We start from the raw sequence: 144,179 nt of genomic DNA, 5'->3' as shown, positions 1-144,179 counted from the left end.
CTCAGTTGGGAGTATACATAGCATGCAATTCAAATTTGTCAGCACTCTGCACATGTATGTGAGTAACCACAGAAGCAAAGTGGTGTTGTTCAGGCAGTTTGCCAAGTAACTTTCACAAGTAGATCAATCTAGAAGCACAGAACCTACAAACAACGAGGTCAGCTCTGTCTACTGCATAAATGAATTAGTGTCATTATAGGCAATCAATATTTATTAGTATATATGCTTGGCTACAGTTTTTGTGGTAGTTGCTCGGAGGGTGCAAAAATGTAATCCTTAAGGAATGCAGAGATAACTGGGGAGCCAAAGCATTGCTGCATAAAATGATAATGAGAAAAGACAGGAGAAAGCCAGTCATGGCTGAGTGGGATAGCACATGATATATGAAATGTGTGCATATTTTTATTGCTGTTATGGTTATCTTATGAATTGCTTTCTACATCAACTTTTCAGGGAAAATTGAATTAAGAGGTTAGATCGGCACTGTTCAATTATGATAGATCATAGCCTCATGTGACTATTCGAGCTAAAATTAATTAAAGATTAGAGCTTTCAGTCCCACTAGGCACATTTCAAGTGCTTAAAAGTGACATGTAGCTAATAGTTACTTATCTGACAGTGTGGACGTAGAACATTTTTATAGGATTAGAACATTCCATTGAAGAATGCTTATTTAACTTCTGAGATTTATGTTTTCAAGAAACCAATCAATGAAAAAATTCATAAATGCCAAAAAAATCTCATTGGAAACTACATAGACTGATTTATATTTCTCTTAATAACTTGGAAAGGAGACTTTTTAACACTTTTTAACGCTCCGCCCCCTCTCTGTCTCTCTGTCTCTGTCTCTCTCCACAGCCCAGCAATATTGTATTATAACAGCCCCAAACCATCACAACTTTCCAAAAGGTCCTCCAACAGCGCTGGTATGTCTATGATAAATAAACAGCAGTCCTCTGACACTGTGGGGGCTCAGTGAGGGTTCATCACACATCAAAAATAAACTTAGTCTGTTTTTCTAAAGGCCTTCCCACTAGATCTTGGCCAAAAGGCCATGAAGCAAATCTGATTGCGTTTGTTTGAGTTCATTCTCACGGAGCCACTAAAAGTTCAAATGTGCCATAAGGAGCCTTGGTGAATGAGCCAAGCGACAGAAATGTCCAATCAGATTGATCACAGTTTCAGTCAATGTAAACTTCACAATACAAACTCGTTCCTTTAGAGTTCGCCAAGTTCCTTAAAAACTTGTAAGTATTGATCCATGTACTCTGGGATCCTAAACACCCTGGGTGGCTTTACCAACCCAGATTCCCCTCGCTGCTACTTCTGCATGTGACAGTCATTTGTGAAGGCCAGAGCAGAAGACAAAAGGAGAAATTCTCTGCCAATCTCATGCTATCTAGGCCTTAAATGGGCAGCTTGGCACCAATCCGCTCAATTTTCAGATCTCCAAGTTAAAACAAAATGTTCCAAAATATGCCATTTTTTTCATCCTGCCCTTCCATTTCCAAACTCTCTTCTCATTCCTAGCCTGGCTTAGGAGACACTTCCCCTATCTAGGGAGATAGAGGGGATCAGAAACAAGGCTGGGAATAGACAGAGCATTCTACTGGGTTTCTATTGGGACTGTGCCTTACACTCAGAAAAAGAAAACACAGCTTTGTTCTCAAGCACAGTTTTGATAATTTCTCCAAATCGCCCGTCCAACTGAACTATGTTCACACAAAGAAATGAGCATGCCTGTTAATTTCTCGTTTATTATCCCAGCTCAGAAACCAACCTGTACAGAGAGTGGGCCTTCAAACATCCGCAGTAGTTCCCAGCCTGACCTGAACACTATATGAAATTGCTCCAAAATCCAAGTAATTTTCTACCCTATAAAGGCCACAGAGAAGAAGCCAGCTCTAACGCTGAGAGGCATATCAGCAGCTCAGTCAAACCTGGGTTCTGATAGTCCAGCTTTGACCTAGAAAATGAATACGTGATCTTGCCTGAAATTTACCTGATCAAAAAATAACTTCATTCTGAACTTCCGCATTCAAAGGTTACTTGGGGAAAAGCACCAAGAAATTGGTTATTCCTCCTGAAGACTGTAAAAGCTTCCTCCATCTCTCACCCACACCTTAAAAACTAATCTGACACATTGAAGAACTATTTTTTTTTCTCAAGATCTATTATCTAAGAACTTCTCATAGATTTTTTTTTAAAGACAGGCACTTACACTGTAGCCCAGGCTGGCCTAGAACTCACAGCAATTATTTTGCATCAGCCATCTGAGTCTGGAATTAAAGCTATGAGCTACCACATCTGGTAGATGTAATTCCTAGAAATAAGAAGGATTCTATGTGCAGTTAAATTGAGCACATTACATAGGAACACAAACATCCTGTACCAGTTATTACTGGGAGTACAACATACTGCTTTCACAGACCCGTGCTCATCAGAAGAAGGGACAATAAACGTTAACAGTCTCAACCTTAAACGTCCTTAATATACAATTTTGATTGGTATTTTAGAAAATTCCCCTTGAGCATAGCTAACTGAGCCCTGTTGCACAGCCTGTCCTCATCAAGAACGTGAAAAAATGATTTTCATTCAAAAAACCTAAGACAACACATTGAATAGGCAAGTTTGAAATCTGCCAGCAGGGGCATTTTCGTTTTAATGGCTGCTGGTAGGACTCCAGGGGTAAATTCCGTCTCTGGACATTATAGTCTTTAAGAAATAGCAGAGTGGGTTGGTGTTGGTATTTTCAGCAATAAAACATCCGAACTTCTCCTACTACTCATATGGGAATTATGATTAATTATGATGAATAAAATGGACAGGGTTCATATTGGGTAACAACACTGCCAAAGGAAGAAAAGATGCTATCTTTTGAAAATGTGTGTGTGTGTGTGTGTCTGTGTGTGTGTGTCTGTGCCCGTGCACATGTGCACAGGCATGTGTGTGCATTTGTGCATGTGTGTGCATATGCATGTATGTATATTTGCATATGTATGTGTGATATTTAACAGCTGGCCTAGACAGGCAGCTTCTGGCTTCCTCATCTCCTAGCCCTGGACTATTTAACATTGGGGTTACAGCGTTCTGGGGATGTTCATTCAGTCCCTAAGCCTGAAGTAGCCACTCTAGAAAGTTAAGTCACTCTGGTGCTCACCTTCTTCTTCCATAGGCTCTGGAGAGACGTTTCTCTCTGATGTCAGAACCCATTGAACCTAAAACTAATCCTTCAGGGTATATGTTAGTGGTTGCTATGGATGGTTTTATTTTAAATTATGTATAAAGCAGATGCACTGGAGGAGTTGATGTAAAAGCATACAACATGGATCTCTCAAATTATTTGGTACCTACTCTATGTACTTAAAAATAATTTGCCTAGCACACACACCCACAATATAGTTGTAAACAAAACATGAAATCAGATAAATAATAAGAAAAAAATAGGTCTAGCAAGATAGTTCAACAGGGAGAGACACTTAGTCCATGAACCCGATGATCTGAGTTCAATCCCCAGAACTTTCTTAAAGTTGGAAGGAGAGAACGAACTTCACAAAGTTATTCTTGACTTCCACATGCCCATCATGGTGCATGTCCGCCTCCTACCACACACATACATCATACACATGTGCACACGTGCACACACATGCAGAGAGTAAACACAGCCAGTTAAACGTCTCTTCCCCTGAGCTTTGTTTGTGTAGCAATGCCAGAAACATGAATAAGAAAGGAACGAATCTACTGGAGTTAAAAATCCAGGCAACCGTTAGCTCAGGCTATTGATCCCAAGTTTTATTTATTTTTTTTGTTTTTTTTTTTGTTTTTTTTTGTTTTTTTGTTTTTTTGTTTTTGTTTTTCGAGACAGGGTTTCTCTGTGTAGCTTTGCGCCGTTCCTGGATCTCGCTCTGTAGACCAGGCTGGCCTCGAACTCACAAAGATCCGCCTACCTCTGCCTCCCGAGTGCTGGGATTAAAGGCGTGCGCCACCACCGCCCGGCCCAAGTTTTATTTTTAATTTAATTTTAAAAGAAAAAACATACATTTCTACTTTAAAGAATGAATGAAATTCAGAAAAGTATATTTTGCAGGAATCAGATCTGTACTAAATAACATATACCCCGCAACTGGCACTCTTTCATTGTTTATAATCTAAACTCAAAGGGGTCCACAAAAAAAGACATAACTCAAGTTCTCTTACTTCATCTTTATAATCTTGACACTATATTATTTATTTTATTTTAATCTACTACTTAAGTGCAAGAATATCCCAAAGGATTGAAGATATAAATTTTATCAGCAGTGATTTTGAAATGTTGTTACGAGCTGGTCCCAGAAACAAGCATAAGTAACTAAATCATTGCTATGTTGAGAGCCAACTGGATAGATGAGAATTTTCCAAATTAGCTTCTGTATAAAATACAATGTTAACTAAAGGGCAAGTGATATAGTATATGATACATACATACATACACACACTCACACACACACACACACAAAACCTTGTGACTGGCACATATGTTATTGAAACTTGTGTGATGTTTAACCCAACAATAGATTTTCCTCAAGGACTATTCCGTCATTGACGTGGTTTAGCACACAGTGGTGACAAAAGGCAGGTTTACTGGTAGTTACTTTTATTACTGATGATTTCTGTATTGCTACACAGAGAGCTGACCCAACCTTGAGGTCCACCCTCCATCTACCACCAAGTTCTACTACTGGATTGTAGGTACTGTATATTTGCAGAAACTTAATGTGTATATAGGTTTAAAAACAGATTTCTACTTAGGCTTTTCCAACATTTGATTTTTAAAACACACACACACACACACACACACACACACACACACACACACACACACACATATACAAGTGTTTTGCATGCATGTATGTATGATCACCACATACATGCTTGATATCTTCAGGGGTCAGAAAAAGGCATCAGATCCCCTGGAACTGGAGTTACAGATGGTTGTGAGCCACCATGTAGGATCTGAGAACCAAATCCAGGTCCTCTGCAAGAGAGTCCAGTGCTCTAACTGCTTGGCCATCTCTCCAGCTCCGTCTGCTGGCTTTTGGACTGTCTCATTCAAACATACATGTCGAGAATCATGGTGGACACTTAATCTACTTTTTAAAAATGCTATTAGCTTGAAACTTAACTAATTTTCTGTAATAACTTTGAGTATTCCATTCACCCCAGAATTTCTCTGACAGATTTTGGAACTTGCTCATGTTCGTAATGGTCAATTGGGGTTTGGGCGGGGTGGGGAGGGGGGCTAAAAGTTTTTTAATATCTGCAGAAATGCCTGAACTTTTTGCTCATTTTGTTAATGGTTCTGGCTTCCAAATTCCAAGTTTGGGCTAGTTTTGCTCCCATTTGAGGAATGTGTTCGGAACAGGACAACGCTACCAAGTTAGTTGTCCCAACACCTTTCACTAATACACCCACACCCCATCAGTGATGCTAATCAGACATAAAACTGACCTGAGAAAGAGTAAAAACAAGCTTGAATCTCTAACTGAAACTTTCTTTGCAGCTAATAAGCCAATATGCTCAATGGTTCAGAAACTGTCACATGTGCTGGGATTCTAGGATCACGAGGTAGCCTGCATTTCACCTTTGAAACCTGGAATGACAGTATAACAGTCAGGCCAAACACACCTGTGCTTCCCATTCATGTGCACCTGCCGACTAATACCTCTGTGTTGCGCGTGATGATCGACAAAGTTCCTTACCGTAATAGTTTAACCTATTCAGTCCCCAGAGTGATGCAAATGTCCTCATCATAATCTGCCCTAACTGCACATAAACAGTGACATCCTGGAACCAGCTTGTATCAGCTGTCAAGAGCTGACAACTAGGCAGCCTCTCCTCCCAAACTGTGCTCGGCAATATCACACTTGTGACTTAAAATCATTCTGATAAAAATATTTGCAACACAGAAAAGTTCAAGCATTGTCAGTCAGGGGGACTCACCCCTTCTTCTTCCACAGAGCCTGATTTTTAAACACTTCCCAGCACGCGACTGGATATACACATCTGCTCCTGTTTCCCTTCCACACATTAGCTCTCCCAGCTTAAGCATCAGTGAAAACTCAAGAACACATATGTAGGAATGATTCAAAAGGTACAGGAGCCCACTTAGACATAAATGATGGAGATATGGTCCGCATTGAGTAGACAGAAGGAGAAATGGTGTCTAAGCACTAAAACGCATGGCAAATTAGTTTCTAATATAAAAAAGCAAATGTCCTCTGTGCCAAGAATCTGTATTGGCCAGAGGCCCAACAGACAGTGTTCACTGAGAACTGTGTAATGAAAGTTGTGGGTAGTTTCAAGGGAGACAAGGATGGTGGCATGTCCAGAGACCAACAACAGGGTGGACAGCAGTTATTCCCAACTGTGGGTCTGTAGGACCAAAATGGGGCATGCACAGAGGCAACTACCAAGAGCTCTAGACCAGTGTTTCTCAACCTGTGGGTCACAAGCCCCTTGGGGGTCAAGCTGTCCTTTCTCAGGGGTCGCATACCAGATATTCTGTATATCAGAGTTTTATATTATGATTCACAACAGTAGCAAAATTACAGTTATGAAATAGCAACAAAAATATTTTATGGTTGGGGGTCACCACAACATGAGGAACTGTGAAGAATCACAGCATTAGGAAGATTGAGAACTGCTGCTCTAGACAGAATGTCCAGAACTGTGATAAGGCATGCAGAAGCAAGAGAAGATAAAGACCCAGACAGCTTTCTCTGCCTACCTCCTATGGGGCAGCCAACCAGGGAGCTGAGGGTGAATGCATAGGTGATGCAGGCATCATGGTCAGCTCTCAGGAACAGAACCAAGACCACCAGGGGAGATAGATATGGCCAACAGAAACAGAGAGGAGCAACCCACCCGGGGCCTGCAGTCTGCTTTCCCTCCAGTCTGGACTTGCTCCTCCTCTTCCTCTATGTGGCCTCAAGAGCAGGTAGGAGTCAACTCACTCACCACACATTCACTTGCTTTGTTTGATAAAAAAGCAAAAGATCATTTTTCAAAAGGGGGGATGTGAGGTAGAAAGGTGGAACATGGTTGAAGCTAGCCTGCCATGACCCCAATTTCAAGCAGAACTCAGATGGAAACATTTTCATAATTCACATAGAAAACCCATACAGGTTTAAAAAATAGAACTGCAGAGTGGAAATGCACTCATGTTTAATAGGCACACCCTTCTTTTGAACAGAACAGCAATGTCATCCCAACGATTTTGCAGCTCTTGACAAATGGACAGCCAACCCAGGAGATTCCTGATGCCTCAGCTTGAATGTATTATGGATGGTCTCCTGAGCTCGTCACTCTATAGCTCTTGCTGAGAAAATACTCAGCTTTCACTTTCCATCTACAGTACAGAGATAAAGAAAATGTATTTTAAGATTGGAAAAGTTAGCCAAGCATAGCTGGGCACATCATTAATCCCAGCACTCAGAAGGCAGAGGCAGGTGGGTCTCTGAGTTCGAGGCCAGCCTGGTCTACATAGTGAGTTTTACGACAGCCAGAGAGAGCTACATAGTAAGACCTTGTCTCAAAAAAAAAAAAAAAGTTATAAAAGTTGTTGTCACAATGTCCTAGCTCTAATGTATTTAGTAAAATTATAACAGCAACCACCCCCACCAAGAGAAGTATTATGTCATAGGCAACACCTCCCTATTCACGGTTTGGCCAGTGTCACAATTGGCTGGGGCTGCCATAAGAACTGCCATTGACTGGGTGGCTTGAACAGCTCAGCTAGTTACTATGGGTTAGATATGGTTTCACCTTGTTTTCCAGAGCGGCAATATAAAGAAAGTAGGGATTAATGGAAGGTCACTAGGTCATTGGAAGAGTTACTCAGAAGGAATTAGCATATTTTTTCCTTGTGGGACTCTTGGTCTCTCTTCCCTACACATTCCCACCACAGTGAAAGCCAACTTCCATTAAAACTTCTCCAGAGCTGAACAGAAGCCAGTGTCATGACTTAAACTAAATAAAATAGAAGATTCTCTTTTTAAAGTACCCAGCCTCAAGCATTTTGTTACAGTAACTGAAAACAGACCAATGCACTGGCAGGTAGCTACTTCCTCCCAAGGTCTTTGTATAGTCTTTCCTCTATATCTATCTGTATCATAATCTCCAATTCTTACCTAGGTATGAATCATATTTGATTACCGTCCACCCTTATAAACTTATTTTCTTTGTCCTCTCTTAAAAGATTGTCTCCAAAAGCATTTACATTCTGGGATGCTGAGGACCCAACCCTAAGGTAAGAATTTTGTGGGAACACGATTCATCTCCCAAGAGCTGCTCTTCACATCACCTCTCTCCTGCCATGCAGCATTACCACAGTGACCTCAAGGGACAGAGCTTGACCACTGGTCTCCTTTGCTTCACCCCACTCTTAGTGTATCATTCCCTGGTTCCTTTCCTCCAGCCCAGCTTTCTATTTTCACATGCTATAGCCAAATTTCCTGATGAATTAGAGTTGAAAAGGAATTTGATTTTATTTCAGCTTGTGGGGCTATTCATCTTCCCAGTCACAGGAGCTTTGTGGAGATAATGCCAATAGTGATACAGGACTAGAATGCAAGAGTTCCAACCATCTTTCAAGCCAGAAATAGGGGTGTCTGAGAGAAGGGGGAGATTTGTACTTCATTTCGGAGAAAGAGGACTTGGTAGAAGGGTGTGTCACGGGGTCTGGCACAGGGCCCAGCCCCGGCACATGGAAGGGGAGGCTGAGTCCTTGTTAGTTCCCTCCCATATGGAGGCAGCTGCCAAGCCTGCTGCTGTCACCACCTAGCCCGCCATCACTGCTCCTGACTTTAATGGCTTTTGTCTTCATTCAGAGCCCCTGAAAGTCTTGCCCTACAGACTTCCAATGTGATTTCATAAAAGAGGTTTGAAACAAGAAACTCTTTCCCCCAGATCCTCTTAAAGAAATTCAACAAATTCTTAATATTCTTAATGGGGAAAAAAATCTTTACTTTTCATCATGGTTTTAGAACTGGGGTGTGCAGACTGGAGTCTGGGAACAGATTCTGCCCTGTTTGGGGATATGCTGTAGAATGAATTCTCAACTGTCTAATGGTTGAAAACCTTTTAAAGAGGAGTCTGTGACTCGTGAAATTGTACGAAAATCAAGCGGTAGTATTTTATCACGAAGTAAAGTTTAGGGATGGTCATTAGCCTCCATATTGTCTGTGTCTGTTCTCATACAGTAGTGAGAGCACTTCCCAGGAGGACACACGGCCCATAAAGCCTCAAACATTTACTCTCTGACCTGTTTAAGAAAAAGTCTGCAGAGCCAAGTCTAGGTCTACTGGCTCCGTCTACGTCCACCCTCATCTCAGGTGCTCCCCCACCTCTCACAGATGCCTCCGCCACAGGGTGTATCCTCAGATGGTCAGAGCAGCATCCCTTCCAGGGTACCAAAATCACTACTGGTTTTGCCCGAAATTTTCTGGTCCTTATCCCCACTGTCTGACTTCTTTCTCCTCAGGACTCAGTTCTAAAAAACAAATCTCCCAGGAGGCTTTCTTTGAGGAATTCCCCAAAGCCTGCCTGCCATTTGCTACTGAACTTTGGTCGTCTTCCTCCAGTGAAGAACGCGCAGACGGCATTTAGGTAAATTGCAACTTTTGAGCTGTTGAAAATAAAACAGTGTGCGTGTGTGTGTGTGTGTGTGTGTGTGTGTGTGTGTGTGTGTGTGTGTGTGGTATTAGGTTATGTGGCCATGCATGTGTTCAATGTGTGAAGGTCAGAGGTCGACATCAGTGTTTTCTTCACTTCCTCTGTACCTTGTTTTTTGAGACAAGATCACTTCCTGAACCTACTAGAGCTTATGAATTCTGTTGGGCTCCAAGAATCCTCCCGTCTCCATCTCCACAGCACTGGGATTACAGATGTGCACCACCCTCCACAGCACTGGGATTGCAGATGTGCACCACCCTCCCCAGCACTGGGATTGCAGACAGATGTGCACCACCCTCCCCAGCACTGGGATTGCAGACAGATGTGCACCACCCTCCCAGCACTAGGATGTACACCACCTTGAGCACTTTTGATTGGGAAGCTGAGGATCCAGTCTCAAGTCCTCATTCTGGCACAGAGGCTTCACCAACGGAATCATCTCCTCAGGCACAACTTTAACTCTTAAGCAAAGTAAGATCCATAACATTATCTTCTTAATTTCATCTCTAAAAGTGATTGTCCGTTGAGTAAATTTGGGAGATTATAGGAAAGCAGAAGGAAGAAATAAATGACTGTAGAAAATCTATCAATTTATGTGAGGGTTCAACAAGAAAGTGCCCTAGGATATCCCCATGTAGCCCAAGCTGGTCTCAAACACATGACCCACCAGCCTCAGCCTCCCACGTGGGAGAATTATCATCTTTTATACAGAGAAAAAGAGCTCAGCCGACTTCGAGAATTTACTAGAACCTTGGACTTTCTGGCCTCAAGAACCATGAACAATCATTTCTGTCATGTATAAATTGTCCCCACTAAGATATTTTGTTACAGCGGCCCAAACAGACTAAGACACAAGGCAACAGAATTAGTGAGAATTTCCTCTCTAGGTTCCTTTCTCTCTGTGGTGAGCTGTGTGTTCTGAAATGTGATGGCCCAGTGGTCAGAGCTGTGTGGAGAACACGTTCACTTTGCACATGGAATGTAGCCCCCAGTTGAACTGTGCTCTTTATTCCTTCTTGGGGAATGCTTTTTTTCCCCCCAGGAAAGAACTTTGCCTTAAACAGAAAAAGAAACCCAAAATTATGAGAATGTTCCAAAGTTTAGTTCAACTATAAATAATCATTACTACTTCAAGTTCCTTCTTAATAATGTGTTGCGTTCTTTGTCAAAAGATAGGAACTGTAAAACAAGGATAAGGCCCCAGGGCATTATATTTCAGCTTTTTTTTTTTCCAGAAAGACTTTCAAGGGTCATCAATCTGACTTGTGTTTAATACAGTGGAGGCCAAGAATGTTAGAGAATAACTGAAAATCACTTACCATCCCTGCCCATTGGCCAAGGGCAAGATAGAAAGCCATGGGTAGAACAAGAATTAATTTTCCTGCTCGCTGTTTGTATTTACTTGCTTGCATTTTTAATTTAAGCATCATGCTTATGGACTATTGGGACGTCCACAGCTCTGTGATGCTCTGTTCAGGGAAGGGTGAATGCAGGCATCGTCAAATGCCCACCCATTCCCCAGGAACTGCTGAGTCGGCAGTGAGTGCCACAGTCTCCTGAACTCTTGTCTGTCTGTACAAAAATGTAGGTGACAGAGCAAATGAGGTGAGGCTCTGTCTCCAGCTCCCTAGAGCTGTGGGTGACTTACGCGGGCACCACCACTTGGCCTATGTATGCAACATCTCCATAGGGAGATAGATGTTCAATGTTGAAGATGGTGGAGGAAGGCTCCCTTGGGGCTTTGCTGTAGTCCATGTTTCCATGTGCTTACACCCTCTGTGTCCTCAGTTGTCCTAACGGTCTGCATCTGTACAGTTTCCCATAGTCAGAAGAGCTTCAAAGGCAAGAATTGTACACGTTGGACCTCATACAGGGTGAACAGAAAACAAAAGCTGGTCTTTTAATAACTGGAATTTTATGACTGTATCAGAGTGAGGTATGTGCTACATTCTTGATTAGTAGTGTTTAGGTCTTTAAGGCTTACCTGTCTTTAGACTCAAAAGACAGTAGTCTACTAAACTCCAAGCCACACCTGTCCCCAACACACTCACATTTCCATCGATGCACATATACAACACAAGTATACAATATGCACTTCTGTGTAACTGGTTTTCCCCTGTGGAACACTTTTCATCTACCCAGCTAGTTTCCAGAGCGAGTCTGGGGGTCATCACGGTACCTTCCTCTGCCTCTCTATGGGCACTTATCAGTCAGCATCTACAAGCAGACAATCTCTTTAAAACCGTGACATTCACCCTCTTCTCTCCCCACCCACTACTGCTCCACTGGATGCCTCAGCCCCCTCCCTCCCTCTCCTTCATAAAGGGACAGGGCTATCCTTACACACGGTCTTGGGGTCCAAGCTCACACAGTGTTTGGTAGCTAGTGGGACTTCCACGTCGTGTATTTTAGTACAAACTCTTGTTTAACTTACAAGAACATATTGCTGCCCAGGTATAATGTGAGTCGCTAGCAATGCATGGAACGCAGCAGTGACTCATATATGCATCCCTCACCGCATGATAAAATGCCAGCAATCTCCACTGGAGGAATGGATTCAATTTCTGAGCTAAGGTATTGCATTTCCAGCCATATCGTCTCTAAAACAGGAATTATCACTCTGGTTCATATCTATTTCCTTTGCCAACTCCTGAGACTGTGCGAGAAGAGAACACAGCTGGAGTTTCATAGATGACTAGATCCAGTGAGGTGTGTAGCCTAAGACACTTCCCACGAGGAGGCTAAAAATGAAAGCCCATCAATAAATGGAACTCAGGCATTTAGGCTGTGCCTCTCACACCAGACATATTGCAAGAAATAAAAGGCAATAATTCACATTTGAGTAAGAAATAGGAGAAACTGTGCTTCCTGTCTGGGCTAGGGTCCCTTCACTTGGCATTTATTTGGAGCAGTAGTTCTTATTCTAGGTGTGAACCTAATAAACCCCTGTGTTAGATTTCCTGAAATTTTCTAAATGTGAATATGGATGCGTTCCCAAAATCTTCCACATTCCTATTGAAAGGGTAATTTTCCATGATGTCGGAAGAGGAACACAGGCTGCTGCGTGGTGTCTGACGGCGGCGGCCAGGCTTGACATGGGAGCCAGGGAAGACTTATCCTCACTGAGATAGAAGAGCTGCTGAAGTCACCCTGTGATTTATCACATGAGTCAGAGCCGGATAAAAGGAGAACTAATAAAACAATCCACTTGGCCAGAAACCATTCGACTTCTTATTTCAGAGATTGCTCAAAACCAAGTGAATCATCCGTTTCCGAAAACTGTCACCAATTATTAAGCGTTGCTACAAATCACTGGTCCTTCTCTGTGTGTGTCTCTCTCTGTCTCTCTCTTATCTTCCTTGCTTGCCTTCTACTTTCTTCCCCCTTCTCTTCCTTCCCTCTATTCCTTTTCCTTTCTTCCCACCTAAGTAAATCTGCTTGGACAACTGTCACGGAGTGACTCTGAAATGGTCTCCACAGGCTCCTCCTGCCTGAGAGGCTTGCTTCTGAGCTGGTGGCTATTTTGAAGGCTGTAGCCTGGCTACAGGAGACAGGTTAGTAGGGGTGGGCCTTTAAATAAAGGTTACACCCACCTCTCCTTCAGACCCATTCCTTTTGCTTCTTAGACCACATCTACATGAACTTCCCTCTCTGTGTTCATTGTGGACAGAACCGTTTCCAACGTGTTTTTCCCACTACGAAGGACTGAAATTTCTGAAGCCATGAGCCCAGACAAAGCCTTCTTCCTTGAAAGTACTTCTGCCATTTACCCATCATAGCCAAGAAAAAAGAGATACAGAAAACTGCTGCTGCCACTGTAATAAGCCTGACTGTGGGGTGTTGGTCCGTGGGTTGGATTTGGAAGGCTTTAGAGATTGGAGTGAGAGATGCCCTACAATGCTAAAAGCTCCGGTCTGTGAGCAGTTCTGATCAGAGTGCTGAATTCTGACCAGAACGCCAAGGGAGATGCCAACAGTAAAGACTGTGTTCTTGGAGTTTCAGGGGGAACAAGGCCTCTAGCGGGAGCTGAGCTAGCGTTCATTCAGGTTATATTCTGGTAAAGACTTTGGCTTGGTCTTACCCATGTCATGAAAAATGAAAGTGAGGATGCATTCGAAAGTAATGGGCTAATTCTTTTGGTGGAGGAAATCCCAACCCAGTGTGGTCTTCAGGAGGCACGGTTATTGCTCACTGTTTGACTTGTAGTGAGACTAGGGAGTAAGAGGCAAAGTGTAAGGATGTGAAAACCACGCAGTTTGGCAAAGAGATGAGTGTGAGCTCAGTTAAAGCTGTGTGGGAGGCAATCATGGCTATTAAAGAGATCAGTGCCACCGAAGAGAGTCTGGGTACCACGGCTGTTAAAGAGATCAGTGCCACCGAAGAGAGTCTGGGTACCACGGCTGTTAAAGAGATCAGTGCCACTGAAGACAGTCTGGGTACCACGGCTGTTAAAGAGATCAGTTCCACTGAAGAGAGTCTGGGTACTTTGCAGTAGGCCAACAGAAAAGTCCCTTGAGACCCTGCCATCCAAGGCTATAGGTTATAAAACTCCAAACTCTCTGGGCTTTTCCCGTCCCTCTCTCTTTGGCTTGCAATCCTTTAGCTGCCCCTCACTGTACACACAGCCGGCATCTTTCTGTGTGCGTTCATCTCCTCTTTATACAGCTACCACAGTCAGATTGGATTAAGATCATTCTAAGAGCTTCATTTTTAACTTCATTATCTCTTTGAAATCCATCACATGCCAAGACATGGCGGGGGGGGCCGATTCAGCATATTGGAAAGAGGTGACGACACAACTCTATCTATAAGACCCTTCCAACTTACTGTTCTTCATTTCTTTATTTCATTTCAGTTTTTATTTATTCAATAAATACTTGTTGAGGACTTACCAGGGGTTAGATACTACAAAGAAGAATGAGACAGTAAGCCTACAGAATCTTTTTTGCACACATATACTCACACACATCTACACACACACACATCTACACACACACACACACACACACACACACACACACATACACCTACAAAAGTCTATTTCATGACTCCTCGGGCATCTTCTAATATTGAGACTGCTATTGTTCTTGTCACATCACAGTTAGTGGACACATACCTCACTAAGGGGCTGGGCCAACGGCAGGACAGTCTGGGACAGTGGAGACAGCTGATGGCAGTTAGACTTTGCTTTTGGTGTTTTTCGTGACTCCGATAAGTGAGTCTGACTTGTAGAAAATGGGAGAAACAGCAACAGACACCTGCCCATGCCTTTCACCCCCCGCTGATTAAAATACCCGAGAGGTATTCCGGAGGTGAGTGGGGACTCTGTAATAATGGGTGAAAACAAACTTTCCCATGTGAGAAGCGGAAGGTAGAAACAAATCATGAGATCTGGTTCTTTAAAACACTTGCCCATATTGGGGGTGGGGTGGGGGGACAAGAGTGAAGGGAAGGGAGAGGAGGGGAGGGAAGGGAAGGAGCAGAGCAGAGCGGAGGGGAGAGGAGGGGAAAGGAGGGGAGGGAAGGGGAGGAGCAGAGCAGAGCGGAGGGGAGAGGAGGGGAAAGGAGGGGAGGGAAGGGGAGGAGCGGAGCAGAGCGGAGGGGAGGGGAGGGGAGGGGAGGGGAGGAATTTTGCGGAGATGCAGTGCCACCTGCTGGGGTGAAATAACACTGCATCTGGTAAGTGAAACATGAAAAATGGCCAGGCTGAGGTTTGGTTAAACACGTAACGGAGAGCACAAATCTTTCTTTTTATTTTCTTTTGTTAGTTATGGAGGGTCAACCTAGGGTCAGTTGCATTCTAGGAAAATTGTCTGTCACTGAATTATATCCCCAGCTACTTGTTCACTTTTCCCTTTAAAGCTGAGGCGGGGTCTCGCTAAGTTGCCCAGGCTGGCCTTAAAGTCAGAATCCTCCAGTCTCCGCCTCCACGTGCCATGGGATTACAGGTCTACACAGCAAGGCCTGTGAGAGAGTGTTATTAATGTTAAGCAGAAGCTGACTTTTCAGACTTTTACAAGACCATGAGACTGGCCTTTCCCCGCCAGTGGCCTTTCTACTTCTGTGTGTGCCACACTCTTCGTGCCCACTGTCTCATGTTCTCCATGAGCCAACCTCGACGGTCTGTACTAGAAGGGGCCACTTAGTCCCACTGGACCATGTAAGCACATAGCCAGGCTTACATCCCTTTAACTCGGATGCTGTTAACCAAACAACCTGCTCATGATCTGACCAAGTCTCTTTTCACAGCAAGACTTCCGCCTGTGAGGACAACTTCGGGAATTTCTGAGTTTTATTTAACCCGAGGCACTGTATAGATGGGAATCCGCATGGGGAGTGTGCCATGTCCTCCTGATCTTGAAACTCAGAGACTTGGAATGAAAAACATACCAGAATAAATAGTAATTTTAAAAAGTGTTAGTCAGCGGCCGGGCGGTGGTGGCGCACACCTTTAATCCCAGCACTCGGGAGGCAGAGCCAGGCGGATCGCTGTGAGTTCGAGGCCAGCCTGGGCTACCAAGTGAGTTCCAGGAAAGGCGCAAAGCTACACAGAGAAACCCTGTCTCGAAAAACCAAAAAAAAAAAAAAAAAAAAAAAAAAAAAGTGTTAGTCAGCAAACAAGACGTGATCAAAAGTGGTGTGGACAGGACTAGAGACGGTCGTACAGATGTGCGTGTGGCAACATAAGGAGGTTTGGATAGCATCTAGAGATGAGAGGTGAAATGCCCCAAACACAAAATACATACACAGGGGCAGAAAACAAAACTGGGTTAACGCTTTTGCTGAGGAATAAATGAAACTTGCTTGAGGGGCCACCAGGAAGAGCGGCTTAACCCGAGTCGGACTTTTTCAGAGAACAGTTTGAGATAAGAGAGGAAAGGGAAGTTGAGACATGAGCAGACTATTCAATAAATGCTAAGATAAGGAGTTGGAGTTTATGCGTGTAAGCAGTTGAGAAGCATTTAAGATTCTGGGAAGGAAAACAGAACGGTATGAACTGTGTTCTAGGCTGACGTACCTGCCAATCCTTAGTAGGATAAAGAGACTGTAAGATAGAAAAATGTACCCCAGATCTGTAGAAATGAAAAGAGGGGGTTGAGGCCACACACGTCTAATTAAGATCAGAAAAGGTATCTGGTTCTTTGATGCATGTCTGTATTGATGAACATACCAACAAAATATTTCTTAATATTAAGCCAAGGGAGTGCCTATAGATGAGGAAGGGAGAAGAAGAAGGGGGAGGGGAGAGCCGCCAGAAAAGGATTCAGACTCAAAGCCTGAGAAAAACAGGGGCAGTAGGTTAGAGACTGCAGCAGTTTCTAGAACAAGACTTGAGAAAAGACCTGGTTAAATACCGTGACATATCAGAAATAATTCATCACTAATAAACAAACTGATTAGTTGTTCAACTTTCTGGCATAGGAAAGGATGGGCAATAAGACACTTAGATCCGATTCCCTTCTCAGGAACATAAGAATTTGAGTGGCAACCTTATAAATAGCCTGCTTGTGTCGCATAGGCAAGTCGATAGGCCAGAGCTTTGCAGACACACAGAGGTACATCTCCGAGCTCACTGGCCGTCCTCAACACATTTTTCCTTCTGAGGTTAGATCACTGCGTTCACTCTAGATCAATGGATTTTTGCAAACGAGGGTGCAACCTCTACGCACACTGCTGGAAGGGCCCTAAGAATCAAAGCATCGAGTCTGATGGTAAACATCTCCCTCCCCCTGCTTGGTTCACAGGGCATGGCCTGGGGTAGTGCAGTGTGGTCCTGTGCTGGACTTGGTGGAGCAAGGATACTTTTTTTTTCAGATGCTAATTGACATGCCCAGTTAAAATCACACGCCTCATCCTAACTCAGATTTCTCCTTTTGCCCTTGTAAACCACCATTTGCCTATGTGCCATGTCTGTCTCCTCTCTATCCAAAGGCAGTCCTTTGTCCCCAACCCCTCCCCTGGACAAATACTCCTGCCCCCTCTCCCTTCTTACTTTTCCCTTCTCCCTCTTCCTCCATCTCCTGTCTTTGCTTCTTATTCTCTGCCCTCTGTCCTTCTGGGGTAAATAAATCTCCTTTGTGCTGAGAACTTGGTCTTGGGGGGGTCCGGATCTGATACGTTTCCTTTCAGGAAGGGGAAGGGTCATACAAAATAAAAATATTTGAAAATGCCATAGGAAACACGCTACTTCATAAGCTAATTTTAAAAATCAAATTTATGAAGGAAAAAGTAATTTGACAGAGGCACCCTGTGTGGGTGAATAAAGCTGGGCACAGAAGTTATTGGCTATTAAAGGAAAATTCCAGAACCAGGGGTAGTATATCTTTGTATTAACTTGTTAGTCAGGAAGGCCTAAGGGCTCCCAAAACAATAATGGTACTGCTCCTCTCTCCTCTCTCCTCTCTTAGTTGCTCAGTGGATCTAATGGTAAGACCCTGTAGCTGAAGACACCATAGACTTCGTGTGCAGGACATAGAAAGATCAAGCTGGAACGGAACTGGAAACTTCTTTCCTGTTTGCTAGCTTCCATAATGTCAGAGGTACTATGCAAGCTACTGGGGACAATTGTCATCCCCAAAGTCTTACTCAGCTGCGGATCTTGCATGCTACACTGCCAACTTGCCAGGCAAGACGGTCTCATCAGTGTATTAGCAGCATAACTGTGATGGAAGTAAACAACTACTTTCTAATTGCATTTCAGGGCCACATAACGGGAAGTAATTCAGGCTTGGTGCTATAAACCTGGTCAAAAGTCTGCGGCTGGGAAGATTAAACACCGTGTTGGAGAAACTACTGCTACTGTTTTGCTAAATTGATATTTTATATCCATCAACCTGCCTTCATTCTCATGCCCACAGATAAGTTCTGTTTTCAGCTTTGGTTAGAGCAGGGGACTTTGTTGTTGATATGAGGGGGGCTTTGTTTTTTGTTTTATTTTGTTTGCTTGTTTTGCTTTGCTTTTGCGTCAGGTGGTAGTTACTGCAGATCATGACTGGTCAAGTGTCTAGAAAAAGTGAGTGTTGAATGCTCAGCCCTAAATGAGATATCTAGTCCCGGTCTCCTAGACGGCTCAGGGGACATTGTGAAAGATGGAGCGAGCATTAAAAACGTAAGAACAGGAAGGGAGAGGGAAGCTTGCGTGGAACCTTATCTTCTGGACATGGCATGAATGCACTCATGAGCACACAGCGGTTGTGATTGCCAAACCAGAGCTGCACAACAAGATCGGGGTTGTCAGCATTCCAGCGGCATGGATGAAAGAGAGGCTCAGGCCCCATCCCCCATCCCCCACCCCTGCCGCCCCTTCCTGATAATTTGAAGGCAGTTCAGGATTGATAGAGCGGAGGCAGTCAGGAGACTCCAGAGCTCCCTGAAAACTACTGGCAGTTACAGGGGAAGGGAGAAATATTTACATTAGTGCTGTAGTCACTGGGAAGTTACCTATGTACCGTACATAACCCTTCACTGGTGAGCATGCATAAACCCGAATTAAATTCTTTGGGTCCACCCCCCCCCAAAAAAAAAAGACTGGGGGGGAAATGAAAGTAGAAAGAAAGAAGGTTGGTTGAGAAGAGGAAGGTCAGTGGGAGGGAGATAAGATAGGGAAGTAGGGAAAGGAATAGTATCACAATATGATGTACGTGTATTATTATGTATAATTAATATGTGCTGTAAAAATTTAAATAAAGGGGTAAATTATATAATGTGCAAAAATGTGCATTAGTAATGGTTGTGCCAGTTTTACATTGCTGTGACCAAATAACCTGAAAAATCCACTTAGAAAATGAGATTCATTTTGGCTCATGGCTTTGGAAATCACAGCTCACGGTCAGCTGCTTCCATTTTTCTGGGTCTGTGGTGAGTCAGAACATGATGGAATAAGGAAGGATGTGAAGGGGCACAGATGTTCACCATGTGGTAGCTTGGAAACAGAAAGGTATTTAAAGGGGGGTCAAGGACAAAGTATAACTTCTCAGGATATGGCTCCAGAGACCTACTTCTTCCAACTAGACTGACCCTGGTTCCTGATTTCCACCACCTCTCATTATGCTATCATATAATAAATCCAACAAAAGGGCAAGTGTTTGAACCACCAGGGTTCTGGTAGATTAACCCACGGATGAAGTCCAAAGCCTTCTGTTGCAATCACTTCCCTAAAGCCACACCTCTGAACACTGTTATTAGGTCAAACAAGTCTATACATATACATACGTTGGGTTTCATACCCAAACCTTAGCAATGGCTTTTAAATACATTTGCATTTTAGGAAGTTTTTCCAATACCGGGTAACACCAACCTGCATGAAGTTTCAAGTAGACCTGAGCTGTGGGATGTTCCGTATAGCAAATGTGTTGCTCTGATTGGTCAATAAATAAAACACTGATTGGCCAGTGGCTAGGCAGGAAGTATAGGTGGGACAAGGAGGAGAATAAAGCTGGGAAGTGGAAGGCTGAGTCAGAGACACTGCCAGCTGCCACGATGACAAACAGCATGTGAAGATGCCGGTAAGCCACGAGCCACTTGGCAAGGTATAGATTTATAAAAATAGATTGATTTAAGCTGTAAGAACAGTTAGCAAGAAGCCTGCCACGGCCATACAGTTTGTAAGCAATATAAGTCTCTGTGTTTACTTGGTTGGGTCTGACGGCTATGGGACTGGCAGGTGAGAGAGATTTGTCCTGACTGTGGGCCAGGCAGGAAAACTCTAGCTACAGACCTGAGACTCTAGTTTTTAAGGAGCCTATTACCCACCTGGGTAAATCTTTTAAGTAACCTTCCGTTCTCCCTAGATTGAAATTTTTAGTATCATTAAAGTCTTGAAACACTCGGTGTGTCTCATTTCCATAAGACCCATATAATAAATGTTCTATATTTGTGTCTGTCTCTTCCCCTGTCATAGACCATCATGATAGCACATCAACCAAATCTGTGGATCAGATTTGTTAGCTAATGCTTTGTGTCTCAAAGGAATGGGAGACCATTTTTGGAGGGTGTGAAACTAGGGATGGATTAGGGCCTCGTGCATGCCAAGCAAGTGCTCTGTGGCTGAGCCGCATCCCCAGTTCTGGCTCATTTTAGTTGATTTGCAAGGTCAAAGAAGAATATAAAAGAGGTATTTTACTCTGTCAAATAAGACTACTCCCAGCTTTCAAGTCTTTGAGGCTGGTCATGTGACTGGGTGGTAGAGTACTTGGGCATGTGCAAGGCTTGGGTTGAATGCAAGGCTTGAGTCGACTCCCCAGTGGCGTGAAAGCATCACACGCCCCATTTTAAACACTCCCTTCATCCCTTTTTCACGTTTGTGCTGCAAAGAGATGAAAAATGCTTCAGAAAAAAGAACTGAGGAAGAAGGAAAACACCAAGCACTGAGAAGAGTACATGTAGTGTGTCTATTAGCTTTATTGCGTTTTTCTTTTTTCACATTTTATCAGTGATATCGTTTCTCATGTTAAAATACTTGTTTCATTTGGCCAATGCTCTCTTGGGTAGAATCCACATCATTTTGTCCTGCTGTCCTGACTGGAGAGAGACTTGGACATCTCTTCCTCCCCTCACACACAACCTCCCCAAAATAATTACATGAGACACTTAAGGTTCCAAGAAACACAGAATGGAAATAGTTGACAATATCCAACTTAATTTCCAAGGAACATTTTCTTCATAAATGAACCACAATTTTCAGTCCCATGGATATATAGTTTATGTCCAACTTTCAGCCATGATTTGTTGAGACTGTGTTTAGTAGTATCCAGCTAAATACTATGCACATTAAAGATGTTTCATTTCAGAATGTTTGCGCATAGATTGAAAATTATGCACTAAGAATTTTGTGCCAATTAAGCCCCAGCAGAAGTCTATGAGTGATTCTTCCTTCCTTCCTTCCTTCCTTCCTTCCTTCCTTCCTTCCTTCCTTCCTTCCTTCCTTCCTTTCTTTCTTTTCAGTTTTTCAAGACAGGGTTTCTCTGTGTAGCTCTGGCTGTCCTGGAACTTGCTCTGTAGACCAGGCTGGCCTCGAACTGACAAAGATCCACCTGCCTCTGCCTCCTGGGTGCTGGGATTAAAGTCATGAATTCGGAGTCCCTAGAGACTGGCAATAGACAAAGGCAACACTAAAACCACCATACTTTGAAAAGTAAATATTTAAAGACTGGTAATTCTTGGGTTGCCAAGAATAAACAGATAAGGGCATATGTATACAATTTAAGATTATAGATTTAAATACCTCTTTGCACAACCATTGGCTGTGTCTGTCAACAATTCTAATGATAGACTGTTCAGTTATTTTACTTTTGATATGTCTCTTTTGTGTTTTTAGGATTTTATTTGATGTGTACAAGTGTTTTCCCATCTAAAGTCAAATGTGTCATAACAGAGAGGATGGGAGGTCAAGAGCAATGGAAAAAGTGGCTGTCGGAGGAGTCCTGTGTATAGATACAGATGCATGAATATAATCAAGGGCCAAAGGAAGAAATAACCTCTCAAGAGCTTCCGCGTGGTGATATTTTGCTTGTGCTCTCACAAGCAAAGCTTGCCTGGAGATCAGAGTTCGGAGCTAGCCAGGCAGGGGTGGCACACGCCTTTCATGCCAGCACTTGAGAGGAGGAAACAGGAAGTGATATGGCTGGGAGGAGAGAGGAAGTGATAAGGCGGGGTGGAGACAGGAGCTTGGCCTTTTCAGGCTGAGGATTCAGTAGAGGTAAGAAGTCTCTCCAGTGGCTCCTCTGCTTCTCTGCTCTTCAGGCAAGATTTATGTATTAAAGCACAAACAAAATATCACCATACTGCCAGGACATGCACAGCTGTGAGACAGCATTGAATCCAGGTGGGCTACAGACATGTTGGAAAGAAATATATATGCCCAGGACTCAAGATCCCCAAGCTGTTCCTGCTGAACAAGTGGAGGAACTGAGCTCCCTCCTGTAGGCAAGAGTAAACAAAGGCAACCACTGGAGAGAGATCAGCAAACTGTCCCAGAAGTCCTAGCGCTACAACATGCCTGCCAGTAGCTCCAGAGCCAATCAAACCATAAACCAACAACGGACTCCCTCTGAAGGGTTTAATCTAGGCAGGGGACAGAACCACAGGGTCTTGAGTAAAATCTATTTTAATCCTGTGAGTCTTGTGTTAATATATTATCCCTTAGGGTAGGAGCAGATCTTTGGCTTCTAAAGCTGAAACCTTGCCATTTTGCCGGGGATGAATCATTATTTTTATTTGACTGAATTTTATAGCAGATGAAGGTCATTGGAATCTAACAGGTACCCTTGTGGGATTTTGTGGGTATAAATCAATAGTTCCATTGTTGCCAAACCATTTAATGACACTGGGCTAGAAAGACCAGCTGCTTCAGGGGTCGTGGGTGTGTCTAAGCCCACCCCTCACCCCAGCTACAAAATCTTAATGATGTAACCAACAGCAGCATACAGCAGTCCAGGCCAATTTCCATTTTGTTGCAGGGCAGGAATGACTATTTCCTGTTTTAGTTTTATACTTACCCTTCCTAGCCATGTGGCCAGCCACCCTAACAATGTGGTAGTCTCCACCTATCAAGTACGGCCATCCAAAAGTGAACTGACCAAGTTTTCCATTCCTTTGGACAATAATACTTTCCATTTGTATAATACACTCAAATTTCACCACAAGCCTTCACACAGTAACTTGGCTCCTGTGAAGTAGGTAACAAAGTTAGCGTTACTCTCCTCCAAAGAGCAAAAGGGGGTTGGGGAAGTCTGGGGACTTGTCTCAAGTTATATAGAAGAGCTGGAGAAGGAAGCTTTCAAGGTCACTGTACTGGATCCCCAGCTGCCTCTCCTTCCAATGACAATTAACTCTCATTCTCTCTGTCTTGATACTGGTTGACTATGGCCTCCCTGAATTAAAAAAAAATTAAGTAAAATATAGTTAATATAAATTTAGCATTTTAAGTACACAGTTCAATGACATTAAGTACATTCACTTTGTTGTGTGACCATCAAAACTTTTTTTCCAGAATATTGTCCTCATGCCAACTAAAATTGCTTCTCATAACACTATCTCCCACACTTCCTAGACCCTCCTCTCACTACTCCTCCTCTTCTTCCTCTAGAGACCCCATTTTGTTTTTTGTCTCTATGAACTGACTGCTCTGGGAATCTGGGCCATGCTCTTGCATCTGGACTTTTCACTTAGCGCTGTTTCAAGGCTCCCCTGAGCTGTTGCGTGTGTCAGGATTTCAGTCCAGTCTAACAGACTGACTAATAGGGAACCCACTGTGTCTGTAGAATAATTTTGTTCATACGTTTATGCTGTACTCTTAGCTTTCTTCCGGGAACCAGCACTTACATTGTCTTTTAAGAAGTTATCTGTCCTCATCGAGTCAAGTCTGGCAGCTGCTCTTTCCTGGAATGAAAAACAATATGACACACAGAATAAAAATGAAACAGAATTTTTAAAATGCACGTGGCTTACCCAGGCCAAACTGAGTAACAGTTTTTGCTACATTGGGTTATTCTCTTTCCAATTCATTCCCAAACCTGGTTTCCTAGCTTTCTTCTGACCACCTGTACTGGATCCCCAGCTGCCTCTCCTTCCAATGACAATTAACTCTCATTCTCTCTGTCTTGATACTGGTTGACTATGGCCTCCCTGAATTAAAAAAAAATTAAGTAAAATATAGTTAATATAAATTTAGCATTTTAAGTACACAGTTCAATGACATTAAGTACATTCACTTTGTTGTGTGACCATCAAAACTTTTTTTCCAGAATATTGTCCTCATGCCAACTAAAATTGCTTCTCATAACACTATCTCCCACACTTCCTAGACCCTCCTCTCACTACTCCTCCTCTTCTTCCTCTAGAGACCCCATTTTGTTTTTTGTCTCTATGAACTGACTGGGTGGCAGCCAATATTAGAACCCACCACTGGAAATCTAACAATTCTAGCATTTATCAAAACTAAATGTGAGGTACCCTCTTCTACAGCCTCCTTTCCTTTTTTATGGCTATGTTGTGCTTTTCCTTTAAAGAATGTGTGCTGTGTCTGGCTATCATGACCATCATTATTGTTTACTTACACCCAATTGAAGGTGAGATGCAGAGTATAAAGGATAGGAAGGAGGTAATTAGGATGGGAGTGTGTGCCATGTCTTTGCCCTATCCATGAACTGGGATTCCTTTTAAGAATGTGGTATATTCACTTTATTTTATTTTATGTCAAACCAAAGATTTTCTTGTCAGTATTCCTAGGTATTATAACTGTCTGTTCTGGTTTCCCAAAATCTATTGAGATAGTTGAAATGTATTTCCAGAATAGCCTAATTTCATAAGCATTCTGTAGTTCTAATACTAAATAAATACCACGTCTCTCTCCTGCCTTCTTCTGTAGTAAAGTTCTGTAACCCTCACTTACCAAACAATGACTGAACACCTAACATACATAACACAACAGACTAAGATTCAGGGCCCCATCAATGAACAGGACAGACAAGCGGTCCATCCTCACAACGTCCATTTGCCAGTGTGGAAGACCAACAGGAACTAACACTCGGGCAAGTATACGTGAGTTCTAACCTGAGCACTGGATGCTTTGAAAAGGATGTCCTCAGTCAGGGATGCACAAAGAGCTTCCCTGGGCAAAGGTGAGTTAAAATGAGCTTTAAAAAAACTGTAGGCTAGCCGGGCGGTGGTGGCGCACGTCTTTAATCCCAGCGCTCGGGAGGCAGAGGCAGGTGGATCTCTGTGAGTTCGAGGCCAGCCTGGGCTACAGAGTGAGTTCCAGGAAAAGCGCAAAGCTACACAGAGAAACCCTGTCTCAAAAAACAAAAACAAAACAAAAAAAGCAAAACTGTAGGCTAAGTGAAAGTTGCTGAGTAGATCAATAGGAGGTGGAGTGGGATGGTCCAAAGCAGACAACATAAGAAAAAGTTCCATGACGGTAGATGGACCAACATCTCCATCTCCCAAAATTTCAGTATTTCTGTTCTAGTTTCACTTCATGGTCTTCGTGTGGATTTTCTTCTTGAAATTCTTTGGTATATCATTGGGCAGTAATACTTTCCATTTGTATAATATACTCAAAATTTCACCACAAGCCTTCACAAGATAATTTGGCTCCTGTGAAGTGGGGGTGGGGCTTAGGCACAACCATGTAATGTTGAATTTACAATAGTCCTTTAGACTAAGAGCTATGGAGCTTGAGAGAGGGCCCCCTTCTATAGTTTATGTCTGTGCTCAATAGTTTGTCAACTTGACACAAGCTAAAGTCATCTGAGAGGAGGGAACCTCAGTTAAGAAAATGATTCCATAAGATCCAGCTGAAGGCAAGCCTGCAGGGCATTTTCTAAATTAGTGATCAATAGTGGAGGGGCCCACTCTTTGTGGGTGGTGCTATCCCTGGGTTTGTGGTCCTGGTTCTATAAGAAAGCAGGCTGAACAGGCCACGAGGAGCAAGCCAGTAAGCAACACCCCTCCATGGCCTCTGTATCAGTTCCTGCTTCCAGGTTCCTACCCTGTTTGAGTTCCTTTCCTAACTTCCTTCAGTGATGGACTGTAGTGTAGACATGTAAGCCAAATACACCCTTTCCTCCCCAACTTGCTTTTAGTCATGGTATTTCAGCAATAGCAGCCGTAACTAAGACAATGTCACACCCCCACCTCCTTCCCTTCTTCTGGACACACGCCACACGCTTAGTGCTCCTATATAATTCCCCTGATAAAGAAAGGAGGGGCTGGAGGAGTCCCGGGCTCAATTCAATACAGTGGCTAACTTAATTCTGGCTTTGTGCTTTCATCTCTTATACTCAAGTAGCGAAGACCCTCTTCAGCCTCTTGGGGTGACCTTCCCACTGCCGTCTTCAGGGTTGCCCTACACACTGGTTTCTTCCTACTGGGATGCAGAGCCCCACCCCGGATTCCAGCAGGACCCAGCTGTCTCCATCAGACTTCCAGAGCCCACATTGCTTACCAGGGTCTGAGAATCTCTCCTGCACATTTCCCACTTTAATGTTTTACCCCCAGTAGGTCAGGAAGTACCCTTAAGCCTCTAGCTATTCGGGTTGCAGCCTCCCATGGATCTGGTGACCACAGTCTCCAGCTGGCATTTCCTGTTTCAGCTCTGCTGGGTATCTGACCCTTAGTCCTTTCCAAGTATCCACTGCAGAGTCCTGGCTGTTACTAGCCTGCCACGGGCAGGCAGACCCAGTCATTCAGGACTCTGAGCAATAGAGCCACCTGTTCCAACCCTCAGTCCAGGGCTCACAAACTCCATGAAGGTCTTACAACTAGTAAATAACCCAGCACTATGAAGTGGGATTTGTGGACTTCATTTAGATGAAAATATATAATTCATGATGAGAGGGGAATTTTATCTTCATCTCTTGGGACGCTTTGTCATCCAAGGTATGACATGTCCCTGCCTGGTCACGATGCTTCTGTAAGGAAGACATTTCATCTGGATGAAGCTCGCACTGTTTGCTGACTGCCAAAGCTATAAGCCAAGTGGCCAAGAGCCACAGTGATTAGATCAGTTTCTACAAGTAGATCCGACTAGATCTCACCTGCTTCCCCTCCCCTGGGATGGCCAAGGGACAGGCAGATGGCTACAGTCTTTCCATGTCCTACACTCCCAGCAACCCATGTCTTGCAGCCCAGGGTGCTCCAGGCAGTAGGGAAGTGAAAAGCACCCTACAGTTCCTTCTAGGGAACCCGGGGGAAGCGGAGACTAGAAACCAGGAAGCCCATGCCTTCCCAGCTCTCTTGACAATCTTTGTTCCAAGAAGGGCATTTCGGCATGAGTTATGTACAAGGTAAAGGTCAGGACAGCAGCCAGTCACACGGGACTTGTCTTTCTGTTTCTGATCTCTGGCCCAATTTACAGTGGCGGTCAGAGGGGGCATCTTCTATCACATCCCCATTCCCTGTTACCCAGCAGGTTACTAGAACAAAACCACTCAGCCATTTCCTTAAGCACCGCGGGTTGCAGAAAGGCCATGCTAGGAAGAGGTGCCAGGGAACATTAGCTGTCACACACTCTCTCACATGATGCCGCGGAATGGTAACCTGATACAAACCCCTAATCTTAACGCCCCATCTTATTTGGCATTACTCAGCGACACAAGTGCATGAACACAGATCCGGACGTCCAAGAGCTGAGCTGTGAGTACAGGCTGTTCCGACCGTATCTGAGAAAGACCTAAGGGCAGGGGATGGAGGCGGGCGGAGGACGTTTTGCAATGCAAATATTTTAAAACTCCACAGATCTGCACACTAATAAAGCTGCTGGTGTAAAACGCACTGGGAGATGGGATAGTAAAAGTCAGCTGCTGTGTAAAACGCACTGGGAGACACGGGATAGCAAAAGAGGAAATGAAGGAAGATTGCTTTCTAATGCTGTGATAAGCACCATGATGGAAAGAAACCTAGGAAGGAAAGGGCTTATTTGTTACATATATACAAGGCCCCAATCATGTCTGAAGGGTGTCAGGGTACGCACTCAAGCAGGAGCAGAGGCAGGAACCACGAGGAAAGCAACCCACTGGCTTGCTCAGTTACTTTTCATATACAGCCAGGGGCCCATCTTCTCAGGGATGACACCACCCATAATGGTCTGGTCCCTCCTTCACTAATTAGCAATCAATGGCCTACAGGGGCTGGAGAGGTGGCTCAGCCATTAAGAGCACTGGCTGCTCTTTCAGAGGACCCAGGTTTGATTCCCAGCACCTACCTGGCAGCTCACAACCATCTGTAACTCCAGGTCCAGGAGATCCAGTGCCCTCTTCCAGCTTCTGTGGGCACTGTATACTCTGACCTACAGAAAAAATAATTTTTTAAAAGATTTATTTATTATGTATATAGTGTTCTGTCTGCATGTGTGCCTACAGGCCAGAAGAGGGTGTCAGATCTCATTACAGATGGTTGTGAGCCACCATGTGGGTGCTGGGAATTGAACTCAGGTCCTCTGGAAGAACAACCAGTGCTCTTAACCACTGAGCCATCTCTCCAGCCCTCAGAAAAAAATTTTTTCTGATGGGCAGAAAAAATTATACCCATCACATAAAAAATATTTTTAAAAGAAGAAAATGTTCCACAGGCATGCCAATAGGCAATCTGATCTAGGCAATTCCTCAGTTGCAGGGCATTTACCCACCAACACCACAGCTCCCCAGAGTTTTCTTGAGTGCAAGCAGCAAGAAATATTAGATAGAAGGATTTAGATTGTGGAGATAAACAGATAGAAAATAATAATAAGCAACTCCTACCTCCTCAACCCTGCTAGGTAGATAAGACCAGCCAGTGCAACAAAAAAAAATGGTCTCAGAACAACACAAAAAAAGCTCTGAATGCAAATGAAGGTGAGAGCTGTGACACACACACACACACACACACACACACACACACACACACACACACCACCCCCATTCCCCCCACCCCTGCCTATTCCCTGAGCATTTTAAAATGGAGTTCATTAAGGTCATTCTCAAAGAGAAAATTGGAGTTGGGACTAGTGGATTCCGATGGTCTGTTTGTTTGTTTGTTTTTCTTCTGGCTTTGAGTGGAGGTCTCATGTAGCTCCTGCAGGCCTGGAACTCACTATGCAACTAAGGATGACCCTGAACTTCTGATGCCTCTGCCTCTAGCTCTCAAGTGTTCCGATGACATGTGTGCATTGTCACACCCGGTTTATGAGGCGCTAAGATTGAATCCAGGGACACACGCAAGCACTTTTACCACCTGACAGACATCCTCAGCCCAGGGTTCTGTTTTCTTCATTGGATTTTATTACTTACTTGTCTGTGGTTTGGACGCTATCCAACCCTTAGTAAAGAAATTCTAAGATGGCCAACACTGCCAGACAGCCTGTCAACATTAACATAACTCTGCGCACAGTTACAGGCAGAGAACGCACTTTAAGGACAAAGTGTATCTGAAGATTGAGCAGAATTCAGCTATGGCTGAATACCCAAGTCTGTTCACGTGTACATCGTTTCCATGCTCCGTAAATGGTGGCTGTTGCAGAACTGGCATTTTAAGATCTCATGCTGACATATTTAAGGTAAACCCTGACCCAGAAACAGAGCAATTTGTAAACCTAGCCTATGGAGGATTTCAAGGAAAATTAAAAGAAGATGTTCTTTTTTTTTTTTTTTTTTGAGACAGGGTTTTCTCTGTGCAACAATCCTAGCTGGCCTGGAACTTGCTTTGTAGACCAAACTGGCCTCGAACTCACAGAGATCTGCCTGCCTCTGCCTCCTAAGTGCTGGATTTAAAGGCGTGCACCACCACCGCCTGGCCAAAAAAGTTGTTCTTAACAACACATGTGACCTCAGATATGTGATTATCTAATCCAGGAAAACTATATTTAGTTAAAAATCAGATCAAAATTAAAGGTGGTAGGGAATTGGGACAAATAAATTCCAAGCTAAAAGAAATGACTATCAACAGGCCGTGCTAAGGTTAATAGGAGATCAAAATCCCTGAAGGGGAGGGTGAGAAGGTAGTACTCATTGTAAATCAAACCTTTCCACAGAAAATGTCGGTCAGCAAATTAACCAGAGACTCATAGGATGAACTCAGGGAGGAAAGGGCTCATGTGGCTCACACATCCCAATCATCGTCCATCACTGAGAGGACGTCATGGTAGGAGTCAAGCAGGAAAGGAAGGAGGAGCTATGGGACACCTGCGACTTCCTTGTTCTCTTTAAGGATGAGCCTGTAAAGTGCATAGGCCCTACCCTGAGTCAGAGGACAGCCTTGTTTTTTAAGGACAGATATAGTGGACACAATTACCTCAGACCAGGCAACGAGATAAAAGATACCGTGGTCTTGAAGAAATCTTTTGCAAATGCCACTTGATTCACCAATTCCTGGAGAAGAGGCTCATCATTCAGAAATGGCTAGAGAAATCACAGCAAGCTGTGTTAAGATGTAAAAACTTTCAGGAATGCGTTTTTTTTCCCAGAATTCCAGTGTGCTTTCTTCCAGAAGTCTATTAAACCTGGTGGGGTTTTCAGAGCTAATGTTTTTTCAGGAGGCAAATGTCAGTTTATGGTAATTAGCAGCCCGTTTAATATTTTATGCATTTCTTTATATGTTTGTATTAATTTTTCTTCTATTTTTTCAGTGATCTTTTCATTCTCTTTTACATAAAATGCTCTGTGAAATGAGATGTCGAATCTACATTCCTTCTGCTCTCCATTGACTAATCTTTAAGTATGCAATGGGCACCTAAGACAGTCTGGTCAGATCTTGACACCATAATGCGTTCAAAAATAAAATCCTGGATGAAATATCTGCTCTAAGTTATTACTGAAAATAAAAGAAAAAGTTATTATTCTTTATACATGCCTTCCATGTATAAAATAGTGAGAAGTCCCTTTCCACTCTACACTGCACAGAACTCTCCTCGAATGGTCTTGTTAACCCACTAGGTGGACACACCCCTAGTGGGTTAATTCTCCCTCTTTTCAAAGACTTTCCTCAAGGGATGGCGTTACTCAGTGGCCCTCTTTCTTCTTTTCAGTTCTAGGCTAAGCTTGGAATCAGGAAGTGCAGAACTGGGAGTACATTTCCGCTTTATCCACGTTCAAGTGATGTCCTCTACTGTGGAGGCCGAGAAGCCCTGATTACCCACGGCACCCATGTCACGGCTCCCTAACTAGGCCCGTTTTGTTCTCAGAATATATTACCTTAGCATTCCAAATATTTCTCCACATAGACTTTGGTGTCTATGTGGTTTCTTCTTTATGAAGTAAGAGATATACAAAATGAAACTCAGAATATGCCACTCCGAAATATATTACTTTGACATAAGAATTACTTTGAGGGCAAGCAAGCACGGGAAGATCCCACTGCCTTGCCCTGTTGACAGCAAAGAAAGATCTTAATTCTCTTTGTGAGCAGCAGCCTCACCTCCAGGAAGAGGGCGATGCTTATCAACAGACAGGAATGTCCAGTGAGTCTGCATAAACAAACCTCACTGAACAACCGGTCTACCTCTTATTCCCCATAATTACCTCCCACAGTTTACTACCAACCCTCTCTCCTTAGCTTGGCTGTTTCTCCACAATTTATCCCCTGTTGTTAAAATGGTTAGCCCCTAAAATACCCCTTCCTCCCTCTCTCCCTCCCTCCCTCCCTTCCTCCCTTCCTCCCTCCTTCCCTCCTTCCCTCCTTCCCTCTCTCTCTCTTTTTCTTCCTTCCCTCTCTTTCTCCCTTTTTGTAGAACCCTCATGCATATACAATTAAATTTCAAAATGTCTTTTCTTCTTAATCTGTCCTCTCACAGTTTCATTTGCCAGGCTCAGCTGAAGATCTTAAAAAGACAACGCAAGAAGTCTTTTCCTCCCCGCAAACAAACAGGATGAAAACCCACGTTTCTCTACCTGTAGATCACACTCAGCCCTTCACTGCTGGCCTTGCAGGACTATCTCAGGAATAAACGAAGTGGGGAAATGGCTTCATGGTCTTCAGGAACGCAGAGTAGAAGTTTGAATGATGTACCCCAGGGACTCAGAAACTTTTCTGGCCCAGGTTGTTATCACCTTTTCCCGTGACCCGATCATCTTACTAGGAGACTTCATTTTATGGGAGGAATTCGTTGTTTTAATGACTTTAATCCCCAAACACACAAGTCCTTTTCCTGATTTGAAATTCTTACAAAATGCTAGTCTGGTTTTAATATTGGCTCCATGTAGTCTTTCTCTTACTGCATTGGCCTATTGGTACCCACTCTCCATCTTATGTCTGAAACTACAAAGTATTTGCTTTTTCTCATCCAATTCCCGTGGCACATGGCAGAAATACCGTGACTCGTGCAGGAGTTATAAGACAGTAGTGATGTAAATCACAGCCTCTTAGGCACCACACCTTGGAGAGGAGACTCCAAAGGGAGTTTAATGCAGAAGGTCACATTAAACTGAGTACAGTGTACTTGCACAAAAGGTGGGGCCAACTCACATCTCTCTGAATAGTACTCTGAGGAACGTGGCTCCATCTCCCGGGATTCAGGCCATCTCCTTCTGCCAAACAGCTGGCATCTGGCATCCAGTTGGCATTGTCTGATGAGCCAGGACACCTGGCTGCAGTATTCTCACTTGCTGGGTGTCTCGGATGTCCTCAGAAATCAGTGAAAACGAGTTCATGACTAAAACTTGGTCTCAGCTTCTTTATCATCAAGAGGGTTGTGTCTCTAGGACCTACGATGGCTCATACAGTGACTCTGGGTTGTTGTTTGGTTTTTAATGCAATTCAGTATAGCAAAGATTTGTACAGTTTCTGCTTCTGCCTGAGACAATGAACTTGGATCTTGTAGCTATAAAAGCAATCTTGACAAAGATCTAATATGAAAAGCCCCCCTGCCTTCAGGGAATTTTCACTCTGTTGGGGAATGGATGAGTGAAACTCATTTTCAGGATACTGTTTAGGAAGTTCAGAAATGATGTTTAAATATGTTCCAAATTATTTAAGCCAAAAAAAAAAAAAAAGGAAAGACTTGGGACACCTCAAGAATTTTTAAAATATGGCAAAAGAAAAAAATGTTGCTTTCTATGTGGCGGGCTCTCAAGCAGCCAAAACAGGATATAAAAAGTCTTGCATTACTGCTAATACTCAAATAATTTTCCAAACTGTATGTGCAGGAACAAAAGCAGGCATTTTCTGCAGCAACGAGGAGGTGAATGAGATTGTGAGTGGACTGACCAATCCCATCGTCCGTCGCTGCACTAGTTAGGTGTCTGAAGCCGTCTGTCCAGGTCTTTGCTTCTTACAGCAATTTGTGGTGAACAGTATAGCCAAAGGCAGACATAGCCATGCTCACTCTATCATGCTGTGGAGATTCTATGGTGTGTCTAAAAACAACACGGTTCAAAGGTTCAGAGAGAGTGGGAAGCCTGTCCTGAAGCAGTGTTTCCTTCCGTTCCTTATCATTTTGACAGTTGGATGAACTCCAGAGAAGGGGTTTTCTTATCCACGTCTAACCTTAACGTTCAGGGAGTTGGCCTTTCTCGAGATTAGAATGCACTAAATATATCCTGAGGAAAGGGTGCAGTAACCTGTTGGCAAACCCAGTCCAGAAGATGTGAACTTTCTCCCTTTTTTGGGACAGCAGAGGAAGGCGCAGGAGAGGGCGAGACGGGGAATGAAGGTCAATAGTCTCAGCTCCGAGTCAAAGCTCCAGTAAGCATTTTAGTGTCACCTCCATGGGGACAGTAGAGACAGTATCGCTTCCACCTTGATGACAGCACTTGGCCTGAACACAAACCATTAACTCAGCCCAAGTCCCAGCCAGTGGCTCCAGAGACCCAGAGTTATAAATAGCACTTCAGCACTGGTGCTCGGTGCTTATCACTATTAAGCAGAAGAGTGCATTTCCCCAAATGCCTAAAAATCAATGCAAAAGGGACTTCCAAAGGATGTGATTTTACTGAGCTTTTAGGGTCAGACAAACAGTCCAAAAATCCCTGCAAAGAGGAAACTCCGCCGATCTTGACACTCTTACCTATCTCAGGGATTCTTACAGTCCTTGATTTCTCAAGAATGGTGCATGAAAATCAGATCTCTCCTGCTTGGAAATTCTCGAGAATCCCCGTTCTTCCTTCCCAATGACAGCTCTTGTGATCTCACGTGGGAACCCACAATTGTGATGACGAAGTAAGGGAACTGGGTGCCCCATGCAGGACCTGCTCCCACACATGCAGCAGGCACCTAGAGCTGCAGAGCCCCACAGCTCACTGGCTGTCACAACAATTCCAGAGAAGCAAGGCTGCTTCCCGCCTGGCAGCCGAACCACCCCTACATGGGTACCACCCAGCCTTAGCGTCCTCTGGGGAACGGGTCTTGGTTCTCTCCTGCCATTCACTCCTCTGAGCTGCAAGCATTAGAATGAAATATTTCTGGTTTTATACATAAATTCAATTCCAGAAGCTATTATTAAGGATAATTTTGCCTTCATAACTCACTCTCAGTGGAGACAAAGGCCAGCTTCTTACAATATGGGGGTGAGAATGCTAAAATACTTCTCAGAATTACCTTTTCATTGATCTCTAGGTCCTTGGTGATTGTGTATTTTGGGATGTCCTGTACATTCTATATCCAATTCTTCCTACAGAGCCCTTCTGCTGTTAATATTTTTAGCAAGCAGGGAAACGTCATCTATGCCTCAGTTGTCCATCTAGGGGAAGGGAGAGTGTCCTCAAGATCTCTGGCAATCTAATTGGTTATGATTCATTCACTTTATATAGAACGTCCTTAATATTCTGGTGAGTAATTTCCAAAACTTTGTGAGAGGTTGTTGATTCACACTGGCATTAAATGCAATTATGAGATTGGAGTATAACGACATCTCCACGGGTGAGGCTGGACTGAGGCATGTGGAGGAGGGAGGGGAGGGGGTGTGGGATGAGAAAGCCGTAATCAAATCTCGTGGAGATGGCACATCTTCAGACACCAGGCAAGATTAGGCAAACTATCGACACACAACGCACGGCCAGCTGCAATCGGAAACAGGGTTCTTACAAGAACTGCCTATCATTCACTTGGCTGAAGAAGCCTCAGAGTAGTGATGACGACGGATTGCATAGGCTTTGGGGTGAATCATCAACGCCTGGGTGCAATTCAGCTTGGCAGCCAAGTCTGATGATGTGACTGTTCCAGACCATTCGACAGAGAGATGATGAATGCCAGAATACATTCCAGAAGCCTCCCTTTATTTGTACCCACAAACAAAATGTCCTAAAACAGTACTCCTAAACCCTCACTAGATCTGAATTGAGGAACTTGCCCCCAGAACATTTGAGGAGTAAATGCACCCCCTGGAAACAGTCACAGTCAGCTGCAGGGACCTCTAACACAAAGGTAATGAAAACTCACAGGAGAGAATCAGATGCGGAGCCAGAAAGACTAAGGGGTTTGGAATTTGGTTTTAAAGATCTGGAATCCCAGAGCAGCCTCCTGCCACCTCCTGCCAGGCAGGAGTGACCAGGTCTGCCTCCCAAGTCTTCTGATGAGCGAAGGCAGCTCTGAGCCAATAGAGGATACTGTCCTCCTTTGGCCTGACCCCGGCAGGCTTCCCACGGTGTCAGTGGAGAAAAGGACTCTTTCAAATAGCCTGCCCTGGCCTTCCAAGACGTTAGGCAACCTTAGCCTCCTAAGAGCAGCTTAGTTAAGAGCTTGAGGCCTGGTGTATCCCACAACAACATAGAACACAGTTCCCAACCTCCACTTCCTGAAAAGCCATCACATAAGAGTGTGGAAATATATGTATCATTTTCCAGAGCAGGCAAGTAACAGCACGTTAAAAAGGCACAAGAGCAATTCAAAGAGGCCCCATCGTTCACAAATTGAAGTAAGAGGATCTACCCCTGAAGCCAAGCATTTCCTTTCCAATCCTCGGCTCTTTTTCCCAGGAGGAAAAAAAAATCTTTCTGAGATTATTTTCTCACCAGTCTGGAACTCATAGCAATCCTCCTGCCTTGGTTTCCTAAGTGCTAGGATTATAGATAGGCATGCGTCACCAAACTGAGAGTGATCATCCTTCAGTAGCCCTGTTTTTTAGGTCTTCAATACCATCGAACTAACCAATGTTTACACCAATGTATTTCTGGCTTTATCAACATCATATAACAAGTATAGCTTCCTACAATGAATGATCCGCAATCCCACCCACGTTCCCTACTCTTCCACACCTGCTTTTTGCCTTCCAATTTTGTAGGTTACATTACTATTTTAAGAGGTTTACTAATTGGATGCACAGCTCTAAGTAATATGCATCCAATTCCTGTTTCTTGACTCCTCGGAGTTTGCCGTTCTCAACCCACTTATAGTCCATAAAATGAGGAAAGGTACATAGTGATGAACCTCAATGGGTCTTTGTTCCCTCCCCATCCCTACTAGTCAGCTGATCAGTATCTACCATGAAGACAGAGATTCTTAATGACTGGAGCTACTGAAGTCTCCTCTGCTAACACTCAGAATAGGTCTTGGACTAGGCTGATGCAGGTTATGGGCCTCAGCTAGACAAGAAAATTGAGAAGGGAAGGAGGAAGTAGAAGCTAGGAACCAATAGGGTCCAATGTCATCACTTGCTCTTTAAAAGGTCCGTTGAAGTCTCTCAGCATTTGTACGTGAGAAAATATACCTGAAGTCCCAGGAAAACTCATGGAGCTTCATCTTACCACCACCATCACAAACGCGTGCCTCGTGCTATGCAACCAGAGCACCAGTACGAGCTCATTCTGGTCTACCATCTCAGTTCGAGCCCCTTCTGTGTACGGGGTATTGTGCAAAAAACTCAGAATTCAAAAGGGAGTAACTGAGCTGGGGCCGTCAGGAGTCCAGCCAGCTGTGGAATCCGACAGCAAATAGTTTCGAGGAGAGGGGAGAGCTGGAGGAGGTACCTGGGCTGCACAAGTGCCGTCGAGGTCCCGCACTCACGCGGAATGGAGCCAATGAGAGAAGAGAAGCAAGGAGGGAGACCTGGACCACAGGACAACCTGGAGTCCGCGACATGGTCTGCTGGAACCACAAGTGCTTCCCTCCTTCTGAAGCACAACCCACAGCAGGAGCGAGGCTATGAGAAGTCCTGAGCTTCAAAGTCTGAGGTTCAAATCCCACCTCTGCCTATGCCGTCTGTGTGACCCTGAGGCTGCTATTAAATTTCTGTAAACCTCAGTGTTTTCCTCAGAACATTCAGAGGATACAGGAAAAAGGGGCATTAGACAGACTTTTATTAGTTAAAAAAAGATCTATACTTCAAAGAGAATGAGGATAAGGAGAGTAACAGACAACTCAAGGCATGTGTCTTACTGATGAACAATTTATTGCTCCTTTGAAGAATTAGAGTTGGTTGGACTTGACAGTGAAAATGAATCAAACTATCTTTTGTGTTCCACGTTTCCTCTAAAAAGAAATCATTGCTTTGTTTTCCTTTATTCTTATCAGACGTATTTTTTAATGATTATTTATTTATTATATATACAGTATTCTGTCTGCATGCATGCCTGCAGGCCAGAAGAGGGCACCAGATCTCATTACAGATGGTTGTGAGCCACCATGTGGTTGCTGAGAATTGAACTCAGGACCTCTGGAAGAACAGGCAGTGCTCTTAACCTCTGAGCCATCCCCCCAGCCCTTATCAGATGTATGTAGTAAGACCTATCATGTGTGACACCATCACTTCCTGATATTAATGGGGTCAGCCAATCGTCAATCAGTTTGCTAGTGGCTAGGGGTTGAGGGAGACCATCTCCACGGCTTCTCCAAGATAGAAAATGATGGCGGGCTGATTCTCTTCAAGTTTGTTGTTGTTGATGGTGATGGTGGTGGTGTGTGTGTGTGCGTGTGTGCACACATGTGTGTGGTGTGTGGTGTGTGGTGTGTGCTACCATGTCAGGCTTTTACCCTGCTGGGGATCTGAACTCAGATACTCATGTTTATACAGCAAGCCCTTTACCCACTGAGCCAACTCCCTGGTCCTCTCTCTATCTCCATAGGCCTTTGTTTTTGTTTTGCCATATATCTGTAAATGAAACTATCTGATCTGGGCAGCTTTTCAAGAATTCAACCAAACGATGACATCTCTGAAGGCGTGACATGAGGGTCAGGGAGACTGTTGGCTGCTTGGCTTTGTTGTGTCTCCTCTTTAGACATCTTCTTCTCATTCCACATTAAAAACTGCATTTTCTTTTTCACAAGCTGGTAAAAATACCAACTAGTGAAGGTCAGCAAGAGCTAGTCTCCTGGCAAGTCCAGACTGGGATTTCTGTTCACAGCAGCGCACCCATGATTCTCTGCGGTCAGGCATCGGCCGCAGCAGCTTCTCCACAGAGGAAAGTCAGTGCTTAACGGTGATGGTTTTTATTTCGGTGAAGAAGTCGTATGAGTCCTTGGCTCCTTCTCTTCCTATTCCAGAGCTCTTCATGCCGCCGAAGGGCAGGTTCAGCTCCCTGATGAGCCAGCAGTTGGTCCAGACCAGACCCGACTGAAGCTTCTTAGCCACCCTGTGGGTGCGCCCCACATTGTTTGACCATACTGTGGCTGCCAGCCCGTACTTAACACTGTTAGCTCTTTTAATCACTTCCTCTTCGCTGTCAAAAGGGACCACACACGTCACGGGACCAAATATCTCTTCCTTCATGCAGCAGGACTCATCCTTAATATCCGTTATCACCGTGGGAAGCATGAAGTAGCCTGCCTGGTTCCTGAGGGGAAGACTCAGCTGATCCACACCCTCACCACACAGAATCTGGGCCCCCTCGGCACGAGCTTTCATTACATAACTTCTGACCTGAAGAGATTAAACCATAAACCATAAACCATAATTACAAACCTCTTACCATTTGACATTTTACACACATCAGCAGGAAAATCGGTATTTTTCGTAATTGAAAAGCAATATAAGGTCGGTGCTAAGGGATCTAGGGTTATCTAACTACCCAACCACAAAGCCTAAAGGCAGAGGAGCTCCCACCAGAGTATGTATATTTAGCCCTCATGCAAAAGACAGGGAGATTATTTCACACCTAAGTATAAGGCACTAATAGAAGTGATTTTATGTATTGTCACTTAATTCTTTCTATACTCTATCAACTATTTTTATCCCCAATTTGCTCACCATATCACTGTGCCTCAGAAAGTATATAGGGTTCATGCAGCTGATAAACAATAAAGCTTAATTCACATTTAGGCATATCCTATAATTAGGTACAAGATAGTGTGTGTGTGTGTGTGTGTGTGTGTGTGTGTGTGTGTGTGTGTGTGTGTGTGTTTTGCAGGGAATAGTAAGAAGTTGGAAATTGCCCTGTAATGGGATAACAATGCCCTTCCTAGACACCACAGGCTAACAAGTAAAATGTTTAGTGCCAGGAATGGATTACCTCTATTAGAGTTACTGGCCAGTGAGGTCTCACAAACCCCCAAATATTACAGACTATTGCCTTTGCTTTTGGTTGCCCTTTAGAATGTGGCCCTAGGGCCGGGCGGTGGTGGCGCACGCCTTTAATCCCAGCACTCGGGAGGCAGAGCCAGGTGGATCTCTGTGAGTTCGAGGCCAGCCTGGTCTCCAAAGCGAGTTCCAGGAAAGGCGCAAAGCTACACAGAGAAACCCTGTCTCGAAAAACCAAAAAAAAAAAAAAAAAAAAAAAAGAATGTGGCCCTATCACTGAAGACATCACATACTTGAGCCCTAGAACATGGAGAAATGAAGCTGGTTTTGATGTGGAAGCGTCATCCCTACTGGCTGGCTTTCACAGCCGTGAAAAGCGTTCTGCTCACTTCAAGAGGAGAAAAATAATCATTATTGTCCAGCTGTGACTCTGTAAGCTGCAATAACAACAACGCACTCAGACAGATGTGCCCATTGTGCAAGATTGGCAGAAATGTCATGGGAGTAGCCAACCATCTTCTGGTTGGTTTTAAGGTCTGCTCTACAAAAAGCAATCCTTCCTTACCTGGTACCAGTATCAGGGCCAAGAACATAGGCCCCATGGGAGAACCTACTATTATCATTCTGTTAAAGAAACCTAACACAGTATTCAACTGACTCTTAAGGATTTATTGTTATACCATAGATTAGTGCATCTCTCAACCCTCATCAGAAAAACACTTTTTTCCCCAGAAGATGCTAATTAATATACAGATCCACAACTGGTCATAGTGGCAGGAATATGAGACCAAAGAGTGCTCAGCCATACATGGGACATCTATACCACGGCCACCTCCTCAGGGATCTGTCCAGAGGAGGGGAAGGAAAGATAGCCAGAGCCAGCGGATGACTATGTGGAAACAGTGTTTTCCGGACACAACAAGGCGGCTGCACACATGAACTCCCAGCGACTGTGACAGCATACACAAGACCTGCACTAGCTCTAGCCAGTCAAAATTCCAGCATGAGGGGAGGAAGTGAGCACAAAGTCCCGCCCCTCACGGAGTAGCTATAGGTAATTGATAGGCGCTTGGAGAGGGAGAGGGAGCCTTCTTAAGGGTGCAGTCCCTGGTAGATTGACCACACAGGCAGGAGTACATATAGGCAGCACACTGACCTTGGTGAGATTTCGGTGGGTATGGGATGGGGATGGAACTTGGAGAAAATGGGGGGAAGGGTGAATATGATCAAAGTACAATGTATGAACTTCTCAAAGACATAATAAAAAGTATTTTAAAGAAACTGGAAAGTGAATGATATATAAGATTTAAAGGCCCAGATGCCTTCAGTATCTGAGCTTCCAGGAAAAAAAAAAGAAGGTCTCTAATTTCTAGTCTTATTAGTGATTATACTCTAAAAACAAATGTAGGTAATACAATATAGCTGATTATAATATAAAATAAATTATATCATAAGTTAGCCTAGTGACTCAGAGATAATGATGTGAGTGCTTTCTTGAAGAGAGGCCGGGTAATTGAGTTTATTTTCTATTTGGAGTTCATGCTGACTCATCCTAGCAAGAGAGATGTCCAGAACCCACCGGTTTAGACCCAATTCCAAGTACTTTAAGCCAAGTACCAAAAAGAAAAATTTCAAGGCAAATAGTTGGGTTTGTGGCATAAAGATCTGGAACCCAGAACACAGTGTTACAGTCACTGTCCCAGTGAACACTGTGCACTGCTGGGCTTCCTGAGATTTCCTAGTCTTGGGACACAATAGTGAATAAACTTGACCACTTTCTGCTCAAGGGAAGACAGTGAGTAAGAGAAGAAGTACAGAGTGTGTGTCGGCAGGGTTAAGAATCACGGAAAGAGGGCTGGAGAGATGGCTCAGTGGTTAAGGGCACTTGATGATCTTGACAAGGACCTGGGTTCAGTTCCCAGCACCCACATGATGGCTCACAAACATCATTAGTATCCAATACCCTCTTCTGAACTTCTCAGGTGACAGGCATGCACACGGTGCACAGACCCACATGCAGGCAAAACACTCATACACATAAAGCCAACCTACAAAAGAAATGTGGGAAAATAAGACACTGAAGCGTTAGGGGGCATTCTAGGGAGTGTAGTTTTATGAATGGACTGGAAAAGTCTCATTCAGAAGGCACCATTTGCTCTAAGGATGGAGAAGAGAAATTCAAGCAAGTGTCCTGGACCTCTGCTCTTGGTCCATGAGAAACCATTTTCCATTGCTGATAATTTCTCAGAAGTAATGTTTCAAAGCCTGATAAGTCCTCTGCGTGTGCTGAGCTTCTCTTTAAGACTTGATTTATTCTATTTACGTGTGTGTGTGTGTGTGTGTGTGTGTGTGTGTGTGTGTGTGTGTATACCCATGGATACCAGAAGGGGGTGCTGGATCCCTTAAAGCTGGAGTTACAGACATTTGGAGCTTCCCAATGTGGATGCTAGAATTCAAATTCAGACCTGAGCCACTTCTAGAATCCAAATCCCACAAAGGCACTTCTCCAGTGTCTCTCTCTCTCTGTCTCTCTTCTCTCTCTCTCTCTCTCTCTCTCTCTCTCTCTCTCTCTCTCTCTCTCTCTCTCTCTCTCTCTCTGTGTCTGTCTGTCTGTCTCCCCTCCCTCCTGCCCTGTGTCTTTCTTCTTCCTTCCCTTTCCTGCTCTTGGTTTTTTGAGACAGGGTTTCACTATGTAGCTCTGGCTGTCCTGGAACTCACTCTGTAGACCAGGCTGGACTGGAACTCACAGAGATCCACCTGCCTCTGACTCTTGAGTGCTGGGATTAAAGATGTGTGCCACCCCTGCCCAGCCTCTGAGTTTCTCTTTAAATAAGAACTTCCTGGAATGTACACGGCAGAGATTACTTACTTTCTCCAAATGTGCTTTACTTATCAAAGCACCCATGTTGGCTGATGGGTCAGAAGGTATTCCAACTTTCCACTTCCTGGAAGCTTCTACAAATTTCTTGAGAAATTCACTATAGATGCTCCTCTGGACAAAGATTCTGCTGGTACAGAGGCAGATCTCCCCCTGCCAAGAGGGAAGACAGTGATAAACTGGGACATTCTTCTTCACGGATAGATGCCCCATGTTTTTGATCACCTGCCATGCATCAGGCAGCGGTCCAGACAATAAGATCCAGCTGTCAGCAGGACTAGTCCCTACCACGTGGAACACATAATCTCACAGGAAGACAGACAAAAGCACAAATAAACATCCACTACGTGATACGACTTCAGAGACTCATCCAAACAATAGAAGAACATTAGGCAAATGATAAAATTAGGAATCTCAGTGTAAGGACTGGTGAGCGGCCCTTACAGAGCAGATATTTGAAGGGACTCTTGGTTGCTAGGAAGGGGTTGGATAGGAAGGGCTGGGAGGAGAGAGGTTCCAGCGGTAAGAGCCGGAGCCTACTATGGGACTGAGGCTGGCGTAGGTGGCAAGACAAGGAGGTGAGTGGGTGGGCTGAGGACGTGAGCCAAGGCGGCAAAAGGCAGTGATGGAAAGAAGGTGGGACTGAGAGGGCCGCAGGTGGACACTCTCAAGGGCTCAGAAGGACTTTGCTTCACTCTCAGCATCATGGAAAGGAAGCAACAGAGTGATACGATCAGATTTACACTGTGTTGATGGGTGTGTGGTGCGTGTGTATGTGTGTGATATGTGGATACATGTGTGTGCATGCATGTGCATGTGTTGTGAATATGTGTGCATGTGTGTATGTATATGCGTATGCGTGTGTTTGTGTGGTGTGTATGTGGCGTGAGTGTGTGCATGTGTGCATGCATGTGTGTGAAAGCATGTGTGGTGTGTGTGTACATGTGGAAGCCAGAGAACAACCTCAGAACAACCTCCAGAGCAGTTCACCTTGAGTTTTCTATTTGTTGTTGCTTGTTTTTTATTTGTTTGTTTGTTTTGTTTTTTGTAACAGGGTCTTCTCAGTGGCCTAGAGCTCTCTGAGTAGGCCAGGCTGACTGGCCCCTGAGCCAGAGGACGCATCCATCTTCATCTCTCCTCAGTCCTACGACTACGGTGTGTGGGTTCTAGGGCCTGAACTCAGGCTCCCAAACTTGCATGGTAAGCACTTTACCAGCTGAACTATCTCCCCCGACCCCGAGATTTACATTTCTAGGTGATCATTCACAAAGCTGTGTGGAAAACAAAAATGGAAAGAAATTAGAGTGAGGAATGAAGGAAAATATTCCAAGAGCTCAAATAAATGTAGGTAGCTTGTACTGGGAGGTACCAATGGAAGAGGAAATATTATTTCACTGAATTCAAGATTCTTAAAGGGTTGTAGGACCCAAAAAGTGTAGGAGACCTGCATGGATACACCAGAAAGGTGATGTTTTGGAATACGTGTTAAACACAGAACCAAGAAAATCCGTTTATAGATCAGACATAGGTACAAGGCTCAGAGCAAGAACAGGGCTGTCCAAGCTTTGGGCTCTGCTTTTCTGTGGAAGGGCAAACAGGAGGCAAAGGGAAGAGTCATTTTTCCAGTGGGTGGAGAGAGATCAAGAGTTCTTCTGTGGGCATGTTAAGTTCCGATGCCCACTAGACATCTAAATAGAGATGCTGAGTGTTCAGAGGAAAGGTCCTGGTAGGTTTTGGAAAGAAAAACAATCCTGTCATTTAAACATAACATGAAATGGTTTACAAACCACATCTGAACACTTCAAAGCAAAATGTATGAAAGTATATGAATGCATAAATATTAATAACAGTTTTCATCACGTTTACATTTGGTGTTCACAACAATCCCAGGGAACAGAATGCTTCTAATTATCTTGGTATTTGCACAAAGGTTTATTGTCCAAATGAAGCAGCTAATGTTCCGAAATAACGAATTCTTTTTCCAACAGGACCACTATCAGAACCATCTGCCTATGTAGCTTGGAAGATGGTCAAACACCTGTTGGATTCATTTGCATAAGTTCCCTATGCAAAAGGCGGGCATGGTGGGGAGACATGCGTTTTACCAAGTTTCCTATCATTTAGTGATGGGAAAATGTAGGTTACCCGAGATCCCAGAAAGGACCACTGCAAAGGGAGAGAGCAAGGAAAGAACTCATTCCCTGAATCTCTATGCCATGCCGGGCACTGATTTGGATACTTTCTCTATAAAAGCTCTGCAGTGTGTTAGTATTCTCAGTTCACAGTTAGGAAACAGAGTTTTGAATTAAAATATACCCAAGGTCACACTGAGAGTTTACCCCTCCCTCCCCTGAAGCCAATTATCTTCAATTAAGGGAGAAATATGCTCTGCCTGGAACTCGTCCATCAGCTAAAGCAAATAAAGCAAGCTATTATAGTTTGCTTAAAATCCATCTGCTGTTGCCTTGGGTTGACCATATCTTTTTTCTCACTGATGTCTTAAAACACCCGTCTCACCCAAAGAAAGGTTCAGTGGGCCAACCTGAATCCTAAAAGGATCCTGGTAGATGAGCAGCCTCAGTCTGTGTGTCCTTGCTTAGCATGTGGCTCCCTTATACTTCGTCTCAACTTGATATCCCTCATCTCACTTTGTCCCTTTCTCATTGTCTTGAAACCCTTGATCCACTACTTTAATTGTTTACTTGATCAAATCATTTGTGTTATAACATCCAACTGTCTACCAATACCCAAACATTGTATTTCTAGCCATCTTCTTTGGAAATTATGGTAAAGGAAATAACTATCATTACAATTATTATGAAAATATTAATTGAAAGTCATGTTTTTCACTGAGCATTCCTAGAATCTCTTTGGAGGGTAGCATGATTCAAACGATTGTAAAGGTAAAGAAATGGAGGCCTCGTTTCCACCTGGGGGAAGCTGTTGTCCAATTCATCTGGTCTAGTGTTCCTACTTCTCTGGGAGGCTGAAACTTTGAAGAACCTGACAAAAATAACAGAGCCCTTGGGAATATCTGTGATGTAATAATAAAAGTTGAAAAGATGTCCTGAAGTCCTCTGGCTCTCTGAGCTCAGAAACTTGCTTTGGAATGTCACAGGGAATGGGAACTCAGAGTGTAAAGGTATCAGGCATACTTTGGGGAGGGAAGAAAATCTACTGGTAACAAGACATGTGGCCGCAAAGAAGACACAGGCAGCTGGCTGTGTGAATAAAGAAAAATCGGTCATTCTACCTGTGGCAGCAAAATCGGTCATTCTACCTGTGGCTGGTACCTGATGAAAGTTACGTGACTCAAGATGAGGAACTTGACAAAAAGAAGCCGTGAGTGTCCTAGGCCACTCCTGGGTATTAGAATAACGCTCTAACTGATCCTACTTTCAGAAAAAACAAAATGACAGGATCATCGCCAAACCCTCTGGACTTTGCACTGTGATGAAATAAATCCAATCCGACAGGGCCTTAGTAAGCAGGACTCATACCTGGTTAGCAAAGCTGGACCTAACAGTTGCTGGGATACACTCCTCCAGATTGGCATCCTCAAAGATGATGGCAGGATTCTTGCCTCCCAGCTCCAGGGAGAGCTTCTTGCAGTGGGGGGCACTTAGCTGGGTAATCCGCTCAGCTGTGGGCTGGCTCCCAGTGAAGGAAATCAGGGGTACCTCTGGGTGGGATACCAGGGCCTCACCAACCCTGGGCCCGGTTCCAAACACAATGTTGATCACACCTGGTGGAACACCTGGATGGAAAATAAAACAGTAATTCTCCTAGGTTTATTGAGGATTCCTGAAGTGGCGTGGAGGCTCTCCTTTGGGAGTCCAAAAGCTGGCATGTGGGGAGAGGGTGGGGATGGTGGGTTTGACAGCACCTGGAGATTTTACGACTAGCTCCAGTTTAATAGCAAAGGCAATTCAACAGAGTCATCTCTGCTTATAGAATCCACCTGCTGGGGTTTCTCTGGGTGCTCCGGTCTGGAAAGATGCAGGGTAAAGGACATTCTGAGAAACTCATAGTATAATATGGGCCAAGCTTTTGGGGCTGGTGCACAAGTACTACCAAACAATCTCAACCTCGTGTGGAACAGGGGATGGTTCCAACTTGATACCCAGAAGTGGCGAAGCAGGGTGACAGTGTTAAGTAAACGGGTGTGTGGACCTGCAGAGATGTGAAGAGATCAACTATCTTGGCCCAGAGAGGCAGGAGGAGGCATCCCAGAGGGGCTCATTTTTGACTTCGAGGTCCTGTGCCCATGATTACCTACAGCTTCACCACGACCTAAAATCATGCAACAAATACCAAGAACATCCAAAAACAGGTGCCTCAATATTTTCTACTGCATGACCCTTTAGACTTAAATTTACATGTATCCATTTCCATCTTTTCAGGATTAAATTCTTGAGGGGGGGAGGTGCTGTGCATGTGCCTGAGTGTGCATTTATGTGGATGTGTGTGTAAAGGCCAGAAGTCAACCTCACTGTCGTTCCTCAGAAGCCATCCTTTTAGAGACAGAGTCTCTCACTAGCTTGGATCTTCCGGCAGAGGCTAGAGTGGTTGCCTAGTGACCATCCGGGACTGGCTTGCCTGCATCCCCAGTACCAGGATTCCAAGTGTGTACCGCCGCCGCCACACCTGGCTTTTTCACATGGGTTCTGCAGGCCGAATTCAGAGCCTCATACTGTGCAATAGGCACTAGAGTGACTAAGTCATCTCCTCACCCATGAATTTCCTCACTTCCTTATGCCTGCCCTCCACCAAGTTGCTGGCTAGGATAGGGCAGAACACTATCTGAATTTTGTTCTCCATTGTGTCCCCTGGACCACCAGTAAATGATGATATTTATCAGCTGCTTAGTAATGTCAGCTATTGTTATTAGTAATCTGGAGTCATCCTCTATTATCTATGGACTTATTTTCTACGGTTTCAGTTGTGGTCCAAAGTCACTTATGGTCTGAAATATTTGTCTTTACATTTAGAGAAAAAGCACTCTCACATCGATTTTATTACAGTGTGTTGTCATACTTTTTCTGCTTTATTGTTAATCTCTCCTTGTGCCTAATATATAAATTAAACTTTACCATAGGTCTATACGTATATAAAAACAAGATGCATAGAGAGATCAATGCCATCCACAGTTCCAGGTGTCCACTCAAGATCTGGAAACACATCTCTCACTTATCACAACCCTTTAAGGTGTTTACTATTATTAGCTTGCTTTACTGGTGAGAAGTTTGGTAAAGTTAAGCAATAATTGGTAATCAGTAAAGCTGGTCAGAGCAGGTTAACAAATGCTAGTGAATGGGAGTGAGCCGACCAGTGTTCAGTATTCAGTATCCAACCGGAAACAGATTGTGAATTGGAGAAGCTGTCCATGTTCGAGTTGTGTTGGTATCTGGGGGCTTCTTAAGCCTTGCGTGAGGTGGCTGGATTCAGTCCCTCTCTTTCCTCGGGTGACTATAGCAGGTGTGGAAATCCTGCATGAGACACTCAAGGGACAGCCTGGAAGCTTCTGTCTCCTCTGCTTGCCCCAGGTTAGATATTCTCTTCTCAGCTCAAATCTTCAAGATGCCTTCCCCAGGCATCTCTCTTAGTTCAAAGCCAATCTTCAGGAATGTGATCTTCATGCATAAATAATACTTTCACATTAATGATCTAAGATTATCCAGAACTCCCTTCCACAGAGCCACAGCATAGGCCTGGTCACTTTGAGGGGATGGTGAAGATCCCCACCCACCCACCCACCTCACACACAGAAGACCCCTTAAGGAGACAGGTAGGAAAGTCAATGCTGTGATGTATCTGTCAGAATCTTACTTCTAAGCACTCTGTGTTTAGGTCAACCTTGATTCAGAGGTCATAACTAGAGCAGCGCTGTGTACCATGTGGAAGAGCCAAGAAGAGTCTAGAAGAAGAGTCATTGATAGGACAAAATAAGGAGGAGTTTCCCATCTGTGGATGAGGCCCTGCAGCTCCAAATAGAGGACTACCTTAGGGTAGATGGGAAAGCAAGTTTATAAGGGAGGCTGCTAATAAACCCTCAAAGGCAAAAATGACCTGAGTCATGTCTAATGTTTACTATGATGTTTTAGCAGAGGCTGAGAGAAAACACAGGAACACCATGTATATCTCACCACGGGACAATGAGCTCATTCCACAGGCTGACTGATTTCCACACACATTAGCATTCTGATTGTTTGCCTGAGGTCTGCTGTTAATGTAGTAAGAGGCAGCAGCTTGTATGATTTCTCAGGGTCCTCTGCCCCTTGAGCCAGACAGTAACACGATTTTCGTACAGATATCTGCCCTCTAAACTCTTAAGTGATTCTGGTTGCCAGAGAAGAAAAACAATTTAGTTGACAAACAGCAATTGCAAAATAAAGACTGGGGTAAGTGGCTAGAAGAAAAGTCAGAAACACATGGACACAAGAATGAAGCCTTTCAAGGCTTGACGAAGAGGCACAGCCCCTCTCCTGACCCACTCTAAGAACCTGTAGTCACCAAGCTGGCAGGACACGGTTTGTGCCCATGTGCACACCAAAGGCTTCATTTTGCAAAGAATGGAATTAGAAGGGGGTCTGTTTATAAGGAAGTTTAGGCACATTCTGGGAAATGGGAGAGGTAGGCATGGTCTCCATCTACTAGGGGCCTAGAGCATCTGTATAGGTCAATCCAAAGACTGCTTAGAAGGCCTCATCCCTAGGGCTACAAGGACCAGTGCCATTTTCCAAAACAAGCCCAGATTTAACCTATCATCAAAATCCTAAAGAACTAGCTAAACTTCACTGGAAGCTAATGTGCATGCTTTTGCTTCTGAAGTACCCAGAAGGAGCAAATGGGGAAGAAGGGAGGGAGGGAGAAAGGGAAGGAGGGAGGGAGGGGGGGAGGGATGGAGGGAAAGAGAAATAGGCTTCTACTTGCTGCCCATTCTATGGAGTAAGGAGAGCCCAACTGTGGCTTCTCCATGCCAAAAGGCAATTAAGCACATCATGCGTTAACACAGACAGAAGGGTGATAACTGTCCCCACCACCCAGGCATCATTCCCATCCTAGCTGAAGGTTTCACAAGATGAGGATCGTAACAGAAAGAGGCTTTTCAAAGGGTGCTTGCTGGGATTTAAATACCAGGACAATGTCAGGCTTCCCCATGCATAATTATATCCCAAACGAAACCAGGAAGGCAGCCTAAGTGTAGACACTAAATCGTTAGCTGAAAGAGAATGAGCAGCAAATGGGTGGATGCTGATAAGAGGCCACGGCTTATCCATTTCTGCCCCAAATATGGGGAAACTAGAAGATGTATATTAAATCCCTTGAAAATGGCTGAATGGACTATGAATTGTTCAGCTACATAAACTCTAGCAATAGCCTACTTCCAAGATTGCCTAGTAGCTCAAGGTTAAATTTAAAGTGGCGGTTGATAACAATAATTTGAACTATGTTTTTAGGTCTCTCTAAGCCTGAAATATTTACTGCTCAGCCTTCACCCCATGGGGTGATGCTATTCTTCAATGGCATCCTGCTGGAATTAAAGAGGAAAGGAAGGAACAGGAGAAGAAAAACCCTGCTGTGGATGAAGGCGTGGCCAGAAAGTATCAGGCTTACAAAATGAAAAGACAGCACTGGAATCAACGCCGAGTGAAGGCTGCTTCTAGCCCTGTGCCTCCTCCCTGTCCCCACACCCCGTTACCTGCTTTATCCATGAGTTTACACAACATCCACGCAGTCACAGATGTCAGTTCGCTGGGCTTGGCTATCACAGTATTCCCAGCAGCGATGGCCGGGGCGATCTTCCAGGTCAGCAGGTAAAGGGGCAAATTCCAAGGGCTGATCAAACCAGCTAAGGGACAAGAACAGAAGCAGGGCCCTGGTGACACGGCCTCAGAGACAGACCAGCTGGGTGGCGTTTTCTAGCAGACTTCTCTGCTGCACAGACAACCCAAACATTACTTATTGGTAGCCGGCTTCAGAAAAGTTATTCTAGAATACTTAGAAGAAATTCCCTCCTTACAAGAGCAAAGTCAATACCCTGACCATCCTCTTGGCGAACCACAATTATAATTAGGAACCACAGCAATACAAGCTCCGGGCCTAAAGGCTGTTGACAGTTTGCCAATATGTTCTGAACAGAATGCATATTGGAATCTGTAGACTGATCTTTACTCTTTAAAGAAAGCCCTCTCCCGGTGCCACATTAAGAGGCTAGGATGGTGTTTCCTGACGGGCTTCCCCACCTCTGTCTCTAATCTGCTGTCACTGAGACCTTAAAGTTCAAACTATGTGTGCAACAGGCACAAAGTGATTCGGAATGCCCCTCTAGGGGACGGTGACGATGATGGACTCTGACACACACACTGTGAAACTCACCCTGGCAACACAGATGGTCTTAAAATCAAATTTCTGTCTATATTCCCAACTACATTCTGACTGTGTAGGTTTGCTGGAGGACACACACCTAACTTCTAGCAGGTATGTCCAGTCCTCTGACTTTGTGACACAATGTTGTCAAGTCCATCAAGTTCACGCTCAAGAACCATGCACTCAGTTAACTTTAAACATGGCCCAAAGACTCTCATGATAATTTAAATAATTTATAATCTTGTGCATTAGGTCCCATTCACAGCTATCTCGAGTCCCAGGTCAGGCATGACTGAATGTATCTCTATGCACTATTCTTAAACTGTTCAGTTTCCATCCATAGCCTGCACAGAAAGGTCTCCCTTATGAATTAAAAAATGCTGTGAGTTTGAAGCTAGCTTGGTCTATAGACTGAGTTTCAGGACAGCCAGAGATATACAGAGAAACCTTGTCTTGAAACCCCCCCCCAAAAAAAAACCACTTTATTTTATACTTTGTCCTGTAGAAGTAAGTATATGTAATAGCACTAAACCTCTCATAGAAAATTCTGTTCTTTAAGAGTAACAAGAATGTATTTGCAACAAAATATGTTCATATGCTTCTTAGTAGGAGATTAAAGCTTCCCACAATGCCTTGGGAAATGATTTCTAGAGGGTTCAGGGAATCAAGACAGTGAAATGTTTCCCTTTTTGTTGTTCTGGTATTTGTAGCTAGTTAAGCATGGAGTTTCTTCTCGGGGAAACAGTGACATCTGCTGATTATACTTGGTCACTTCAGACATTTACATCAAAGGGCAAAATAACTTATTTGCCAGACGACTGGCATTACTTAGAGCACATACTTGTTTATTTACTGTGTTGTTGTTGTTGTTGTTTTTAAGACAGGGTCTTGTCCAGGCTAACCCCAAACTCACTGTGTAGCCAAGGATAACCTTGTAATTCTGATCTCCCTGCCTGCCCTGTCCAAGTGCTAAGAACGAGCCAGCACATCCAGCTGAACTACATACTTATTAATTTACTCAAATTTCCCATATCATTGAATCCTATAAAAAGAAAAGAGAGCCGGGCGGTGGTGGCGCACGCCTTTAATCCCAGCACTCGGGAGGCAGAGGCAGGCGGATCTCTGTGAGTTCGAGGCCAGCCTGGTCTCCAAAGCGAGTTCCAGGAAAGGCGCAAAGCTACACAGAGAAACCCTGTCTCAAAAAAAAAAAAAAAGAAAAGAGAACTAGTGTCCCGGCTTTTCAGAATACTGAAGCGTGAAGAAGATGAAATCCTGAAGTCCAAGCAGACACTGTCCGGACTTCTTGTTTTCTTATTTTAATTATAAGCAACAAAGCGCTCCTCACATCATCCCCTACCCCTGTGATCTTTCAAGACAGAGTTTCTGGAAAAGGCAGAGAATTTGATACAATGGGAATGAACTAGAAATCATTTTTAAAGGCAATACATTTTCAACAAAAGGAGAAAAATCAACACCCTGTCCCTAGTCAGCACTTGTCCAGAATTTTCTGGACACTCGGATACAGGTTTTCCTGGGACACCACCTACCGATTCCCATGGGGGTGCGAACGGTGTAGTGCATGCAGCTCAGGTGGTCCATTTGTGTGCACTCCGTCACGTGGTGCAGGATGGAGGAAGCAAAGAACCGGAAGTTCTGAGCAGCCCGAGGAATGTCCATGGTCCTGGCCAGTGTGAGGGTTTTCCCTGTAGGAAGCGAACAACAGAAAATGCTGCCCCTGTGTTTCCCATGGAGTTAGTGCTGACCTCTGTTGTGTGTCGTCTATCACCACGCTCATTCCCAGCCCACGGGAGGCACTTCTTCACCACACAGAGTTGATGCTGGCTGGATCAAGCGATGAAATATTTAGGTGTGAGGTTATAGAATGAAGTGGCCTAAAATAGAGCCAGAACATCTTTGCTCTGTGAACTCCTCCTAGCTTTCATCACGAAGCTCCCAGACGCCACCATGTCACCCACACGGGCTCTGGTGTGTTAGCCGCTTCAAAATGATGGGGTTGAAATAGCCAGGGTTAAAACAGCTGAATGTGCACATCACACCGAAACGGGTGAGGTGTCTTAAACGTCCTCCAAACACACAGAGGAGTTATCCAAAGGGCTAGTGAGAACCTAACTGCAGGATGCTGGTGTCTGGACTGGGCAGCGGGGAGTCTACTTGAACTTCTCTCAGGTGCCCTTTAGTGGCGAAATGAGACGGACTGACCCCAGAACAGGAGCAAAAGAAACTTTTTCCCCTGTGTGTGTGTGTGTGTGTGTGTGTGTGTGTGTGTGTGTGTGTGTGTCTGTGTGTGTGTGTGTGTAGTCCAGTTATCACTATATAGCCCCAGGGGGCTAGGAACTCACAATCCCCCTGCCTCAGCCTCCCAAGGGCTATGATCACGAGTGTGCACCACCACACTGACCTTGAAGAAGCCTGCCCCTTCCAAGGGCCTGTCAGCTGCTTCCTAACTTAAGGTTGGCTTTATGGCAGATACGTTATAACACCCCACGGCTCTCCTTAAAAGACATTATGATATTTATATATTCAATCCATCCCCACGCCCTTTGGGAAGGAGTGAAAGCTGGGCGTAGAATACTGACAACCCACCAGAAAACTAGCCGCTCTTCAAATTGTCTTTACTTGGGGAGCCTCTGAACAGGACAGAGAGATGGCCTGGCCACCGCTAGCTCCTCCTGTCCCTCCGTAGCCAGACTCTGCTGTGGATCCTAGCAGCTCCTCCACTAAATTGGCAGCATGCACTCCCACATCATTTAGCTTTGGGTTTAGTCACTGACTTGTTTCAATGGGGCCGAGCGCGCCGGCCACAAAACTCGGCCTTCTGCATCCTGCACATTTTTGCCTCTATCTCTACTGTCTTGATAAGCAAGGATGTAGGCCAGCTTGACACCTCAGCCAGGATGGTCTGACTAACTTGCCCTGAGTGTGATCCATTCTACCAAAGGCACGAGATTCGCTGACAAACTAGAATGGGGGTGCTAGCTGCCAATGTCTAAGTACGTACTGCAGTTTTCATAAGCATTTAGTAAGACACGCCTGTACTCAAGCCCAATCACTGTCGGTCAAAGAGCTTGGAAGGCAGACAAATCTTGCCAGGGACCCCCCTCACCTTGGTCTTTAGATTCAGCCTGGGCTAACTCCTCCAGGGACTGCTCCACCAAATCAGCCAGTCGGTTCAGGACCAGAGAACGTTCCTGGGGGCTCCGGGACGACCAGGCAGGGAAGGCCTCTCTGGCAGCCTCCACCGCAGCTTCAATCTTTGAGGAGCCAACCGGAGATGGTTACTTAGTACCACTGTTCCCAAGGGGGTGGCAGCATCCAGAATCCATGGCTCCCTTCATACCTGATGGTCATTCTGTCCAATTTCAGTAATCCAACATATCCTAGTGCTAAACTACACTCAGACAACACAGACGTTTATGTAATCAACACACAGCATAAAAAAAAAAAGCAAAGGAAGGGTCATTTGCTCTCTCCCTCCCGCGGTCCTCAGGCTAATCTGACCATCTGAGTTCTGAGTCAGTGCCACCATGGGCTCCCGGTGGTCAGCAGCTGACCATGTGAAACCATGTGCCAAAGCCTCCCCTCCCGTCTGCTGACTCCCTTAGGGATTTAGTCGCAGAGCCAGCAGCGGGCCGGCTCACACGCCCTGGCACAGGCACTGGAACAGACTCTAGCAAGAACTGCTAGAAGCCCAAAGACAAACCCAAGGGTGGCCCCAGCTCCTGTGAACAAAGCAGCCCAGGTGGTACCAGGGATGGAATGGAGGACCGCAGGAGTGTCTGCCCAGCTGGTCACCTGGCTTCTCTGATGGGGAGCAGGCAGAACGACCGTGGACCTAGGGAAGATACCTGCCCATCACAGAGCTGACACATGACTCTGATCTGCCCCATATGAAGAAACTACAGCAGTCAACAGCAAAGGCACCGGCAATTTAATTGGGAAGTGGGCAAAGGATGTGAGCGAATACTTCACAGAAGACGTATGCCCAAGATAAATAAAGGCATGAAAATGTGTCCAGTTGGTAGCCATAGGGAACTGTGCATGAAGTCAGCTTCAAGGATCAAAAGATTCTGGACTGGGGGCTGGAGACATGGCTCAGAGGTTAAGAGCACTGCTTGCTCTCCCAAAGGTCCTGAGTTCAATTCCCAGCCACCACATGGTGACTCACAACCATCTGTAAAGAGATCTGGCGCCTTCTTCTGGCCTGCAGGGATATGTGCAGACAGAACACTGTATACATAATCATAGATAAATCAATCTTTAAAAAAAAAAGTTTCTGGACTGTGAGTGTGGCTCGGTGGTACAGCATTTTCCTAGCATACCCAATGCCCTTGGTTTGACCCCCCCAAAAAAACCACGAAAAGGGAGGGGGCAGGGAACAAAACAAAACAGTGGCAGTATCAAATGCTGGGGAGGAAGCTGAAAAAAGAGCCCTGTCGTCCACTGCTGGTGGGAATGAGGACAGGCACTCAGAAAGAACAGGACAGTGCCCAAACTCTTAGTCAGGCAGCCACCTCGCCAGTCAGGAACACCCTCCTGCGCTTTATCCCAGGGAAATGAGTACTTATTTTCATGCAAAAAAAAAAAACCAAAACAAACAAAAAAAAAACCAAGTGTGCAGGAGCGTTTATAGTAGTGATAGCCACAGTCGCCCCAAACTGCAAGCGACCAGCTCTAGTCATCAACTGTGGCACATCCATGCTGGCTGCACTCTTCTCTGCATTAAAAGGAGCAAGCTGCTGCTTCAGGCAACGTCCCTGAGGGGTCTGCAGAGCAAAGCTGAATGACAGAAGGGAGACTCGCCGCCTTCACCAAGGCAGCTTTTCATTTTACAGGTCAAGCAATAATAACCCAGAGGCCTAAGGCAGCCAGAAGAATGGGGATCTAGGCGAGGTTAAGGCTGTGTCACAAAGGGATTGAGCGGCAGCCACTGTCTCACACGGCATGTAGAGCTAAGGTAGGTCAGATGCTCAAGCTTCCAATGCAGAGTTAAATGTGTAGACAGGAGCTGGGGGCGGGGAGAAGAGCATGTGCCATCTCTACCAAGGTATCTAAAATTCAGCCATCGAGTCACTGGGAAGAAGTGATGTTAATTTTAAAAGATGAGGATTTTCAATCATTTCCCAAAGAGTACACTGTTTTGGATCTAGCATGGGAAAGGAAATTTGTCTAGACGGGTCGAAGCCCTAAAGCTCTTAACTCCGTGCTAACAGTGTGTGGAGTCTAACGTTCTCCATGTGATCGCATCCTAGGTCTGTTACTGGCACTTGGAGTGACTAACTCCATCAATCACTCACTGACTAACTTGCATATCTGAAGGAATATAACCAAAAGCACAAAGTACTTAATCCTTCTTAAAACTCTACATCGGAGTACTGTGCGCTGTTCTGTAGGAGGAAGGCTGAGACACAGAAAGAGCATGCCACTTGCCAGAGGTTACAGTTACTAAGTCGTAGCGTCGGGTCAAACCCAATCTCTGTGGGTCCCAAGACCGTTAACTGACATGCAGTAGCACTGTGGTTCTCAACCTTCCTAATGCTGCATAAATGTTTTTTTTTTTTTTTTTTGCTACTTCATAACTGTAACTTGGCTACTGTTATGAATCGTAATGTAAATATCTGATAGGCAGGATATCTGATATGAGAGCCCTGAGCTCAACTCCCACGGGCTGAGAACCATTTCTGTGGCATAACAAGAGGCCGATGCTGGAAAGGCAGCAGCGTGGAGCTCGGAAGGATAAATACATGAGAACAGATATGCCCTCTTGTGGTCAAAATGTGAAGTACACAGAACGCATCTGCCAGTGTTTTTCTGACCTGCTCCTGTTTTCACATGAAGCCCACAGGCTACATCTCACTTTGCTCTTTTCTCACACACACACATAAACACACACACACACAGACACACACACACACACACACACACACACACACACACACACACACACACACACACACACACACTTTTGCACGTATCTCGTGAAGTCACCAAAGACACAGCATTTGTGGAACACAGAATACTTGTAAACTGGATTGCTGTATGCATTATGGTAGTAGGAAGTAAAATAGCTGTTTTGTTCTTCTTCCTGAAGAAGCGTGAGCCATTCCCACACTCCACCTGCGTTTGGTAGTTTTGTTGTTTTTAACATCATTTTGGAAAGACCATGAGACTGGGGAGAGGGGAGAAGGCAGGGCTAGATTTCTCACGTGGCTGTTTGCTGTCACGGGAAGCAAACAAAATTGTCAGTTACAATTTAACTAATAAGTTATCCAATATATGTAAACTTTAGCACAGAAGTCTAAAGTTATACTTTTCCTCCAGAGGACAGATTTAAAGTTTAACAATGAAGAAAAAAAGCTGAATCTTTGAAGAAAAAAAACTTTGCATATAGGAAGGCTGAAATTATATTATAATCTGGTTCTTTGTGTCTGAAAAGAACAAACAGTATTCACTTGATAACTATACATATATCAGCCACACTTATCACACTAGATATTTTTTATTCTCAGTGCTATAATTCATAACTGATCAAACGTATTTCAGGTATTTTACCAAATTCACCAAGGGAATTTAATTCTTCATAACTAAAAAAGAAAGGGAAAGAGAAAGGAGAGGAAGAGAAAGGAATAGGAACCATTAAATATTTTTTAAACAATTATAAAGTATAATGAAACAAAACCCACTAGACTTTAACTTTCAGCTTCATTATTCAAACAGCTGGTTTGGTTTCACTGGGTACTTTTGGAGATATGAGGAATCAGTAGATGATGGTCTAAAATAAAGTCCTGGGCTTTTTATGTTGTTCTCAACTTAAGTTTTTAAAACTTATTTTTATAAATCCATGGAGCTAGTGGACACTTTGTAGAGAAAAGGATGCATTTAACATGGTGATAGTTCTTATGAATAATACTTTTTACGAGACACCTATTACAGCCTGTCTGAGAATTACAAAAATTAAAACCAACTGTGCCCAGAGCTGTTAAGCTGGCAAATGACAACTAACTTTCTTCTGTCCATAGTAAGCTGAGAGCCGTTCTGGCTCATGCTTGTCCAGTTGTAACATAATTTACCTTATGAAATTCTACATTTTCCTTCACTCCCCTCTTTTCTTTTAGAAAATAGTTTCCCACAATCTGTCAATACAGTAAATGCATTTCAGTTTTCTAAGTGAATAATATACTCACTTCTTCTTTTCCACTATTTGGTACTTTGCAATAGACTTCTCCTGTTGACGGATCGTACGAATCTATATATGAGTTACAGGGTAAAAACTGTCCACCTATGAAGTTTTCCAACATCAAAAGTTCCTTTTTTCCCGCAGCCATGTTAAGGAGAATGCTCTTCACCCTCTGTGGTAGCAGCTCACTGTGACTGTCCTCGGGACTTTGTTCTGATACCCTCCCCCAACCCGTGTCCTCATTTGCATATCATGGACCAGGAGGCCCTTGGCTCTCCAGAACATTCCAGATTCCAAACTCAGGAGAGTTCTTGAGGGCAACTGTTGGCCCATTCTGAGAAGTGGATAATGTGTTAAACTGACATCGTTATACCCTCACAGTCTCTCCAGATCAGCTCACATCAACGGTGCCTATGTAGATGATTCCATCGGAGTCACACAGTGAGTGGGCACTGTTTAAACATTAAGTGCAAATCACAAAGGAAGCTGGTTCCACAGAATCATTATCTGTGACGTGATTCTCATTATTTCCCCTTTTTTTGGAGAAGAAACAGAGCCTCTGAGAGCTCAGACAGTGTCCAGGGTCACCCATGAGCAAGGGACAAACCTTTTGTCTTCACTTTAACCACTGCCTCCCCATGACTTTGACCCTGCAGACAGACGGAGGGCAGAATCCCTGTGTCCACTGCTCATCTTTATCTGTTTTCATCTCGGCTGCCTTCTCCCTCAGATGTGTCCTCCATCCCGAACCAGGGCTGCAGTGACGGATCACATATCCTAGACATGCCATGAAAATGAAGATACAGGCCAAAAATGTATACGGCCTACACAGCAAACCATAGACTCTTGTCTAGTTCTACAAATTGGCAAGATAAATGAACTCAGCAGAAAAGACAGGTGAAGTCTGTAATAAAGGCAATTTATATCTGAGAGAAGAGTTGGCCACACATGTATTAATAGATTAATAGACGGACTCATTGTTAATCATGAGTTGGGACACACAGAAAGGCTCCTGCTGTGGGATGTCATTCTGTATGCTGTGAGTGTGTGTTGCTCTGATTGGTTGATAAATAAAGCTGTTTGGCCCATGGTGAGGGAGAACGGGGTTAGGTGGGACATTCTCACTGGAGAGGAGGAAGGAGAAAGGCAGAACAGAGAGACGCTGCTAGCCGTCGCCAGAAGAAGCAAGATGTAAAGTGCCGGTAAGCCACAAGCCACGTGGCAGAGTATAGATTTATAGAAATGGGTTAATTTAAGATGTAAGAGCTAGCTAGTGAGAAACCTGAGCCATTAGGCCATACAATTCATAATTAATATAAGCCTCTGTGTGTTTATTTGGGTCTAAATGGCTGCAGGCCCAGGTGGGACTGGTGTAGTCATAGTTTTCCTGTGTCCCACCCAGTTTCGTAGCCTCTCGGACTCAATTAAACACACAGAGGTTTACATGCTGTCTCTCTGCTTGTATTTCCTGCCTGCCTCTAAGCTGCCTTTGCCATAGGCCAATGCAGCTTTATTTATCAACTAATCAGAGCAACATATATTCACAGCACACAGAAAGACATCCCACAGCAGACTGGAGAAAACTCCAGCTACAGGCTCCCCATTGGACAATTGACTAGACAGTACTTTAAACTTTAATAACTGTCTGGAGATGCAAAAAGCATACATTTCCTCTCCCATGCTGGCCGGGTGCACAGAACACTTCTTGGATCAACTTGCCAGTGTCCCCATGTCAATATACCTACTTTGGGTCTATCGATTTCTCTTTAACAAATTTCTCCTTTAAAAATATTTGCTCATGGACAAGACAGTAAGTTCCAAGACATTCTACTTTTATGATAATCGTGAAACTGAGAGCAAAATAAAAATGGTCATGACTTGATTACTCTAACAATTCATTGGAATAAGGAATATTATTTAGACATTGGAAGGATGTGCTGCTGCCAGGCTCAGTGTTGCACATGGTCCGCGAGCTTCTTCAGAAGGCTGAAGCAGGAGGCTCCCTTAAGCCCGCGAAGTTGAGGCCAGCCTGGGAACCATTGCAAGACCCAACCTTTCCAAAAATAAAAAAAAACAAAAAAACTGTGAAGGGGTGTGTTAGTAGGAGAAAACTTACTGAATAACGTGTGTGGTGCAGTCTGTGTGTGGCTGTACGGTTGAGGGGATGAGGTAGAGGAGCCCAAGTTTCTTCCTTTTACTCCACGTTCTTCAGATGGATCTAATGTTTGTGATAGGCCCCTGCTCAGCAGCTCCAGCAGGAATTACATGGCTGGATGGGAGAAATCAATATTCCAAAGTTTGTTGACCAGCACTGGCTGGCTGTGCACTCCCCGGTCTCTTTCTGCTTCCATTTTAATTGATCTCTTTCTAGGTGGTCTACGGAACTCCGCTCTCACTTGCCTGTGCTCAGGAGCTGCAGGTCTCACTCTGTGAAGAACCAACCTCCAGCCGCTTCCTGTGGCGGCTTTGGGAGCAGGACTCATTTTCCTTAATAAAATCATATTCTCTAGAAAGCCCCCCCTTCACAAAAACAACAACAAAGCAGAATAAGATGGTTTGTTTGTTTTCTCAGCTTACAAATCTTCCATTCCCTTTTCCGGTTGTCTTTTTCTCTTTCATCTCATGCTAATGGCTTTTGGTCATATTGCCATCCTTTTGCTGACACGCTGCTGAGATTTTTTTTTTTTTTTTTTAGATATTACATTGGTCATATATTAGTATCAACATCCACAGTTAAATGAACACAGTAATAGACTCACAGTCAGGGTCCATTCTGGACCTCAGAAGCCAAAGTTGACAAAGAGATGTTTGACATGAGCTTCCTAGCAGCCCAAGAAGCCATCAGCCATAGCCAGCACCATGGGAGCCTCCTTGTTTATGTCTAAATGCTATATTGCTATTATGTAAAGAAATGTTCTAACGGTAAAGCTTAGCTCACCCCAGCACTGGGACTGGCAGTCAAAACAGCAGGGCTGACTGGTTGACCCTGTGGGAAAGGGGATGAGGAAGGTCATCAGAGGGAAGAGCCCTAGGGCCTCACACAGGGCTGTAGAGGCAGGTGGGTTCCCGGCATAGTCAATAATCAGGCTGCCAAACACAATTCTAATGCCAGGCCCTGATGTAGTCACACCCACTGTGGAGGTTCCAGGCCCTGATGTAGTCACACCCACTGTGGAGGTTCCAGGCCCTGATGTAGTCACACTCACTGTGGAGGTCCAGGCCCTGATGTAGTCACACTCACTGTGGAGGTTCCAGGCCCTGATGTAGTCACACTCACTGTGGAGGTCCAGGCCCTGATGTAGTCACACTCACTGTGGAGGTTCCAGGCCCTGATGTAGTCACACCCACTGTGGAGGTCCAGGCCCTGATGTAGTCACACTCACTGTGGAGGTTCCAAGCCCTGATGTAGTCACACTCACTGTGGAGGTCCAGGCCCTGATGTAGTCACACCCACTGTGGAGGTCCAGGCCCTGATGTAGTCACACTCACTGTGGAGGTTCCAAGCCCTTATGTAGTCACACTCACTGTAGAGGTTCCAGGCCCTGATGTAGTCACGCCCACTGTAGAGGTTCCAGGCCCTGATGTAGTCACACCCACTGTGGAGGTCCAGGCCCTGATGTAGTCACACCCACTGTGGAGGTTCCAGGCCCTGATGTAGTCACACCCACTGTGGAGGTCCAGGCCCTGATGTAGTCACGCCCACTGTGGAGGCCCCAGCTCCAATCAATCTGGCTGCTGTGCCAAAGTCCCAGAAGACACTACTGGTCTGCAACTTCTATCTGGCCACCTGGAGAGTGGAGTCGCTGCAGGCTGTCTAGAGGCAGGAGGCAGGCACTGGCTGGATTAGACCCCCAGTGCAGGAGCTGACTGGAACTGGAGAAGGGAACAGTGCCCTGGTGGTGTGCTCCTTTACAATCTGCATCCCCATTCCTCCACAGACCCCCACTCAGCCCACAGTGCTGTTGTTTTAAAGTTCTTCTTCTTCTTCTTTTTTTTTTTTTTTTTTTTTGGTTTTTTGAGACAGGGTTTATCTGTGTAGCTTTGCGCCTTTCCTGGACCTCACACCATAGCCCAGGCTGGCCTCGAACTCACAGAGATCCACCTGCCTCTGCCTCCTGAGTGCTGGGATTAAAGGCGTATGCCACCACCGCCCGGCCTAAAGTTCCTATTATTAAGGTAACTGACTCTATTCTTTGGTTACACAGAACCTGTGGAGATGAAGCTATCAACAATCCAAAGTTTCCTTTATCATTAAGAGTGTATTGCTCTTTTATAGAGAGACGTTTATAAGGTGCTTCAGAAGATACACCTAACCATAGGAACAATGACTTCGATGAAGATGCCCGTATGTGGTCACCCACAGGGCATCCATAGGATTATACATTCTGTTGGAATGTTCTGGCTTATGTGCTCTGAGGTCTGATGTTGGCAGTGCACCAACAAGCCTATTTAACAAACTCGTGAGACTGCTGTTTTAACATTAATTTACCTATTTGTTTATGAACTATGAAAATCAGAAAGCCCACGTTCATGAGTCATTCCTGGAACATTCCCTTATCTGAGCAAGTTGTAATTCCATCAACCCTGGAAACTACATACGCAAAGTCATGTGCATGTCAGCACTTTTGGTCTCTCTTTCAGCAAAGCAACTCAGGAAGCTGATGCAGAAGTAAACACAAAAAGTGCTTAGCAAGGAATGAGAGACTAGCTAATTAATATCTAAGAGTGGCCGAGTCCAGCTCATGACACACCCACGTCCTTGCAGGGGCTAGCCACAGAAGCCAGGGAGTCTGCCTTTCCAACCTCAAGTGTTACCGTTTGAATGCTTGCACCCCTTCAGAACCCAGGTTCCAGTTTAACTCTCCAAACAGTATTTAGGAGGGAACCCCTGGAGTTAAGACTCTGCTCATGGCTCCATCAGTGCCCTTGCAATAGACGAGAGGGAACAGTCACCCTTTGTACCTCGGCCACTGGAGCGCAGTGTTGCTCTGACTGGTGAGGAGGTTGTAAGGGGCATCTGGGAGCAGGGAATGTTCCCCGTACACCAAACCTACTGGCACCCTCATCTTCTACAACAGTAAGAATCAAGTTTCTCTTGCAAATGACCCAGGCATTTCAGGTATTTTGTTACAGAACAGACCTGTTCATGGATTTTCAGTGGACAGCACGAGCCACAGTGCACTCTGCTGAGGCTCCATGGATGACCAAACTCTTCTGTGCATCATGGTTTTTCTTTTCTCTTTTTTTTTTTTTTTTTTGTTTTTGGTTTTATTAACCTTCTGAAGACATCCTGCTCCTTCTGTTTTCCATATTAACTGTTATCTCCCATCTCTTTGCCATGCTTTGTCTCTGACCAGCTGGAGGGTTGTCTTTGGTGTCCCCAATTCACTACAGTGCATTCAGGTGAGGGTCTGTCTTACCTCCTGCCTTTCACCAGTTCTGGGAACTTTCTGGCTGCTGTAACTCTACATTGCTGTGCATCCATCCATTCCTTGTAGTTCTACTTTCTAGAACTTTTAAAATGCACACCCACCTTCTCCTTCAATTTCTGACTGACCATGAATTCCGTCTTTCTCCAGTCCACCTGGGTAAGTTCTCTGATCTCGGTTCCAAGTCATTACATTTGTGTTGTACCCCGACTGCAGTTTGAATTTTATAACTTTGCCCTCTAGAAGATAACTTTGTAAACCATGTCTGGCATCTAGAAGATAACTTTGTAAAACATCTGGCTTCTTGTTGCATCCCTACCTTTTAAATAAATATGGGCTTAAGATATGTTCACTAGCTATTTAAATTCTTCTGCCAATACTTCCATATCTGCAGTTTAAGGAGGGAAGCTAAAAACTATTGAAGGCATTTTAAAGCAAAAGTTTACTTCCCTGTCTACTGGCCCAGAGTTGATTCTGCACCATTTAACTCTTCCGTGCTGTTAGCATCTACTCATCAGGTTTTTACTTCTAACAGTGTGCTCTCTGCATATATGTTCATTCTTTCTACTTCTGTGTGGGATTCCTCTACAAACTTTGTTTGCATGATCTGTAAGGCAGTATGAGAATGCAAACATCTGTAATTATATCATTTAATAAATTTTCATTATGCATTGGGGGGGACAGTAAAGGTCAGACTATATAGTTTAAGCTAGTCTTGAATTCTTTTTTGCTTTTTGATTAATTAATTCAATTAGACACTACCCAAAATAGTCTTAAAACTTGTTATGGTTGTTGGAATAACAAAACAATGTAGTCATAGCATGTCTCCACAGTTGGAATAAGTTCACTTATATCAATACGTTTTTAAATTCTATTTTACAACTATGTTTACATTACTAATTTACATTTTAAGGTATTTGTTTCACTGTGGAGAGGATGCAGCTTCTGATGGTAAGAGCTGGCCTGGGGCTTACTGATGGGCCACGGTGCTCTGCTGAACACTTATAATTTTCAAAAGAGGAGAGCCATTAAGTCCCTTCATTTGATTATTAGTTACTTATGCTAACTCTTGAGGTGTTCATTTTATCATGTTTCTATATAATGCATATATGGGATATATAACAAACCACTTCTTAGCAGCACCCTGAATTCCAACACCTCACAATTCTCAGCTCTGCTTTGAGTTATATTCACTTCACACTGTTGGGAACATGCCTCAGGAAAAATTCCAGTCATGGTCGATGGGTCTCGGGGGTTAAACAAACACCAAAGCAGGGCAAGTAGGGCTGCGACCTGGTACAGGTCATGAAAACTGTCCCTCCTGGACTGACTCAAGGCTAGCATTACCTCTGCTTCAATTAAGAATCAAGATGTTTTGTCACTCAAGACAATTTAAGGTTGGTTTCTATCGTAAGTATCTATACAGTTTCTGAATAGCATATGAATAACAATCTCATCTTAGCAAGTTTCATCTCACCTAACAGCTACACAAATGCTTTTTATAAAGAATTTTGGTATGAGTGTAATCACCTAGGAACTCCACAGCACACTTAGGATCTGTGCGCCTCACCACGTGGATGGTATTCTTCAGTTACGCAGCAGGAGCCTGGCGGAGTGGTATACACCTGGAATTCCAGGACCTGGAGAACTAACGTTGAAGGACCAAATTTTGGAACTGCTTGGGCTACGTAGCAAGTTCAAGGACAACCTAGGTATTCCCTAAAAAAATAGCAAAACTATTTTTCTAGCAAAAATCTAGCAGAAAAAAAAGAAAAGAAAAAAGAAAATCTAGCAAAATTCAAGAAAATAAATTAAAAAGAAAGCAAGAAAAACAAGAACTACTGAATTTGGAAATCTATCAGTATCATGCCTCTTCTAATTTCTGAATCTATAATAAAGAGTCCTTCAGTCCCAGATGTGGCTAAGGACAACAGCTAACCTAAATTTTGTGGGACTCAGGAAATGGTCCAACAAATCCTTGTTAAGTCAATAAGCCTTCAAGTGTGTTGTTGAAATGTTGAAGAAAAGCCCGAGTCTTCTTCATAGGGAGCAGAGTCTGGCAGCAGAGATCAGATATGGTCAGTAATCAATTTCAAAGACCAGGAAACCCAAGGTACAGTTAAAGTGGCAAAGACTAACCTTGATTCACCTTTAGCATAAGAAGCAAAAATCTTGTCAGTCAGAAAATTCTTTGATGAAAGGATCCTACACAGTGCCTGGGTCTCATCTAGTGATGGGACAGCCCCCCTCATAAATGTTTAAGGAATAAAACACACTTTGCAATATCTTCAAACTAAGGCGTTTTATTAGCTGGCTCTTCAACTTAAATAACCTTAGTGACTTAAGAACAGCTTTCAGTCACTTCAATCACACTTCTGAAGGTAGACTTGTTGAACGTGAGGGACATTTTCATTTTCAACACAGAACAGCTTTACTATTACCATCAGTAAATCTTTTCTTAGTGTTAACTAAAAAAAGCACCAGGTCAAAGACTGACTACATCCAAGTCCGCAATTAGATACTTTTCCTTAAAACGTGCATGGAACAGGAGAATGAAATGAGAAAATGAGGACTGTTTTGGTTTGGCTGGAGGTTGAGTCCATTTCATGATGATTTAACTATCTTCAGATAATCCCCACAAGTCTCAGGAAAACAGATGCATTTCACTACCACCCCAAAGGGAAAGACTGCTTTGGAAACGGAAGTATAATAGTGGCCTTTCTTTGTCAGTTGGCACCTTGACATTTCTGCAGGAGTGATTACGAATACTTCTTGGCAGCTAATCATAGCTTTAGTTCCCCTCATCTACAACACATCATCAGCTGCACGCTGTTTCTGTAACTGCACCACTGGATGCCGCCTGCGTGGCTGCCTGTCTCACGGCATTTGAACGTGGTGGAGACACGCACGGTGGACCCATCACTCCTTGATCTGCAAGGGAAAACCAAAGGTGCCACCGTCATTTCAAACCCTTTACAAGAACAACAACAACAGCCGGAGCAGGGAACAGACTTTCCTTTTCCTTCACCATTTTCCCTTCCCATCACGCTACTTACTCGTTTTTTAAAATAAAATATTCCTAATAGCTATGGGAATGCAGAAGAAAATTTAAACTACTGAAATTTCCTGGTTCAGTTCTGGCTATTTCTTTCAAAATGTCACTGTACTTCATCATACATAAAAGTTATGTTTAAAAAAGTGTTACAACTATATTAATTCAATTTTTTGGACGAATTATTTCAAATACACTGAAAGCCAGTAATTTAAAGAAAAATAATACAGCTTCTTCTACTAAACAAAACCAGAACTCCCAATTTATTTGACCCATATATATGATACTTTTCTCCTCTCATCACTTAGAAACTATTGAACATAAATTTGAATTTCTTGTTCCGATGCTGTGTGTTTCCTTAAGCCATGAAATCCCTGTAGCCAGCTGGAAAGGCGAAAGGACACGATGAACGAGGACATGAAAATACCTCCGTGACAACACCAGCGGCTATCGTGGAGCCGCCGTAGCGCAGCATAAACCTCCCCAGTTCCTTGAAGTCTTTGTAGAGCTCAAGGGCCACTGGTCTTTGCGTCTGCAGCTCCACCAGAGCGTTCTGGCCCTTGGTCAGCAGCCTGGCAAGAGTGAGGGAAACAAGGAACAAATGGATATGCGACACAGAAGGGAAGTGAGCACCTGGGAAGTGAGCACCTGGGAATGAGCAGTTCGCACCCAATCAGCAAATCAACTCATCTTCCAAAATCCAGGAGAAAAGTTGCATGTGTGTATGTTTTAAATGCAAGCATATGCCTTTGAATTTTTCTGGGCTAAAAGGAATGAGGGTAATTCTAGATTTAAGAACCATTAGGTGGATGTCAGAGGTGTGTGTGTGTGTGTGTACACCAATCTTAAAACACACCTCCTTCAGGTCCACTGTATCCTATCCCCTAAATATTCAACACCCATCCTGATCAATGCTTCTCTACCATTCCCTAAAGAAACCTAGAAGCTGAGTTATCTAATAAAGCAATGGGAGTGAAGTTTAGTATTATCAGGATACTAACTCTTAATCCTCTTTTAAAATGTATTTATTTATTTTCTCGCAGTTCTGATGATTCAACCTTGGACTCCACACTAGGTATGTTACACTAGGGTTCTGTTGCAGGCACAGGGAGGGAAACCTCAATTGAAAATGTCTCCAAATGACTGTCCTCCAACCCAGACCCAAACAATCCCGCACAGAGGAGCATTTGTGTAAGCCACTGAGTCGGTTAGAACCCTGCCTCCGCCGCTTGTAAACTTCCTGTCACTTTACTGCTTCCTGTGATTGCTGAGGTGTAAGTCATGGGAAACACTCCTGAGAGAGCCTAGAAAGCATGGATCTTGAGAATACCATCCTCACAGTTCTGTGATGTTTGCCAGAGCATCACTGGCACACACTCCAGCTAAGCACCTCCTTCAAGAGACATGCAGGCAGCCCTCCCCTCCCGGAGCAGACTGCCTCCAGGTCTTTCTGCTGGCAGTCAGCCCATTAACCCCTGAGGCACCCTGGGCCTCTTACACAGGTGCAAAGGTGAGAAATACAAGGGGATTTTGAGTGGGATTCCCCACAGGGCTCAAGGTGAGGGAAACCCCAAAGTGCAGGCGACCAACCCAAACTGGGATGGCCTTTAACTCCTACCCAGTAAGAGTCTGCATTTTGCAATATGCACTTGCATTATTTTATTTTATTTAGAGTATGCTTAGTTTCTCAGACAGTAAGACCTCAGCCTGGATGCTAAGTATAATGAGAAAACCACCATGGTAGTGATCACCTCAGTGTAAGACCATGTGGACAGGAACACAGTTACGTCACAGGCTGGAAAGAGTGAAGTGCTAGAGAACATGTGGAGACTTTTTCCTTAGGCTAGGGGACAAGCTCACTGAGCAAGTGACGAAGGTAAGGAAAGCATGAGCCTGAGATCTGGAACACGTGGCAGACAAGTTAAAATTCACCTCTAAGAACATAGGACAGGCTTCTAAATGTCTTTGATCCATCACCATCTGTGGCTTGATGCATACATATCTATTTATACTTACGTTTTTATTTATAATTCCCATCACCACCATACATAACTTTAGTCATAGCTAACATCTGCTCCTAAACGAGAACGTAAATGTTTACGTAGGTGTTGGTACAACTGCACATGTATGTGCAGGTGAATGTGCACACGGGTGTGCGGGCATGGGAAGGCGAAGGGCAGCCTTGGACGACACTCCTTAGGCACTTTTCATCTTCTTCTGTGACACGAGCTCTCAGTGAACTTGCCAACTACGCTAGGCTGGCAGGCCAGTGAGCCGCAGGGATCCACTTGGCTCTGGCAGGCCAGTGAGCTGCAGGGATCCACTCGGCTCTGGCAGGCCAGTGAGCTGCAGGGATCCACTCGGCTCTGGCAGGCCAGTGAGCTGCAGGGATCCACCTGGCTCTGCCTCCCGGATGCTGCCGTTTCAAGTAGGTTCCAGGCACCTAGCTTTTTCCATGGGTTCTGAGGATCCTTGAGCAGCAAGCACAGCCTTCACCAACTGAGCTATCTCCCCACCCCTTAAATGTTCGTTTATGGATGTTTTAATGTAACCACTGACAAGTCATTGGTAGAAAAAGTACACTGGACTCCACTTACCTCAGTACACACACGGCTTATCTGTAAGGAATTTACTTACATTGTTAGTGTTTATGATTTCTGTGTTCAAACACTCACTTAGGCTTTTTCTTTGTGACTTCGCCAGTACTTTTGTTTAGGACACTAATCAATCGCTTAACAGTAGCAGGCTCACTGACGGTTTGGTAGTGTAACAGCACCTAAAGCAAACACAAGAAGGTAATACTGAAACTATTCGCGACAGCAGTTCCAGCCTTCCTTTTGGCGCATGATCAATTACACCCAAGCCATCACGGTGGCCAGAGTCACTTCCTAATGACTCTCCAGCAGCCCCCGCCCCCAGGCCCACACTAGTAAGGTGTTCCCTCGCATTTCTACCCTGCACTCAGCGTAAACTTGAGTAGGCTGCAGAGCCTTGCTGTTCCCTTTTCCTCTGTTACGGTGAAGAGAACAGTACCTTGGGATTACTGTAAAGGTTAAAAGCAGCTACTGTTTACAACACTTACCACCATGGTGGCATCCTAAGAAGCAGTAGGCAAAGAATCTAAGCCTGAATTCTAAGCCTTTCATTTGCATTTGTCTGTAGGTCAGTGTCCTTGGTAGTAAAACAGACTTTCCCAGAATTGTGATGAGAAATAAACAGGATGAGACAAAGTACTCAGACACACAAATGTTCAACAAGTGAACTGTTTCATCACGAATGATGAGGGAGGGGGATCTGACATATTCATCGGTGATCACTACATCCACTCTTGGGCAAAAAGAATAAAAGTTTCCATACACAGATAAAGGAGGAGAGCAACATTTATAAGAATCCCCGAGTACCAAGCACTGTGTGACAGATCTTATAGGTGGTAGTTTACTTACATAGAGATTAGACCTGGCTTAGAGTCTAATAGACATAGGTGCAAATCACCTTCACCTGGGCCATGCTCTTTAACTTGTCTACCTGCAAAGTCCCTGACTGAGGTTCCATACACTAAAATGAGGATGCTCAGACGTCACCTAGTATTAACAGTATCCAGCACATGGGAAACATCCAGATAACACGATGATTTGATACATCACATCGTCTGTGGTCATCCCACCCTGAACATATGCCTGCTCTCGCCTGCCATTAGATCATTAGATCATAAACTAAGTACTGTCGACTATGTTTTCACATGGAAGAGAAACAGCAGAAAGTCTGTGGCCATGGAGCTTCATGGAAGCTTGAATTGCACACTGAATCAGTTGAAACTACAAATTGCTGGCTCTTCCCATGTCGACTACTGAGTCCTGTGGAAATCACATGGACACCATCTTCTGTTTTCTAAGAGAAGCTTTTATGAAGAAAAAGGGGGAAGCTTGGGTGGATCCCAATCACGGTCAGAACGCAGACTGACTGTTCTTACTCAAATAACAGGCTTTGAGTGTGCTACCGGTATGTCTACAGTGCAGGAACAGCAGCAGACCGCATTCCCAGGAAGCAGTAAAGCTCTCCTACTTCAAATGGCTTGTAAACATCATTCTGAGCCATTGAGTTGTAGAAACAGACATTTCCTATCTGGAATTCCTAGCCCAAACAGTTTGCACTTGTAGAAGGGAGAAAAGCCAGCCAGGGATGCAGCTCAGAGGAAGGGTGCTTGCCCAGCATGCGCTAGGTCATGGGTCCCTCCACACTCACTGGCTGCAGGTCTTAAAACTGCACATCGCAATACAAGTGCAAGACTGAGTATATAAGAAACATCTCTTTAGGACTAGATCCCTACGCTCATCTCACACATGACCAGGTCTTCATGGCCTGCCAAATACCAAAGAAAAGAGGCACATGAACCCCACTGAGTTCCTTCTACTATTTGCTGAGCTGTAACCCCAGAGCTAACAAATGGGGTGTGGAAATACGGGGTTACATTTGATTTTTTCCTTCTCTCTCCACAGCACCGTTTATTAACTAAAACAAAAAAACCTGTTGGACATGAGTGAAACAATCTATTTACAATCAAGAGAACTTAGTGTACAGTATTATAATATCTGGATGTCCTAATATTATATATAAAGTCAAACTCTCATAATCTAAAACCATCTGCAGCACTGTGTCAACAGGAAAAACTGGGTCCTGGCTTAACCGTTACTGTTTACCTAGTCACAACCCCACAAGAGTCTCCACTCACCATTCTGAAAACTCAGAGCATTTCTCCAAACTCTGTTAAAGACCCATCTAAACAGAGAGACTTGACGGGAGGCAATTCAGTCCTGTGTGTTAATGTTCTATGAACATTAACAAGTTATGGTAAGAGACAGTAGGTGTCAGAAATCTCTTACTATCAGAAGTTCCATGTAGCGTGTGCAGTCAGTTTCTAATAAACTCTTTATCATCTCTGAAATCTGAAATATACTGGTCTAAGGGTGTTAGGGATTGAACTTGGCTTCATGGGTTTATGAGAACCAAATCACCTAGCGTTTCATTAAGCTATAATGTTAGGCAACAACATAAATAATTTTTCTTAAGTAGCCTATTAAAAATATCAGTGAATATATGGTCATTTGATATTCAACAAAGGTGCCTATGTTGGTTACCCGGGATATCAGGCTTCCCCCCCACCCCCGCCACGCCCCCAACAGATGTTGCTAGGAAACTGGATGAGCAAATGTAAAGGATGACAGTGAAGCTTTGCCCAACACCACATAGGAAACCAACTACAAACTGATCCATGGCCTAAGCACACAAGATAAATGCAAGGCTCTTAAAGAAGACAGGCAAAGGCTTCCTGATGCTGGCTCTGGCCCTGGGCTCTTGACATAACACAAAGGCACAGAAAAGACAAATAAACCAGGCTGCTCCAAAGTTAACAACCACTGGATAGAACTCAGACAATGACTGCAGGATTAGTTTGAGTTGATATGCTCTTGAGATGGACAGCAGGGATGGTTATCCAATAGCGAGAGTATACTGAGTTACAAACTAACAATGTGAACTTTCTTAGATATACTAATTACAATAAAGATAAAATACGAACTTAAATTGAATCAATCTTATCCTTTCTTCTTTCAAAGTGTACAGTTGTCATAACAACTAAGGGAAATTTACACATACCTCTGTATGTAGTATTGGCAGAATTAAGTGCTAACTAGTAAAATTTTAATTGTTTAAGAAGGCCTTTCTTAGTTTTTTTTTCTACCAGAGCAGGTAGATATGACCACTTTTTCTGATCGCATTTTATCCTGATATGCAGGAGAGTCTCTTAAAGCAGATGAAAAGCTTTCACTTGGTGTTTATTTTTAAGAAACTACTACAGGCAAGAGATAGTGCTACTATTCACAGTAAATATTGCCCTCTGGACCCCTTCCTATTGGCAAAAGTCAACTGTTGTGCATGTAAACATAGGCTACAACAACTTCCCTGCTTTCCAGGAACTAGCTCCACTCATTCTAAAGCAACTGACTGGGGACTATTTGCTAATCCTAAGTGGTTAATAATGAAATATTTCAATTATAACAACTGTTCTGGTGAAACACTTTTTAAAAAGAGAATAAAAATACAATATGATTACTAAAGCATTTAAATATCAAATACACATGGTGACTACACTTATATAGAAATAAGAACCACAAGTAAAGCATATGATTATCTCACAGATATATAATCATACATAAGATGAATTTGAATGTCCTAAGTAATTTCTTCTCGGCTCCTCAAACACTATCATGGACTTTAAAAAGTTGAAAGATCAATTACTATTCCTGTTTAATTTTTTTTCTCTTGAAAAAGTTCCTAGGGTCAAGAATCAAAATAAAAAGCAAAATAAATATGATGGTTAAATTCCGGCTGTGTATCTTTCTAGATTAGAATAAGACATTAATTTGAAAAAAATAGGGCATATTTATGTAACGGCTTTTCTGAATTTATGAAAACAGGAACACTGCATAGTGAAAGTGACTTTTACCTTCACGGGATAACTGTTTAAATCTACAGAGACACACTTTTTGCTGTCACCAAGTGTCTGGAATTGTCGGACTGGTCAGTTACACACGCAGGGAACCACATGAGAGTGTGGTTGTAAATCCATGAGAAGCAAACTACACATGAGATAAGAAACCAACAAGTAACACCTTTCTGGGATAAGAAACACTGTGAAAAACTCCTAATCCCACAGTGAAGCAGAAGTGAGCTGGTCAACGGCACCCTGCGGAGCAGTCACATCATGCAGGGTCAGAGTTCATCAAATGTGACCAGAGCTTGGGACACACCTGAAATCTCGGTGCACACGTGCCAGTGCATAGTATGTGAGCATGGAAACCTGATGAAGTCAAAACAGCAGCTCTCGATGGATTATGCAAACACAGAAAATTCTTATTTTTCTCTATTTGTGTGGCTTTCTAACCTGTAAAACTAATCTATACTTTATACTCAGAAATACTGAAAATAAGTATATTAAGCAAAACAGAAGCACCTAAATTAAAAAAGCAAGGTAAGCTTTACTACCCAATAAAAAGTCTATCACTTCCCCAAGAAAAAAATATATTATCATCAGTGCTATGAAATATCATCTCTTGAAAACGTTCTCAGACTCAAGAATCAAAATAAGGGCTGGAGAGGTGCCTCGGGGGTTAAAAACAGTGGCCACTCTTCAGAGGACCTGGGTTTGATTCCCGAAATCACCTGTAACTCAATACTAGGGGATCTGATGCTCTTCTGGCTTCTATGGGCACACACATGGTGTCCAGACATATATGTGAACCAACACCCACACACAGAAAATAAATATTAGAATATATTTTGTAAAAGACTCAAAATAAGAAACAAAGTATTTTCAAATTCTAACTTATTTTTCTAAATTAGAAATGATGCTCCTTTGAAACAATCGGCACATTTTAAGGTGAGTTGGGACTTCCCTGGGTTCACAGAAGCAAGGCCAATGCATAGGAAACTTACAGGAAATCCTTTAGTGATAGGAACTTCAATATTGAAGATGAGGATCCGGGCTCTGAAGCGAGTGCAAGCTTTGATAGGTTCTTTGGGGCCACAAAATATGCAGCCAACACTGTAACAGAGAAGGAGAAAAGGAACGAATGAACATGAAAAAGAGCACTTGTAAAGAAACTAAAACAATTAAGCAAATAAGAATGTCTTCTAAGGACTCCCCACCCCGAACTAAAGCACAGCTTCATGCATTACAGCTTCCATCTCAAGAACACAGTGAGTTTGTGTGTCAACACGAATCAACTCCATTTTAGATGACATTTGTAAAAATTAAATTTGGCCAAATAAAATTCTGGCTAAGACAGAACTAGTGGATTGCAAAACTCATGTACCCTGATGTCCTTTATCTGATACAAAGGCTGTTCAAACTCATTTTCTTACTCACTTGATTTTGATGATATCCATCCCAACCAAAGTAAGGCTAACGTGATCTCCTGCTGCTGCCCAATCAACAGGTTCATCGTGCAGAGTGATTCCTGGAAATGAGTAAAAACCAAAGCCAACAGTGAAACACCTCTGCACAGAGCCAGAGCAACCCAGGGAGTCTGGGGGGTGTGCTTCATCGCTGTACTCATCGTTTTCAATTTGAATGGGTTAGGAGTGAGAAGTGGAACCAAGCGTGGCGGAAGCAGTCCCTCCAGACCTGCTGCTCTAGAGCACCACCCTAAACACAGTGGCTGGTCTTTGCCCACAGGAAGCCGCTTTCTTGCCATTTAGTCAAATATTTCAAACTCACTTACCCGATGAAGCAATAGACTCCCAGCAGACTTCATTCAAACACTGCTACTATATTAATGGGCGCAGTCACAGTTCAATAGTCCAAATTATTAAATGACTCCTAGTGCCATAAAAGACAGGACTGGCAAAGGTAGCTGGGAATATTTTATTCTCTTGAGCTGTTCTGCCCTTCCTTTCAACTCCCCCGCACCCAAGAAAGTTCCAAGGTATAGCCTAGGCTGGCCTTGAACTCTCTGATCCTCCTGCCTTTAAACTCCCGTATACTGGGATTCTAGAAGTGTCCCCTCATACTGGGCAAACTTTGTTTTCAATTAGAGGATGACCTAAATGAAGCAAAAGCGTTCAGAGTCCGAGTGTCCACTCATCTAGCCCTTCACTATTCCTGCTCAAAGACAGCTTCTCCCCAGAGTCTGCACACCATGAGTCACTACAGGGGAGATTAAGAAACCAGCAATAAGCCGGGCGGTGGTGGTGCACGCCTTTAATCCCAGCACTTGGGAGGCAGAGCCAGGTGGATCTCTGAGTTCGAGGCCAGCCTGGGCTACCAAGCAAGTCCCAGGAAAGGCGCAAAGCTACACAGAGAAACCCTGTCTCAAAAAACGGAAAAAAAAAAAAAAAAAAAAAAAGAAACCAGCAATAAAACTTAACTGAAAAGTCACCATGCCCATATATATATATATATATGCACACACACATATACCTAGTCACCTCAAAACAGTCCTGAAGAGCAATTCCTTAGGGCTTTATGTAGCTTCCTTATTCCAGGGCTTTTGAAACAAATCCTGTGCTATTTCATTTGATGGGTGTTAGATGTACAGGTTAAATTACTTTTCGCTGAAAGCTGTGCCTTCCAATGAAGACGGTGTGCAGGCCAGCCACAGCAGAACTGTTCTGGACTGACATACTTTTAATAAATTATAATCCTTCATTTCTTTATAACACTATACTTTTCTCCCTTATGTGACATGCTCTTTTAGGACAATATTCTTGGCTTCAAAAATTAGTAATTTAAATTGTAAATTTAAATACAAAATTGACTAATTTAACTATCAGTCAAATATCAGCTAATTAAATTTAATTTTTACATGTAATTGGAAATGGCCATATTTGTATTTACTAGGAAATGGGGACTTTAAAATATGAGGTAGTTCGTTTAATAGGCTTAAGATTTTTAAAAGGCTTTTCATATTTATTGACGTTTCCAAAATACTTACATTGTTTCTTTTTTCTCCCAACCATGTTACCATCCCATATCTGTTTTTTTTTATTTATTTTTCATACCAACCACAGATCCCCCTCTCATCTCTCTTCCCGCCATCTCCGCCCCCCCCCCAGCCCCCATTTCTAGTTTCTAAAGGCTTTCTCCTTGGTCAGACATTACAAAAGGGGACTTTATTTTTTTTCTTTTACTACTTTAGACACTTGATATGTTTTTGTCATTTGGGTTTTAGTTTTTTGCAGACATCCCAGGCTGGCCACCAACTAACAATGTCATTTAAAACGGTCCTGAAATAACTGCAATCCTCCTTCTTCGGCTTCCCAAAGGCTGGGACTATAGGCACAAGCTACTATGCTTAAATTTGCTGTCACTAGAGTGAAGAGGTGCCTTGGAATTGCTACCTGATGGCAGGCAAGCCTCCGTTCCTGGGGTAATGGAGCATCACAGTCGTATCTCATGTATTCAGAACAAAGAGCACAGAGATCCGTGTGGTAAACCCAGCAATGGCAGCGGGCAGAACCGAGGGCTGGGACTGTCCAGAGAGCCAGGCAAGACTCAGAGCAGAAGCTTCTCCCACGGCTGCTCCAGCTTCTGCTCAGTCACCAGAGGGACTGGCCAGTCTCCCCATGGAGGAGAGCAGCACACAGCGGCAAGGAGCGTGGGGCTCTTTCTCATTGGTGTCCACAGAGATGCAATAGTAAGTAAGGCCTGTGGTAATTTTAGGACCAGGTTCTCAACTCTCAGCTGCGTGTTATTTAAAATATATTTCTTTTAGTTTATTCTTAAAAAAAAAAAAAAGCTCATTAGCAGACAGAAATTAGTATTTCCTAAGTGTTTTAGTTCTTTGATGAGTGTATGAATATGAGTGAGTGTGTGTGTGCATGCACACACCCATGCACACAAGTACATGCACATGGTGGACAGAGGTCAAGCTCAGGTGTTGTTCCTCAGGCACCAACAACCTGTTTGTTCTGTTCTTATGGTTTAAGGCAGGACTTTGCCAAGTAGTTTGGCTGCCACCGAAACCCAGAGACCGGCCTGCCAGCCTCTCCAGTGCTGGGATCCTGAGTGCCCATGCCAGCCTGTCATGTGGGTTCTAGAACTGCACTAATGTCAACCTGTCACGTGGGTTCTAGGACTGCACTAATGCCAGGCTGATGTGGGTTCTAGGACTGCACTAATGTCAGCCTGTCACATGGGTTCTAGGACTGCACAAATGCCAGCCTTCATGTGGGTTCTAGAACTGCACTAATGCCAGGCTGATGTGGGTTCTAGGACTGCACTAATGTCAGCCTGTCACATGGGTTCTAGGACTGTACTAATGCCAGCCTGTTACGTGGGTTCTAGAACTGCACTAATGCCAGTCTGTCACGTGGGTTCTAGGACTGCACTAATGTCAACCTATGACGCAGGTTCTAGAACTGCACTAATGCCAACCTGTCACGTGGGTTCTAGAACTGCACTAATGCCAGCTTGTCATGTGGGTTCTAGGACTGTACTAATGCCAGCCTGTCACGTGGGTTCTAGGACTGCACTAATGCCAGCCTGTCACGAGGGTTCTAGAACTGCACTAATGCCAGTCTGTCACGGGTTTCTAGAACTGCACTAATGCCAGGCTGATGTGGGTTCTAGGACTGCACTAACGCCAGCCTGTCATGTGGTTCTAGGACTGCATTCAGGTCTTCCTGCTGGCACGGTAAACACTTCAGCTGAGCCACCTCTGCACCCAGTGCTGCAGGTCTTAACCGCCTTAGAAGCAGAAGCAGAGAGCTGCACTTGCAAACAACAGAGCTATGGAAAGTGGATCTTCTTAAAGTACACATTATTTTTCATCGAACCAGAAATGCCATGGTCTGTAGCAGGCAAGAAGAATAAGGTCAACTGGAAACAGAATTTGCCATCCCATGTAACCTTCAACTATAGGTTCAGCATACCACCTAACTAGGTATTTACCAATTCCTTACACTACCTGTGGTAGCTCACACATGGACTCTCAGCACTTTGAGGCTATGGCAGGAGAGCACAGATGTAAGGCCAGCCTAGGCTACAGACTGAATTCAAAGCTATCCTGAGCTGCAGAGCCAGAGTGTATATCCAAATACCAAGGGCTGAGGATGTGACTCTGGTAATTCTGCCTAGCAGGTATCTAGAGTCAATCTCTACCCCCGGAGAGTTTGAAAAATGTCCATTCAGATTTATAACCCTGCCAAGTACAACTAGGAACACAGACCAAAGGAAGAGCGGTAGAGGGTGTACTAAAAGGTTAACATTGCCAATGGGTTAGACTTCAGCTTACACTTTACAAATACTATTATTCTACTACAGAACATCTTCCATTTTACCCAGAAGTCACAGAACTGGCTAGAAATCAGATTAAGGTTACACAGAACTGAGCACTTTCTAAGCTAAATTTAGACAAGAACATATACACACGAAAGGCTAACCCTTAGGTGGAAATAGTTATCAATGATCATCAACACACACAGTATACCTCTGAAAAAGCGGTGGAGATGGCACCTTAGGTTAGCTCCACTTATGTGTTCCTATATTTACCTTAAACACAGAGAGGTGGGTAATCACAGGTATCAGGTATAGGCATAAACATGACCAAAGCTGAGATACAGACTCCATGGGGACAAGCTGCCTGCCACTGACTAGCTACACTATTAGGCTGGATTCTTTCATTTCTTCTACAAATTATAATTTTATAAGTATCTGTCAGTTATGTATACACAGTCTTAAACCAGATTTTATGACTCAGTACCCAAAACAGAATGTTACCGGGGTTAGAATGTTATATGTACACACAGCCATGTGCCACAACAGAAAAAAAATCGTTTGTTTTCACATTTTAGTGTTCAACAGTCAGTATCATTTTGACAGTTAGTTACAATTTCAGTAAGAGGATATGGACTCCAGAGTTATAACTAGACTACTGAAGAAGAAATCTGCTGTCTCAAGACCTGTTAGCAAAAGCATGCTGCACACTGGTCATACCTTTTGCAGTACAGGTTTCATTGGGCGGCATTGCTAACAGTCGGTCACCAGTCTGGATGTAACCAGCTTCAATTTTACCAGTCACACAAAAGCCAGAGCCTTGATCTGCAAAACACAGCAACATCACATGAAGCATATACTACCGTTATCTGATAGTTACCACTGTGATAGTTCTTCCCCACATGGCTACAAAAGGCAGGAGCTGAATGAACAGCAAGCCCTGGTCAGGTTAGAAGTTTTAATACCTCTACTAAATAGTCACACTCACTTCCAGTTTTTCTTGCAAATAAAATTATTCATATAACAAAAAGTAAAGGTTCACTCCTTTCCAAATGTTTATTGAATGACTAATCGACACCAGGCAATCTACTAAGCTCTGGGGTAAGAGAAGGAAGTAGAGGCCATTTTCCATAAGAAACCTAGCCCAGTAAAGAGAAAGACAAGAGTGAGTGAACCTGAGGGCCACAAATGTGATTTAAAAGAAAAAGAAAAATTGTGCACCTAAGAATCCACGGTGGCACACTGGGGTGCAGCTCACTGGCAAGGCTCTGGGGGAGAGAAGTTGGGGGCAGAGAACTAAGGGATAAGATGCTAATAGCTCTGGGAGATTCAGGTGGCCTACCTAGAGTCTCTAGCTATTCTGAGGCTAAGGTGACTGGCTCAGGGTGGAGACATAAATGTGGGAAGCATCCAGATGTGGGTGGTAGGGGAACTCATAGACATTACTTCATGAAAAGCATTTAGTGAAATCACTATTTCAGAATCTGAAAATGAAGCCTACCCACCCAGGAGACGGGTCACAAAAAGGAGGAGGCAGGAGAAAGTGGGTCAAAGAAAACCAGGAAGAAAGAAAGTCTCATGATGGCTATGACAACAACCATCATCAAAAAGAATGCAAATTTAAGTACAGGAGGAGTCAGAACTAGAGCGTGTGTTCGCTCAGCAGGACACACTAAGGGAACACACAAGGCAGAAGCTGGGAAGGTGCCCAAAGAGAGAGCAGATCGTCAGACACCAGCTGGAAGACAGCCCTGCTTCAGGGTTTAACAGACAGAGGACATCTCAGAAGCATTTCCATACCCCTCTCCCACCACTCCTCTGGAGACTAATTGTGATTACGGTCCAGTTCAATTCCACCCCACCCTTCTGCTTACATTCACTCCTCACTCATTTACTAAAGGCACCTTGGGTCGGGTCCTAGACTACATCTTGCAGATGCCTTTCAAGGGTTCATAAAATAGATAGCAGAGAAACCACTGCAATAATGAATACCAGTGCAGGGCTGGGGGCAAGGAACACATGGGGGCCGGTATGGGCCGGCACAGAGTAACCACTGTAAAAACACACTCTTTGTTTTCTGTGTGATAACGGAGACAATGAAGGAGACAACTGACATCTTCATAACATCACTTACCCCACTCTATCAATAGTATACACCTCAGCTCCTATCTTTTGTTCTCCTACCCTTCTGCAGTTCTCTAGACAGGCCTTCTACCTATGTTTAAGTTAGGCACATTCTTAGGTACTCACTTAGTATAGCACCTTCTCCATCAGTCTGAATCTCTGCCTCCCTCAGCTCCAGGGTACAGGGTTTCCCGGTATCTTAAGCTCTAGTCTTTTATCACCGTTAATGGTTCTGATTTCTCATACTAATTTCCCCCCTTTGTCTATGTGATACCATGTCTTACTCAGACCGACACAGGTGGGTAGGAAACAGGCAGAGAGAGGAAGGAACACTAAAGCATGGAAACACGGGGGACACAGTCCCAATCGGGATCTTGTGTGTGTGTGTGTGTGTGTGTGTGTGTGTGTGTGTGTGTGTGTGTGTGTGTGCGTGTGTGCGTGTGTGTGTGTTTGTGTGTGTGCGTGTGTGTGTGTGTGTGTGTGTGTGTGTGCGTGTGTGTGTGTGTGTGCGTGTGTGTGTATTATTAACTTTAAAATGATACTTATTTGGTGTCTCTGAGTGTGTGAGGTCAGAAGAACACCTTCAGGAGCTGACTGTCTCTTTCTGCCACGTGGGACCAAGGGACCAAACTCGGGCTGCCAGGCTTGGTGGCATGGGCCTTTAGCCAGGGAGCCGTCTCACCAGCCCCTCACTCTGGAGGTTAAAAAATATGAATTATCCAATGTGTTTAAGGTCAGGGAGATAAAGCTTAGGCCTCTTTGCCCCTGACAGATGACTGTAAAGGGGGAAGTGGTGTGTAAACTGAAGAGTGTTCGGGGGCTCTGGGACTGGGCCATGTGAAGTAATAGTGAAAGCCTGATGCTCATCCTGACATTCATGTGGAGAGGATGAACCCAAAGACAACATGACAGTTCAAGAAAACAAGGCACAAAAAGTAGACGGGCAGTGTGACAGAGCAAGTCTACAGAGCAGCACTCACCTTTGAAGACATCCGACACACATAATCTAAAAGGTTTGTCAATAGATCGTTGAGGGGGCTTGAAGGAATCTGGTAGGAAAATGGCAAACAGTTTAATTTAAATGACGGGACTATGGACATTGCTCAGGGGAAGAGCACAGTTTGCTCAGGGGCCTGGTTTTGATTCCCAGCACCCTCAAACCCACAAAAGGAATTATTTTTCAACCCCTCAAGTGTGCCCATCATTGTCTCTCTTCTAGAAAAAGAACTTATTCTGTAAATGCTAACAGTAAATGACTGTCATTCAAATACTTTACAATTATAAACTGTATTTCCCACATATCACTTCATTTCATTCTAACTAGTCTGTAAGACAGGGAGGGCCAGTACTAACCTCATAATGTAGCTTCAAAGCACTGAGTATTACTTTAAATAGTACACATGATTTCAAAACTAAGAGCCCCGTTTCTCTGATTACAAATTCTATGCTTTTTCATATACATTGTCTCTCATAAAGAACTCTAAATAATCCATATCAAGTTTATAGCACATCAAAACAGAGTGGCAGCAGTATACGTACCAATTTGTTCTAATAAACATGATCCTTTATACCACTTCATGAGCTCACTTGACTGTGATCTTGTGGTTAGATTTTCACCACTGAGACCACTTGTAGGGATAAAAGCTACGTCACTCTCCTATTAACAAGATGGAAGATAGAAACTTACTTACAGAATGCTATAAGCAAAAAAATGCAAAGACTCATCATTACTACAACTGAATCAAGTTTACAAAACAAACAGCAACAGACTTTCCAAATAGTAACAGGCATCAGCGCAGTGTAACCCTGAGGTTACCTGAGCCAGAAGTTTTGAATTTGGGGCAGATCTGGAAATTTCCTTCTAACCATTAAAGCATATTTACTCGCTGATGTAGGCATATTACAGATTTTTGCTGGATAAATTCTTTTCTACCGCCGGGCGGTGGTGGCGCACGCCTTTAATCCCAGCACTCGGGAGGCAGAGCCAGGCGGATCTCTGTGAGTTCGAGGCCAGCCTGGGCTACCAAGTGAGTCCCAGGAAAGGCGCAAAGCTACACAGAGAAACCCTGTCTCGAAAAACCAAAAAAAAAAAAAAAAAAAAAAAAAAAAAATTCTTTTCTACCAACATGCCTCCGTGACCTCCTTAAGCTTTACTATCTAAAGTGGTAGGTGGGAGAAAAATCTCTTATCACATAAAATCCAGGCCAAATACTCAATATATGAACATTTTAAAAGCCAGACATTTTAAAGAATATATTTTATATACATACCAGAAGAGAAAGAAAAATAGAATTAAACGTACTCAACAAGATAATATCAATACAGAAGGAAAGGGAGGGATAGGTATAAATAAGACTATTATACATTATGGAGAGGCCATAAGGTATCATATATTTTATATTTCTTTAAAATCACATATAATACATGTAAGTGTATGTGTATGTGTGTGTGTATATATATATATAGTTTTAATAAAGTTATGCCACTTGGGTGATAAGACTACCCTAAGAGCCACAGACTACCTAACAAAAACTCCAGTATTAGGCATAAGAAACCTTTCAAGTTGTTGGTGAGGGGAGTCAAGAGATTCCCCAAACAATACAGGGTATTCTGCTGCCCTTGGTTGTCTCCAGAAGTTGCAGGGAAGACCCTGTTGCTGAAGACACCACGCGGGGGAACTGAACGGGATTTGTCCTTAAAGCCCCCTCCCTGCGGACGAGCAGGCTCCCAAGGGAGGGAAGCAATCAACAGTCGCACTCAGCTGAGACACCTCTGCACTGCAACAATGAGCAGCATGGCCAGAGAGCCCTAGCGGTGCAACAGTGGTTCTTACGTCTTGGCAGTAACCAACAGCCTATAACTGGATTCAAGGCCTGCTTAACAGGAGAGAATCATGCCTGATATGGGAAAACTGTGCAACCACCTATGGCTAGTGAGGTTATGGATCTTAGAGGAGAACCTACTTTGCCACTTTACTAAACCAGTATATTCCCTAAGTGCATTCTAAATACCTATTCTTTTATCCATAGATAACTGTAGCTTCTCAACCTCATGAATGAAGCTTCTCATTGCTGTAACAAAAGTTACAAACGATCAAATGAAGAGAAATGACTGTGGGGTGCCCAGCTCCAACAGATACACCTATAACACAATCCCACACACCTAAGGCTCAAGAAACATGGTGGAAGAGGAGACAGAAAGACTGCAAGAAAGAGTCAGAGGACCAGTCTGCTGCAAGACTGTCTACTAGAAATGATGGGAAATTACATCCGTGACACTTCAATAATATGTATGCCGAAGTAAAACCAATGATAGAAGCAACAGACAGGCTAACACAGAAGGGTTAAGTTTTGTCTAAGGCTCCATCCTTGGACAAAGAACAGTCAAGTAAGGAATGTTGAGAGAGAGAGAGAAAAGTAGTCTTCCCCAAGGATGAGCCAGCTGATTAACTGGTACCAAGGAGTTAGCCCTGAAATCATATGCATACAAGCAACACTAAACGGACTCAGCAGGTTGTACTTGCACACAAAGAAAAGCAGAACTAAAGGAAAAGAGGCCATGATTTGAGAGTGAACAGGGAGGGTGGGTATCAGAGGGGCTGGAGGGAGTGGAAGGGGAGGGAAATGGTGTCAAGTAAAAATTCAAAACCGAAAAGAATATTAATATGTTCGCTTATTTTCTTATATCAGTAAGATGACTGAGAGAAATAAACTAATTTCATTTAAAATCATCATACCTTAAAACCTGCTTGCTTAAGAAAATGCCCAAGTTTTCCAGTAATCTCTTGAAATCGTTCTTGTTGCCAATTTACCTGATAAAGATCCAATTTATAATTAGAGTTATGCATGAGAATAGACACATAAAATCAGAATTTCTATAATAAAATGTACATAGCCAAATATATAAAATATAAATTAAAATTAAAACTCAGAAAAAAAATCTTACCATTAATATGACCTAAGATTAACTTTTGCTAAAACAGGAAGCCAACAATCTCTAACAGTTAGAATCTAATAGTTACGCTAAAAATGATTTCGTATTTGGAGAGAAAAATAATTTATTAAATCATGCTTTAACCAAACATTAGATTAAAATAAAAGTACTGACACCCACCTCAGTCAAGCACACTAGACAAGTATATAATGTCAACTCTAGGTCATATGCAGAATACTTTAGGTGTATGCATACCAGTGTTTATAATTATGTGGAAATACGCCGGGCGGTGGTGGCGCACGCCTTTAATCCCAGCACTCGGGAGGCAGAGCCAGGCGGATCTCTGTGAGTTCGAGGCCAGCCTGGACTACCAAGTGAGTTCCAGGAAAGGCGCAAAGCTACACAGAGAAACCCTGTCTCGAAAAACCAAAAAAAAAAAAAAAAAAAAAAAAAAAAAAAAAAAAAAAAAAAAATTATGTGGAAATACATGCCATAAGAGGAATGTGAGCAATAAAGTCTAGAATCTTATGGAGTGGCCACAATATGACTATTTACCAAAAAGCTTTCTAGTTTTCTCTACATTTGAAATTTTTCATATAAAAATGCTAGAGAAAAATTAATACTACACACAATAATAAACTATAGAAGAACTAACGGAGAATATTGGTGAATATAGAAGCTAGGGTGAAGAAAATACCTAAACACAAAAATAAGCAAAATACATATTGTATATGTCCAAATAACCTAGATGGAAAATAATGTACAAACAATGTACAAAGGAAAAATATACTTAAATATTAATACTAGTCATAAAACAATGAAGTTAAATGAAGTATGCTCTGTATATCAAATTAGAAAATATTTTTTTCATCAAAGTTGATTTGCCTGTTTAGAGTCGTAAATACACCACATGTGCCAAGAGTAAATAATCAGCACATTTCTCAAAGGCACTCACATCATATTTAGCAAGTTTCAAAAGTTATATGGCCTGAGGCCCAGAGAACAAGCCATTTCAAAATATACACTCACGTATACCCACAACGTATACCAGAACAACTAGAAATCTTCAAAATTAGACTGTTGGAATGAATTATATCCTTAATATAGCCTACAATAAAGCCATAAAAACTTCTTTATCCAGGAAAACATGCATTAGAATATTGTCAACTTTTTTTTTTTGGTTTTTCGAGACAGGGTTTCTCTGCAGTTTTGCGCCTTTCCTGGAACTCACTTTGTAGGCCAGGCTGGCCTCGAACTCACAGAGATCCTCCTGCCTCTGCCTCCCGAGTGCTGGGATTAAAGGCATGCGCCACCACCGCCCGGCTTAGAATATTGTCAACTTTTTACAAAGGAAGTAATCATGTATTATAACCCAATGGTTGTGATGGAGAGAAAAAATATGAAAACTCTTATCTGGAAAAATAAAATTGGTGGATATACAATGAAATGGTTTTATATTTTCATTTTACAGTGATGCATATTATTTTGTAATTGAAAAGTTTTAAGTTCCAAAACGTCATTTTGAAATTAAGATATTCTTGCTTAAAAATTAATAATACCATGTTCAGTTAATTAAAGGATAGTAAATTTGTTTTACTTAATATGGCAGCTAGACCAATAAAATATATACTAGTTCCATCTGTGGGCATCTACACGGGCAGAACAGTCCCATCTAAATTTTTTTAATTTGTTTATTTTATGTGCATGAGTGTTTTGCCTCATGTATGCATCTGCACCTCATGAGTGTTGAGTACCTAAAGAAGCCAGGAGACAGTGTTGAACTCTGGGAACTGGAGTTACAGATGGTTGTGAGTTACCATGTGGGTGCTGGGAAACAAACCCAGGTCCTCTGAAAGAGCAACAGATGCTCTTAACCCCAGAGCCATCTCTCCAGCCACCAGAATATCATCGTAACACCAGAAACGAAGTCTCACAGAGCCCTTTAGATACCTGATCCATTTTATTGACCGCCACAGCAAGCTGGGTCACTCCAAGAGATCGGACCAAAAGGCCATGTTCCCGTGTCTGTCCTCCGGTCTCAAATCCAGCTTCAAATTCTCCCCTGCTGGCGTCAACAACTAAAACAGCTACATCAGCCTGAGGGAGGAGAGAGAATCAAAGCTAGAAAGAAGGTCGTACTCCTTTCACGCAAAGGACAGGTTACTCAATTAACCATTTGGTCAGATTTAAAGGCAGGCTGTAACACGACCCCAACCTAAAACCAAACACCAAAGCACATGGGAGATTACCACAGACAGCTTAAAATTTTTCAATCTGATTATATACTTGTGTGACACCAATAATAACGACATAAAGAACAGGAAGAGGGTCAGCAAGATGGCGCAGCAGGTAAAGCTACTTGCTGCCAAGCCTGACTAGATGAGTTCAATGTCCTCGACCCACATGCTCGCATGAGAGAACTGATTTCCATGAGCTGTTCGCTGACCTCCATAGGAATGATGGGTCTCAAGGACAGACACACACAGACACACACACACACACACACGCACACGCACACGCACACGCACATGCACGCACGCACACACACGCACACACACACACAAATACATAAGCATAATAAAAAAGAGCAATAAGAAAGTCTATCCTTGATTACAAAAAAATTAAAATGCCTAGCCAGAGGGGGGAGGGGGACATAAACGAAATTAAAACATAAAGATGGCAAATAATCTTGAGTGTCATCTTTACAAAAAAAAAAAAGAATACTGAGTTCTTTAGAAAATTAGGTAAGATATAAGCCAGGAATTTGCTCAAAAAGTACAAATAGCCAAAAAGTTTAAATTTAAAAAGTCCCCCATTTAAAAAGAAATCAAAACTACATATTCCCAGGTTCTATTTTTAGATGTCACAAGGTTAGTAATTTAAAAGACAAAGTAATTCACTGGAGGCAGCAGGGGTGTGTTCTTGTACATATTTGTTATGGGACTATACAACCTCCCAAAGGGCATTTTAAAAGTAAATATCAAAAGCCCCAAAACTGTGCACATTTTACTTCCTATTAATTCCACATTTGGGAATTTAATTTACCAAAACAATTATGGCTACAAAGATATTCAGCTAGGAGAATATTACCTATAGTGAGAAAAATTATGACACGAATTACCAAAGGTCACACATTCATTTCCTGCAGCTACTAAAATAGACCTTTGTAGTGGGATATTTGTACACTGTGTGAACTTGCATTGCTGTGATTGGTGTAATAAGAAGCTGAATAGCCAATAGCTAGGCAGGAGGTATAGGTGGGACTTCCAGGCAGACAGAGGACCCTGAGAAGAAAGGTGGAGTTGCCAGCCAGACAAGGAGAAGAAACAGGAAGTGCAAGAGGAAGAGAAGTAATGCCACATGACAGAACACAGATTAATATAAATGGGTTCATTGAAGTTATAAGAACTAGTTGAGACAAGTCTAAGCTTAAGGCCAAGCTTTCATAATTAATAAGTTTCTGTGCCATTATTTGTGAGCTGGCGGCCAACGAAAAAGCTTGCTACAGAACCTTGTATCACAAACATTTCTCCTTTCATACTCAAATCCACAAAACAGAAAGAACAAGTTCACATTCCCCGTCAGCCCTCTGGTTCCCACGACTCTCAGGTTAACCGTTCTTTATGCAATTCTACTTCCATCTGGGGAAGTGGTTTACAAAATTTTGCAAAAAACTATGGCCCATTTCTCTTCTTCCAGGTCCACTCTAACCAATCATTTCTGTCAATGTCTTGTCTGGGTAGTTTCCCAAGAATGCTGCTCAGAGACACTCAGGCTAGGGGGACTAAATGCCTTACATTCCCCTTCTGAACCATCTGAGACTGGCGATACAGTCAGTCTCTCAAGGGTTTGCTGATTTCCAGCCACAGCATTCAGTGCTCTCACCTCCTGGTACAGTCCACGTAGCTTTTTAGTTGTGTGACAGGTTTTATTGTTGTTTTCTGTACTGTCTGGTTTATAAGAATTTCACAATGATTACCATGTGATCCTTCCCATACATAATGGGAGACGAAATGGTCATAAAGTAAGTCTAGAATCTACACATAACACCACATTCGTTACAGAACTTCTCATGTAAACTACACTCAGCACCCGTCAGCTCGGCATGGTAGCGCACACCTATGACCCCAGCATGTGGAAGGTGGAAACGGAGCCCAGAGTTGGAGGTGACACCGAGAGTCTGGGCTCCACAGAACATTCCAGGTTAGTCTGAACTTACAGCAAGTTCCAGTCTCAAAAACACCCAACAACAACAGAAGTAGGATTCGGGTACTCTGTCCAGTGGAATGACTTTAGTATTTCGTCTTTTACTTACTCAAATACTCTTTCTAGCTTAATTCTACTTTAAAGTGTTCATTACCATGCCAGACTTCAATTTTAGCAATAAATGGGGTGTGTGTGTCAAGAAATCTACACTTGCATACCATAATTTTAACACCAAAGTCTCTATCTCTGATACCTCCACAATGTAACATGGCAGGAAGCTTAGATAGCACAAATAAACAGGTCACGAAAAATACAATATATCTCAATTTTTTCCCAGCCTCTTAAAAGTAAAACTTTCAATTTTAAAATATTTTATGAGTTGAAACCCCATAATTGCAAGCCTGATGTCAAAAACTGAAGATACAATCAGTGTGAATTACTCAGTTAAGATATAGGTACCTGGGCTGCTCCTGTGATCATGTTTGGAATGAAATCCTTATGGCCTGGAGCATCCATTAATGTAATAACTTTGGTTGTGGTTTCAAACTTCGTCATACCAACATCCATTGTTACTCCCCTTAAACAAAACATAAAATGGTTAAAAGCTACTATATAAATAGTCAGTGATGTGAGCTAAACCTCTTAATAATAGGCTTAATGACAACCTAAATCCTTCATAATAATGAGAACTCTTTTACATATTTATTTTGTATAATGAAGCAAAGGACTGAAATATCAGCTATAACCATTATCCCTGTATGTTTTGAAACCAAGGTTGTATATATAGCAAACTCAATCAAAACGATAGGTATATCCCATTTCTTTGATGTTTGGCAAGAAACTATAATTATGAACAAAGAAAGCTATATATACACATCTCTAGATGAGAGAAAAATAAATACACATGAAGAAAAGATAACACAACAAATGATACTTTCAGGAATTAGCTTTTCTAACATTCTAGTGTTTATATGTCACTAATTATAGAAATATAAACAGAAAACTTTCACTTGCAAAGTTAGCCAATAGTTACAATTTGAATACAAGAGGTATCAGATGCCCAATTTTTAACAAAATTAAGACAGATAAATGGCAGTTTGCTTCATATTCCATTTCAGCCCTCTTAGAGACCAAACCAGGACCTCTTTTCAGACACAAAACGAAGATTCCAATTATAAGAAATCCTTAGAAATGGCTACAAGAGCCTGAGTCATGTGACCTCGGAAACGTAAGAGGAGAAATCAGTTGGGCAATAAACTAGGTTTGCTCTAGATCAGTGGTTCTCAATCTATGAGTCACGACCTCCACAGGGATCAGATATTTGCATTACAATTCATAACACTAGCAAAATTACAGTTATGAAGTAGCAACAAAGTAATTTTATGGTTGGGGGTCACTACAAATGAGGAACTGGAGTAAAGGGTCCCAGCATTAGGAAGGTTGAGAACCACTGCTCTAGACCATTCAAAATAAAACAATTTAGCCTTCCTTTAATAACAAGAGTCCCAAAACAATAATAAACTAGAGGTCTGCCATGGGAGTTGGTCTCCTTAGTCAAGCCATTTGAGCTAGCCAGAGTGATGCCTAATCCTGCTTAATGCTCTCCAATACCTAGGGGTTTATATCGTTTCATAAAGATATGAAAATGTCACCCAGCTTATTGTCTTCTGTTTTATTTTCTATTATATTTCTTCAACACCGATTTGCAAATATTTCACATGGTGGAATAAAGAACATACCAGTTTTTAAAAGGCCATTCAGCACTACACAGTGGGATGAGCTAAAAACACTTCTGATATGTACTCAGAAACTTCTGCTGTCTACAGAATGGAGGAACAGTCTAGATTATAACATGGTGGGAGATAGGAAGGTAGCAACCACAGTGTTACTGCAATAAGCAGATGCTACAGCCGGAAAGCTCAAACGCTCGGTCAGTATAGGAGTAAGTGCATAGTAGCTCACTTGCACTCAGCGCTGACACATAATGAAGAAGTTTTACTAAGGCCTTCCAGCTTCAATTACACTCTTCTCAGTCTACTAATCCACATAATCAGGTTATGCAAAGAAAACAAAGCCATAGTCTTTGACAATCTGTCTGTTAAACCGGTGGGAATTACTTGGGCTTCTGATACTGCCATCACATGCAGTTCTACTGTTTTTCAAAATATGGCAAGTAACAGGTTAAAGCAGCCTTGCAATAACATACAGAGAAAAAGATACCCACAGGAGGGAGAAAGACCATGATGATACAAACACCCTGTTATGAGAAACACTAAAGATTAATATAACCTGCTTTACTGAGAACTGGCTTACTTAAACATTAAAATATAGAGAGGACTGCAGAAATGAACACATGCAGAAAAGTCTGCAAACCCAGATACACTCTCTAATACTCAGATTAAAGCCATCAGAGACATTCCAAACTGTTAACTTGGAAGAGCTTGCACAGGGCCTCATTCTTTGGACTTAGCTGGTCTGTGTCGGTCATTTCACTTTATGTAGATGGCCTCTGCTTCTCTACCTCTGATAGCCTTAAATGAGATATACGCTTATGCTTTAAAATACTTCAAAAGAAATATTCTCATTTTCCGGCCAGAAATTGGTGATTATCTTCCTCCTTCTGTTAGAATCCACCCAAATGAGCACTAACTAAGTCCTGAGACAGATAGAAGGACTAACTGACTAGATAGATTCCACTGCTTCTTTTTGGACCATCTCACAAGAACATAGAACACAAATTAGAAAACCGTGGAGGCCTCTATTCTGGACCTGCTGGGCATTCTGAATGTAGGCAGAAGACAGTTTTGCTCTTTCCCTTTCATTCATAACCTGGTGCAAGACCAAGTCAAATTCAACTTTAACTCCAAGTCAAGACAGCGTGATAGGCTGAGGAGTGACAAGTACCAGCTCTTCTTGCAGCAAAATCAACTTAGGGGATCTGCTGCTTTGGTAGGTGGTTCCGGGCTTTGCTGTTTGGTTTTAGATAAATATGCTTAACCTACTCTCGCAGAATAAAAGCATAAACAATGTACAAAACAAAAGATTTTGTTAAGTTTTCTCTAACATTTTATGTTTTACATATTCAACACACATTGCACACTTATTTTAAAAGGACTGCATTATTTTAAACTGAAAATTTTGAAATATAGTGACTACCTTTCCCTTTCTTCTCCAGTCTCATCCAAGACCCATGCATATGCAAATGAAGCCTTGCCAGCCTTTTTAGATTCTTGTTCATATTTATGCATAGTTCTTTTGTTTACATTACCCAGCAGATAAAGCATATGGCCCATCAGAGTACTTTTCCCAGCATCAACATGACCTAAGGAAAATTGATTCAGGATTAATACTAGGTACATTGTCAGACGTTGTTCACACTGAGGCATTGCATGACTGTAATTCAATAGCTCAGGGCAGTATTGGAGTAACAAATACCGATTTTTATCAAGGTTAAAACACCTAAACAGGGTGTGTGAGTGGGGGGTGTTGTGCATATTGTTTTAAAGAGGGTAATTTTTCCCATTTTTTTTTTTTTTTTTTAAAAATACATCCCATTTTCAAAGTGTTCACCAAATGAAAATGCCACAAGCCAGGTCTGATGCCCTCCTTGGTAACATGGTACCATTGCACCCAGGGTGGCTAGGATGCATTATGATGCAATGCCTCTTTGCCTTAAGTCTCTGCTGCCCCAAGCGGCTGGGAGCCTAGAACACGGGCATACCAATGACCACCAGGTTGAGGAGCTGCTTCCCGCCCTGCCGCTTCTCCAGCTCTGCCTTCACATCTATCTGCTGCCTCAGCTTGCCAGACTTTTTCACTGCTGTTGGAGTTGAACTCAGCTCTTCTGATGCTTGAACGGAGGGAGGTAGGAGGGCAGATTTATGAGTGCTGGTCCCAGGAACGTTAGGAGAAGCAATGCTGCCATCGTCACCAGGAGGTCCTCGGTGAAGAGCAGGCAGACTGTCTCCATTTTCTTCAGAGGTTAAGCTACAGAAAGAAAGGTCAGGAAGCCATTTTAACTGCTGTCCTATTGTGTCAGAGCAGACATGCCTCTTTGTAATCCCTTACATTTTGGGTCTCAGCTAAGTGATTCACGCCTGTTAAGGTGGAAGTGAAAAGTGACCAGAGCCAATCCACACAAACACAGACTTGGAATTCTGGGAGAGCTGTCTACTAAACACTAGATGCAGCCAGGTATGGTGGTGCTCAGTCAGGCTACAGTCAGCAACTTCTGCATCCTATGAGGTAAACACTGCTGTTGGAAACTTTCAAATGCCTCGAAGATCTGAAAATAATCATTCTGGGCCAAGGCCTACAGCGACTGTTATGACTGAAAGAATAAGTTGGGGACAATTTTTTCAGATACTTTCTCAAATAATTTTATGATCTTAACTAATTAATGTGATTTCTTATTTCTAAACAAACTTTCCAAAAGTGAGACCATTAATTTATAAATCTAAAGGATTAATTTTTCTTCTTGAGTTGGGCACTTAGACACTAATTTATACTAACGATTTAAAGTATAGAGTATCTGTCCTACATGTGATCTTTGAATCAGTTCTACTTACCTATATTCTAGAGGTATTGTTACACTTCTCAATGTTAATAAAACAGAGTGCCTTCCAAACACTGAATATGTGTGCAAATATATGGAGAAATGAACTGTCAGTGTATATTTTACATTCTCTCATCCAAGTACTGACCTTGCTTATCAATCAGAACCAGGTGTATTTGCGATGATCAGGATTGAGTATATTTGTGATGGTATATTAGCCACAGTGTGATCACCTAGCTCAGTGTTTGGACTTATAAAAGCAATACTTTATTGACACTGATCTTCACCAGATACTCGTGTACCCAACTCTTCTCTTTCTTCGTCACTTTACCCAGTATTTCAGTCACTGGTTTAGCAGCTCTGTGTGTAGCTCCAGTACAATACAGTACTTGAAGCTTATGTGCTGGCTGCTAAGGCCTCTGAAACATTCCACATCAAGACTGTGACATTCTTAATGTAAGGGTTGTGTATTTTATTCATTTTGTTCAAGCAAAGTCTCCCTAGCTGGACACAGTGGCACACGCCTTTAATTCCAGCACTCAGGAGGCAGAGGCAGGTGGATCTTTGTGAGTTCATGGCCAGCCTGGTCTACATAATGAGTTCTGGGCCATCCAGGGCTACACAATGGAGACCCTGTCTCAAACAAAACAAAAGAAGAGGTTCCTATAACAGAGTTAACTATAACTCAACACATTAAGAACAAAAAGGGTATCTGCATCAATTTAATCATAATTAAGAGAGAAAGGACATTAGCAAACTTTTAGAACTGAACCACAACTCAAAAAGACCTGAACAGGTTAAAGCTACATGAAAATGTGAGTTCCATCTCACCCATCACTGAACTAATACACACTGGAGGAATCCCGCCTCCTAGGCCTGAGCTCTTTCCCACACTGAACCTGAAATTGAATGAACAAAATCTTGCTTTTAAATCCCAACACTTTAGTGGGAGACCATTAAAATTCTTCCCCACCTAACATGGGGATATACATTCCCATTACCACAGATTTTTATAAAAGGAGACACAATAAGGCTCCTGAGACTCTATTTCAAAATGCTGAAAGCAGAAGTCATCTTTGCTAATATTTGATGACTTTCCCCTTTTATGCTTTGGTAAGTGACGTATACATAACTTATAAATAGCACTTTTTGTTTTTTATAAGACAGAGACTCATGGAGCCTAGGCTGGTCCAGAACTCTATGAAGCTGAGGATGACCCTGAACTCCTGACCTTCCAGTCTCCACCTCCCTCCTGTTAAGACAGAAAGTGTTTGCCACCACGCCCAGCAAAAGTGTTATTTAGAGAATAAAAATTCTGAACAATCTTAAGGATGCAAAACATTACCACTTACAAATCATTTGAGACACATATAACTCACTTCCTTCTCTAAGAAAAACTCCTAGAATTCTAGAGACTGACTTTAAAATAGCAAGTACTACCAAGGTTGATTTAGTCGGGTTTTTTTTGTTTGTTTGGTTGGTTTTTTTAGCTATTTCAAATTCTAGGACTTAGTAACTACATGTGTTTTGGATACTATGAACCATCTTATTCAGCATAGAAATGAAAAGGGTTAGAGAGAAGCTCACTGGTGTGCAAGAGCTTGCTGTACAACACGAGGATCTCAGTTCCGATTCCCAGCACCCACATTAAAGCCAGACGTGGTGGCATGTATTTGTAATCTCAGTGCCGGGGGTGCAAAAATGCAGATTCATGGAGCCCTAGCTAGCTGTCTACCCAAATGGTGAGACAATGTTAACAGTGCATGATGATCTTCAGAGGACCAATTCCCAGCAGCAACCACAGGTGCCTTACTCAAACTTCCTCTGCTGGCCTCCACAGGTACCTATATTCATGTGCACAGACCCCACACAGACACACTTACACATAATTAAAAGCACGTAAATCTTTAGAAATAAAAATGTAAGATGGAGAGCAAGCAAGGTCAATACCCACTAATCTCTGGCCTTTGCATGTTTGCATGGGTGAACGCATACACACACATTCACACTCTACATGCACACACGCAAATATGCAAGCACACAAACAACTACACACTGCATCCACACACAAATACGCAAACACACACACACACACTCACTACATCCACATACACAAATGTGCAAATACACACACACACACACACACACACACACACACACACACACTATATCCAAACACAAATATGCAAATGCACAAACACACAAAAGTTGAAAAGAACTTCAAGGCAATATTTTTGTTTTGTTTTCAATTTTTTTCCTTTAATTTTATTTTATATGTATGGATATTGTGCCTGCATGTATGTGCTCCAAGTGTGTGCAATGCCTGCAAAGGTCAGCAGAGGGCGCCAGATCCCCTGGAATTGGCACTACTTACGGTTGTGAGCTGCCATGTGGGTAGTGGGAATTGAACCTGAGTACTCTGGAAAAACAGCCAGTACTACTTACCACTGAGCCATCTCTCCAGCCTAAGACAGTAGTAATAGTAATATTTAGTTATCAGAAGTCACTGAGTCTGATTCTTGACTCCCAAGTGTTGCTTGTCTACACCACCCTGAGGTACTAAGAATGCCCTGTCTCACAGAACTAGTCTACAAAGCAGTTTTGTTTAGTTTAATGTTAAAGTATCCATCAATCACTGACAGTGAGTCATACAATGAGAAAGCCAGAATCAAAACTAAGTTCTCACTCCGTCTCTGTCCTTTGCAATATACAAAGGGCTAGTGGTTTAGTAAACAAAACTGAAAAGGATGTTCTCATCAATTCACAGGAGACAATGGATGCTTTACAGGGTGAGGGACTGAGTCTTACCCAGGCACTTCAAATCCCATTGTTTGCTTCTTCCCAGATACAGTCATTTTAGCAACTTTTGGCACAATTTCAGACTCACTCTGAGATGACCGAGATCCAACTGATTTTCCTAATTAAGGAGTAAAATATAAAAGGACAATTAATTTCCAGAAATGTGTGATATATTATAAATTAGAGATCATGATTAATTTACAGAGAATTCATGTCCCTGAAAATATATCTTTTCTTTAAACAGGGAGCTGAAGATGCCCAAAGACGATTGCCTCTTTTGGGAAATCCCCGACTGTCTGGACGCTCATGTTTAACCTCACCAAATCTCTTCCTAATTTTGAGCTGACTGTTGAGTTTCAGTATTAAGAGTTAAGGTGGTTTCTGCACTGAGCCTTATTCTGACATTTTACCTAGATCCTCTACCTACCTCTCTGACCACACCCTTTCACAATACTAAAATTGTCTGGTCAGTTAGCAGATGGCTAAACTATTTTGGATCCCCTAAGATTTATCAACTGATGAACAAGTTGAAAGTCTGATGAATTTTGCTGGCACAGTTCATATGTTTTACTTGCATACAGTACTAGAATCTGTGAGATCTAAGATATCCATAAACACAGGAGCCAGGACAATGTAGAAAAACCTGAAAGCAGGAAGGAGAAGCTATGCGCCAGAGCAAAGAAAACTTTATGCAGAGTTATGCTATGACTCTTCATAGTTAATCCTCTAGTTTTAAAATGCATTTTCTTAATCTTCAAGGAGTGTCAACAGGACTGGATTCACAAGACCATGGAAACTAAGTATGCTACACTAGTAAATGCACACAGAAAGATCAATTAATGTACAAAATTCAGTAAAAACGCTTACTATTTGCCCACTCTAGGCCAGCCTTGCTAGAAATAAAAAGGTGAACAAAAAGAAAATGTTAGTGCTCAGAGTCTAGAAAGGGAACATAAAATGATATTTTCAATGTAAAATTAAACTGTTGTCAGTGTAGAGTTCATACACAGAGCCATAAGATCTGATGAGAGCACACACGAATTAGAGAGCCTCTCTAGGAAAATGGGAACTAGCTAGATGAAATAAATAGATAGATGACAGATAGATAGATAGTAGGAACCTACTAACATTAAACCAAAGCACATTCCAGAAGGCAGTCTGTATAGTGACCCTGTTTTAGGAGTATTTCTGAGTGAACAAAGCAGGCCCCCTGAAGCTGAAGAGGGCCAGACACTAGACCCCCATGCCTGTCCTACACAAGTGGACACTGCCACAATATGTGACCTAGACCCCCCATGCCTGTCCTACAGAAGTGGACACCGCCACAAAGGTGACCACTAGACCCCCATGCCTGTCCTACACAAGGGGACACTGCCACAAAATTGACCGGATAGCAGGAAGGAGAAAAGGAGACGAGGCGAAGGAAGAGTATGTGAAAACAATCCTTCTCAGGACAAGACATCCATGACATGAAGACGCATTCAGAAACCAGACCTCTGAGAGCCTCAGATGGCCAGTGGGCACATCACCAAACTCACGCAAGGCTTCAACTGGAGTGTGTATTGTGATTCAGTACACACAACTGCCAGAGAGGGAACAAACCTGGAAGGACTTAGCTTTTAATGCCAGAGGATGCACTTTCCAGAGATGGGGACCCAGGGAAAGGTGACACCAAGGACAGCAACAGAGGGGCCTGCTGCAGAGCTGGCATCCTCAGGAGCTGAGGCTGCTGACCAATCGGATGATAAGAGGCTGAAAACTCAGTGGAACCCGCTAACTTTAGATAAAGGTCACTGGTAGTTGACAAGAGCCATTCAGAAGTGAAGAAGTAAAGCCAGAGTGAGTTCAAAAGCAGAAGGAAGGTGAGAAAGCAGAAGTACCTATCTTTTCATCTGTAACTGGAAAGTCACCATCACTGACATTTTTCAAGTTTTAATAGCTCATTGGAAAGCAAATCTGACATGAACTACTAACATGAGACTATTTATCTACAGCCCTAGGCAGCTCCATTTCAGGGCGGGAGTAACAATGTGCAGAGCCTGCTGGTTACTGAACCACAAGGCTAGCAGACACATGTGTCTACATGGAAATGCTTCTGTAAATCCAAGAGTTTCTGCTATGCAGAAGCCGATCTGGCCGTCAGGACTTCAGATGAACATTATAGGTGTGTAGCGTGACTAAGAACGCCTGGCAGGAAGGGGAAGAACTGGCAGAAAGCTGTAGATGGGGTCTAGGATCCCACTAAAGAGGAAACAGAGGGCTCACTGGACAAGCTGCCGACATTACACGTCTAAGGAGGCAGGAAGGATCAGGAACCAAAGCACAGCAGACACTGGGCTGGAGCTCAAAAGGGACAGAAGGCAGGTTCTGGTGTCTTGGAACTAAAAGATGAAACTTCCACATTAATAACTTCTTTCCTCAGGCTGGACAAAAATTTTTTGAATGAATAATTGAGATTTTTAATAACAAAAGAATGGACTTAAACATAAGAAATTAGGTGCAGCTGGGCATGGTAGCACACAATTTAATCCCAGCAGACACAAGAAGAGCTCTGTGAATTTGGGGCCAGCCTAGTCTACACAGTGAGTTCCAGGACAGCTAGAGCTATGCAGACAGACCCTGTCTCAAAAAAAGAAGAAAGAAAAGAAAAAAATCAGGTTCAAAGAACTGCAGAAGAGAGAGAACACATAGCATTTGCCTTTCTGGGTTTCCCTTACCTCACTCAGTATAATGTTTTCTAGGTCTATCCACTGCATCCATGCAAATGCCGTGATTTTTTTTTTTTAAAACAGCTGAACAGTATTCCATTGGGAATATGTTAAGGCATTCCCATTCATCTGTTGAAGGACATTTGTTTCCATTTCCTGGCTATTGTGAACAGAGTGGCTATGGGCATTGCTGAGCAAGTGTGTGTGGAGTGGGATGTTGAGTCCTTTGGGCATATGCCAAGGAGTGGTATAGCTGGGTCACGTGGTAGATTTACTTCTAGTTTTTTGAAGATTCCCCATACTGGCTTCTAGAGTGACTCGACCAATTTCCATTCCCAACAATGGTGAGCCAGTGTTTCCTCTTTCTCAACAACCTCCTCAGCATTTGTTGTCCAGTTTTGTTCATCTTAGCTATTCTGACTGGGAGAGATGAAATCTCCAAACTGTTTTAATTTCATTTACAGTTTTTGGATATTTATTAGCCAACTTTATCTCTTCTATCAAGTACTCTATTTAGATGTCTAGCCCATTTTTAAATGGGATCATTTGTGTCCATTAAATTTTGTTTTTTTCTTTTTTTTTTTTTTTTTTTTGGTTTTTCGAGACAGGGTTTCTCTGTGTAGCTTTGCGCCTGTCCTGGAACTCACTTGGTAGCCCAGGCTGGCCTCGAACTCACAGAGATCCGCCTGGTTCTGCCTCCCGAGTGCTGGGATTAAAGGCGTGCGCCACCACCGCCCCGCCTAAATTTTGTTTTTTAATTCTTTGTATAGTCTGGATATTAATTCTCTAAATCAGACAAAGATTCTCTCCAATTCTTTGGGTTTCTTATTCACTTATTGTTTCCTTAGCTGTACAGGAGCCTTGTAGCTCCATATCCTCAAATGTCAGCATATAACATGCAGTAACCATAGAAAGCAATCAATTATAAAGGGACCGTAGAGGTGGGGCAGGGGCAGCAGGACACAGGTGATATGAAGTAGGAAACAGAATAACAGGGAGGGTGGAGGTCAGTACAGAAGGAGGGATGAGGGACAAAGGAACACCAAAGTTGTTGGATACAGCCTCAAGGAATCATATTGTATGCTCACCTGAAATTATAACATGTAAGTGTATATGGACACACACACACACACACACACACACACACACACACACACACACACACACCTTAGAGAAAGTTAAGCCACTTGGACTCTGCTCCTCCCAGGAACCATAGTCTAACAAAAAACCAGTATCGGGCACAAGAAACCTTTCAAATGGTTGGTCAGGGTAATCCAACTGACTCCTAAAGCAGTATAGATTATAAATGTAGCCCTTGGTGGCTTCTCAAGGACTGAAGGCGGGCCCCTCTTGCTGAAGATACCACACACTTTGGACACAGGACTCAGTTGATTGGAGCTAGATCTGACCTGAAAGTCTCTTTCCTGTGATCTAGCTTCAAGGTTCCAGAAAATTCTATGTAAGCTGCCACAGGGCAGAGGGAAACAAACAGTACTACCCAGCTTCAAATACCTATGGACCACAACAATGACCAGCATGGCAAGACATGCATAAAGGTGCAAAAAGCGGCACCCACAGGTTGGCTGCAATCAATATCTAATAGACTTAAAACCCACTCAACGGGTGAGAAATCATGTCTGGTACTGAAAACCTAGTCAGCTCCCCAGGGCTCAGACTAGCTTAATTCCTTCCTTACCACATTCTAATCTTAGCCGTATGCCCACAAGTAAGTGTAGCTACTAGCCCCCTCTTTTTACGGCAAATGGAGACTATCGCAGAAAATCACAAATGGACACAATGCAGAGATCAATGGATGAAGGGGGGCCTAGCCCCAACAGATACTTCTAAGTCATAGCTCCTGCATCTACAGTTCAGGGAACTTTGTGGAAGAGGGTGGAAAGACTGTAAGAGTCCAAATACCAGGAAATCTACTGTGAAACAGTCTCCTAGAAATGGCTGAGTGAACAAGACCAGTACAATGACAATTCTGATGTGAAAGGGGGAAAATCTCTTTGGGGTCCCATCCCTAAACGAAGAAATACAGGTAGCCAATGACTGCTGAGAGAATGATAATTAGCCTCTCCCAGGAATGAGCCCTTTTTGGTTGTCCAGTGTAAAGTAGTCAGCCTGAAAACCATATACACACAAACAACAAAAGACTCAGTAGGTTGTATTTATATTTGTGCATACACATACATATACATGTTTATAATAATAAAGAGAAAGGAGCTTTCAACTTGGGGGGTGCATGGGAGTGGCTCAAGGAATAGTTGCTGGGAGAGACTGTGATTCTGTTTCAATTAAAAACATTTCAAATGAACTTTAAAAACAACAAGAATTAGGTGGTCACCGTATTTAGACTCCTTTTAGGCTCCGTGGTAATGAATGAGACACTAACAGAAAAGGTACTGACTGTTGTATGCAAGGTCAAGGTTCGACCCAACAGGTGCCAGGAGAAAGTAAACCTGAGTTAAGATACGGCTCTCTAAAGACTGAGTTGTTTAGAGAGCAGGAGGTCTAACCTGGGCACATTGCATGAGAAATGGAGACTACTGAAGAGAAGGGTCTGCAGGTCAAAATGTCATGGTGGAGATGGCAGTCAAAACAGGGTGTGAATTAGGTTTTTTTTTTTTTGGTTTTTTCGAGACAGGGTTTCTCTGTGTAGCTTTGCGCCTTTTCCTGGAACTCACTTGGTAGCCCAGGCTGGCCTCGAACTCACAGAGATCCGCCTGGCTCTGCCTCCCGAGTGCTGGGATTAAAGGCGTGCGCCACCACCGCCCGGCTACGAATTAGTTATTTTGAGGGGGAGAAAATTAGCCTGAATTGCTGCTGCCAAATGAACATCACCGTAAATGATAACCAGATGGAAGTGCTTGGTGATGCACTAGCAGGCCATGACCATGAAGACCCGATGAGAAGACAGCTGAAGGCCAAAGTCTTTGATGAGGCTTCAAGCGATGACTATAAGAACTAGGAGAGGCTTAAGCACAAAAGACAAGACCCTCCAACAGCAGGGAAGAGGGGAAAAGGACAGGCACCATGATACTGGAAGAGCAGGAAATGAATAAAGTTAATTCCTGGGCCCTGAGGCTAACTGGCCACAAATGAAGTGAAACAAGGCAGTGGATGAAGCGCAGGAAGGACCAGTGACAGCAAAACTAGAGGCTGGCTCTCTGTGAGAAAAGCAAGTGTCGGAGGAGGGAGATGCTTCGTGCGTGGTGATGGTGATGGAGGTGGCAATGATGGTGCTGCTGGTGATCATGGAGGTAATGATGGTGAGAGTGATGGGAATGATACAGTTAGCAGTAGTGGTATTTGTAGGTGCTAAAACTTGGAGGAGTCATCCAACTGAGTAAAACAAAAGGAGACCAGGTAGACTTTGACTTCTATTATAAGAACAAGAAAAAATACAGGATGAAAGCCTCAATATAAGGCCTACAAGAATAATTCTAACTTCCTTTTCAGGTTAATTTTTAGTATCTTCCACAGCTTCAGGTAAAAACTTTCTTGATTCACTTACACAGTGAGTATATTGAAATACTATGATCTTTTACTTTTAAAGGCCTTGTAAGCATAGAGAAAAGTCAGTGTGATCTTACACTGTTTTAGGGATGCAGTAAATATTACTTTGGTGTGTTTTTACCTGTAAGAGTCAAGATTCAACATTTAATTTTTTTTAATTAAAAGTAAACACAAAGATACCAGTACTGTAGATAACAACACGTAACTCATTAAAGCACTTTATTAACCAGCCAGCCTGCTTGCCTGCCTGTCCGTCTGTCCTTCCTTCTTTCCTCTCTCCCTCCCTCCCTTCTTTTTAAGTCATTCCTTTAGAAAGCCAGCAAAACCACAGGCCATTCTTAACTAAAAAATGTAAATACACATATGATTTTGTATGCTACTTCAAAGAGTTCACATACAAAGTCATCCTCATCCCTAGTACCAGGCTGCATGGGAAGCAAATTCCACTGAAGTCAAACACATATTAACAACTAAAGGAGTCAGTCATGGATCAACAGGAGATACAAGTATTCAGATCAAGACAGACAGACAGACAGACAGACAGACAGACAGACACACACACACACACACACACACACACACACACACACACACACTCTCACACACATAATCGATCATATCCTTCCCAACCTAATGGGAATCCATTCACTGTGTGACAATCTCAAGAAACAGAGCAGTACATTTTCAGTAAATTTCAAAATGCACCAGCAGGACTGACTGCTGGGAAGAAGTCTTGACTTCTCAGCCCTGCCCCTCTACTAACTAGCCATCACCTTACCCCCTCACTACCTTCACTTCCCTCTGAAATGTTCTCGGTGGGCATGGTTTTACCACACTCCTCCTATGTCATACCACCCAGCTGGCCCTTCTCTGCCATCTGATGGGGATTTATGACAAGTTTCCACACACACAAAGAGGTGAAATAAATGATCCCCAGCTCTGTGAATATATGTATATATGACTTCCAAACACTAAGAAGCTCTTTAATTCCAACAGGCCACTGTGAGGTGAAAGTAAAATGTACCATTCTAATGGATTATCAAGACGCTCGACAAACCATGTAAGACCCACTCAAACACCAAATGACAGCGGTCCAAAGGTATGCATTCTGAAGATTCATATTTAATGATCAGCATTCTGTCCCTAGTATGCTTGTGTCCCATCCTTCATAAAAACGTAAGTTATTCAGTTCATCAAGCCGTTTTCCCATTTTATAAATAAGGGACATCCAAGTTAAATGGATTTCACTATAATGGCAGGGTCTACGCCCTAAACCAAATCACCTGCCTGCCTGCCTAGTTCACCTTCTCCATGCTATAGTTCCCTCTGCAATAAAGCATTCTTAGACAATGGCACCTTCTATCTCTTTGGTTGATGCATCCTCCACGGTTCCCCTGCTCTCCTGCTAGCTGAAATGTGGGACTCTTATCCAGAAGGCTCTTGTTCAATGTGAACTCATGTAAAGGATGCAAAGGTAGACCACTGCAGCATCAGAGTGCTACTGACTCCTGCTAGATTTAACGGTGGTTATTTTCAAAAGCTGATAAACCACTCAGACACAAACTATAAAAAAAAAAAAAAAACCCAGACACAACGCATAAGATAAATTAAAAGTATGTGCCTGAGTACCTAAGGCTTCAGTTTCCATCTGGCCCAAGACTCGGGGGGAAAAAAGACACCGACCAAATGGATCAATAAACGTTTAAGAAATATGTATACATGTGTGTATACTCCCCCTGCCCCCCCACACACACACACAGCTTCAAAAGGACTTCTTTTAAGGATCTTTTGCAGATTTACATTAGAGGACTCCTTTTCTATTTAGTAAGTATAAAGTAAAAGAAGTAGAACTAAAAATTCTTAGGACAATTACCAACACTGTTTTAGAAATTGGAAGGTCAAATTAGGACTAGGTGAGAGAACAGACAGAAACCACATGTGATAATGGTGATTTACACATGAAAAAGCTTGACATTCTAGAATTCTTCTTCTTTTTCTACACCATTATAAAGGAATTTTCAAGTTTCTGCCTTACTTGAAAAGGATCCCATTTACATCCCATAGATACAAGGCTTCTATCCAGTAGCCATCAATTTAAACAAGTCTTATATGGATAGAAATCTAAGGATTTGCTATCAGAAAATACATAGGGAACAACCCTACAAAAAAATTTGAGTTTGTTACCCACAAAATGAATATCTACTTCAGGATGAAGTTTAAATGTATTTGCAAAAGCACAAAAAACAAAATTCCCAAATCAGACTTTATTATAGAGTTAATTTATCATCGAGTGGTATTTTACAAGAAAATTTTTAATTAGGAAATAATTATTAAGTTTGTGGTCAGTCAGGTTCATCTTTATAATACTCAGTTTGGACATTTCTAAGCCCACTTAGCTTCCTCAGTTTTTAAATAACTGCAATGATGAAATCAAGAATGCTGGAATAAACATGAACCGTGTCACAGACTGCTGGTAGCCAATGACCGTATCAGAGGTGCAGCAGATAGCAATTGATGGTCAGATGTCAGTCCATCTGAAGAATATCTCTCTGATGGATCTGTCTCCTTCAAGCAAAGCGTACGAGAATACAGAGTCCAGAATGTCTTTTGCTTCTGCTGTACCTTTGGTATCTGATATTGTGTATATGGTGTGGAGTCTCCCAATGCCTTATGGTAGTGTGTTTATCTCATGATTACTTATCTAGTGGGCACATTTATATCTGTGGATTGTCAGGAAGATGCTGTGTAATTTTTGATACAGCCAGGACCTACTGAGTTCCACTAAGAAGCTGCTTTAATCACAGCTTAGATTTATGATTTATGAATTCAGGAGCCAGACTAGCTCAAATTTCTTTAATCTTTATGCTGAGAATTGCAGTTACAGTTTTCTTGTACATCATTAGGTGAGACAAACCTTCAAAAGAGCTTTAGATTAGACCAGGATTTTTAAATAAGCATTCCCAATTTCATCCAAGCAAGGACACACAACTGTACTATATGGCTACGTTGTAAACACAATGACAGGCCAATTACTGTTATCTGTCAAATGATTAATTCCTTGCACCCATTCCTGACCTCAAATTGTGAAAATAAATTCTGACTAGTTAAGACTACAGAACATAACTTGACTCTGTAGGCTCTAGTGAGGGCTGCGGGTGTTCCCAGATAATTAGAACTCTTATATTGCCTGAAATAATTGGTTGGGACATATAAGCTGTAAAAAGGCATGAGAGATTGGAGCAACAAGAAAGAACATGAGTGTAACAGCACAAGAGGACGCACATGAGAAAATAGAGGAAAGCAACATGAGAGAATAAGGGAAAGTGACCATTAGAATGCATGTGAGTTTTTTCCCAATTTCCTAAAAATTCCTCACTTAGAAAAAGTCTAGTTTTGTAAATCTGGGCATTCTCTCTGAGCCCTGGTGCAGCCTGGTGCAACCCCGTGACTGCAATAACAGACAGTAATGCAGAACATAATCACCCTTGTCTTGCACCATATTTTTTTTATTTTTACTTAAGTATTATACAAGTAAGTTTCTAGAATAAAAAACAAAAACAGTATAAACCTGATAGTATAAATCCAGTGAAACTATGTCGGGAGAAAAACATGGTTTTGTTGAAGTTCATTTGTAAAGTGAATGTGAGAGAATGAGCAATAACATTTCAAAATTGGGAACAATAATTTGAAACCTGAACTTACAGCTATCAAGACTTTCTATAAAATAGCTGGAATAAATTAAAATCAGGGAATGTCACAAGAATAGCTCAATAAATTAGAGAACCTGAACTACACCAATCAGTAGGGATGTTCTTGTGTATGTTATATTCAGGAACCAGTAATAAGTGAGCATAGAAAATACACGGGACTAGAAACACACAAATAATTTCCTGCCAGCTTTCAATGTTTGAAAAACAGCTGAAGGAATGAAGACACAGAGGGAATTTTAAGTGTGACTTCTTCTCTTACAAATATTTCAGAGTAAAATCCATCCTGTACTCATCAAATTCTCTAGAAGCAGGATTCTTCAATGTTGACATTTTGAATGTGGTCATTTGTTGCTGTGAAGAGACTGTCCTCGGCACTATGAGGACAACACTGACCAAATCTCTCTAGAGTGGAGTAGAATTCCTTGAAGTAAGTGCACAGGACATCCATTATATAAAACACTTCACCACAAACCAGCAGTCCCTAGCAATCTTTTCCTATCTTCCAACCATGAAACGTCATTTATTGTAAACTTCTTTCTTGAAAATTTTTCTATCCAATTAACAACACTCCTTTACTTTGCTTCTCACAAATATTGCTCAGATTTGTTCCTTACATCCTTAACTACTGAGGTCAGATCCTTAGGACCAGATGTCTACAGTATCTGACAGGGTTCTACCTTGTATCTCTTTCCTGTCACCAGGGTCTTTTACCTTCATTTACACACTCAAATATATTCAGTGTCTCTGTACAGGAAAAGGACTATGGTTCTCTGCAACATGGCCCCCATTTATCTTTCAGAACCCACCTTTATCTTAATACTCCTGTATGCAGACTAGTTCTTTGATATCAGCAAGTTTCCTCATATACATGGCAATGGATATACCCTATGTTCTATGTAAATATCTTAACTTTGACAAAAACTGTAGTTTTAATGCTTAAATGATTCATGCACCACTAAGCATTGGCTTCCTTGATTTCAAATTAAAGATTCAAGAACTTGAAATCAAGGAAACCAATGTTTTTTAACAATGGAGACCAACTTCTGTACTGCATGAGCAAACATCTTTGGATTCACTCTACAGAGATTTGCTGAGCCTCTTACGTAAAGACCATAAAATTGTCACCCCTAGGTAACAGGCAATAAAACACAGTAAGTTTATGCACACTTTCGTTATCCTGTGTGAGTACCAATAAGTCTACCCCATGTCAAAGACTAAGTTACCAGTCACTTGGAGGTTAGTAACATCAATAAAATAGGGGTTCTGCTACTACCTACCCCAAGTCTGAAGCTAGGCCTTGTTACTACAAGGTCACAGTAAAACAATAATACCTACGTAGTAGGGATTTCTAAGGAACAGAATGAATCCATATACATGCAGTGCTTTAACAAATGTCTACTACCAATAGAAAGCACACAACCTGATAGCAACAAAATTACAGACACTCTAGCAATAAGTCATTCAGGATGGAAAGAATGAAAAGCACCGACTGTGGGACATGGTGGTAGGTACTGGATAACTAGATCAAAGAGTAAGACATGATTCTAATGCAAAAGGAACCCAGGAGTCCAACAGAGCAGCCACAGGCTGGTTCCGTGTTACACTGTGAGCTGCAGTGATGCAGCCTGGAGACAGTACATGAAAAAATTAGGGGAGGTGGGTTTTGAGAGTCTCCCCAGACTTGGAGGAAAACAACAATAGTAAAAGGGGGATCAGGGAGCTTGACAGCAGTCCACAGGGGATCCCCACCAGAGTTTATCTTACTGTTTGCATCCTGAGTCTTTCAGAGCTCTGAAGGTTAAATTACGATAGCATCCCGACACTGGGAACACAGACAGTAGCAACAGTCTGTTTGCAGTCAGCACTCATTCTAAGAGATAAACAAGATGGAAAGAAATGGAGCAATTAAGAGATTCTGAGAGATCAAAACAGTGGCTCCAGATGGGCAAGTACTATGGCATACAAGAAAACATAGGGACTTCAGTGACCGCTGAGACTCTAATCAAATGTACTACTAGAATATGGGATGAATTCAGTGAGAGGGGAAATAACAACAACAGGAACCTGTGACTGCTAAGATCCTAATCAAATACATTAACAGAATATGGTGATGAGCTAAAAGGAAAACGAACAGGAACCCCCAGGGACTAACTAAGACTAACCAAAGTGCTGTTAATGAATAAGATGCATGGGGCTGCGATTCCTTTAAGACATGAATGGAAATCCACAGAAAACACCCAGATTATAAGGCTACAGAGCAGAACTGGTGCACAGCCATTAAAACACTTGAAGTCACTCAAGATCTACACAGCAAACACAACGTGAAGGGCAAGAAAGCAGCCAAGTGGAAACATGAACGCTCAGGAGGGCAGCAGAGTAGGTATTCATTCCTTGCAGACCAGCTGGAGACTGACTTCTTCAATGGAGCCAAGGGTCACACGTTATGAACTTGTGAAGCATATCTGTTCACACTGCTTTGGTCCATCACTTTACAGGCAAATATTAAATGACTATTCAAGATCACACAGATGGTTAATGTAACTTTTATTCATTTCCCCAGCTTTCTTTCCCCAAGGCATCGTCCCTTGTCCCAGTCTCTTCTGATTGTGTCTCCTCAGAATGAGGGACATGGATTCCCACACTAAATCAGGGTCATTTTAAAGTAAAATATTCACAAGACAGCCTTGAGTCAAGAACCTAGAGGAAATGGAAATGTGTTGTCCACATCTTGATCCTGTAAATTTATTTAGTCAGATCATAAATTGCTGAGAATATGGAATGAAAAGGTAATGCTAAAACCAATCTTTCTGGCAGGCATAGTGGCACATGCCTTTAAATTCAGCACTTTGGGAGGCAAAGGAGTGAGTTCTAGGCCAGCCTGGTTTACATAGCAAGTTCAAGGACATTCAGGGCTACATAGAAAGACTCTGCCTTAAAACTAATTATTTATTTAACTATTATTAAAACCATTAGGTTTAATGTTTAAATTTCAAAGTCTAGCAGTTAGCTTGCTCCCTGCCCAACAAATAATGCAAAACAATTTTAATTTCTACTGGGAAACTAGATGCATAGGCCATTGTTCCTCTAAAAAATACCTAGACAGTCTTCTGTTCATCCTGAGTTTTAGGAAGTAGAAAAGAGGCATCCAGGTCCAAGGCATATGATCCATTGACATGCTGTCAATTTTAGGTCACAGGCAAAAAGAAAAGCTTCAAAGTGACTATCTGAATACACATATCACACGCACGGGCATACACCCCCTGCTCCCTCTACTCTGAAAACTGCTCTCACTGATGAGCAGAGATGTTGGTACTCACCAGCACCATTTTCTCAGGAAAGAAAAGAAATAATTGAGAACACTTCATCTAGTCACGTGGGATAAAACTTCTACAGACAGAGAAGAGGCTTAGGTGAATTCATCTGCTAGGCTGATTTAATAACCTTTGCCAATTATAAGCACCTACCCTCCCACTGAGTGGTTTCAGGTTCACCAGTAAACCGGTTCAGGAGACTTTTTTTTTTTCTTTTCGTTTTTCAAGGCAGGGTTTCACTGTATTGTGTAGCCCTGGCTGCCCTGGAACTCACTCTGTAGACCAGGCTGACCTAGAATTCACAGATACTTGCCTGCCTCTGCCTCCTGAATGCTGGAATTAAAGGTGTGCGACACTGCCACCACCCAACTAGATGACCTTTTAAGGTTTCTGCCTTTAGAGTTTTATTTTTAAAATGATTACTTAGCCTACTCAATAAGAATCTCTCTCCTCCACTCAGACATTAATCTTCACATGACTGCAAAATGCTTGAACATCCACTATCACTATGAAGTGCTATACAATAAAAACTTATGTAGGGAAAAAAAATCTTAAGCCCAATCAAAACCAAGGAGCTTCCCCCACCCCCCTACATAAAACCCACAACTAAAATGCAAGAAATACAAGGACAGCTTGAATTAAAAATGTGGGCCAGTGAAATGACTTGGTCAGAAAGGTCCCTGCTGCTAAGCATGAGGACCATCCCTGAGACCCACCACGGTAGAAGAGAACTGACTCCTGCAATTGTCCTCTTACTTCCATGCAGTGCCCAGCCCCCAAACCAATAAATACCAAAAGGGGTTAAAATGCCTTTCTACCTCTTCACATTTTGGAAGTATAGTAACTAGGCTCTGAAGTTGATTCCTTATTTTAAAACACATGTGAAAAAGAGAAAATGGGATGAAAAACTGTATGGTTAGTATGACCATAAACCTGAAAGAACACACACAGCACAGACTACGACTGTTCTCTTTGGATAAGAAAACCCAAAGTGACAGCTCTTCCCCCATCCAACCTGTCACCTTCTTAATTTGAGACAAGGTCTCACTGAAGCAGACCAGGTTGGCTGAGAGTTCAAGGTCTTCCTGATTCTGTTCCAGACTCCTGGGAAAACAGGGGTGTGCCAGAGCACCCATTTTTTGTCTACATTATAAATACTCTGCTTTCACATCACAGAAGGGTGATTTCAAAAGGAGGAATGCTTTTTTCCTATTTCTATGCTTTAGAAACATTCAAACTAAATCCAAATAAACTCCTTTCATGTGAAACAAATTCTCAACTTCAAATTTTTCATATCAAAACATCAAAAGTCTAAAAACATCTAAGATTAAAAACAACAGCAGGGCTTCCCAGGTAAGTAGATTTTTTTGTCATCAACCATTTTCCTGTAATTGCATTTCAACACATCAGAGTCCATGCGAATTCAAACACACGTTAAGATTTTCAAAATTTCAAGAAATTGGTGCCAATTTTCAAAAGAAAAACTACTTCAAATAAATCATTTCACTGAATCTAACCAAACATTAAAATTCTAGTTACCAGAGGTACACTGAGAAAGTACACTAACAAGCTAGAGACTAGACCACTTCCTTCAACAGTACAGCTGCACTCTGGCTGAGTCATTTCAATAGAACTTTACAGCACAAATCCCCATCACATCCATCATTCAGCACCATCTCCAATCACGAGAAGAGAAAAAACAAAACAAATCACTGGGGCCAGGTTTCAGTTTTATGGAAATATCAGAGTCCACTGACTGGTGGAAACAGAAACTTCAAGGCCTGGGGCTTCAAGGCTCCAAGGTTTAAGTGTGTGCTTTAAAAGCCTGGGGACCAGAGTTCAGATCCCCAGAAACCCATCTAAACGCCCAGTGGGTATGACAGCCCACCTGTAATTACAGTGCCAGAGAGCTGGCACAGGGGAGTCCTAGAACAAGCTGGCTAACCAGACCAACAATATGGTAGTTCTGGTTTGACTCAGACTGTGGATCAAGGAGTAGGGGGAGAAATGATGGTGATTCCTTATAGCACCCTTGGGCACCCACATGCACAGCACACAGGTGCATGTGCACCCACTTGTGTATACACACACACACACACACACACACACACACACACACACACGTAAAATCATGTATACACACATGTATGTTGCACTCACATTCATTCATACACATACAATAAGTAAATTCCAATCTGTGCTAGATTTCATCATAAACCTTGATACAAAACCCAGTACACAAAATAAAAGTTATAACCATTAGAGCAATAACAACTTCTACTGGTCATTTGGGGAATACCTTTGATACTGTGCACTAACCATTATCCTTTAAAAGAACCTTTGGGTCTGGAGAGATGGCAGTGGGTAAGTATGTACTGCACCGGCAGGGAGACCTGACTCGAGTCCTCAGAATTCACAGAAAAGCAAAGTCAGGGAGACAGGAGCGCACCCCAGGGGCTCACCTGTCAGTCAGCCCAGCCTAACGGGCAAGCCCCTGCTTCTTAGGGAGAGACTGTTTCAAAACAGAAGGGAGGCAGCTCCTGAGGAGTGACACCAAAGACTGACCTTTGGCCTCCACATGTGCACATGCATACACAAAACACACACACACATCTGCACATAAATTACATTTTATTTATACATATTATTGCTGTGGCTAAAAATTTTGCTTGTTATGCCAAAAATACAACAGCCTAAAAAATAAACCTGAAAATTTATATTACAGAATAAAAGAGTTTAAATTCTTACCCCAACCCCCGCCCCCCAAAAGAACCCTCTAGACAAGGACATTGCTGCCCTTCGGCAGTCTACCATAGGCTTCTGTTTCATTTCTTCTAAACTCTGGCAGATTCCTTGCATATCCCCATGAACTACCCACTAGGAACCTCTCCCTAACAATTCACACCCATCTTCAGTATGATGCTCAGGCGGAAGAGGTATGAGCAACATCAAGGCATATTGAGAAATACCTCATCAATATACAATCAAGTTAACAAGCTCCTTTTGTGTGTCAAGAAATGCTGTGATGACCTAACAGATATGATGTCATTAAACATCACAAGTACCCTAAGAACTTTTAGTAGCCTGCTTTTAAAATTAAAGTGAACTTGGGGCTGGAGAAATGACTTAGTGGTTAACAGCACTGACCTACAGGATCTGGGTTCGATGCCCAGCACCCACATGGTGGCTCACAACCATCTGTAAGTCCAGTAATGGGGATATAACATCCTCTTCCAGTCTCCACGGGTACCAGGCCTACAAGTGGTATACAGATATTAGACAAAATACCCATATACGTAAGATAATATTGAAATTAAAAATAAATGAAGGGAACTATGGCAGTGCTAAGTAATTTGCTAGAATGGACCTAGGTGGCCATGCTTTTCTCAATCACTGTGCAGACCAAATGAGAATCAACAACTTCAAGTCACAAATTCAGGAACACTGACCGTCCAGATAATGGAAAAGCCTGAGGAGAAATGAAAATCTCAAGGTATACAAAGCTGGAAACCAGCAAAAAGGTTTACAGAAGTTCAAACCAGCAAGAGATAGCAAATGAACTGTTTTAATAACGTTTGCAAGGTGTTAATTTCATTAACATTCTATTTAGATGCCATTTAGTTTTCCTGACATCTCACACAACACACACACACACACACACACACACACACACTTTCACAAACTCAACCTCACTTTTTTCCACAGTGCTCACGGTGATCAAAGCCACAGCCTACACATACTGAAAACAATATACCTTCTAGTCTAGAGCTTCTCTAAGGACTTGTCTCATAGAAATAAAAGCCCTATTTGGTAAAGATATGTTCAAGGATAGTCTATGAACACAGGTAAAGCTGGAAACGGGTATATGAAATAACTGAATGAGCTTCTATATGAAAGGCTTAAATGAGTCAGAGTACACCCAAATCATAGATTATATGACCCCATTTTTTGAAAAAGGAATAATCTCTACTAAAAAAATATTATAAAAAGAAGGGAACTGAGTCTAACTTAGTGTACTCTCCCTAGGGGAAAAAAAATCCCTGTATATTCTTATGTGAATATTTTAAAGAATGCATATTAGAATGCTAAAAAATGGCCAAGTGGCAAGTCTACAGATAATTCAACTGAACAACAACAAAAATCTCCAAAACTGTTGAGTAACATGAATGCCTCAGTTCACTCGACTGGATTCTGAGAACCAAGTTCAATTGCCTCCTCTCAGGCATTTTCCACGTGCAAGACGCTGTGCTTGCAGATTCCCACGGAAGCTTACTTCTCAGAGAAACGGAACTTCAGCAATGCTGGTCCGTAACAAACAGCTCCAGGTCCCACAGACACGGATCTCAGGAGCACATTCACAGCTGGCATCACAACAGCCCGAGAAGCACCACACGACTGTTCGTAACGCCTGGCAACTGAGTCACAGTAAGAACGTCCAATCAAGCCGGGCGGTGGTGGCGCACGCCTTTAATCCCAGCACTCGGGAGGCAGAGCCAGGCGGATCTCTGTGAGTTCGAGGCCAGCCTGGTCTCCAAAGCGAGTTCCAGGAAAGGCGCAAAGCTACACAGAGAAACCCTGTCTCGAAAAACCAAAAAAAAAAAAAAAAAAGAACGTCCAATCAGTGTAATGTGAAATCCTTTAACAAACGGTTTCATAGATGCTATTAGGATTCAAAATTAAATATAAGGAGTAAATGAATACGATATTTCCAAAGGGTAGCCTCAGTATGTCCTAAACACCTCACAACAACCAACCTTTTCATCCAGCAGTTTGACTACAGAATCATACCTTTCAGTAAATAATTGAGACTGCACAAATATACAGTTTATAGTAGTAAATAAATAAGCAACTTGAATTCATGTGGCATTTAGTTAAATCATCAGACACCTCAACAATGGAATACTATAAAACCCTTAAAGGGGTTGGAGAGATGGTTCAGGGTTAAGAGCATAGATAGCCCTCTCAGAGGACATGAGTTCAGGTCCCAGCACCCACTTAAGGTCGCTCACAACTGCTTATAACTCCAGTTACAGAAGATCTAATGCCCTCTTTTGGCCTCCGCAAGTGCTGCATTCACATATGTGTGCACATGCAAACACACACAAATAAAAATAAATTCTTAGAAAAATAATTCTAAGGAAGCTAGATAAAACGCTCCATGCCTGTAATTGCAGCATTTGCAAGGCAGAGACAGGGGGACGGAGAAGCCAGCCCAGGCTTCCTACAAGACTCTCAAAACTTAAGGAAAAGAGCCTGGGCCGTAACTTTTTATATATCCCTGATGCTAGCACATTTTCCTGATTGTTTTTCTATAAAAGGAATATAAGATAATGAAATGCTGGCTTAACTGAATCTGGTTTGTTCTTCCTTCCCTTGTGTCCTCACTAAAGTACTTCTTACTCAGTAAGAAGTAGATGCAACAAGTTTTCAAAAGTTATTCTACTAAAACACAATTGCCAAAGAATGAAATAAGTATATGTAAATATATGATCTAAGTATAATCCTGGTAATTTTTTAAAAGCAAGGTTAATTAGGATTAGGAGAAAATTCTACATAATATTCAAGCAACTCATACATTGTACTAAAGAATCATTAAGTGAAAATCTTTAAGAGTCTAAGGTAAATGATTTTGAAATTAGGCAATCGTGTTTCAATTTTTCCAGTGTAGGTGTGTATATAAAGAGAACATTACAAACTAAAGTTTCCTCACCGAATTCAACCACTTCCTCTCAAAAAACTCCCACATAATAGTAAGCTCAAAGTCATTCTTATCTTTACAAGATGTATAAAATTCTTATTATTGTTTGAATAAAAATACTAAGTAATGGATAAATCAGTGAAAGTTTTCCAAGAAAATCCATTTCCAATGGAAAACTAGAAGTTCCTTATATATGCCTATTTCAACAGATTACAAAACAAGGACCACACTGAAACGAAATAGATATTTACGTGCGTTACTGACAGGTCATAGACTCTCATTATATTAACCCTCCGTTATAGCAGTTTTCCCGTCAATCACAGGAGGAGGTGAGAAAGGAGAGGTAAGACTGCATCCCCTAACACTCCCATCACCCTGACGTCCAAGGGAGAAAAGCACAAGGCAACAAAGGGGCTTAGCACATGTGCTGAAGCTCTGCTTCCTCTTTCAAGTTCTCGACTCCTCACAGGAAAACGCTGACAGCCATGTTCGAAGTGTGTTTGCAAGAAAACAGTGTAGCAGTCACAGCATGGATTACAGACACAGTACATGACGTCTGCTTAGTAAACAGAGTTACTACCAAAACAGGGATTTCTTTACTTACCTACTTATTTTAAGGCAGGGCCGCTCTACATAGCCCTGGCTATCCCTCAAACTCACCATGTAGACCAGGCTGCCTTAGAATTCAGAGAGATCTGCCTTACTCTGCCTCCAGAGCGCTGGGATTAAAGGTATGAGCCACCACAAATGTGACAAGGAAAATACATCAGAAAACTAAAAGATTATCCCATGATTTAATGCCTCCTCCCATATACACTCCTTTAACAGCTCACTCATATGAATGATAACAGAACTGTATGGATAACCCATTCTTAGGCTATGTGTATTTGCTACCAGTATGTTTTAATATACATGTTAACACAATTATCAAAATTAAGAAAGATGTTAATATTTAATACACTATTTCAGAAACGACACTTACTACTATAACAGGTAAGGGGTTTATGCTCTGCCTCCAAGGAAGAAACGAAATATTTACAAAACTGTGCTAGACATAAGCCAAGAACAGAATATAGCGAGGTCAAGATTACAAGGTGGCCCCAGTTCAGCCCTACACACTCTCCAATGCCAGCAGCTGGGCAGATGGCTCAGCAGTTAAGAGTATGTCTTGCTCGTGCATGAACTCAAGTTCTGTTCTGAGCACCCATGTCGGATAAACCACTGTAACTTTAGCTCCAGGGGAATGCCATCTTCTGGTCCCCATGGGCACCTGTATTCATATGCACATACAACCCCACCACATACACATAATTCAAAATACGAAATAAATATATTTTAAAGCTAAAGTAAGTAAATAGAACTCCCTCTTTCTCAAATGAAAAATTTTCAAATAGGCCAAGAGAGAGGTTATAGGAAGACACTTGAAGAAAAATTAAAAAAATCAACTTAAAAGCAGATGAAGAATATAGAATATGAATGAGAGAAATGTTTTTATATTTTAGCATATGTAATATGTAGTAATGAGTTACTACAGCTCAGAAGAGCTTAAAAAATGAAAGAAAAGATTTTTCAAACAAGAGAAAGGAGGCTGGAGAAAAGTCTCAGCAGCTAATGAGCACTTCTTGTTCTTGCAGAAGACCTGGATCTGGTTCCCAGCATCCACATGGTGGCATACAACCGTCTGCAACGCATGCCAGGGCTTCTGATGCTTTCTCCTGCCCTCAGCAGGCACCAGGCACCCACACATACAGTCCAGCCAAAGCACTCAAGCATAGAGCAGAAAGTAAAATCAAAGAGACAGAGGACAGGATCTGAAAGAGCGCTCAGAGGAGAGAGGAATGGGCAGAACATGCTACAGATAGGAAAGCCACAGCAGACGCAGACTAGCTAGCTGTGCAAATGTGAAACGTTCCCACAGACTCATCCACTTCAAGAGCAGTCCCCAGCTGGTGACAGTGCTCTAGAAGATTCTGAAACTTCGAGGAGGTGGAGCCTCGCGGAAAGTGGGTCACTAGTGGACAAAACAGGGTTTTATAACCTGTCCCTGTGCTCTAGCCTCATGGATTTTACCCCCACACCGTGAACCCAGATACCCCCTTAAGTTGCTTTAGTAGGTTCATCACAGCAACCAAACAGTAACTAATACACTAGTAACACAGTAACAGAACATCCAGGAGGTCCCCCGGGCAAACAAGGGCTCCGTCTACTATTTGTCATGGAAATGTAAGCCACAAAAATCATGTTCATGTACTAGTAACTCAAAAAATATTTTGTGATATTCTCAAAGGAAGAGTAAAAAAAAAAAGGATTCAAAGTAAAAAAGACAAAGACGGTCTAATCATGAGAGGTCAATCCACTTAAAAAATAACTGAGAGCTGGGTATGGAGACCTGTAATTCCACCACTGACAAGGCTGAGGCAGGAGGGTCATGAGTATGAGTGAGTCATCCTCAGCTACATAGCAAGTTCTAAACCAACAACTGTAAACTAATTTTATGAATGGCTATCATCTTCAATGGTAGCAAAAAGAATCTAGTGCATTAGAGAGTATCAAGGTGCTGCACTATGAGACTAGAGTGGCCCAAGACAAGCTGTTAGAACACTAATAATGTAATACTTAATACTATCGAAGTCTTCTGCATCCATGGAGACAGTGTTTTCTGTCTCCAAGGGCATTTTATAATCATTAAACATCCTTTCTCTAAAACTTAAAACAGGAGAAGGAAGCTATTTGAAAGTAACTCAGAAAAATAAAACAGTCTACAAAAATATTAAAACCTAACAGAAATTCAAAGCTACACTACCCTAAAATATATCAGTAGAGCCCCAAGCTAGAGAAAACTTTAGTATAGGTCACAACAGGTGTACTATTAAACCTACCTTTCTGTAAAGAGGAAAGATGTTGGTAGGGAAACCAAATTTATTATGTTAGCCCCTAATGTCACTGAATCAAAGACACAAAAGTTAAAAAATAAAAGAATATGTCAAAGGTATTAGAATAATGAATTGTTTCATATTAATTAAATAACAAATCAGAACTTTCAAACAAAACGTCTAAGAAAAAAGAATGACAAATTTGATTTAAAAATTGAAAAGAATTTATCTTCTAAACCATAACCTAAGAGCTGAACGTAGTGGTACATACCTCGCCGTCCCAGCACCTGGGAGGCTGAGGCAGGAATGTGATGAACTAGAGGCAGCATGGGCTCCACAGTGAACTCTAGGCCAACATGGACAACAGAATAAAAACTGTCTAAACAAAGTCCAAATTTAAGACATGGCAAAATAGGAATCAGAAGTAACAATTTATGTAGCCTATAAATATATATAATTGTGTTTACAGATACATATATACATACACATACACACATATCCCTAAAACTTACTGACATAAGCAGTAAAAAAAAGTAGACAAAAATTGAGAACTAACAGTTTTTAAAAGAATACAGATAATTTAAAAATATGGAAAGGCAATGGAAGAAGTCTATGTCTGCAGGTGTGGCAACAACTTCCTCCGGGGTAGGAATAAGGACACAGTCAGACACAGGTGCATACGAAGACACCATGAGGCAGGACATTCTGAAACTCTCTCTGAACTTCAGTCTGAAGAGAACGTAGCCAGGTACAAGAGGAGAGGGGAAGGGAGAAGAGGAAGGTCAAGGAGACAGCCCATGAGAGGGTAAACTAAACAGAGCAGTTAGTAGAGGGGCTTAAGAAACAAAAGCAGAAAAAGAGAAAGATACATGACCACTTCAGAAAACTTACGCTGGTCTAGTGTCTGACTATCTTGAGAATCAAGAAACGATTTAGATGGTCTGCAGTTCTTCTAAGCTAACGGTCGTTTAAGAAAGCACTAAAGACGGGGAAGAGTGAATCAGAGAATCAAAGTCAGACCCCTTTGATTCACGGACCCCAAATTTGGGTATTCAAATGTAACCCCCAAATCACTGCTCAGGGCACTGCAGACATCACTTTCAGACCTTTGTGGAGCACGGAACAGTTTGAGTCATCAACAGATAAGTTCCCAGGTGAGGGCAAACCCAGCAACACTACTTTCTTGTTTCAGCGCTCGTACTGTAAACACGTGCTTTTCAGGGTGGATTTGGTGTCATGGTTTTCTACTTTTGCCTTCTTGGAAGCAGAACACTGGCATGTCTAAAATCTCTAAGCATAAGAAAACTATGAGATGTTTTATGAATACAAAGTGCATGTTAAATGAGGTAGTGTGTTATGAACTATCATCTATATGCTCAATGTCAATGTATTAATGAGATTAATAATACATATTAAATAATGTCTCTTTAATAGAAGCACGTGTGAAACAGTTATATGCTGAGTGGTTGATAGGCATGCAACCAGTAGCTTATCAGTTACAGGACATAGTAACCATATATGTCCTACAGAAAGAATGTCTCAGTATATCCTAATTCAGTATTTGCAGTCACTTGGTGAAATATGATTACCCCAAATAAGAACTGACACTATCTGCACGCACGTATGTACACATAAATGCTTACTCGTACGTTAGACACAAGTGTGGCAATCAATTATAAGTAGCAGGTCAGGGAGAGAGGAATCAAAGATGATGCTAGGTTTCTGATCTGAGCAACTGAGCATGGTACTGACAAAGACAGGAAGAAAGAAAGACATAACTTTCGGGTTACACATGCTACAAGTTGCTAAACACATGTCTCCATGTACCCTCCTCTTTGAAGTAAGAATCCTCGCGTTGTTCATCTTGGCATGTCACTTGCATCTCCAGTGTTCTACTTTAAATAGCACAATATAACTCAAGCCTGACAAGACAGGAAATATGCACTCAATTCTTTCTCCTTTCACCATAACCCCAGAAAGCAATATTTACCCTACCCCCCTAGTATGTTATGTTTTTATATGAGTCAAAAAATTTCAAACAACACACACACACACACACACACACACACGCACACGCACACGCACACGCACACCCACACCCACACCCACACCCACACACCCACACACACACACACACACACACCCACACCCACACACACACACACACACCCACACACACACACACCCCATGGAAAACAAGAACTATAAATGATGAACACATTGGAAGGAATTCCTCACACGATGATGGATTGTTTTTAGTTCATTTATAGAGACATGAAGCAGTAGTACTCTCCGCATTAATTACAAAACACCATTCTGAAGTACCAAATTTCTATAGAAACTTTTCCAGGGTAAATAATGCTTTCATACTTAATTTAAGAAAACCTCAGAACTATAATTTCTTTCAATGTAGCTTTTATAAAAATGTATTATACACCCAAAATGTGACAGATTTCTACAGCCTGGGAATCACTTACACAATTACAAAGTTTTATATAATCAGAAGTATAAATGTAAAAACTATCATAGAAATTCCTACTGATTCTTCCCTTTCTAGCCAACATTATCTTTGTTTATACATAGTCCACTACTAAAATAACAGAGAACAATTTCTAAGCTACCATAGAACTCATTTTATGAAGAAATATATGTATATATTATAAACAAATTTTATAAACATATATTGCACATATGTGTGTGTGTGTGTGTGTGTGTGTGTGTGTGTGTGTGTATGTATTTGCAAACACAAAAGAAAAAGTTGACGATACATAATTCCTTTTCAGTATTTAATGATCCAGATACAGGCTCAAGGCCAATCTAAAAGACAGCAGCCATTAAAAACATGTTCCTTTTCTCTGCACTGTGTTATCATGAGTGCTTCCTTTCCATCTGAAGCACCTTCCTGACTTCATCACTGGGTGACAATCAGATACAGGAGAGCCCAGACACCAAAATTAAATAGAACAGCTATTACTATTTCCGTGAGAACGAAAGGAGGAAGTGTAGGAAAAAAAGGCTGGAAGCAAAGGGGGTAAAAAGGCGAGAAGGCAAGTGGAGAGAAGCAAAGTTCAAACACAAACTTAAGTCTTCTGTACAGAATGAGTTCCTGGTTCTGGACACTCAATTTTAAGAACTGTGTCCTTTACAATGAAAATGACAAAACTCCCATAGACACAACAGATCCTTTAAAGAACAAAGAGAACAAATCTCAAAAATCATTTTGAACATCTTTTACATCCTTTAGAACTAATTTTATTGTATTCCTATGTAAACTGAGGGCATATGATCATAACACAAACAGAAATGGCTTTGTGTGTCAACACAGATATTTGAAATAGAAAATAAAGTAAACCTACCACACTCAACATCCCTGAGCTACCAAGTCAGCAATTGGTCAACGAGCAGCAGCTGGTGACTTTTAGTGTAAACGTCTTTACCACAGTCTATCCACCAATGAGCACACACCTCTCTTTGCCAAGGACCACAGCCACGGGTGGAAGCGGCAAAGAGGCTTCTTGGTTTCACCTTCTGAGTCTCAGAAACTGTGACGTTCCCATAACAAAAGGGGCAAGACCTTGTCAAGCACATGCCAACAGGCCAGTAGCCAAGACAAGGAAAATAGGAAGGCTAGGAAGTTATCTTTAAAAAGAAATAATATATATAATATACAATAAACTTTCTGCACAAGAGAAATCTCTTAAGTGGTGGTTTCAATCCTAATCAGCCAACAAAAGGACACACAGTTCAATTAACAAAGTATAGCTCACAAAGTATTGTTTTTTAAAAAATAAAATAATACTATCACACTCTTCAATGTGGATTAAGCAAGAATTTGTGGCTTTATGTGCAAAGAGAAGCACTTGCATCGGCATTAATCTATCGGGAGTAATAATGAGTTACAAACTCTCAGAATACAGTTCAACTCTAAACTGGACACTACCTACACAGAACTCTAGTTGGTAAGCCACATACATAGGTCAGTCACTAAACTGATAGAGGTAAAAGACTACTAGATAACCAAAGAAGAGCTGGGAGTAACACAAATTTTAATGCTAATCCTAAAATGCATGTTCTGGTCTTTATAATCTCCTAGACATTATAAACAAAATTATATAAACTCAGTTACAAATACAATATGGGACTTTGCTGTGGCTCAGTAAAATACTGGATATGGCAGTATCATGTATAGCTAAAACTACTGGAAAAATCTGAACATACACACGTGCGCACACACACACACACACAAACACACACACACACAAAATCAAGGAATAGTGAAGTAGCTGCCATAAAAAAAATTCCTACTTAAAGGGCAGCTATTCAATTTTCACTAAGAAATAACATTATGCAAGAAACATTAACACTACTTTTTATCAATTTAGGCAAAAGACTATTATCCCTGATAAGTAATTTTTCCTTGATATTCCTGATTATTAGAAATTAAATTGGTCAGCTATATTTGCCATTAAAGCTTTACTCCACAATTCTCCAGGGAAAGCAGACATAAGTATCACCTAGAGACCATCTACAAACACATTCCCAAGGGCCTCCCTCAGAAACCAACTCAGCCATCTGAAAAGCAGCAGTAGTGGCTGTGTTCAGAAAATTTTCCGGGTGATTCCAAATTGCAGCTGAGGACCAGCGCTGTAGAAGACATATCCTTATCCTACTGACTACAAGCACTCTCATGGGATCTGCCACTGCTGAACTTTGTCATGCCGGGCACAGCCATCAGGAGCAAAAAGGAGGGCTCCAGATCTCATTATTCACTGTAAGGAAACTGCTAAAGAAATCTGGTAAGACTATTTAAATAACATGCAAACATACTTCCAGACAGTTTCTATATGTTTATTTTGAAGAGGATGCCTTAGAAATCTATAAAATATATAACGTATAAAAATAATTTATGTATTAATTCAACTCCAATATATACATGGTCCCTTAAAAGATTTTCATTTTATCAATAAAAATGCACCTCAACCGTATTTCATAGTACTTTCAAAAATCCAGAATTTCAAAAGTTTCTACTAGGAAAGTTTTAGTAGTCATCTAAGTAAAATAATAAAACTAGGAATGATGCCAATAATACTTGAAAATATAAGCATATCTCAGGTATGTCATGTATCCTAAGAATAATTTTCACACTATGATAAGCCCAAGTAGTTGCACATTCATTTAAGAAAAAAAGCACAAAAATATTTCATAGAAGAAAATATCTTCTCATAAAACTTAAGAAAGTTGGTTGTCAAATGAAATATCTGAGGCTCAATTCACAATATCACGTTTCCATATGCACACTGTAAACATACACTCTACTAATGAGCTAGCAACTCAAATGAAACCAGTCATTACTCCAAGAAGACATCATAAAAAAAATTCTCAGTGCAAAAATCCTTACCAACTAAAGTTGTTATAATGGACTTAAGACAATTTTAATAAAAATCACAATTTGAATCCCATAATATAAATGATCCTACAAAGACTTTACATTAAGATTAAAAAGCTTGCAAGAGTAACCGAGTTTTCCTCTCATTACTATTCTCTAGTAAATGCTTTCTTCTGATTAGCTTTTACAATGTCATCCGGGGATGCTGATTTGAAGTCAAATGGCGTTATTGCTACAAGTGGACTCATTTCTTTGTCCGAGACATCTTGAACTTGTCTGCTATAAAGGAAAGTCTTGTAGAGGTCAAGAGAGCGCCTCTTGCAGCTATTCAGCGGGTATCGAAGACACAGCGTTGAAGCAAAAGCTGAAGGCCTAGCAGCAAGAGCCTTGGTCCAGGACACAGACAGAGGTGCTTTCCTAGCAAGGGAGCCTTTTTTGTTTTTCTTACCATCCTTAGTAGAATTGGAATTTTCCTCTAACTTTGGAGTTAGAACTTTAGTGTCTGGGGTTGGAGCAACTGATGGGTCAGCTACAGGCTTTGGAACAAACTCTGGAGTTTTTATCAGGACACTAAGATCAATATTTGAATCAACTCCAGGACTCCTCAATTCAGATAAACTGAGCTCAAAGGAATCTCTCTTAATCTGAGAGCTGTCTAGGTCGATCGTTTTGGCAATCAAATCAGAAAGGGACAAATTCTCCAGGTCTCTTGTGGGAGAAGTTTTAGACAAGGCCAAAGACGACAGAGACCCTGTTAGCTCCGACACTCCAGTAGAAGCCTGAGAGCGGTTTACCAGCTGTGACAGGGGGAGGGAACCCAAGCTAGCAGTTGACTGTTTACACAGATCGGACAACGTGAAGCACTGCCTGGGACTGTTTTCTCTGTGTTCCTCAAACAGCTCAGCTAGGGATGGACTTTCACACTGGGAAAACGGTAAACTGTTATTCTTTACAATATTATTCTTGGCACTTTGTCCAACTTCAGTGTTTATACTGGGATTAAAATTATTTTCCAATGAGACAGGTAAGTGCAACGGGCTACTTAAACTTCCCAAGATGTTCTGCACTGGAATGCTTTGAAAGTCAGGTAGCAAACTGCTTTGAACACCCAAAGAACCACTAGCTACGGTGTTCCCTCCCATTAAGGACTTTAAGTCTGGTATTCCTTTGAAAGCAACCTCTTCGGGAGCACACTCGCCTGTAGGAGGCCTTACCACATCAGCATCTGGAGTCTCAGCAAGCCGACCCTGCAGAGTGTCTCTGGGGGACAGTCTGACTGATGGCTGACTTGCACAAGAATCTCTTGGCATATCATCAATGAGGTGAGCTAGGGACAGCTCCTTTGTTAACTTACATGATTCTAGTTCCTTTTCACTTTGGGGTCTGTCAAGTTTCTTTTTTCTATGAAGTAAATAGTGACTTGGCACAAGTGGAGAATTACGTGATCCATATTTTGCTATTGAGCTAGAACAATCAAAAGATTTGCTACTGCTACCCAAATGATTTTCTGATTGAGGATAAGAATTTTGAACATTTTCGGCTGAAACTTCAGAAGAAGAAATTAAGACTCCTTACCTTACAAAAGCCATCAATGTTCAGATGAGCGAGTTGACATTTGCAGAAGACAGTCACAGCAACCAAAAAGAGACATGAAATGAGGCATTTAATTACTAAGTGCTTCCCTTGATCCTGACATAACTAAAGCGACTCTTGTTCACTGTTTAGCAACAGGGACCATGAGGAAAACGAGAAATATCACCTCTAACAAGCTAAGATGCCCTTCACACTGTGTTCACTGATGTATGTAATGATAAGTAAACGTTCTAATCTCCATGAATTTACTCAATCACGGAGTTCATGAATGTGAAGCTCCACCACAGTGAAGTTGTCATGATTATCACAACTTGGAAAACTTCTTTTAAAAAATGAAAAACTGAGTTCTGTTTTTCTGTACTTTAATACATTAAGAACAAGAAGCACACAGCACCTGTGCTTTCCTGTGTTCTAGGGACACGTTATCAATACAGAAGACATTATCATCATGATCAATTAAAAGTACTTATCTGAGCTCCACCCCAACACATACACACACAGAAACACACTGATTTCACAGTGGTAGGCTGTAAGCAATTTTGCAGAGGTCTAATCCAAAGATTAAAGGACATATCAATCCAGTTAACAAATGACCACACACTAACAGAATCATGCCAATTAATACAACTGTACCTCAGTTCTCATGTTCACAAACTTCTAAACCCCAAACCCTACAAATTTAAATTTAAAAATCTATTCTCATTTTCTTATGCATTAGCTAAAAATGAAACGTATAATTTTAATATTATTTAATGATACTTCAATAACATGAAGTTATAATTATCCATGATATAAGTACAGAGGAATTTTTAACATTAATGGCTGGGTACTCACTTCTGTCTCATCTCATTAGGATTTTAAAAGTTCAATAAGAAAATAACAAGAAGGAAAATGTCTTCTTTTATCTGATTTTATTTTCTTTGTGCTGTTGTTTATGCAAATACACATGCATGATAACAAGAAGTGAACACAATACTCAAAAACCCCCAAACTAGGGGGCTAGAGTTGGTTCAATGGTTAAGAGCACTGTCGTTCTTCTCCTGCTGAGGACCAAGGTTTGGTTCCCAGCGTGCACACAGTGGCTCACAATCACCCTTAACTCCAGTTCAGGGGATCCAATACCTTCTTCTGACCTCCTAAGGCACTGCATACATGTGGGGCACAGATATAAATGCAGGCAAAACACTCATACACATAAAATAAAAATATCTTAACAAAATTGCAAACTAGAAAGCCACCTGACAATAACTGAGATAGCTGGAGTATCGAGGATTTTAACAACTCCAGCACACCACGAACATTAGTCTTGAAGCAGCCCAAAGAGCTACAGGAGGCGTGAAAGCATACCTTTGGACGCCTTTCCTGCGGGCACTGCTCTTTCGCTCTTCCCCTTCAAATCCTGCACATGATCTTGTTCCAGAACCACTGACAAAGCCTTCTGGACATCAAAGTTGTTCTTCAGAATTGCTTCCATCAGTATGTCATCGGGCACAGCATCTCCCAGTACCTCTCTCATGTGATCAAGGCATGAATAGAGACGAGCTAGAACACAAAATGGAGATGAAAAGCTGTACTACACAGCATCTCGAAAGAGGTCACGATCTTCACATTTGACCAGAGAATTTACATTATACTAGGACACTCAAACTTTCCTTCTCTTTAGTAGAAATTACTTATAATGGTTATATTTTATCTCCTATGTACTTGTCTTCTCACATCTCATTAATGAAACAATCAATGTAATGAATGTTTCTGAATAACACTTGAAAAAAATACATATAAACTGTATACAGTAATACACATTCTCAGTACAGGATGAGGTTACACACCTTCCAATTGCTTAAAAAAATACAAATGGATGGAGCTGGAGAGATGGCTCAGAGGGTAAGAGCCGGTACTATAATTATAACAGAGGACCCAAATTTGGTTCCCAAGCACCCACGTTGGGCAGGTCAGATCAGCCTGTAACTCCAGCTCCAGATGATCCAATACCCTCTACTGAGGTCTCTTTTGAAGTCTACAGGCATCTTCACTCATGTGCATAAGCCAACAAACATACAGACATACACATATACAGGTAGTTAAAAATAATAAAAATACATCTTTCAAAAAACACAAATGGCACACTCTAACATTTTAGACAGTGATGGTGAAACTTCTACCAACCACTTTTAGCATGCATAGAAAGGGAAAGGGACTGTGTGAGACTATTTCAAACTTGTCAGTTTGAAAAACACTGTATTTCTTACATGTCATAAATTACTACTTCAAGTTTTTTTCAAACTGACAAGCTCTCCATAGCCAACAAATACCATCCTTTTATAGTTATCAAAATAATTTAGCATAAAAATAGTCAAGTCCAAGAAATAAAGAAGAAATGAACATTCATTTTTGAAACCATATTTAAATCTGGAATTGTATTGCTTAAAGATTTTCATTCTTATAACACTCATCAGTCTTCATACCTTTAAGAGCTAAAACAGGACCAGGTACCTAGAGGCTAAAGAATAAAAACAAATACTCATTTGCATATTACAGCACTTGGCAATTTTCACACTTGATCATATCCAATCCTCACAGAAACTCTGGAAGCCAGACATGTCACAGAAAGTAACTGAAGTGCACCTCATAAGCTTCTGGGCTGCCATCTATTATTATGAGGCATCTATTATCAAGACTTTCCTTAGTAAAAGCTATACTGCATGCTTAACTGCTTACTTACAAAAATAAATTCCTTAAATACCAGGACGATTCTGCTTTGCCTCTGTAAGATTTAACAGGATTTCCCTGTTACTAGGAAAGTATTATGTATTGAGTTAATGCATCAATCACTAAAATGAGAAGGCAACACTTAGCAGAGCTAGCATCAGAACATCTAATAATCACAGGATCTATTCCCCACATATTTGTAATGAGGAAAAGTACTAGGGGGTGAAAAGTGGAGACTGCACAGTCAGGCCGGCCTAATTAATTTACAGCCTAATCATGTTCCTATAAAATAAGACTTACCAAGAAGGCCAGTCAGATCCAGTATGTTAAAAGAATGCCTGCAAGCACTTAGTTAATGTGGGTCACAAGTATTACTGTCATGTAAGTAGTTGCATGTCAGGACAGAAAGTTAGTCTTTTTTTTTTTTTTTTTCACAAATAACTGGACTTTCGTAGGTCCTAAGCACTGACCACAGAAGCACACATAACAGAAAAATGACTTCTCCTCTGTCCACCTTCTCATCCTGGAGACTGTGCTAACACAAGGACTTCTCCTCTGTCCACCTTCTCATCCTGGAGACTGTGCTAACACAAGGACTTCTCCTCTGCCCACCTTCTCATCCTGGAGACTGTGCTAACACAAAGAAACACTCCAGGGCATATGTACTAGCTCTGTAATCCACCAGATATTCAAGTGAATCTACAGAGTTGACAAAATTCAGTTTTTCCTACTTTCTAATTTTGTATATTTATGCCTTCTTTCCATTTATTCCGATTTTGTTAGCCCCTGGCATTTAAAAAAATATTTTATGTATGAGTGTTTTGCCTTCATGTACGTATGTGCATCATGCCCAAGCCTGGGGTCCCAGAGATCAAAAGAGAGATCTGATCCCATGGAACTGGAGTAATGGATGCTTGTGAATTACCATGTAGTGGCTGGGAACTGAACGCAGATCTTCTAGAAGAGCAGCAAGTACTCTTAACCCCTGGGCCTTCTTCTCCAGCCCCAGGAGTCGATGTTTTATTAACATATTCAAAGATCAGCTCACAGACCCTCCATTTCTTTCTGTTTCCAAATGAATTCTAAACTTTCAATTAAAAACATATATAGATAAAGGTCGAACTGCAAAGGAAGAGCAGGGCAGCTCGGCCTCACTCATTCTCCACAGACAGCATTACTCATGGACCTGGCCAGCTCAGCTCTCCATCAGTCATGGTTTGAGAAAAGGCACACGTGAAATTGATTTGTGAAAGGAAGCCAACACATAGTTGTCCTTTTGCAATGTTTGAAAGAGTCACAAATAAGCAAACCATCAATGCTGTTACTCCTCCCAGACCCCATCTTGAAACTTCACTCACACAGACCTGACCCAGAACAGCTGGGAGGGGCTCTTCTGCTCTTCAATGCTTTCTTCTTTACACTTCCTGGAAGCTATCACTCTTGTCAATAAAGCAGCCCCTGCCACTTAAGCATCGGCTCCACAAGAGCTCATGAACCACGAGTCTTTCAAAGTTCTTCTAACAAATCCCTGGAATTTTCTTCCATGTAAACAACGAGAGGATGAGAAAACTCACACTCAAAGACCCCCGTTACTAAATAGCTGATATGCTTAATGGAATCAATTTCTCAATCACACAGTTAAACAGACTTCTCAATAAACACATTAAATAAGATGTCAATTTTCCTTCAAAGTATAAGATATGTTTGTACCATTACTGTTCATAATCATTATTAAGAATAATCTCAATAAAATTCACAAGTTCTTACTTGGTGATTAATCATTTTCAGATAATGAAGACATGCTATTTTTAAAAAGCCATACCTTGATCAATTTCACTTAATTGGTGATTCAAAAGAGAATGAGAAGACTCTTTCAGATCTTCATAACCATATTCTTCTACAGGGTTGTCACGTCGTGAGTAAATAAACTGAGCAGCTAGAATACAAAATGAAGAATGCTATAATAAAGCCAGTTCTCAAATGTTTCTTCTTCTTTAACACAAGTTAAAATAAAGGAGATGGGGCTACAGTTCACTGGTGAAGTGCTGCCCTAATACGCATACGGTCCTGAGTTTGATTCTCAACACTGACATTGAGAAATCCTATCTGAAGGCACTAAAGCAGAAAGAAAGAGAGGAAAATGTCAGGATGTCCTGCTCTGGCCTCTGTATGCTCATTCGCAGAGGGCAGGTATCTGCATATTCATATGCATGCATTTTAAACACACACACACACACACACACACAGGGCTAGGCATGCCAATTCACATGCATGATTACACACACACACATCTGATCATCGCTTACAGCCAGTCTGACAAGTGATGAAATTGGAACCACTCCATGACTGTATCAATCCTACCCAAGTTCTAGTCTAAGTCCCGAGACGAACACCTTTGTAATGTCGTCTTCCTTCTTCCCCCAATCTCCAGGACCACTCCACTCATTTCACCCTTGCCCACTACTATGCCCCCTTATTCCTCTTGGTACTGACATTTTAAAGCACAGAGCAAGCTTACTGATCTGCTTAAGAAAGTCCTCAAGATGTATTTGCAGAGTGAAGCCAACATTACTTTAATTTTGCTATTCAAGAAACAATAATTTTGTTTCCAGAATCCAAGAGGTTACCAAAAGCATACGCTCTAAGTTTTAAAATATATTTTTTAGATTTTAACTTTTTAAATTGTTTCTTTGTGAATTTCCCATCACACAACTCAATCCCACTCATCTCCATAGCAGCCTTCTGCCCTTAAAAACTTCCCCCACAAAGAAAACAAACACAAAAACCCCGATGAGGAAGCTGCAGTGTGCCACCATGTGTCACAGTGCATCACACAGTCTACCTTTTGGCCCAAAAAGTTTGACTTGCAAACATTTATTGCAATCAAACACCAGTAAAGTTCCAGGCCTCAGGCTTCACTAGCGACACTGGATCCTCTCCAGTACCCTGTTGTTGCCCTGGGTCATGGAGATCCTGCAGCTTTGGTTATACAGGACTGGCTCCTTCACAGGCTCCAGAAGCTCATGGGTGGGGTCGATGTTGGGGTGGGCCAACTCAAAAGCCCTGGATCTGGGCCTGAGTGGCGGCTGAGGTGGTCACCCCACTCGCTCTTCTGGATCTGGGCCTGAGTGGTGGCTGAGGCGGTCACCCCACTCGCTCTCCTGGATCTGGGCCTGAGTGGCGGCTGAGGTGGTCACCCCACTCGCTCTTCTGGATCTGGGCCTGAGTGGCGGCTGAGGCGGTCACCCCACTCGCTCTTCTGGATCTGGGCCTGAGTGGCGGCTGAGGCGGCCACCCCACTCGCTCTCCTGGATCTGGGCCTGAGTGGCGGCTGAGGTGGTCACCCCACTCGCTCTCCTGGATCTGGGCCTGAGTGGCGGCTGAGGCGGTCACCCCACTCGCTCTCCTGGATCTGGGCCTGAGTGGCGGCTGAGGTGGTCACCCCACTCGCTCTCCTGGATCTGGGCCTGAGTGGCGGCTGAGGTGGTCACCCCACTCGCTCTCCTGCACCTGTGCTACCAGAGCCAGCTCTCCCACTTTGCTCAGGGGAGGGGTGGGGCTGGCTCTCGCGGCTGTGGCAGATGGCAAGGGCAGGACCAGATCTCCTGCACTCATGCCACTGGGGCCAGCTCTCCAGCACTGCCCTGACAAGGTGTGGGGCCAACTCACCACAGTGCTACAGCCAGCAAGGGGCAAGGCCAGCTATCCTGTGCTGGTACCACTACATGACCAGTAAGAGGCAGGGCCGGCTCCCCCCGCTCACGCCCTCAGGGCTCTCCCACAGCCACGCCACCAGGGACAAGCTCTACTGTGCTGCCCAGGAGAGGTGCAGACCTGCTCTCTTGTGCAGCCAGCAAGGGGTGGAGACAGTTCTGTGGAGTGAGCACTCCTGCCAACAGCGAGGGGCAGGGCCAGCTAAGCATGATGCTCAGCCATGCTTCAGGCTGCAGCCCAGACCACCAACATCCACTTGGCCTTTGATAGTAACATGGGCCATGGTCACCAACACAGACCCCGGCTGCAGTAGGGCCTCAGACCCAGATATGGCCCTCAGTGGCAGCACAGGACACTCAAACGAGTTTGGCCCCTAGTGGCAGGACAGCAACACGGCTTCAGGTGGCAGTGCAGGCCCTCATACAAGTCTGTTCCTCACCACCACTGCATCTCCAGTTCCACGTCACTCCAGAGTGCATGAACCACTCCGCTTCTTCCCATCTCTCCATTAGATATTTACATAATGCCCCAGCCTGCCTATGTGTTGTCTTCCAGGCCCTAGGTGTCTCTACTTATGTCATGTGTAAATATTTTGCTCTAATGTATGTCTGTATACCACATGCATGCTATGTGCCCTTGAAGATCAGAGAGGGCATCAGTTCCTTAGATCCTGTGGAACTGAGGTTATGAATGGTCTTCTGCAAGAACAGCAAGTGTGTGTTTAACCGCTCTCCAGCCCTCAAGAGGCCTTCAGTTTTGAACAACTCATTTTTCAATCATATAGTAACACTGTTAACCGGTAACATATATGTAAAACTTTGACTTGAAGATATTGGTCTGTGTTTCTCTAACATACTGGCTGTGTCATTATTCAATATGGAATGTAACAGGGTACTAAGGATTTCATTAAAAGAAAGAAAGAGTCTGTAAAAATGTCAATATATGCCTCAGTGGCATAAACAAAAAAGGGAAAAATGCAAGCCCAAAGTATGGACGCATCCACCTCAACTGGACACCCATTGAACTTAACAGTCTACTAACAAAAGTAGTACTATAAAGCAAGACATTATGGGAGCCTTTACATCATTTTACTTCCCATAAGAACATGATAAGCCCACTGCACAAAATTCCTACATTGGACTTTTGAGCATGGTTCCAGTGAGGTATTAATGCTGAAAGAGAAACTACCTCCAAAATTTATAGATAATGCAGAAAATATAAATAAAGTTACAGCCCATATGCAATATTTATAATCAGAAATCAGAAGGCCATGAGCCAATGACCGTATAGGTTAGCAGGGAAGAACAAGAAAATTGAAATGTCATAGTTTAAGATCCAAATGAGTAAGACAGTTGACAAGTACAGGAGAAACAAATTAATCACTGGAGACTGGAGCAGTAACAATAAAGGAGGTTAAGAACAGAAAAACTGAAGACTGAACAAAAGGAAAATTCCATACATACAGAGAAACTGAGGACTAAAATGCATGTTTCCTTTTCTCAGATTAGGTCATCGAAATGGATAAATAAAGGCATGAAGAGGGTGACACATGCAGGAGGCTTCAGTCTAAAACACGCCACTCCAACATGTCAGGTCATGTCAGGGTTCTTTGGAAAGTCTGATTTCTACTGCAACGTAACTCCACTGTTGCCAACTCCCGCACTCCCTCCCAGCCACAGCCTTCTTCCAGGACTGCTTACTATGAATATTGGCCTTTGCAACATTACTCACTAGTTACGTCTTACACCTCACGCCATCAAGCTTTTGCCTTGTCGACTATAGAGTCCTGCATCTGTGGTCATTAGGAAGCTAATGTCTCTCTCCAGACGTGCGGGCATTTTCACTAAGATGGCTACTGGTTTTTGTTAGTTTTCTTGGTTGAATGACCTGTCCTAATCTTATTTCCCTGTAACTATTTTCAGTCTTACTTGTGAACACAAGTATTTCAGAAAGGCACACATCATATGATTTACATATATGTGTATCCTTCTCCATCTTATTCAAAGAGATAAATTAGTATTACAGATGAAAAACTGAAGAAACATTCTGTTTCAGATTCTGTAATACCTTTTCCATTGTTCAAATCTCAGATTAGAGATGAGTCCTATAACCAGAAGGTACCTTAGCATAATGCAATACTTAGATCGACAGGCTTTTATTTCTATCGATCTAAAGTAAATCCTTAAAATCCATGGCATTTTAGACTTACTCTAGCAACTATACTAAAAATATAAATGTTTTATTTTCTGCCTAGAGATTTACAAATTGTTTCCCAGGCTTTTCTAAACTTTTTTTTTTTTTTTTGCTTAGTCCAACATTAACAATGCAACTATGTCTCATACCACTGTGACCCCAGAACCCTAAGACCAGTCCAATGTTGACTGAGATGAGAAACCAGATATATCCCTCAACAAGTTTCATTCTAGAGATTTCCACAGCAAAGCGGAAGTTCTTACTTTTTTTTTTTTTTTTTTTTTTTTTTGGTTTTTCGAGACAGGGTTTCTCTGTGTAGCTTTGCGCCTTTCCTGGAACTCACTTGGTAGCCCAGGCTGGCCTCGAACTCACAGAGATCCGCCTGGCTCTGCCTCCCGAGTGCTGGGATTAAAGGCGTGCGCCACCACCGCCCGGCAGGAAGTTCTTACTTATAAGAAGAACTCTGCCACCTGCTAGAAGCTTCTGTTTCTGGGGATATTCCTTACTGTTACACTTTCCCAAACAAAAAATTCCAACTTCCAAATTCGTACTATAGCCATTGTTCCAGAAGTCCTTGCTAGTGGTTGGGATTGCCACAGAGGCCAACAGAATAAGGAACCATAGAGGCTGAGGTCAGGAAGGAGACAGAGAGAGTAGGGGGCGGAGGCGGGGGGGGGGGGGGGGGGGGGGGGGGGGGCGGGGAGCAGGGGACAAGGAACAGGGGGAAGAGCAAGGGACAGGGGGCAGGGAGCACAGACCAGGGGGAGGGGGAGGGGACTGAGGTCAGTCTAAACCTTGAAGTTGAAATCAAAGCCCAAAAGGCAACTAATACAAATAAAAATTAAAGCAAGGGTGAGAAAATAATAAATGTAAAATGTTTTTCTTTAAAATTTTAAATCTTAAGCTTCAGTGCATTTTCTGAAAGTTAGCCACAGTAATTTTAAAATTTAAGCTATTTTGACATACATGAAAGTCCAAGGAATTCCAATTCTAAGTCCTGAAAGTGCCTACAACTATTTCCTACACATTAGTGTGCACATTAAAGACACAGTTCTCAGCATCCTTCCTGGAGCATCTGATATAGTGGTGCTGGAAAAAAGCAAGAAAACTGTATTTAACAATTACTCTCAGCTCTTTCATACCAGCAGGGAAGCTTAAGAAACACTGCCCTACAAATGTCTTTAATCCCAGCATTTGGGAGGCAGAGGCAGGCGGGTCTCTGAGTTCAAGGCCAGCCTGGTCTGCATAGTGAGTTCCAGGACACTCAGAGCAACACAGTGAGACCATGTCTTGAAAAAGCCAAAGTAACAAACACACACACACACACACACACACACACACACACACACACACACACAAAGAAAAAGAAAAGAAACTGTCCTACACGCCCCACCTCCAGTCTGCCCAGTCTACTCGTCTACTTTGTACATCACCACAGTCACCTGCTAAATCCCCTCCCTATCCAAATGCCTCCTGTCAAAAGTGACACACACACAGAATGAAGAAGCCCCTTCACAATCTGCTTCCCATTTCCCATCCCAGTCCTCTGCAAACAAACACCACTCAGTAGTCAGCACTCCACCCACACTGCCCACTTTACCAGCCCACTCACTTCTCCCGTCAGGCACGCTCAGGACTGTTCTCCACCCATCAGACTACAGCAGTGACCTGTCTGAACCCACAGCTGTAAAAAGACCAAAAAGGTATGTGTGGGGCTCTTCTTACACACAAATTGATACTGAGTAAAGGTTCTGAACTAAAATATATCAAGGGACTACTTCCAACTTACATTAATTCAAACAAAATACACTATTCAAATTGCTTTTCCTGGTTCTTTTGTTATTCCTGCCCTGACATACATTCAATAATCAGTATGAAAAATCTTTCTAAAGGAAATTTTAAAGAGCTACATTTCAAACATTTAAAACCCACCTTTTATCAAGTATGCTTAGAAATCAAAACTACATCCATTTGTGACTGAAGTTTAGAAGTCTCTATGAATTGGCAAAGCAACTCAATCACAGGTTCAGTAGACCATGAGTACAGTGTGTTCACCTCTTGAATGAACAAAAGGTCAAAAGGTAGATTTTTATTTTCTGAGCTACTCGGGAATTTGTTCATTTGTTCCTTCATCCCCTAACTGGGAAGTACTCTTCTAAAGGGTATTCAGATATGGTGATGGCTGACCTTGACTGTGGAAGAAGGAATCTCAGTTAAGGAACTGCCGCCATCAGGATGGCCTGTAAGCATGTCTTCCGGGGCATTTTTGTTGCATAAACCCTGTCCTCCCCAAGGTACTTTATGTCTGGTATTTTATTTAATTTAGTCCAGCCACAAAGGAGCAAACTAAGACAGACACCAACAATGACAGCAGTGATGAAGAGGTGGGTCTGCTTCACAGAGCAGCCTACCAAGAACATGGCGGCAAAGCCTACTGCTCTGCCACAGCAGGCTGCTCTCTAAATAACAAACTATTCTAAAGCTGTTCACTTCTCATCGGAAATCACCTGAAACACACACTAAAAAATGACCGAGGCCCAGTACATGGTGCTCAGGCCTGTGATCCTAACTTCTGGGGTTCTGAAACAGGGACTCCCAGACTGCAGGTCAGTCTATGATGCACGCTATGTTCCAAGCAGCACAGGCTAGAGTGTGTTCTGGTCTAACACTACTGCTATGCCACACACTTTCCTTTTCTTGACTGTTTTTGGTGGTGGTGGTGGTTTTGTTACTACTGTCTTCCTACGGGGTGGTGTTGGGGGTCACACCCAGGATCTCACACATGCCTACTAAACTACATGCATGCCTACTAATCTACATTCCCCATCTGTAAATGTTCTAGAAAATAAAAATTCATATTCACATGCTTCTGTTAAAAGTGAGTTTATCCAAGAAGCAAAACTATCTATTGTTCAGTGATGTCAGTAGACTAACTGTGAGTAATCACTACTGTATAAAGAATCCACTTTCACACAAACCATACTCAATAAACCCTGTAGATCTCAACTTGTTTTTGAGACATGATCTTGTTTTGTAGCCCAGGCTGGCTTCAAACTCAGAGTTCAGCCTGTTTCTGAGTGCTAGGATTAAAGACATGTGCCACCACACCTAGCAGACCTCGACTCTTATAAGCCTCTCAAATCCACATCTAAGTATTACTATTCTTACCCTCAATAAATGGTTCCCAAAGGCCAGTCTAATATTCCAAATATTCCCGATATAATTACTACTATATGGCTTCAGAGGTCTTAGAATTTCACTAATGATCAATTAACATTTCAATGGATTTATATTAACTGCATGATACAGAGACTATTAGAAAAGAAGTCTTCAAAGGTTTCCTTAAACTGCTTAATTTTTGTTTAAAATGATCAGTGAGCAAGAGCTCTTACTACACAAGAATGAGGGTCTGAGTTTGAATCCCTAGTACCCATGAAAAACCAGGTGTGGCCATGTTCATGTCTGTAAACCACTGCTTTGGGTGGCAGGAACAGCAGAATCTCTGAGGCCTGCTGGCCGTCAGCCTACGAGATCTTGTCATAAAGGACTAAAGTGAAGACTGATAGCTGAGGCTTTCTCCACGCTCCCATGTATGCACAGAAGCATGCACCTACACAAACATATACAACACACACACACATGCACAAAAAAATTACTCATGGGTAAAGAAATTCTTATAGGTGAACTTGGTGGGGCATACTTACAAACTCATCTACGCATGGCCAAAGCTGGAGGACCACCAGGAAATCAAGGCCACCCTGGACTATATAAATTCTATTTTTTGTTTTCAAATAAACCATTATAAAAACTTTAAATTTTAACATGTGAGTATGTAAGTAAATACACACATACACGTATCTTTTTTTTGTTTTGTTTTGTTTTGTTTCAAGATAGGGTTTCTCTGTGTAGCCCAGGCTGTCCTCAAACTCAGAGATCCCCCTGCCTCTGCCTCCTGAGTGCTGGGATTAAAGGCATGCTCCACCACTGCCTAACTACATATCTTTGTAAAAATTACATATTATAGTTTTATGACTCTAGTCCAGGATGACAATCATACTTACTTGACCTTTTTAAACAGCCAAATCAAAGAAATCTTTTTTTTTTTTTTTTTTAACAATTTACCTGTTGATGGTGAAATACAATAGTCATCCTCCACAGACTGGCCATACAAATCATCTTCTTCAAAATCTAAAACAAAAAACAGATTCATTTACAAGTTCAATCAGTCTTCTATATTAATGAGCAAACACCTGAATTATCTACAAAATACATTAAAAATATCAACTTTCAAGGAACCTGAATGTCTATTTTCCCATAAATTCCAAGAATTCTACCCACAAAGTAGATATTTACTAACAATCTAAATTACTGACAACCTATACTTTAAAAAAACATACATAGGCCTTCTGTTTTAAGCTAATTTGGCTTTATTTGATTTTCTCACATATTTCATGTGATCAAAAACCAGTAATAATCCTGTAGATAAAATATGTGGATTGTCTAATTGTTCACAGAACCTGAGGTAAGCCACCCGCTGCTCTCTAGGCAAACATCTTTACAAAACTGGGGGGTGTAGGGTATACACTCCAACCATAAAGTCACTCTTCGTGGAGAACAGGAAGCCCAACTCCTATGACCATTAAGTCTTCGAGTGGAGTATGCAAGTGGAGTAAGTAATTCTTAATGGAGTATGTTCTTGGTTGAGATTTTCCAAGGTTGCTTCTCTCTCTGGTTCCAGAAGGCTTCCCTGCCACCTTTACCTTCAGCAGCCTCCTCTAATTTCTTGTCTTCAAAGTATAGCCCATGTTTCAATGCATGAAAATTACAGCTCCTTCCAGGAAAAACTTAGTTTAGCAGAGTACCTGGCATACATGGGGCAAGAAATTGATGTGTTCCCAAGTCGATGAGTCAAACTATTGAAAACCCTGAAGGAACGTGAACTCAGACTAGAGACCATTAAAGAGATATTTCCAGTACAAAGTGTGCACATTTCCAGCTCTGTCAACGCCCAAAGTCTAACAGCCCAGAAGAGGATGATTACAAAACTGTATGATGAGTGTTCAACACGAGAAATACAGAGCAATCTGGGAACACATATGTGAAAACTAGAATTTCCCCAAGAATAGAACATTCAAACCAATTCCAAAGAAGAGAGTTAATCCCAAATTTAAAGATGTCATTCATTCACAACCCCCGCCCCAAAAAACTACCTTTAGATATAACAAATCACTTTTACTAGTTGAGATGACCTAAAGTGCTACAGTATTAAACACATGAAGAAAATTCTCTGAAATCTTCCTAACATGGGTCATTTCTTCAAAACATTGGCGTGATTTACTACACCTAAGGTATCACACCAGCTACTGGACTAGACATTAAAGTGGGGCTTTTGAACTCGCGGAGACAGGCTGCAAACATAGAACGGTTGCTTGCCCATTATGCACAAAGCCCTAGGTCGCAACGGCCAGTACTACATAAACCAGGCCTGCCAGTCCACGACTGTCATCTATGACTTGGGAGCCAGAATCAGCAGCAGCAGGATTAGGAATTCATCATCCTTGGCTATATAGTGAACCTGAGTCCAACACAGGCTACATGAAACTCTGTCTCAAAACAAAAACAAGGGAAAAAATAAAACTAGTAGTTAAAGCAGTCAAGAAAAATACTCCAACTCACACAGATAAACAAAACAGGTGTTACAAAGAGGAACCACAGGTTTTAGACCTCAAAACTGAATATAGCTAATAAAATTGAAATACTTGTATGAATTTAATTATTGAAAGTCCAAAGGGAAGCCTAACTGGGAAGACACTGAAAATGAATTACACTTTCGTAAGCAGGAAGGGAGAAACACCCATGACAGGACAGGACAGGCTTGGTTATGATGTCACCAATTGTTACAAAGAAATATAACCTGATCTCAGGTAGCCAAGCTAAGAAGGTATTTAGCACTGACTCTCAGAGGACACAAAACTCTAGTCAAATACTTCACCCAGAAATCCTAAACCTTTCTGATCTAGACGTTCTCTTCTACAATGCTCCCACAGCACTGTCATTACACGGTGTGGAATCTCTCATGTTTTAACCAGCTGCTCCTTTTAGACAGTCCTTAATAGCTTAAGCAGTACTCTAAGCACTCAGTTATCACTGGATGGGAAAATAAATTACTAAAGAAATGAGTGTCCTTTATTTCATAGCTACAAAATCCCTCCCAGTCTCAAGTCATTTCTCAGTGGTGGTGGACTGCAAGGCATTTTATTCATTTCCTACAATATTCTGACAGCAGATGTCTGCAAAGTAAGACACTCCAGGCAGACTGGGCCAAAGTCTCCAAAGGTTGGTGTCCAACCCTGTCTGAGCACACTGATGCTCACAATATCCCAGAAGTGCCAATGACAACCGACTTCTTCCACATAATATGTTCTCCATTTTACAAAGCAGTAGGTCTTTTACTCCTTTTGCATTAGTTCAATTTGTTTTTATTTTTAGCTTCTGTGATGCTTGATAATACCTATTATTATACACTCATGGCTTGACGTAGCCTTAAAAACCACTTTCAGCTTAACTCCTTGAGACCATTAATATGCGTATTTTTTCATATAAAAAAAATCAGTGAGTCCTTTTCCATGACCCCCCAGTGTTGATTTTCATTTCCACTTTGAAATACATTTATATTAAGTGTTATCAGTCAATAATTGAGTGTACACTTGAAGATCAGCAAATCGACTTAATTCCTTGAGCCTTTTAAACCTAATCTTTTCTGTTTCTTACGTCCCCAATTTTGAAGTTCGTTAACATTCGGGTCAAGCGATCAAGACGCACGAACCCAGGCAAAAACATCACATAAATCTTAACAGTTTTAGCTGGTCGGTTGAACGTAAGCACTAAGCCAGCCTGTTTTTTATAAATAAATAATGCCTCGGGGGGGGGGGCACGTCTGAAGGAGGGCTTGTGAGACAGAAGTTAGAAACCGGCACGTGAGTCCCCAAATGAAACCATGAGAAAAGAGGTAACGCTTAGATATGAAAGAGCATCGGATGCCAGCGTCGCCCAACATCTGTAGGCCCTTGAGAGATGCTACACTGTCCCCCGTCCGTAAATAAGGTCAATCCAGGAGGCAGAAATCACGCTCTCTTCCTTCCTTCCCTGGGACTCTGATGTCCTACCCTTTCCCCCTCCCTCTCCCCTCCTCACCACAAACACCAGTTCTAGCACGGCTCCGGGGGTCCGCGCTCCGATCCAGGCGGCTGTAAGGAGGCCAGGGTCCCAGCTGGGACCGCTAAGATGACGGCCTGGCGAGGCCCTGCCACCCACCTTCATCGTAGTTGTAGCCTCGGACGTTCCGATGCCGGGCCATCGCGGCACACAGGGCGTCAGCCACAGTCCCTTCCCAAGAACTCGGCTCAGACACGGAGAAGGCGCCAACGGCGGCCTGGAGACCTCTTCCGCGCCATCTTGGCTTCCGCCAGGCCTCTGCGCCGAGCGTCTGCGCAGATGCGACGTCATACCTGCGGCACGACGCGACGGCAAGCTCTCAGGGTCACAGCCGGCCTCCCGAGAACGCGTGCGCACTCGCGAGCCCGGCGTGGGGGGGTACAAGGCCCCGCCCACCAGCAAGTTGACTGACGTGGATCGCAAAGCCGGAAATTCTTTCAGCTACCTCCACGCTGTGGATTTGCAGTGCACAGTACAAGCGGGGATCTTTGACCTCCACCAGCGTTCAGGATTATTTTCCAGATTTGGCTTTTGATTTTCTGGAAGGCTGCCTAATTTTCTCAATAAGAGCAAGGACTGTGTTTCAGCTTTTAGGTTTTAGGTAAATGTGACAGGCAGGCAACAAACATGTGTAAAATGTGGCATAATAATTAGTCCAAGCTTTAGAGGGAGCAAGACTTTTTGAACAAGTAATTAAAATATAGCTACACTGGGTGACCATGCTTTGTGGGTAATTCATGGCTTCAGATATGGGCTCCATCCTTTATTAACAGCTCTGGTAAACAGCTGTCTGGCCTTAGCTATGTAAACTATTTTCATTAACACGGATTCATTAAGAAAGATGCCTTAGGCGTTGATTGAACACATAAACATGTGAACTTGCTGAGAGCCCCTTGTACAGCTTTTCAGACACAGCGCTAGCCTTGGATGCTTATGATGTAATACATAATACATAAAATCTCTAACCTGTTATTAAACATCCTCATTTCGTAAAACATAAGGCTAATAGTGCTGTGTAAAAACATCAACCTCATTATCATAATGAACAGGCCGCTTTGTTGTAGCTTGTTTTTGCAAAGCCAAGACCTTGTATCAAAGGCAAACGTCAGCTTCTGCCTTACTCAGCTTTTCTTATCCACAACAATGAGAAAACACAAATTAAATTCATATTTGTAAATGGCTCAGGTTTGGGTTCTCACTACCGAATGGTTATTCTTAACTATCATTGTTTAATATGGCTTGAAGGCAAAGTTTTACGGAAAAAAAAAAGCAGATGCTAATTTTATATGGTTCTTAAGTGTTTTATTTTACACCTTCAAATAATTTCTACATTGCAACCTATCTCTTTGTAAGTGAAGATAGTATCTCACTCATATATTATCTAACTCATAAAGTTGTAAAAAAGATATTTGCCCGTGTAAGAGAACTTAGCACAGAACATTAAAGTGCTGAAAAATATTAAATGTGCTAGACATGGTGGCTCATTCCCTTAATCTCCGTACTTGGTAGGTGGAAGCAGGAGGATCGGGAGGTCAAGGTCATCCTCGGTTACACAGGGGCTGCCAGGCCCACCAGCACTCTTGGAGACCCTGTCTGTCGAATACACCGATGTAAAACTTAAACACAAATGACAACTTCTATCCCACCGTAATCACCAACGCTGTTAACTACAACTCACCGAGGCAACTCTTGGAGTAAATGAGTTATGAATTAACCACATCAATAGTACAGGGCAGTGAATAAGGGAAACGATCCTTCTGCCGAAGAGGTGATACATAATCTGGCTCCATGGACCAGTTCGTTTTGCATTGATTTGTGAAAAATATAAATGAAAATAGCATACTACTTGTGCTTGTTAGTTTCATTGTCAACTTGACATAACTTAGACTCACTCACCTGGAAATTGCTCTATCAGATTGTCCTGTGAGGCATTGTCTTGCTCAATGATTGATGTGGGAGGTTCCAGTCTACTCTTGGGTGCACCCTCCCTGGGTAGGTGGGCCTGGGCTGTATAAAAAGCTAACTGAGCAGAATCAAAGAGTGAGTCAGTGAGCAGCGTTCTTCTATAGTTTCTGCTTCATTTTCTGCTTGAGTTCCTACCCTGACTTCCCTCAGTGATGGACTGGAACTTGGAAGTGTGAGTCAAATAAACCGTTCCCTTCCCCCAAGTTGCTTTTGGTCAGTCTTTTACCACAGCAACAGAATGAACCTGGAATGCTGCTTTTTGATAGTGATATTGAAGTAACATTGAAAACAATAAACAGTACATACTTAACGTCTATAATTTAAAATGTTTACATGTATGTAAATGCCAGCAAAACCATCAACCCAATCAAGACAATGAACACATGCAGACTCCCAAGCATTTATATATAGAATATAAAATTCCAAAATGTCCAGGGATCCTTCTGCCCTCCATGACTCCCCCAACATAGACTTGGCAACAGTTGGTATTTGTATTTTTTAAAATTTCATGCAGATGAAACCTGGCAGTATGTATTCTTTTTGATGCCTCCTTTTATTCAGTGTAACTATTTTGAGATTCAGTCACATAGGTGCTTGGATCAACAGTTTATTCCTTTTTCTTACAGAAAGAATCCCATTGTATAGACATGTAAGAGAAAATGCAGGTGTAACCCGGCACTTCTAAATAAGAAGTGTGACACACCATGCTCCTGAAAGTCCGAACACTGAATTCTGAAGTAGCATGAGTAGCCGATTGCTGGCCGGTAGAGAGTCTGGACTCTTCACATCTCCTCTAATGTGCTTCTTCCGCGTGGAGATCCTGGTGGTATGATCTGTCACTCTCCAATCCGAGGTAATGTACTAACCAATTACAGTCCATAGGCTTCCACTATGTAAATGTTTAGTCATGTGCAATAAATCATACACCGTTCCCTGAAACTGTCTCCAGAGTGGTTTATCCCCATGCCCTTTACCGACTCACGGGCATTGCTGTCTTGTTGGGGGATGCCCTGGTAATGATGGCATAGAAATACCAGCTTGTATTCTTCCATTAATCTATTTATACCTACTTTATACCTATATATACCTATTTATACATATTTATAATCTATTTATACCTACTTTGGGAAAAGAACAGAAGATACCCAACAGTTTCCAAAAGTGATTGGACCATTTTACATACATACCCCTGAGCAACGGAGTTGCACTTTTTCACAGTGGTCCAGAACTTCTCACCATTTGAAGATATTTGAAGTTCTGATGAGTTCTTTGATGAAGTGTCTTTTTGGCTCTTTGGCTGGTTGATGATGAGGTGTTTGTTTTCTTATTTCTGAGTCTGGGAAATATTTTTTATATTCTGAATAGTATTTCTCTATCAGATGTATAATTTGGCAATATTTCTCACAGTGTGTGACTCACCTTTTCATTCCTTCTTGTAGGGTTGGAGATGGAACTCAGGGCCTTCTGGATGCTAGGCAAGTGCTGTACCACTGCGCTGCATCCCCAACCCTTTTCATTCTTTAATTGAATCTTTTGAAAAGAACTTTTTGTTTTGATGAAGTCCCATTTGTTTATTTTTTGGCTTTCGTTTATTTATTTTTTGGCTTTCGTGGATTGTGCTATTGATTTCCTTCTAAGAAATCTTCACCAGTACAAAGGTCACATAAATTTTCTCCTATTTTTATGGTAAACAGTTTGAG

The 144,179-nt window shown here is 42.4% G+C and overlaps 2 protein-coding genes across 6 annotated transcripts; both read right to left on the bottom strand.

Moving 5' to 3' along the window:
- Positions 1-37,612: 37,612 nt before the first annotated feature.
- Positions 37,613-58,159, bottom strand: Aldh8a1 (aldehyde dehydrogenase 8 family member A1). Its single transcript, XM_052751575.1, has 7 exons — positions 58,019-58,159; positions 53,941-54,088; positions 52,364-52,519; positions 50,149-50,298; positions 45,947-46,203; positions 42,438-42,599; positions 37,613-38,971 (listed from the first exon to the last, which is right to left on the bottom strand). Exons 1-7 carry the CDS (start codon positions 58,157-58,159, stop codon positions 38,519-38,521), a joined length of 1,467 nt encoding a protein of 488 aa, XP_052607535.1. The 3' UTR covers positions 37,613-38,518.
- Positions 58,160-65,723: 7,564 nt separating this feature from the next.
- Hbs1l (HBS1 like translational GTPase) lies at positions 65,724-140,799 on the bottom strand. Of its 5 annotated transcripts, none has more exons than XM_052751161.1 (18): positions 140,614-140,786; positions 137,422-137,487; positions 129,215-129,328; positions 126,031-126,225; positions 95,892-95,991; positions 92,250-92,515; positions 91,685-91,850; positions 88,988-89,105; positions 86,273-86,419; positions 84,126-84,200; positions 81,929-82,046; positions 81,370-81,438; positions 78,986-79,090; positions 74,417-74,507; positions 73,984-74,092; positions 69,168-69,268; positions 66,920-67,064; positions 65,724-66,371 (listed from the first exon to the last, which is right to left on the bottom strand). In XM_052751161.1, exons 1-18 carry the CDS (start codon positions 140,654-140,656, stop codon positions 66,360-66,362), a joined length of 2,040 nt encoding a protein of 679 aa, XP_052607121.1. In that variant the 5' UTR covers positions 140,657-140,786; the 3' UTR covers positions 65,724-66,359. The 5 variants fall into 5 exon arrangements, with proteins under 5 accessions (XP_052607121.1, XP_052607120.1, XP_052607123.1 ...); XM_052751160.1 differs by having other exon boundaries at positions 95,892-96,000; positions 140,614-140,785; XM_052751163.1 differs by lacking the exons at positions 126,031-126,225; positions 129,215-129,328; positions 137,422-137,487; positions 140,614-140,786 and adding an exon at positions 124,666-126,004 and having other exon boundaries at positions 95,892-96,000.
- Between the last annotated feature and the right edge of the window lie 3,380 nt (positions 140,800-144,179).

The sequence above is a fragment of the Peromyscus californicus genome, unplaced genomic scaffold (genome assembly GCF_007827085.1).
Source record: "Peromyscus californicus insignis strain IS unplaced genomic scaffold, ASM782708v3 Scaffold_22__1_contigs__length_63687245, whole genome shotgun sequence".
In the NCBI taxonomy this organism is placed as follows: Eukaryota; Metazoa; Chordata; class Mammalia; order Rodentia; family Cricetidae; genus Peromyscus; species Peromyscus californicus.
This window is presented reverse-complemented; position numbering and strand designations above follow the sequence as displayed.

Coding starts and splice junctions, on each gene's coding strand:
- Aldh8a1 (XM_052751575.1), bottom strand. CDS start 58,159: ATGGCTGCGGGAAAAAAGGAACTTTTGATGTTGGAAAACTTCATAGGT. Junction 50,299..52,363: donor TCGCACCCCCATGGGAATCG/GTAGGTGGTGTC, acceptor CTTGTCCCTTAG/CTGGTTTGATCAGCCCTTGG. Junction 38,972..42,437: donor GTAAAGCACATTTGGAGAAA/GTAAGTAATCTC, acceptor TAATCTCTTCAG/GTCAGAAGTTATGTAATGAA.
- Hbs1l (XM_052751160.1), bottom strand. CDS start 140,656: ATGGCCCGGCATCGGAACGTCCGAGGCTACAACTACGATGAAG. Junction 137,488..140,613: donor AGGCTACAACTACGATGAAG/GTGGGTGGCAGG, acceptor TTTTTGTTTTAG/ATTTTGAAGAAGATGATTTG. Junction 79,091..81,369: donor TGTGTCGGATGTCTTCAAAG/GTGAGTGCTGCT, acceptor TGTGTTTTGCAG/ATCAAGGCTCTGGCTTTTGT.